Below are 116,512 nucleotides of genomic sequence, written 5' to 3' on the forward strand. Positions count from 1 at the left end.
GATTTGTCTATTATACTGAAGAAAAGCCATTTTTATTTTCTGTTCGAGGAAATGACATTTCATTGATCTGTCCAAAACTCTCAAAACATATTGATCAGTCAAAATGACTCGGGTCATACAGCTGCATGGTTGCAATCGTTATTCTAGCCATGGTTGACTCCGGGGGGGGGGGGCACTTCCATTCACGAGTGGATACCATGCGCGACCATGGGGTCTCCAAAATCACCCTTGACACGTAATTTCCATATTCTGAAAATGCACCCCTTAACAAGTATTGGCGTGTGAAACCCTAATATTGGAAACAAAACGATTCTCTTTGCAAATATTCCCTGAAATGAACCCCTAAACAAGTTACGGGTCCTTCGGTCGTCGGCTTTACCTCATTTGGCTTAGTACAACCCCAACTTCTACACCTCGCGCAAATGGGACTCTAAACATGCACGAAGTGTTGGGGCAAAAAGGACATCCTTTATAAAACATTTTAATTTTGTTTTATCATCCCCGCAAATTCGACCCTAAACACGTAATTTTCCTAGCGAAATAGTGCCTAATGAGATACCCTTTTTACATTATTTTTGTGTTTTTGACACCCTTATCACGTGAAAAAGACATCCTTTTTACGTATTTTTTTTTGGTCGCGCGGCATGGTATCCATTCGTCAATGTAAGTGCCCCCCGGGGATTTCAGAAGCGGATCTAGAGGGGAGGGGTTGGGGGTTGCAACCCCCCCCAAAAAAAAAAAAAAAAATCCGGGGACCATTTTTTTAAATCTTATCTTTTTTTTTAACTTGTAATTTTATTCTATTTCTATTTCATTATTATTATTATTACTATTATTATTTCTTTTGGGGGGGGAGGGGGGGTGGCCAATTCTTTGTATCTATGTTGATAATTGGCCTTACATTGCATGAAAATGCAACTTAATTTTAAAAATTTTCATGGGGGTTAATTTGGCAACGACCTTTATACCAAAAAAATGAGTTTTAGAAGCAAGAAATCGCCATTTTCACACACAGATTTTCAAAAATTTTCCCTACTGTGGGAGCTAGGGGGACACCCCCTCCCCCTCGCTCGCTCCGCTCGCTTGGACTCGGTCGCTACGCTCCCACGCATACCAACCCACCCCCCCCCCCTTTATAAAATGCTGGATCCGCCCTTGATTTTCTAGCCATATTTTACTAGAACAGGATTAGTGACTAGAATATACGTCAGCTGCAAAGGCGCCGGAAGCGGGGAGGGGCAGGGGGGGGCACTTGCCCCCCCAAATAAAATTTTGGGGGGCAAAACGAGATTTTGCCCCCCCCCCAATGTGCCCCCCTAAAGAAAAAAAATGATAAATTATTCAAGGACAAAAGTAAACGATGAAGGCACTTTTCTGCCTAAAAATTGTCATTTCTATTGTCAAAAATGAAAAAATTTCGCCCCTGACGGGGCAATCACATAATCATAGTAAGTCTCGCGACTTTTGACGAACATGTTCCTCTATGAAACATACCTTTGAGAAGCCCCTTTTCCATCTTATTACAGTGTGATAACGTTTAACCTTTTAATGAATATATTTCAGACTAAAACCGAATGACAAATTGAAAGTGGTTCACCAATGCAATGCTGGTTGTGTCGGCTAACAAACGCGCGGTCGCCCAGAAACGCTCAGACCGGACCCGATATCACTAACGCGCGTGAACTTACTCGAGCAACATATGGAATCTGAAAATGACTGTAAAACAGAAAAGGTTAAAGAGTTAAAGAGGCTTGAGTAGTTGGATTATTGGATAAATGAGAAGATGCTAGCTTGAGTCGGTGAATGGAATGCAGAGCAGGAGTACTTATCTATCAAATACTTATTCCTCTTCTACCTTTTCTGGTTTACTGTCTGTTTCAGGACTACGCGCATTTAAACAAAAAACTACTCGACTATCAACTGTTCACTTCCTCCCCTATCAATTTTACTTCTTCCTCTATCCACTTTTTCGAAAACTCCACATGGTGTTCCGACAACCATATTCGCTATTGGAATGTAATTGTTTTCTTCTAATAATGTTACATAATGTACATTATGAACTGCGGAAGTTTGTTAAAGGGATGGTCCGGGCTGAAAGTATCTATTATAGTTTAATAAATAGAGTAGAATTCACTGAGCAAAATGTTGAAAATGTCATCAAAATCGGATAACAAATAACCAATTTATTGAATTTAAACGTTTAGCAATATTTTGTGAAAACAGTCGTCATGAATATTTATTAGGTGGGCTGATGATGTCACATCTCCACTTGTTCTTTTGTATTTTATTATATAAAAATAGGTTTATTCAATTTTTTCCTCCAAGAACTAGCAAAATTGGATTGACATCGATTTAGTGCATTAGATATTTATTGCTGCAACTTATTTCATCATAAGAGCGACATATTATTCACACAAGTATGAAATAATGAAAAAATATGATTTTATGAAATAACATAAGAAAACAGAAAGTGGAGATGTGACATCATCAGCCCACCTAAAGAATATTCATGACGACTGTTTTCACAAAATATTGCTAAATTTTAAACGTCAATAACTGTTTTATTTGTTATCTGATTTTGATGAAATTTTCGGCATTTTGCTCAGTGAATTCTACTCTATGTATTAAAAATATATAAATATAAAATATTTTCAGCCCGGACCATCCCTTTTTCATGATTATTTACAAATGAATATTTCCTACAATTTCATAATCATCATTTCCTAGTTATGGTCACATTTTCCCAAGAAAATATGTAAAGAAAAAAGAAGATTTTGAAGGGGTCATCTAAAAGTGCTTCCCAGCCATAAAAAACATGCAAAAGGAAACACATAAATCGAGTAATGAATGTTTTAAACTTTAATGATTTTCAGAAAAGTTTTAAATTGTTAGAGAATTAAGCTTGATATATTTCTTTTTCCTTCAGTTACAAAATATGAAATGTATTGCCCATGCATGGATAATCAGGGACTATCTCCAATGCTGATGTCAGAAGTGATTTGCATAGAATGTGTATTTAAGTGCTTATCGACGTCTGCCACGTCAGAACAGTATGACATTTTGAACTTGAAAAGACATTCATTAGAATTTATTTTCTTTCTGTTGTTGCGCTTCTTCTGCTTAATACACTCCTTGTTCTGACAGGAATTACTTGAAACTTATTATTGTGCTCTCTCGCGTTGTCCGTGTATGTAAATGTACATATAAATATTACTGAAAAGATATTGCATGAAAAATGTAATTTCTGGTATTTTGAGTCAATATAGGAAATTTCATTGATCAGACACAAAAACACATTCCGAAGCAGTCGTTTTGCGCGTAGATTTCATAGGTTCTCATAGATTGTGCATAGTCTTTCGAAGTGAATTCTAGTCTTTTGTAGTGAATTCTATGTTTGAATTTCAAGAAATTTATTTTTAAATGCTCTTAGAAACGCAACTTGTATACTCCATTTTTACACAAAGTCCTTACCGTGGGGGGTCCACTCCCACACCCTCTCCCGCTCGATCGCTTCGGTATCTCACACTGTCAAAAATATTGTGCCCCCTTCGGGATTTTGCCCCCCCAAAACTGAAAGTGTTCCGGCGCGCCTGGTCAGCTGTGACTCTATTATAAAACACTATTGGGTGAAATTTTATCCAGCACGAGGGTAATGGGGGGGGGGGGGCAGGTCCAATGGGAAGTATTATTGTCCGGTAAGATTAAACAAAAAGGCAGCAATTACTTTAGAATGGGCAAAATTTTCATCACACAGCCTGGATAAATAAAAGTCCCCAAAAGAAATGCCCAAAAATTGGACACAGATCATGGAGCATTTTACCCAATATTTTTAGAGTGTAATCATTTGCACCTGCACTGATATTCGACTGAGTTATTTGAAAATGAAACACGTTGATAAACGGGAAGGAAAACAGAGAATTTGAATCAGAGATATAAGCCCCGGGTATCAGCCCTCATCCCAATAATGAAATTATAATAGATATTCAGTTGCCCAACATGGACCTGTACGACCTACACGTCTCACGTCTATAACTGGAATCCCGGGGGGGGGGACCCTACCCTTAACAAGTATTGGAAACAAAACGATACTCTAGGCAAATATTCCCTAAAATGAACCCCTAAACAAGTACAGGAATGTTTTATTGTTACGGGTCCTTTGGTTGTCTGCTTTACCTTATTTGGTTTAGTACGACCCCACCTACACCTCGCGCAAATAGGACTCTAAACACGTATTGTTGGGGCAAAAAGGACATCCTTTAATCATAAAAAAAATTAATTTTGTTTTATCATCCCCGCAAATTCGACCCTAAACACGTAATTTTCCTAGCGAAATAGATACCCTTTTTTCATTATTTTTGTGTTTTTGACACCCTTTTCACGTTACGTTCGTAACGTGCCCTATCGTGAAAAAGACATCATTTTTACGTGTTTTTTGGTCGCGCATGGTATCCACTCGTCAATGTAAGTGGCCCCCTGGGACTGGAATACATAAAACTACGTATCTGAAAGCAAGGAATAACAGACTTATAGGTCTGGTGGAGCGCCCGACGTAGAGGTTCACATAGAAAAAAACAACAACATCAACAATGGACACCCCAAAAGGGGTCGCGGACTAGGCCAAAAAAAAATCATAAAACTAGTTTCAATAACATATATTTCCAATAACAGTTAAAGGCTATATCAGTTTGATTAAGTGTCCCATATAGTATAGAAATCAGGACGGGCCGCGGAACGGTTTTCAAAGTGAGGGGGGGGGCTGCACCGTGCAAAAAATCACAATCCTATGGTAATTTTTACTTTTTTACACGGTTTTGGGGAAAAAAGTGTGTGGGGGGGGGCTTCCCCTGCTTCCGCAGAAATGGTGCTTTTGTAATTAAGTTATAATCAGTCTTTATGAGGGAATTTATATTGTGTTTGTAAACGGTTTTGAAAAAAAAAAACGTGAGGGGGGTTGCCCATTGCAATCTTTACATTTTTTGGTACACGTTTATTGAAAAGGTGGGGATCGCCCCCCCCCCAGGCCCCTCTCTACCGGACTCCGTTTCCGCTACCCCAACACCATTCCTAAAAAACAAAGCAATTATGGTTTCCATTTGGACAGTCATGACAGTGGCGTATTTCTAGGACCAACGGCGCACAGTGGGCCGGGGTGAAACAAAAGTGCGCCAAAAGTCATTTTAGGCAATTTCAGATTTTTAATTTTTGTCATGCCCAGCTGAAAGATAGCACTTTGAAGAATACTTCAGCAAAATATATAATTCCGGAATTTGCATAAAGGTTGTTTATTTCCTACATCGTAAGATGTGACATCTTGCGAAATGTCGCGTATATGACAACCTAGTTGAAAAACAGGCAATTTCCCAAAAGGTTTTTCATTTAGGAATCTGAAATGGCTCCCACATAGTCCTGATAAATTCTTTTTCGTGTGAAAGGGTTCAGAGTAGATAAGACACCTTTCAGGAGGTTTATAGGATGATTATTCCTCGAAATAGGCTGAAAATCCATATTTTTTTGCATTTATATTACAAAAGTTTAGATTTCCGTGGATTTCCGTCTATATTTTATAAGCACCATTTTCTCCGATGTCTAAGCTTTAAGCCGATACCAAATTTAGCTGCCCGTTTTCATGAAAGAGCCGATTTACTTGACACAACACCCCGAAAACCTGTCCAAAACGGCATTGGCGGCGGAAGCCAAAAATTTTAGGAGGGGACAACCAAAAAAATTTTGACAAGCAAAAAAAAAAATAGGTTCTCAACCCTAAAATTTTAGGGGGCACGTAGGAAAATAAATTGACAAGCAAAAAAAAAAAAAAAAAAGGTCATCAACAACAAATTTAGGGGGGGGACCGTCCCCCCCTCCTCAAATTTAGGGGGGGACACGTCCCCCCGCTTCCGCCGCCTATGCAAAACGGTCATTATTTTTATACCGCGCAATCATCGTAGCGCACCGTATGGGTGTACATCATAGAGTTAATAACTCTATGGTGTACATTAATTGCCGTTCGCTTTTGCACGGCGAGGACGATTCCCCTTCCATTCCATGAAAATGACATGAATTCCGGGCACAATATAAACAAAATAAAGGTTGCTAACGCAAACAAGGGCTATACCAACAATTCTTCCAGAGATACATGTAAAACTTACTTGTAGAATAATTTCAGCCAAAAGACCTCCTCATATTGATACATTCGTGGTGTTATTATACTCTGCGTTTTACGCAAGTCAACACAGCCTGATAAAGCTGGGTTAATATTTTTTCAGATTTTTTTTTTTATAAATATAATTAATGATCATTTTGATGCCATAAAATATTTTTGGCATCTCATCCACACCTTTTAGGCATGTGAGAAGCAAAAACCAACATTCACTATGGTCAATCTTAAAGTAGCACATTACACAAAGTTTATATGCTACACATAGTTAAGCGTAATTTGTCCATTCACTTATAGGTTTTAAGTTGCCAATCAAAATTTGGTATCAAGGTTATGTCATATCGGCTTTAAATTATTTGCAGTCGATTCTACGCCCAAAATTACCCATAATCAACATGTTAAAGTAAAAATCTAACACGGACTATAATTTTGGCGAACTTTCAACTCATTCTGGCCCACTGTGCGGCGCCCGGGGCAAGTGCTATAAAGTGTGTCGTATATGTATATATACGTATAATATAAATGCGAGTACGATTATTTTTTTTTCAATATTAAGATGTTAATATTCCATTTTTTTTGTAATCATTAACATGATGCGAATCCAACTTAACATTGAATGCGAGCGCGAAGCGCACTTTGAAATTGCAGACTGACTTGAAAAGGGTAATTTAAAATACCCTTTTCAGGAATTCATAAAGCTGATCTCACTAAATAAATCGACATATTTTAGTGAGCGCGTTTGAATGTTCTGAACTGACTTTTTGTAATCATTTTAGATGAAGAAACTGATCTACACTATGCTGCACTCAACCCAGGTGAGGTAAATGGGTACCGGTAGGAAGAAATTCCTTAAGATGCTGTGTGCGCTCTGAACGCCTAGCTTAGCCGGATAATATGAGCGCCTTGAGCACCTAACAAGGTGGTAATGTGCGCAATATAAATACCTTATGTTATTTAGAAAGAAGTAATCCCACGATGCGGATCTAACTAAGCAATAATGCAAGCACGAAGGGTGAGCTGATTTATATATATATACATATATATATATATATATATATATATATATATATATATATATATATATATATACTTACCTAAAAGGGGACAATTTTATAGATTATTTGTTGGAATTCATGAAAAGGATAGACCTACGTATCTCATCGGCGTATTTCGAGCGCGAAGAGCGAGCTGTTTGTTTTGTCATATATCCTCACCTAAAAGGGGAAATTTTAATGATTGTCAAAAAAAATGATTAAGAAGAATTGTATCTCCCTTATCAAAGCAGCGCGTGATAAAACGTTTTGACAATTATAAATCAGAAAAAATAAGTGTTTCAGACCTGTGTGTAGGAGTAAATGAAGAGTAACGTATCAAAATGGAACGGCGCTGCTAGAAATGAAAAGTTGTATTTGCGTTTGAAAAGGGAATATTTTAAGGACTGTTTGTTAGAATTTTTGAAGATAATATATTACTTATCAAAAGCTGGCACGAATCCCTGGGGTAAGAAGGATTATGATATCCCAGCCATGGCGTAATTTCCTTCAGCAAGAAATCTATCCATGCTGTGCTGCACTCAACACAGGTGAGGTGAAAGGGGGGGGGGTACCCGGTAGGAAGAAATTCCTTGAATGCTTTGAGCGCCTATAGGCATCCCAGCTAAAGCCAGGGTAATAATAATAATAGTAGCAGGGAGAACAGTTTTCAGCACTGAAGCGGCTTCCCTGGGTAAATATACCTATAATATTATCAGGAAACTTACCAGGATAATAGAGTACGGGGGTATTTGCCTTAGTGTTATTCCTTTTCTAAACCCTTATTCTTTTGCCATTTCTTTTCACCCCCTTTCTTTAATTGCGTCCCATTTTTGCGCCCCCTGAAAGTGGCGCCCGGGGCACGTGCCCCCTTGCCCCTCCCGAGATACACCACTGCATTTGGATCGATATTATCACTACATTGAAGAGCGGCGTTCAAAAGACATTTCCTTTTTTGGTTATCAAAACGCGAACGGTCAGAAAAATAGTTGAGCGCCATCTATTGTTGGAAACAATACAGTATAATTTGTAAATCATTGCCCTCGCAATAATGGCACCATGATATATCCTGAATAATAATTTTAAATATGTTATTGTTAAACCTTTAAACATGTACATGTAATATGTTTAAGCCTATATTCGCCCCGACGGTGCCAAAAAGGTGTTCTTTCAATAAAGTTCAAGTTCAAGAAGAAATCTTGTCTCATAAAAGAGATATACTAGTATACTGTGCATGTATCAAATAACGTATCATAACTCTCTGGTCTACTAAGAGATGCAAATCAAAATCATATCATGATTCATTTCAAAAATTCAGATCAATCACATTTTGAGTTCATTTTGAACATTTCATAATTAGAGTTTTATATGAGTCTATCGCAAAGTCTGCTTTTCCGAATATAGGCCTATTACAGATTTGACTACTCTAAAGTCTGTATTCTTTGCAGACGGCACAAACACTTTTTTTTACTTACTTAGGCAGACATAATCAATCATGAAAAGCCAAAACTTTGTTTGGAGTGTAATAAGCTTTCACTTGGATAAAACAAACTTTAAGTATTTAAAGAATTCAAATTCGCATAACCATACTAGTCAATATTCATCTCAAAAGAAAACAAAAGCAATCACAGTGGACGAAAATTCATTTTGGATAATGTTCTATAACTACTAGTACCTGTAGAAATGTATAGGGGTACTTCAAAATCTTAAAAACATGATTCCACATACCACACTTGACTTGTCATGTTATTTTTTACAGGGCATCTTTAAGTTTTCTCATGGAATGAGTATCAAACTCAAAATAATAATTTGATGTAAACCTACAATACCCCCTATCCTTTGATTTTCTCCCTCCCTCCATCTCACTCCCCCTTTCTCATTCACACTTTAAATAACTCTCTCTTTCTTATTCTCATCCCTTTCAATATCACAATGAGGACAATTTAGAGCAGGCAAAGTGGAAAATATACTCGTTAGTCATACATTGACTTCACCAACCCAAATGCCTTGAATATTTTACTTTCATAATAGGATGTCTTTCATTGTTGACAAATAAATATCCACATTTTCTGTGCATGATTTTGGCTACTAGTATTTTACACCCTTTTTACTGTCACTTTCATCACCAGGCATGAAAACAAGCCTTTTACTTGTCTTTGTGTAAGAGCATGAATCGTCTACCTTGAGTGCCACCCCCCCCCCTCGGGCCATGGGGAGCAGTGTTGTTGTTGTTTTTTCTTTTGAATTGTCTTCAAGAGAATTCAATCACTAGCCCATCCTCTCAAATGTAATTTCAACAGTTAAAACTTCTTCAAAGGAAGAAAAGACAATTTTGTTTTTCTTTTCACATTTCTCCTGTCCCACTATCATAAAGACTAATTACAATGATTTCTTTAGTTATTAATTATACAGTGCGTCCCAGAAAAAACGAAACCAAGATTTAGCGATCATTTATCATTACTTAAATACCTAAATTACAGAAAATGGTCACGAAATAACAAAGTTCTGGTCATTTGAAATAAGGCTTGAATTTCAATAATTTCATAAAATGAAGAGGTTCTCCAGGATGGCTTTCAAACTCTCTCGACACTCTGTTTTGTTGACGATCAGCCATGCATTAAATCTTTTGTTCACCATGCGAAAGCTTCTGTGGGAAACCGGTGAAAACACGTTTATCTCATGAAATTATGGAAATACAAGCCTTATTTCAAATGAACAGAACTTTTTTATTTCTTGACCATTTTTTGTAATTTTGGTACCAAATTAAAGAGCAGATATTGAACTTTTCAGAAATGTGGTTTTCTTTTTGAAACCCAGATAACCCCCGCCAAATGAGTTTTTGGTATCCTTTCTTCGAATTGTTTTTGCTCACTCATGCGTGAATAAGAAATAACCTAATAATATCAGATGAAAGAGGAGATTCTAAGCTTTAAATTGGTAGGTCATTTGTCTATTCTATTTATGATTAAGTTATGATAAATGATCGCTTAATCTCGGTTTCGTTTATTCTGGGACACACTGTACATAGTCATCTGTATAGCTATGCTCTCAGAAAAAAATTAGGTTGGTTAGCATAGTAACCTACCAACCGTTGGTTCAAAAGAAATTGCATAATGGATATTTTTCTTAACCAAAAGTTGATAAAACTGTGTAAACTAACCCGGAAGCTTGATTGAAAAAACATTTATCAGAGTGCTCGGATACAAACTTGTACAAACTAATTTCCAAATTTTGCTGAATTCGGTGTAATGAATGCATGAGCACTGGTCATGCGAAAAGAATTTGAAAGTGTTGTTGGTGAAATTGAAATTTAAAAAAAATCAAATATTCTATTTTCAATAATGTTGCTTGAACAGAAAAAAACAAATCTCACAAAACCTTGATTGTAGGATGCATGTTTGCAAGTGTTTAATAATTATCAGTTTTCTCATTTTCAAAACATGTGAACACTCTCTTCATAAGCTCATTGATAATGAACGTAACAGAGAATTCATGATACAATTCTTAAATAGTTTATGATGCAAGCAAGTGTCTCTCTTTTGCTTTTCTTTTGATTGAATTTGCATGTATACAGCAATAATATATATTTCACAAAAAACCTTTGCACTTGGTATTCTCTAGAATCATGGTATTTCCCGTGCAATTAATAAAGTTTTGAAAGAGAAAGACCAAAATTCTTTGAACAATACAACTTTTGTCCAAAACACATACTATGGTTACAATACAATCCACTTTCTACATAAATCTGATATACAGTATATGCCTGATAACATTTATGGTGATTAATGGAGAAATTCACCGTTATGTACGTTAGGTTTTATATAGAACATAAAAAAAAACATCTGACAAAATACCATATTGAGTTATTGATTCTTTGTTAAGTTTTTTAATTTTGTAATGCTACATTGCGATATATACTCAACAAAAAAGTAGACCCCCCTAAACAAACATTCATAATTTCTGAATCCCAAATTTCCTGAAATTCATAGATATTTCCGGGAACTTTTAAGTTTGATGTTAAACAAAAATCGGGCAATGATACAGCGAGCCTAAAATTGGTCCAAGTGGCCAAAATCAAGATATTTAGCACTTTTTTTGTTCACGCCTTCTTTAAAAATAGGAACAAAATTACAAAATGCGAGAGAAAAGCGCGAATGGAAAATTTAAAGCTACATATGGAGGTAAACAATTCTTGCTACGTGTAATTGTATTTTGAATTTCCTAGAATTTTTTCATTTCCCGAACCTTTCCTAGAAAAATTTACAGAATTTCGGGTAGATTGGAAACACTGACCTGCGTTCAATTTTTTTTTCAAAATTCACAAGTAGGTAAGCTACCCTCTGTGTGAATTTTACAGAAATTTTCTGTCATGCTTCAGTGAGCACCATCAGAAGCAAAATTGTCACTTTTTAAAATACACAACCCTATTACTGACCATGACTTTTATTTTATTTTAATCAAAACTAATTTAAAATTTTCAACATGAGTCATGTTCAGAAAGCTTGTTAAAGGAAGTTTTGATTTAGTTCCTCAGAAAGCTTCACCGTTCAATCGTTAAGTCGCTTGTTACTTTTTTAATACAAGAAGCTTTATGAAATTCCCAATGAGATCTATTTTGAAAACAAAGGCTAGATTTTCTCAAATTCAGTTGCACAAGTTAAACATCCAATATATATTATATCATATGGCTGTTATATCCTACATGAGTTGAAATAACATTCATTGCATGATACCTTTTAACTTAAACTAACATGTGAATTTCTACCCGAATATTTATTAACAGCTCTTGGCATTGAGATTTATTAATTTTACTGCAACTCTTATAAGGTTACAACTCTATAGACATCTGGATTCATTTATTACAGTTGTACTATACATTTACACAAAAATGACTTTTACATCACTGCAAAAAAAGAAGGGAAAACATTTTAATAATCAAAGTATATAAAGTAATCACATAAATTATTTGGACAATATAATCTTGTGGGGGATACAGAATCTCTTGTGTTTACTACAGGGTTTTGATTAAAATGGAATCTCTACTCAGGAGTACATGAGCTATAGACCAGTTCGTAATTACTTCATGGACAATTTTGGTCAAATGACCTTTCATTTCTTTCATTATGATAGGCAGATTTCAAAGCAAGATATTACGTAAGCTTGCCTTACATAGCAGGATGAAGAAATTGAATAGACCAGGTGACTAGAATAGCACACAAATGAACACTTAATGAAGGCATTTGTTGCATAACTTCTTTGAATGCATATCTTAGCATGTTGCACAATGTACTTTGCAAACTGTGAAATACCAGTCGTTCGTGGAAGTATTGTCGTTTTTTGTGGATGTAAATGAAAACGACAATTCAAAAGAATATATGAATAATGAAGACATCAAAGTTGGTGCTTATCTCATTAGATTTTAAAACGCCATGCCACTTTAGTACAAATGACCTTCTTCTGATCATGCGTAGAATCTTTTGATCATGCGCAGAAAGGAACTACGAACTGGCTTATTACTTGATGGCTTTTATATACTTTTTTCAGGGTGGCGTGTCTAGGCAAGTGAAGGGGGGGGGTAGGAAGTGACCCAAGGGCCCTTTTAAGGGGGTGCAGGAAAGGGAAAAAGGAATGTGATAATAGACAGGAGAGAGAAAAGGAAGCAAAAATAGGATAAGACAGAGTAGTGTGATGAACAACCAAAGGAGTCACAGGTGCTAGATTTTGAAAGGGGTGATTTTTTGTGTGTGCAAGCTCCAAGTGTCAAAAACTGGTAACTGTGCAATTATTGTGTTTTCCCCAGGTGCAGATTTTTTTTCCCGCCACTATTCAGAAGTTCATACCTCATGCACAGCATTTGAACTCTTGTGCCATCATTCATTTGCATTTGGTCAAAACAGGAGCAAGTTTTATTCAAGCAACCCAAAATGACTTGCAACTGATTATTCACAAGTATCGATAGGCAGATTTTAACTTGTTGCTTATGGCACCTGGGCATTAATACTGAATTTGTGTTAGGATTTCTGCAAGATCTGACTTTTACAGGATCTCTGTCCACTATTCTTTCATACCTTACATTTTGTCAAAGTCAATTTCATCATCATGTTTGAATATGTATATATATATATATACATATATATATAATATATATTTTGCGACAGAAATGAATGAAGAGAACAATGGCAAACGTAGCTTAAATCAAGGTTCCCCAGAGCTATCTACCCTTTGGAAAAATTGGTGATGCCGAAAAAAAGTCTCTGCCGGGAATCAAACCCGGGCCCCCAGGTTTGAACGCCGGTGCCTTAACCACTAGACCACAGAGACAGGTTAGTGGCTAGGGCGACCCCAATCCGATTGTGTGAAATGTGTGAAGTTATACATGTACAACAGCTTTGGCAACTCTTTTATTTAAAAGAGTTGCCAAAGCTGTTGTACATGTATAACTTCACACATTTATATATATATATATATATATGATATAATAAAATATGTGTTCAATACGACTCAGAGGAAACAAAACAAAACAAAAATAACCTAAGAATGTCTCACAAAAAATCAAAATATTTACATTAATAATGAAAGGGGAGTTAATAACATACACAAAGTGTTTTTTTTTAAGTTATTTTCCTTGCTATTATTTCCTATTTTGAACAACTTTTTTAACAAGAAACCGTTTTTTTTTTAATATGTTAATATTTTTTAAAGTTTTTTTTTGTAAAATATTACTGAATTTCATATCTATTTAACACATGATAATTCCTTATACATCTGCAATCCAAATGCAAAGTGTATGGTTTATAAGTATATACAAAAAATAATGCCCAAGGAATACATATTTCAGGTATATTCTTTGTTACAAATCATACAACATGAAAACCATACAATGAAAAAATACATCTTTCAACAGGGCATCCCTAAAAAACCTAGTACAAATCACTTCATCGATTGGTCTTCAACATGAGTAGATATTGTCATCAATGCAAGATGTAATTTCCAATTCAAGAAAGCCTGATGTAAAGATACTTTTTATCTACAATGGTTTGAAATAATTTCTGGTATAAAGTCTTTGAAAAATTAAAGTAAATTTAAAATGGTTTGAAATAATTTCTGGTATTAAGTCTTAGAGATAAATTAAAGTAAATTTACAATGGATTGAAATAATTTCTTGTATAAAGTCTTTGAAAAATATAAGTAAATTTTTCTTCACCTGGGAGGATACCGAATCAGCGATAACAGGCATTAATTGTTGTACATTTAATGTAGACGGGTCAATATACAACCAAAAATACGTCTAACCCAAACAGATTGCAACAAAAGGTTTTTCCAACAGTTTTTGGTACTATTTGACCTTAGGAACAACATATTAACAACCTACCAAAATCTGCATCCTGGAAAGTGGTTATTTTCAACATGGCGTCCAATATGGCTGCCAATCACTTATTATCCAAACTAGACATCTTATTTTAGGGCTTATTATGTGGTCTAGGGGGTAAAACAATTTTTTAATACAAGTAAGAGTGACATAAGCACTCCAGGGTACCTGGAAAATCCAAGATGGCGTCAAAAATGGCTGCCGTAGGCTAAAAATCCACAATTCATCTATTACTTACTTAAAGGTCAAGTCCACCCAAGAAAAATGTTGATTTAAATACATAAAGAAAAATCAAACTAGCGTAACGCTGAAAATTTTCATTAAAATTGGATGTAAAGTAAGAAAGTTATGGCATTTTAAAGTTTTGCTTATTTTTCACAAAACAATGATATGCACAACTCAGTGACATGCAAATGAGTCAGTTGATGATGTCCATCACTCACTATTTCTTTTGTTTACTGTTTGAATTATACAATATTTCATTTTTTACATATTTGACAATGAGGAACAACTTGACTGACCATATAGTATTAAAAAATGCTAATTCCATATGTTCAGGGAGGAATTAATCTATGTTTCACTTGTCAATGAGAAGAATATTAGAACATTTCATATAATACAATACAAAGTGAGTGGATGACGTCATCAGTCACTTCATTTGCATACCAACCAGGATGTGCACATAACTGCTTTGTTAAATTAATCAAAACTTTAAAATGTCATAGATTTCTTATTTTACATCCGATTTTGATGAAATTTCCAGTGTTATGCTTGTTGGATTTTTCTCTTTTTTTTATTCAAATCAACTGCTTTGTTAAATTAATCAAAACTTTAAATGTCATAGATTTCTTATTTTACATCCGATTTTGATGAAATTTCCAGTGTTATGCTTGTTGGATTTTTCTCTTTTTTTATTCAAATCAACTTTTGTTGGGGTGGACTTGTCCTTTAAGTGGCTTTAATTTGGTTAGTCAGTGGTCCAAGGCACATGTGAAATGAGCTTTTTCCATTTGTAAGTGTCAACAGCCATTTTAGACTCTATTTTTAGAAGCCATCTTAGATTTTTGGAGATACCAGACCGTAGACTGCCCTAGTAACTTGTCCCAATTTACCACTTGACCCTTAGAATCATTGAATAGAAATATAAAATTGAGGCCACTTAAATAATAGATGAATTGTGGATTTTTAGGCCACAGCGGTAATTTTCGACGCCATCTTGGATTTTCCAGGTACCCTGGAGTGCTTATGTTTACTCTAAAACCTGTATCAATAAATATTTTACCACCTATACCATGGAGTATGCATTGAAATAGGATGTCTAGGGTGGATAATGAGGGAGTTCTATCCATTTTCAGTAAATGGCAGCCATCTTGGACGTCATCTTGAAAATAACCACTTTCCCCGATGCCGATTTTAGTAGATTTTTAGTATGTTATTCCAGAGGTCAAATAGTACCAGAAACAGTTGAAAAACCTTTTGTTGCAATTTGATTGGGTTTAACCCATATATTGACCAGATGAGTATGCTCATTTGGATTCATCATTGGAAATATACATGTACATTGTTCATCTGAAATATGAAACCATCATAAATGCAGAATGATCATATGTGGCAAAGGTTGGCAATTTTCTTGGGAATTTCTGTACTTCCCGTCCAGGTGGGAAATACTGGGAAAACTTGTAAATTCTAGGAAGTACTTAAAGGCCACTGCACACCTTATGAACCGAATGGTCTATGACTGAGTTAGTGGAGATGAAACGCAAGATAGTCATAAGCCTCGTCAACGCATACTTTGCGATCCGACTACCATGCGGTCTCAGACTCGCGCATGCGCTTTTTGCCATAGCAACTGAGAAAATGATGCTTACTACTGAGAATGCGCGTTGCATATCATGTACACGTCGGGACTCTGCTGTCTGATTGGCTGGAAGTTGGATCGAGCTTACGATCCAGTCGGAAGGATTCAACATGTCAAGTCGTTACGATTTCCCTTGCGATTTGTCTTTGACTTGTCTTTGAACGGTCTGTGACTCTCAAGCTGACAAGAGCTGTGACATCACATTTCCCTTCACTCAGTCGCAGACCAGTCGTAGACCAGTCGTGTCGCAAGGTGTGCAGAGGTTTTAACATGTACTATTTTCAATTTTCCAGAAAGAAATTATAGAGGCAGTATTTACTGCTATCTACCACCAGTATTTCCCATTCCAGCCAACCCTGGACAAATTTCACAACACAATGTAGAACTGATCCATCAAATTTTCATAAATTTTCTTTAAAAATAACAAGACAAGCTTGTCTTGTTTTACATTCTCCTTCCATAGAACGATCAAATGACGTACATTTTCAAAAATTATCATTTGTAACAATTTCATTTAAAAATATACGTGCACAAAAAATCTTGACATACATTATCTGCTAATCATGTCGAATAGAAAGAGAAATAGACAAATATAAGAATATTCCAAGTTAAAATAAGAGTTAAAATATTGATTTGGAATTCACTGAGTAATTGTATTTAACTCAAGTTTCCTGTATGAGGGACACCCTGTTCAAATAACATTAATGTTCATCAAATCTAATGTAATTACACTATATTTTAGTAATAGTTATACACAGAAATTAAAAAATGAAATGTAATATAAGAATAAAATAAAATGAACTTAGTTTACTCCAATTTGGACAAATGTATTTAAAATAAGGTATATGATTACATGCTTAAATCCTTCTACCAGTATATGATAAAGCTTAAAGCCCATCAAAGTCTTAGGTAAAAGGTAAATAATGTGAATTTACTTGAGTACCATTTTACTTTCCTGTGGTACAAATATGTAGTGAGCCTTTTATTTTTTTTATTTTTAACAATTATACTTTGTTTTTTATTAAATTTCAGATTTATTAGGTACCGGTATGTAGTGCCCTCTTTTAGTAATGATTTCATATTTCTTTAAAAATGCCCTTAAAGCAATCATCTAACGAACTGAGTAATTGCATATCAGAAAAGCTACAAAGATTGTATCTGGAAATCTTTAGACGATTCCTTGCTTGAAGAGTGTTTTTATATCTTAAACAAAACCACACTCAAGATCTTTTATCTTGATCGGGCACTCAGTCAAAATAAGTGTCCATATAAATGCCAAAATTTCCCTATATCCCCATATCATAATTGTTTTTGTAAGGGCATAAACATTCATATACTCTACTTATGATTTGGAATAGTGACATCCACTTTTGAAGGGATTTGCCAAATCTAAAACCAATTTCCCACTCCTTGAAATGCACGATTATACTTAGTCATAATCTAATGTTTTCTATAGAGTTGCAGAAATAGTATCTGAATTTAAACATATTAAACATAATTCTATTTCTCTGTTTCCTTTCATTAGTGAAATACCATTTGTTGTACAGCTAGAAACACTGCAATAAAACAAAACAAGTTTCATTTTCTCATCTAGTAAAGTTCAATAATACATATTTTTTCATTTGTTTTTAAAAACCTCTTTTACGATCAAAAAGTTTTACATTACTATTATGGTGACAAGCCCTCTTTTATACTTTGAACATCTTTATCTAATCCAATAATTAAACCCTACAAACTACTTCATATTTCAAACAAATAAAAAAATCAGTTTAAAGAATTTAGGAAAGCTAGACGACGGTGGTATCAAAACAACTAACTAGGCCAGGCTATTTTGCTAGATCATATGGGGGGGAGGTAAGCCACTCAAATAGATCTGATGTATATAATCAATGCATATAATCAACGTAAGTGCATCATTTATTTTATGGAAAAGTTGTGAGAAGTTTTAAAGCAAATTTATGCAAAGTGTCATGGGTTAAGTCAGAAAATTAGGTCAGAAAAAGAAAAAAAAAGGATATTCAGTTTTCAATTTTTGAAGTAGTGACGCTTTTTGGTTTTCATTGGAAGACTTTGCAAAGCGGGATGTAAACATACTAAACCAAAGCTGATAAGTAAATGCAAAAAATGAATATAATGCATTGCACATCAAGAGCAAATTATCATATCAAATAAGCCAGACATCCATCTCATTGTCGACATTATTTAAGAGATTTTCAATCTATGTATGTATGGTGGCATGAAATGAAAATAATACTGGAATGTCATGATATTGAAACTTCAAAGAATAGGCAACTTTGGGTTGATGGTATATGAGCTCTCATAGAAGTTATTTGCTTAATATAAGGAAAGGGTAATTAAAGAAAACATCATCCCCATTACCATTATCTAATTCACCAAGGTCTCCAGTAAAGGCTAGCCAATCTTCATTGCACCAGATTTATTTGTTGGTCTTGGCTGAAGGTATCTTGACATTGTTCAATGATCATTAATGGGGGTAGCCTATAATCAAGGAGGATGCAGCTTTTGTCTTTGTCTATATACAGTCTGAATGGATTGCAAAGCTTCAAAGCACATATTTCTTTCAAGCAATCGGTAAATTCAATTACTATTAACCTGTTAGCCGCTGGATGTTGCCATTTTCAAAATCTTTGTCAAAGTGTTTATTTTCCTTATTTGGTTGCAGGGAACCAATGTATATCTGATCTCTCATCTTAAGTCTGTCTCATTATTACCCATAAATTCATTCATGATATCTACAATTTTTTTCTTTTTTAACTTTCTTCAAAAATAAATATTAGAGAGATTAGTAGTTACATGTGTTAAAAATGTTAATTTCAAGATTTAATCAAACAGAGGATTCATCACTTGATTGTGACCTTCCAGAAATCAGGGGGAAAATTGAATAACTTAAATAAACCGCCTCACTATGAATATATTGAATAACATTACAAATCCACACTTTCTGCTAAAGATGTTGTCATAATTATTACTAATAACCGACAAAGCAAAATACTAAATGTGCTTCTACCAAAACTCCCCTCTGATAGGCAAAGGATTTGTTTCACAAGAGAAATCATTTTGTACATGGGTAGAGAGTGGCAAATTTAAATAAATGACATGGTAACTGACCCTAATTCTATGGTGACCGTATTCTTACAGACAGTGGCTGTGGCACCCTAGCTTACAGAGAGGTTTTCAATTTTCAACAATTGTAGGTGCAATTCTATGGTGAATTAGAACAATCATTTTATTTTTGCTCAAACTGTGGACATATACATTTAAATTTACTTTCTTACCTGCATATTGTTGTTTATATCCGCATATTTAGACGGGGGGGGGGGAATAAAACAGTTCTTTTAGACATCTAGAGATCTCAAGTACGGTAGTTAAATTTTTACGGCTGATGTGAAGACATCCATCATAAATCTAGTAAACATACATTTTACAAATGTAAACACTTCATTGATGTCAATAAGTATGTGTGCAGGCGGTATGGCAGTGGGCCACAAATTATTCACTCTGGCTGATTATCTCTTGTCTTTACACATAACAGGAACATCTAGCTGAGAAAAGTTGTCACAAATCCCTAGTCCTAAGTCGGTTCCAGACTAGGGGCTCACCGATGCTATTTTTTTTTCATTTCTATCACTTTCTAAGCTTATACGTATTGCCTTGCCTTGATTTCCTTTAAACTGCATTTACTTTGCTTTCATCATTTGATGTATTCGTCATGTCGCATGACTGTGAGCAGTACTATGAGCAGTGACTAGAAGACTCGAAGGGATGTCCACAAGCAACAAAAGCCTCAGCGGATATTTTGTTTCATTGTGGTCAAACATGGGAAGAGACTTCACCTGACTTGCAGGAAGAAACATGCATGACACACATTTTCATACTCATAATTACCCCAAGATCGCACTTACAAATTCAAGTCATCATAGTCATTTCATCATGATGTCACAAGTCATAACATGATGATTCATACTACAATACACTTGAAGACTAAACACTATTGAATTTGCTAGCTGAGATTTGTTGCTCCAAGTGTAAAGGGGTCTTTAAATAGAGGTCGGTTGGTGGGTCCATGTGGGGCGGAACCTTTAAGGACCGTAGAGATCAGTTGTATCCACGACAACCTTGATGAAAATGGTATCCTCCTTGACATAGGCCGGATCTTTGAGGACCGACTGAGAGACGAATAAGGGACATCCTGAGGCAATATTCATGTTGGTAGAGGGACGTTGGAAGCTTGTCGACGTTGGGTCCGGTCTGAAGGAATCAGATAGATGACGCCTACCGGTCTCTTGGTCTAACAGCATTAATGTCACCTGAGAAAGAGAATTACCAACATGATTCAACTAAACTGCCTTCATTCTTTTTGGTGGTAAATGATTGCCTGAGACAGCCATCACTGATATACATGTATGGAGACATGCAAAGGGTGGTTCATATAATATAGGTATGCTAGATAAACTGGCCCATATTCTGAACTTGGATTTAAGCTGAACTCTGGTCTAAAGTTGTGGTTGAACTATCGATAGTCAGTTGTAAAACAAATCTCTTAACAACATTGGTCAATTCATATGCTCAATCAACACTCAAACTATTCATAATTGTATGGAAATGATAGCTAATACAGTTTTCTCTTCATTGAAGCTTGAGGAAAAGGTATAGTAATCATACAATGTTCACAATATTTGTTTACATTTTTAATAGTCTCCCCATTATTTTTAACACAGGGTTAGACCATGGCCTAACTTATATTGGAGAGCATTTTATCAACATTTGTCATCTGAAAAGTTGTCAGATCTGGCAACATTCATTGATTTTGATTGGCTGAGAAGTACCGATACTTTGGAAACTGCAGGATAAAAAGGAATTTCATGAAATGCTCCCCAGAACTTCAAAGTATGGGTCACTCTCTGCAGATGAGATTGAAACTGAGACCTTCATCAGCTTTCATAGGAAGTTTGATACCGTTTATAAACCCATGGTGGGAAAATGTGAAATAAACAAATGTTATGTAATGTACTGAATAATTCACAAGATTCCTCGGCTTGTGACATAACATTGGGTTATCTCTTCGTGTGGGGCAATCATGAAACCCGACCATTCGAGAATAGGGCCCCCTAAAGTAAATTCCTGAAAGGTCGGATCCAGTTTACCCAATGATTTGTGAAAATTGCAGACAAACTCTGGAATGGTCGAGTCAACTGGACCCGATGTTTCAGGAATTTAGGGGCCCTTTTCTCAAATGGTCAGGTTACACGATTGCCTGACCTGACGCGATAACCCGATTGGATGGCACAAGCTGTTTCCTTATATGGTAAAGTAATTGTCTCATTCTTGGATAATCTCTATTGCTAAAACTGCCCCGGAATAAGATGGACAGTATCTATAGGACAGCTTTTTTGTGACAAATGTCAGTTAGTTACTCTTAATTCTTTTAACAACTGAAAAGGAAGACAACTTGTCTTTAGAATATCAGAGTTCCTTTGAAAATTGGTAGATCACACCAGTATAATTTATCTCATAGAATAAACATGTTGGCCCGTATTCTGAATTCTCATTAAATTCAAACTCTGATTTAAAGTTGTGGTTCTACTCTGGATAGCAAATTGTAACAGGTATCTCTAACAGTACAAGTTCAATTTGCCCGCTCATTTGACAATCAAATCACCCAAAAGTGACTGGGAAAAACTACTGAAATAGTTATCTCCATCATTAAAACATGAGGAACGAGCCAATAATCAGTAGACTAGCTTAGCCGGGGTGATAATAACAGCAGGGCCCACTGGGAGAACAGTTTTCGGAACTGAAGTGGCTACCCTGGGTAAATATATTGCTTATTATTATAATTATAATAAAGATGGAATAAATGTCAATGAAATTTTTTAAATGTTTGGCTTTCCATAAGTTTAACAGTGTTAAACCATGGCTTAGGTTAAACAAGACAGAATACGCGCCATTCTATTCAAACGAGATAAGTGCATTGAAGAGTTCCATCCCTTGATTTTTGTACTTACCTTCTGACTAAACGGCCAGGGAATCAAAGCATCATAGTCACCCTTCATAACAACAAAGAAGAGAGATACATGGGTACCCTTCCCAATACCGTCACCATTTAAATATATCCTGGCACACATCTTGTATCCAAAGCGACTGGTGTAGAAGGGCTGGCTGTATAGGCTTAGAGTCTTTCCATTATCGGCGTCCCGCTTCCGACGGGCAAACTCCTTGATCTTCCAGATGAGCGTGCCATCGTAGCTAGCAGTCTCCTGGAACTGAAACCGGAGCTCGTGCTCGGCAAGACGCATCGAGTACATGCTGATTTGTTCATCAAAGTACTGCACCCTATCTGTATTATTTGCTGAAAGAGATTGCGAAAGGGATGTGATAACTAGTTCTTGTAGATACAGGGATTCCAGTCAATTTTACTCACTGGGCATGAATGAGAAAAGGCCAAAGTGCATTAAAAGCTGCATATGCTTTGTGCAGTATTATAAAGCTTGGAAAGCCTGAAAAGCGGCATAAGATAGAATAATAAATAGCATGAAAAAGAAAGATTAATAAATAGTATTTATTAAATTTTTCACATTCTAGTTGATAAAAAAATTATGAAAAAAAAATAAGACACAAGTATACATTTCACAATACAATATCCATATCATATTACCCTATCTTTAGGATATGATTATCCTGGTAGCTGTTGTATTCATCAAAAGGGGGAAAACAACAGACAACTTGGTTTATAGGCAAATCACATCAGTTTCTGTTTTATACAGTTTAAATAAAAAAATCAACTCAATTGATACAGTCCAATTAAAACATTCTTAAACCCCATTCTCATTACAGTCCTAAAAACTAGTATACTGGAAACCAGTTTAGTGTAAACTAGTTGAACGCGTAATGGGAACGCTTAAAGAGGTCTTGGAAACGATCTTTCAAACCAGTTTGGAAAACCACCTCGCAATGTGGTTTTCAAGATCACTCTGCCTCGTTAAACTGGTTGAAGTATTGATGAGGAAACAACCGTTCTTCGGGAAGCGAACTTCAAACATTTTGAGCACGCTACTCCTCACAGTGTGTGGGGAATGCCTGTGGTTTCAAATTTCATGCCAAACATTTGACCCCACTAAGAGCATTCCCATAGCAACAAGACTGCTCTACATGAAGTGTTTCTGAAAACCATTTCAGGAGATGATGGTGTCGCGAACGCTAGCAAAGTGATCTTCCAAACTGGCTTCTTAAACTGGTTTGAGGGTAACAAGTTTAAAAAAAGTTTACTGAGAATATGGTCTTAGATACAGGATTGTATTCATATTGCCCTGGGGCCCATGACACAAAACTTAGCAATGATCGTAGAACGTTTTTTTACGATTGATTCCATTGACTGCAATGTAGAATCAATCATAACAAGTGGAATGCCTCTGGCCGTCTCACCTGCATCACGCGATTCAACATAGCAGCAGTGCTGACTTTAAAAACTACTATAACTCGCACAAGATGTTCAGTGATATTTGGTTACTCTTATTTCCACGTTTTATGAACTAGACCAATACACTTTACAGAGATAGGATGGTAATTCAACAAATATCCCCAATGTGGCCAAAGTTCATTGACCTCACATGACCTTTGACCTTGATCATGTGACCTGAAACTTGCACAGGATATTCAGTGATACTTGATTACTCTTATGTCTAAGTTTCAAAAGTCAGATCAATAAACTTGCGAAGTTATGATGGTAATTCAACAGATACCCCCATTATGGTCAAAGTTCATTGACATTTGACCTTGGTCATGTGACCTAAAATGCGCACAGGATGTTCAGTGATACTTGATTACTCTTATGTCCAAGTTTTATGAACTAGACCAACACACTTTTAAAGTTATGATGGTAATTCAACAAATACCCCCAATTCGGCCAAAGTTCATTGACCCTAAATGACCTTTGACCTTGATCATGTGACCTGAAACTTGCACAGGATATTCAGTGATACTCGATTACTCTTATGTCTAAGTTTCAAAAGTCAGCTCAATAAACTTGCGAAGTTATGATGGTAATTCAACAGATACCCCCATTATGGTCAAAGTTCATTGACCTTTGACCTTGGTCATGTGACCTAAAATGCGCACAGGATGTTCAGTGATACTTGATTACTCTTATGTCCAAGTTTTATGAACTAGACCAACATACTTTTAAAGTTTTGATTGTAATTCAACAGATACCCCCAATTGGCCAAAGTTCATTAACCCTAAATGACCTTTGACCTTGGTCATGTGACATGAAACTCTTTCAGGATGTTTGGTGATACTTGATTAACCTTATGTCCAAGTTTAATGAACTAGGTCCATATATTTTCTAAGTTATGATGACATTTCAAAAACTTAACCTCGGGTTAAGATTTTGATGTTGATTCCCCCAACATGGTCTAAGTTCATTGACCCTAAATGACCTTTGACATTGGTCATGTGACATGAAACTCTGATAGGATGTTCAGTAATACTTGATTAACCTTATGGCCAAGTTTCATGACCTAGGTCCATATACTTTCTAAGTTATGATGTCATTTAAAAAACTTAACCTTAGGTTAAGATTTGATGTTGACGCCGCCGCCGCCGTCGGAAAAGCGGCGCCTATAGTCTCACTCTGCTATGCAGGTGAGACAAAAATCAAGCCTACGATCAATCGCTAACCTTTGTGTTACCAGACTTTGAAACATTGATTGCCTATAAAACAAAACACAATTCTGGTGACCAAACTTTGAACATTAAAGAAAAGATACTTTCTTTCTGACAAAACAAAGTAATAACAAACCTATTTGATCCTTGAGATGTTTAGGTATTCCCTCAGTGGATCCAAATACTCCACTTTTACTCTGTTCTTCCAGCGTGCTGAGTCTGGCATTTTGACGATCTATATCATCTCTCATCTCACGGAAAGAATCTTTGTGAGTCTCAAACTCTGTCCGAGATAAACTGGACCCAATGCTCCGCTCCATGTCTGGCAGTTTGCTTAATTTTGTTAGCACCATTTTCTAGGAGAGAAAGTTGAGGAGATAAAGAAATATTCTAGACAATGATGATGATGATGATTACATTGTTGGTGATGAGAGTGATGAGAACTAGAATGATGACAATGCTGTTGATTATGATGATGATGAAGATGACATTGCAATTATGACATCGCATTGCATTATTGTTGTTGTTGATGATGATGATTATGATGGTGGTGGTGATGATGAGGATGATGATGATGATAAAATTGTTAGTAATGATGATGATGATGTTAAAAACAAAATAAAAAACACCACCACCATCATCAACAAAAATAATATGATGTAACATGATACTTTCTCAAAATTGACATTGTAAATGACTTATGATTCGAAACTTTATTTCATCAAAATGCTAGGGCTAATTTTGGGGAAGTTAGGCATTATGTATTTAGCAAAACATTGAATTTGTTTAAATAGACTAAAGAAGAGTGCATATGCTGAATCTTATAAGTATTCCAATCAATCAATATCAGGAGAAGAACCTGATTGCTACACACTGTGAAATTGCTATTTAAATTTTTTGCATATTGTTTATTAAAGCCAATCATTTTAAACAATTTGTTATAGCCTTTTTGAAATTATATAAACTGTTTAAACTTGTTTAAAACTTTAAACAATACTTGTTAGAGTGACGGGCTTAGACAGCATGCTAAAAAATTTAAGCAGTGTTTTTACAGTGCAAAATGATAAAACATAGACATACAATGTACGTACCTGTAGTTGCTTAACAGACTTATCAACATCAACTAATGCGTCCTGGTTCCTATTAATGGACACCCTACTATCCTCAAACAAACTCTTGAGGACTTTTCCCTGATTCTCAATTTCAGTCATCATTCTCCTAACTTCAGCAATCTTGGCTTCAAGTTTGATTGCCACTGTCTTCATGAGGTCCTGAGTGACTAGCTTCCCTGTTGCGGCTTCCGCTTCCCCATCTTCGCCTTTGTCCTAGAGAGCATAAGAGGTTATGAGAATCAGTATGGCTCAACTCAAAAGGGTTCGCATTAAATGGAGCAGTTGGGATCAGATTATACATGATTTCAAAAATTTCAAATTAAGTAATACCACAGTCTAATCATATGTGTATCTAACCTAGCACAATCTAGGTGGTATTAAATGGATGATATTCAATATGTTTGAAATGAAAGAAGCTGTAACCTAAAGTCCACTTTAACTAAGCCCATGGTCTATCTCTATTCTAAAATTATGAAAAGCCCAGTGGATTAATCTTCGGCCTTTGAAACAAAGGGTCGAGGGTTTACATCCCAGCCATGTAATAATTTCCTACAGCAAGAAATCTATCCACAATGTGTTGCACTCAACCCAGGTGAGGTAAATGGGTACCTGAAGGAAGTACTTCCTCACAAAAGCTGTGAGCACTGAAATCAGAAGCCAAGCTTAGACATGGTAAAAGAGGAGCAACCCCATGCACCTATCAAGGTGGATACATGCGCCATTATTAGAATTTATATCATATATGTTACTGTGCTCTATCCTCACAATATAATATCATTTCATGGGGAAAAAACTATTATAATCCCAGACGGTTATGAATAAACTGAGTGTTAAATGAATTCTCACCATTGCTTATTTGTTGTTAAGCCACTTTAGAGACCAGTTTAAATTAAACCCCAAATCAGAATACTCTCAGATGGTATTGCAGGAAACTTTATTTGCAATTGAATTCAACTTGCAAATTGATTCATACTTCTGCTGTAAGGAGCTCAATTGTTCTCTCCTTGGGTCTTGGTTTCCTTAAAAGGCTGGCTAGAAACCAACATTTTGTAGGCTTATATAAAATCCTAAATCACTGATGGATCCAGGGGGGGGGGCACAGCCTTTTGAGAAGCAAAATTAAAACTTGTTATGTAAAACTGCCTTTGAAACAGAAGTGTGCCCCACTTTTAAAGTGCAGACCTTTATTCTTTTTTTTTGCTTGTTAAAATTTTTCTGGGACAAAATATCCTTCATTTTTAATTTTTTGTTAAGAACCTTTTTTTTTGCTTGTCAAATTTTTCCTCTGAAAATGTGCCTGCCCCTTGGAAAATCCTGGATCCGCCCCTGTCCTACATGTAAATACTATGCTGGTAACAAAAAAAAATTAATGTAAGAGATAGACTGATTACACTTACCGTTAATACTTTTGTTACAGACTCTGTAAATGCACAATTCTTTTCATGTTCCTGCAAGGTGAAAAAGAGGTACAGTGTAATTCTTTATCATTATGATCTTAATTCATTACTGTGACTTTTTATGCAGAATAACAAAAAACTAACAAATATGGCAAGATCATACGAAAAGTTGAATAAGAAATTCTGCTTTCAATTTTAGAAATGAAACACAATATTTAAAGGGTGATCCAAACCACTTGATCAACCAGATCTCCACATGGTGAATTATAAATTATTTGCTTATAAATTCATACAGCGCCATACAAAGTTAAAGAGCGTGTCTTCAAGATACATCTTTTGAATGAACTTCAATTCAGGCCCTGATAATTTTTTTTATAATTTTAAGATTGAATTACTAAAATAATGTTTTCTGTCATTAAATTAAATCTGTATTTCAATTTCTTTTTATCTAGATGTGTGTGATGCTGAATAAATTCTTGTCTCTACTTTTAATGTATCACTTTTATAGTATAATATGCAGGTACCCTCTTCATTCTCCAAGAGGCCTTTCGTATGGTGAACGATGGACCAAGTACCAGCCGTATGGCATATAGTCGCATACTTTGCTACATATACCTACATTCGTTCAGATATACATGAATATATGAATATACATGAATTATTTTGTCTGAAGCCAAGGAATATATATATATATATTCCTTCGGACAAAAATATTCATGAAATACTGTATACACAATTGCACATGTAATACCTATTACCTACACTGTATGAAGAAAGAAAACAAGAACAATAATACTGGCTCTTTTATAGAGCATATTCCAGCATAAAATGTAGGATTTTCCTCAAGGAAATTCACATAAAAATAGACAATTTTTTCATTGTGCATTATTCATAACTAAATGTAATTGTATTTCATTTTGGCTATTACATTTACAGTGTACTCCATTTGCAAGGCCACATTCCAAAGAGAACACAGACAATCCCCCCCTCCCATTTTTTTTTTATTAAGGAAGCTACATGTACACAAAACTTTTGATCACTGAACTAAGGGAATCTCCCTTTAGTAAGGAAGTTGATCAATACACTGTTCTTTTTCAATATAAATATCAGACTCATCCAGAAAGTGGACAGGCCTTCATGTACATGTATTTGATTATTTTTCTCAAAATTAATGGGAGAAAAAGATTAAACATGAACAACAAATTGCCATCCATTCAAAACTTTGTCTTGTATTAAGACATAAATAAAAAAAAAAATGTTGCAAATGATAACTAAATGGCAATTTTTGCAGGAGAGTTATCTTCAAGAACCATATGAATATCTACTGCCTTGGAAATACCACTCTTTTCAGTAATATTCTACAAATATAGGCCTACTTCCCTACACTGAATACCAATGCTAACCTTTAATAAGGTAAGCCAATTTCAATCAATTAACCTTGGAATCCATAACCAAGGCTATGTTCACAAAGGTTTCAGACTAAAAGATACCACTTTATGTATCCTGTATTCATAGAATAGTAGTACATGCAATACCTTCTTGTTCTATCGCAATGTCTTATTACATCAAATCATTTGAATGTGCTTGCATTCACAATTCCTGTGTGTACTCGTCACACCCCATTCTGTGTCCTCTGTAAGGGGAATTCCCCCCAATAATCTACGTTTCAAAATACGACTTTGCATGACTGAACCTCAGTCCGATCTCCATTTTAATTTCTTCCTCTTTTTTCTTTCTAATTATATACGCATGTATCGTATGTTGTACCCAATTATTTTTATATTTTCAAGGGGGATGTATGCACAATTAACAAGCATTGCTTTTTATAGTGAAACCCATCATTTCCATGCTCTATTATTTTTTTAATTTCTACATATTATTTCCAATAGCTGATTTAGTAAACACCCATTTATTCAATGATAAAAATGACATATTTGCTTCACAGCCACATTGTGATGACCTTAGAAGTGAAGGGCATTGGTATTTGAATAGACAAGGAAATATAGATTTGAAAATTGAATTGCACTGATAGAATCTTTATGAATAATTAGCTTTTTGTTATTACAATAATTACATTGGATGGATGTTTTAAAATTTATGTGAAAAAATCATGGTTAATAAGGTCATTAAAAGAGAACCAAAGAAATGAAAAAATAGTAAAATGAGATAGAAGACAAGAAAAAAGAGCAATAAGGAAATCGAAAAGCAGAAAAAAATGACCCTGAATTAAAGGGAAGAGGTGATTTAAAGGAATGGTCCCGGCTGAATTCACAGAGCAAAATGCTGAAAATTTCATCAAATTCAGAAAACAAATTTATTTAATTTTAAAGTTTATCAATATTTTGTGAAAACAGTTACACATATCGTCATGAATATTCATTAGGTGGGCTGATGATGTCACATCTCCACTTTCCTTTTTCTTATTTTATCATACTTTGGATTTTATTCAAAAATTTTCTACCGAGAACCAAAACAATTGGATTGACAACTGATTGAGTGCATTAGTTATTTCCTTTTTTTTATGTTATTACATGAAATCATAATGTTTTCATTTTTTTCATACATGTGTAAATGATCCATTATGATGAAATTAAGTTGCGGCAATAAATAACTAATGCACTTAATCAGTTGTCAGATGCCTAGAACTGTTTCACCGGAATAACTTTGTTTCTTGTGATCGATTTCAGCATTTTACTGTATTTATTGAAATATAAATATTTCCAGCCTGGATAATCTCTTTAAGAAAACATGAAATGGAAAGAGGAATGGTAAGCAAACATAACATTGATCCATATATGCATAACCACAAAACCACATCTTCAAAATATGAATACATTATTTTTAAAGTGAATTTCCTTGTTACTGAATATATACCCGTAAAAGGTAATATCTGGGTTAAAAATTGTATCCAAATTATTAAATGATAGAGTAAATGCTGAAAGTTTAATAAAACATATATCAGAGTTGTTTAATGTTTCGAAATATTTTATGAAATTGAAAGTTACATACATACCATAATGAATATTCAATAGATGGGCTGAAGATGTTATGTCCCAACTTTCATTTTTCTTTTAATTTATACGTAAATACATGACATCATAAATTCTAATTACATGTAGTTCATGTCTTCATGTGTGTATGAAATGTTTCCCTTTAAATTACAAAATATGTTGCAGTGATTATCTTGCATCTTTAATCTATTGTCAATCCATTAAAAAAAAATCTTGGTTGACAAAATTTGAATTTAGGGGATATGACATCATTAGCTTGATATATACATATTCATGAAAACTTGCATAGACCTGTTTCACCGAAATAATGCAAAATTTGAAAATTTCACAACTTCAATAGTCCTTGTGCTATTTTGATGAATTTTTAATAATTTGTAAGCTTTATTTGTTCAAATCATATCATTTTCAGCCATGAGTACTCCTTTAATGTCGGAAGATAACATACACATCAATGTTCCACTCCAAATTTCTTGAATAATTCTGTCTAAAATACTTTTCAATAATTTTGTGACTATGTATCATACCTCTCATTGCAAAATTAGGTCATCACCTCCAGTAGAGTTTCTTTTTTTCTTTATCAATGCTGTATTACAATGCTTTGTGCAATATTTGTACTTCCCATACAGAGGGCCTTTTCACAAGTGAATCTTGAATTATCATTGTAATGATGATTGCAATCGCAATCGTGACTGTGATTAGCGTTCTTGATTATAATCATGTTCTAGTTTGGTTTCACATGTGCTAAATATTAGCTTTAATTTTCACTGGAATCATCAGTTAAATTATAAATTTTTTTATCGTGTGAAAGGGCGGTGAATGAAAATGAAAGCTTATAACATACCATATCCCTGATGAATTATGCAGTTGAATGCACAGTCTATCAGGGGTCTGTCTGCAGTCAGACAGATATTCATTCAGACTTGTATGTTTTTTTTTCTTCTTTTTCTTCTTTAAAGGAAAAGTTCACCCTCCCGATAAATTGGTATTTTGGAGCATTAATATCATCTGTTTACTGGGGGATTATGACACCATTGAGATATAAATAAAAGAATACAAGCGTATGTCATTTAATACAACTAAAAATTATCTACAATGTAGATATTTTCCCCATGTACTGACAGTTACTTGAGGCTAAGCGGGATTGGCAAAAGTATTTCTCATCCATAAGGATGCCTCTTTTCCATATTTTTCAATGCTTTTTGTTTTAAAAAAGTATGGGTTCAGCAAATACTAATCCACTCCTCATAATAATAAAATGATAAGAATAAGAACATTACCGAGAGAGAGTATAACTTGCAAAATTTAAATTCTAGTGGCTGAAAAAAAAATCCAATGACCACTAACCTTTTTGTAGTCTTGGAATGTTAAATGATACTGAAGAACAATTCATATTATTGACCCTTTAGGGTAGGTTAATTGTAGTCGTCCTTTTGACCCCTGAAATTATTCAGATCCATGGGTCGTGTGGTCCAGTGGTTTAGAGCATTGGACTCATAATCGCAAGGTTGTGAGTTTGAATCCCAACTCTGCCATTGTCTCCAAATAAAAAGGCCCGAGAGTGATATCTGTTGTCTATAACGCCAGCCACTATGGCTGATTAACTTACACGTAAATAGGTTATTGGTTACCAGCTTGGAGTTCACCAGCAAAATGCTGTCCTGCCAAGTTCCTACGGGAGTTACCACAAACAGAAACAGAAATGTTCTGATGTTGTTCTAGCAATTGTTGTATTACAAAATCAGAAAACTTTTTTTCTTTCTTTATGTACTTTTCAGGTCTATAAAAAAACAATATTGAGAAATGAGAATACAACCTGAAAATGATATTCCCATTTATATACTGCAGCAGACGGATTCAGAAATTTTGATAAAGTAATTACAAGTGTGAACTACCACCCCAAAACCACCAATAAGTTGCCAGGTAAGGTTCTCTGTAAATACATGTAGCCCAAACAGTAATTTAGTCTCCAAAATCCAAAATAAAAATATAGCTTATCTGAAAGAACAATTCTTCATAATGTGAAATTTTGAAGTCCTAAATTGAATTTTAAAAAAAGATACAAGAGTTTTTTGAACACTACTTTTTTGGACTGCTTGGAAGTTTCACTGAGATACAGTATGCACATTTCAAGAGTGAACCCCAAACTTCAAATGGTTTTAATCATCATTTTAAGCTTCGGAAAACAATTTTAAAGCTAAATTTTGGTCGACTACTTGTTGGTTTTGGGGGATGCAGGTGTCAAATATTTATCCTAAGTTAGGCATATCCAGTTCCATCATTCTAACAAGAAATATCCATTGTAGAAATCATTTTGTCTATGTACAAACAGTGATTACTCTAATTAAATTCTTAACTATGTCCATAAAGAAAAATCACTATTTATACATGTACATTATATGAAAGGGAAAAGGGATAAACGTTTAGAATTTGTTTCAAATGGCATATAAAGTCATATTTTGCAAAAAGAATTATGGAAAACTTGAAAAATAATTACGTTCCCAATTTCTCACTTCTCTCAACAGTCTGCCTAATATCAATGTTCATTGTTCACTGACTGGCTAGACAGAAATCTACAGACTACAAAAAAATAGCGTGCTTACAGCCTTACATATCACATTCTATTCTTATCAATGATCAAATGCATATTAAACCAATCAGTCATTGCATTCATCAGGCTCTTGTTTCATCATAAATACAGCAACTACAAGCCATACTGTACATGTACAGAGTTCCAAATTATGTGTAGTCACGCATGGACGTGTAAGGGGAATCCCCTATGACAGAATACGCTGTCGCATGTGATTTAACAATGCCCCAAACTGGATCAGACAAGCTGAGGAGAGTTTTCGAAGAGTTGACCTTCAAGGTCAAATAAAAATGAAGTGCAGCTTATCATGTGAACCGACTTGCTGTTTTACAAATGAAATTGGCCAAACAAACCAAAATGAAGACATACTTTCAAAGTTTGACTGTAATTGAGCACAATTGAGCACAATCACTGTACCATACAAACAAACATCCTCAAAGAACAATTAAGCAAATGCACTTCTTTTTGTGCCACCATATGCACAATGCAAGCACATTCAACTAAATTGCTGTAGTTTAATGAACGTACATGTAGACCTTAGTCACGAACCTTACTCCGATGATGTTTGTTTATGGTAATTTACACTGCTCCATTCAGCTGAATGAACCAGTCATCAAAGTTCACCTACTTACATGAACTCTGGGCCAATCAAATAATCACTTAGGAATATGACAGACCGCCAGGCAGGCAGCCATAGATAATTTACTGTAGCTCTACTCCAGATAACCTTTAATTAAAAACAAGTAGAGTGCCTCTAGCAGTCTCGCCTGCATTACACATTCAATATAGCAGCAGTGCTGACTTTGAAAACGAATATAGAATAATCATCCCCCAAAACGCCTTTCATATGATGAAAAAATACTATGTTCAATTAACTTCAATGACCCTAAATGACATTTGACCTTGATCATGTGACCAAAGACTTGTGCAAAATGATCAGTGATACTTGATTACCCTAAAGTTATGTCCACATTTCATGAACTACATGTACAGTAGATCATAAACTTTTGAAGTTATGATGGCAATTCAACAAATACCCCCCAACATGGCCAAAGTTCATTGACCTTGGTTATGTGACCTGAAACTCACGCAGGATATTCACTGATGCTTGATTACTCTTATGTCCAGGTTTCATGAACTATATATATTATCCATATACTTTCAGATTTACAAATGACTTTTAAACAAGTGGAATGCCTCTGGCAGTCTCGCCTGCATTACGATATAGCAGCAATGCTGCCTTTGAATCAGCTCATGGATATAATATTCACAGAAGAAAAAACTAATGATAATAAAATATTATTTTGATCCAAAATGTCCATTGACCATGATTATGTGACCTAAGACATGTGCAAAACAATCATTCATACTTGATTACCCTTATGAGCTACATGCAGATCCATAAACTTTCTAAGTTATGACAATTCCACAAAGACCCCCAACATTACCAAAGTTTGTTGACTCTAAATGACCTTTGACCTTGGTCATGCGACCTGAAACTCGTACATGATTCAAGGACACATGGTTGCTCTTATGTCTAAGTTTCATGAACTAGATCCATAAACTTTTAAAGTTATGATGACAATTCCTCAAATAACCCAGACATGGCCAAAGTTCATTGACCGTATGGGACCTTTGACCTTGATCATGTGACCTGAAACTCAGGCAGGACCTTCAGTGATATACTACTACCCTTATGTCTAAGTTTCATGAACTAGGTCCATATACTTTATTTATGATGACATTTCAAAAACTTAACCTTGGTTAAGATTTTTATATTGAGTCCCCCAACATGGTCTAAGCTCATTGACCCTAAATGACCTTTGACCTTGGTCAGGTGACCTAAAACTCAGGCAAGATTTTACATAATACTTGATTACCCTTATGTCAAAGTTTCATGAACCAGATCCATAAACTTTTAAGTTATGATGGAAATTAACAAATACACCCAATTTGGCCAAAGTTCATTGACCCTAAATGACCTTTGACTCAGGCAGGGTGTTCAGTAATACTTTATTTTATGACCATTATGTCCAAGTTTCATGAACTACATGTAGGCCCATATACTTTGTAAGTTATGATGACATTTCAAAAACTTAACCTTCGGTTAAGATTTGATGTTAATGACACTGCCGCCGTCGGAAAAGCGGTGCCTACATACAATAGTCTTGCGCTGATATGCAGATGAGACAAAAACTGATATTTAACTTGTAGTTTTTTTTTCAGATGTTTTTTAGTGGATTTGAAGAACTGAAAATGCTGTGGATGCACAAACACTAATGTACATGACAATAATTTGTACAAGTTCCTGTGGAAGTGATTTGATTTAAATTATTAAGAGCTATTCTATCTTAAAAAATCAAGGTAATTTAAATCAACATGATTTCAACAAATCCTTATAAAGGAGGAAGCATGATGATTGATGAACCTGTAAAACTAGGATAGGATCTGGAAGTGGATAACATAGGAGGAAAAGGAAAGGGTAGACCAAAGATTACATGGAAAGATAGGGTGAGGGTGAAGAAGGAAAGTGGTAAGGTTGATCTGAATGAGGATACTCATGACAGAAAATGGAAGCAGGGAACATCATCTTGACCCCAGAGTCAGCAACCATAGAGGTACATATATTATATCATTTATTTCAGTCAGCATTTTTATAATATGAAATGCTGACTGAAATAAATGAGTTGACAAACCCTGCTACAATAACAACAAAAAACTGCCAAGCATAACAATCATTTGCTAATATGAAAATAAATGTGGGGTAGACTCCATGCACTCACCTCTAAATCTCGAGCGAGAAACTGATTCCTACAGTGTTGACAAGGTACTTTCCGAAAGTCACATTGCTTTTCTAGGTGCTTTACTAGATCAATCCTCTTAATAAGTGCTTTGCATCCTTGTTGTTTATTAATGCACTCTATTATCACAAATTGACATTCTTCTTCATGCTTGTCCAAGTCTCTTAATAGCATTTCTGTTCCACACCCATGAGGGCATTCTATATCTAACTTCAGTAATTTCTTATGGGCAACTTTGTCTCTTTGTATCTCATTAACTGGAAACGTCTCTTGACATCTTGGACACTCGAGTGTTCCTGTTTCATCACTGAAAAACGAACAAAAATGTGTTAGTGACAAAAACATCCTTAAGTATTTTTCTTCATTAAGATGCTGTACAATAATATTTACACAAATTCCTTGACATTTTTACATTAGGTTTTTATGATCCTTTTCTAACTTTTGAGAGAAATAAAGGAAAATCCTTTTTGTTCATACCTAGTAGTTTGGTGTATGATTAAGTGCATTTTAATTTGGGGCACAACTTTTTATCTTTATTTTTTTTTCTCATCAGATTTCAAACGGGTCATGTGGTCCAGTGGTTAGAGCATTGGACTCATAATCGCAATGTTGTGAGTTCAAATCCCAACTCTACCATTGTCTCCACATTGATAAAAAGGCCCGAGAGTGATATCTGTCGTCTATAACGTCAGCCACTATGACTGATTAACCTAGACGTAAAATGTTTCATAGGTAATTGGTTATATACCAGCTTGGCGTTTACCAGCAAAATGCTGTCCTGCCGAGTTCCTGCGGGAGTTACCACAAACAGAAATATCTTATTTAACATACTTTGTTTTAAGTTCACCTAAAGACAACAGTGTTAATGAAACAATCCCAAAATTTACTGATAAAAAATTATGTTTGGTTAAAGGGATAGTCCAGGGTGAAGTTATTTATATCTAAATAAATAGATCAAAATTCAAAGAGCTAAATGCTGAAAATTTCATCAAAATCGGATAACAAATTTATTGAATTTGTAAGATTTGCATTATTCCGGTATGTCTTCATGAATATTCATTAGGTGGGCTGATGTCACACCCCCACTTTCCTTTTTCTGTTATTACATGAAATCAAAACTGTTTCATTTTTTTCCATAAATGTGTCTCCATTATGATGAAAAAAGCTGCAGCAAGATATAACTAATGCACTTAATCGGTTGTCAATCAATTGTTTTAGTTCTTGGTAAATTTTTTTTGAATAAATCTAATTTCATATAATAAAAAACAAAAGAACCAGTGGGGATATGACATCATCAGCCCACTGCCCACCTAATGAATATTCATGAAGACTTGCCTAGAACAGCTTTTCAACATTTTGCTCTGTCAAATTTACTCTAAATATCTTCAGCCCAGAGCATCCCTTTAAGCAGACATCTTTGAAACCTGAAGAAACAGAAGTACCAAGACACACTTAACATTAAAATCCACTCACCCTATATATCTATGTAAACATCCATGACAAAATAATCCACATGCACAGTCTGTCTGTACAGGCCACCGTGCTACCTGGTTGCAAATTCCACAAAGATAATTGTCTGATGGGGCATTTTTAAAGATAGTTTGGGGGTATCCTGGCAATTCCAGATATGACGGAGGTGGTGATGCCCCTTGAAACGATCCAACTGAACCAGGTTGAGCTTCTGAATCTCCGGTGTCACTCTGCAAGCTTTTGATGCTGGGGATAACCTCGCTTCCCTTCTCCGCCATGCTGCTAGATAAAAATCCCTGTCTTGACTTATTGATTTTGAAATGAAATGTAGAAGTGTGTTTGATATGAACTTGATTATTTAAATGTGCCTTTAGATTGATTAATGCACTTGGGATTATGAAAGTCAGAATTGTTAAGTTGATGATTAAACTTTCAAAATGTGTAGGTCTAATGTCTATTGGAGTCGCTCCATCTTTAAATTGCATCTTCTCTTTTGATATTGATGTTTCTTGCAGCTAGAACCGTCCTTGGATAATCCAGGTGGCCGTCCAGGAAGATATTTATGTCCAACATTACTGGTTTTGAGAAAAGACACAAGAAATAGGGAAACACATTAAATAAACTGAAAAAAAATGAATACGAAGGAAAGTTTAGTAAGCATTCAAAGTTCATTGTTGTTATACTGTATAAATCAGACAACAAAAAGTGAAACATTGAATTAAAATGACCAGTATTTTGAATTATTCTTCATGGATCTCTTATTTCTTCCCTCATAATTTTCGAGATGTTAGACCTTCTGTTGACTTAAGTTTCAACTACAGAAAAATTTGATGAACAGAAAGATCCAATATCCAAATTTGCCCACTATTTGGAAAATAAAAAAAGTAGCTCATTTTAATACTCTCAGGTAACATAATTCTCAATCTGGTTTTGAAAAACTTTTGTTTTCATTTTATTCAGTCGACCGAGAAATAACAGGAGGCCTACATTCACACAGCTGGTATTCAGAGATTTTTTTCCAACATGAAAGACTTGATTTGCAAGGGGATAAAAGAAATACTGGCTTTCTGAAATACCAACTATCAAGGTAATTTCCCCCCAAATCTCAATGATATTAAAAGCAAATTATTTTGTGTGGAATATGATCAAATTCTTTGTAATGAATGAGGAAGAAATATTTCAAGAATCTGCTTTAAAATCAAATCAAATGAATTAAATTTCCATATGCCACTCTAGGGTAAACCATTTGGCTTTGGAACAAATGTAAGGAAGAAACTCAGTCTCCTCATTCCCAATATGGAGAGACTTGTCTCTAAATGGTGAGTCTCTAATACGTTTGGTTGGACCAACCCCTTATCAACCACCTAGTTTTTTTAGCATCATATCTACAAAAATATTTATCAGTACCTACATGCAGTTTTCGTCTCATTTGTGCAAAAAATTGAGCAGATCAGAATACCATGTTTAGATCGACTCCTCAGATTCTATGCGTTTATATATCTGTGACCAACAAATGCGACAATTTCACATTTACTCATTCGCACTTGCACCCTTCATCATCATCATCATCCCTTAAAGTACAGTCCACCAGGTTGGTGGACTTCTTTTAGGACTGATCACCCGCTACATACACTAATTTTATGGCAGATTCTTGTCGCGCTGGAAAAATATTTTGACTCTTCCAAATCAGTTCTATGATGCATATGATTGTCTCACTACTTCCACTGCGAGCTCAGGCACGTGATTTGACAGTGGATATTAGTTCTGAAGCGGGTTTCCAATCCGATTTCTTGGTATGAACTGTTTCGCAGCAGTGTTCGGAACTTGGGTCTGGTCAATAAAACTTTGATAAGTCTTACTTAATTTCTACTCTTTGTTATCCCATTTTTTCTCTGGTAAATCAATTCTTATTGTTCCTATGCCTGGACACTGCCTCTGGCTACTCTACTGTGTGCAGCGTTCCAGATGAAATCATTAGACCAAGATTCTAGATCTTGTTTGCTAACCTGTTCTTGACCTTGTAATGCCCTGCTTGTCTTGTGTTTGCAAATTAAGCCACATCATGCACTTAGTAACAAAGACTAACAAGAACTTGACAAGTACAACTACAACACAACAAGCTGCAAACATGGCAAAACATGTCATGAGCTAACTTTTGCCATAATCACATTAATCTAGCGTACCGGTATGTCAAAAAAATATTAAGACCACAGGCTCATGTTAATATAATGAACCAGCATGAATCTAACCCAGGGAGCTCCGGCCTGCGGCCCGCAAAGCGAGCCGGAGCTCCCTGGTTAGCATGAATCATGATCATATTGCAGAGTTGCACAGACTGTGCCAGTCAGTGCACAGAGTGTGCAGAGCTTAAACAGTACCAAATAAGGGGCAGAACCAGAGGGCACGAAAGTCGGAAAGCATGGAAAGGGTCTTTGCAAGAACCGTGTTTCGTGCATAAATATGTTGATTTAGTACTAAACTTACCAAAATAATATGAAACTTTCTACACAAAATAGTTTTACCCGTTGCTGTACATATAAATTATAATGATGATGATGAAAAGTAGATTAGTACTGAAATATTTGCCGTGACATGCTAGACTAGAGTATCTTCTGTTACAATGCCCAATTCAATGCATAGATTCCTCTCGCGGGTGTACGTACTCGTGTGAATGTGCTATGAATAGAAACGGGGATTTCCAAAGATTTTTAGTCTAATGCCAGGCGTTATATATTGTAACATAAAATTATGCAGAATTAGAGATGACAAAAAAAGTTGAAAAACTACCAATTATGTAGAATTTGGGATTAAACAGTAAAAAAATATGAACAAATATCAAATATATGAAAGATATATCTGCAATAATCATATGATTAAAAAAAAACCCATTAGATTTGACATTTGCTCACTACCATGCGTCTGTATTACAAGCTATATCTCTATGACGGAGAGTTGTATGATGTGATGCACTCATCAGCGCAGAGGGATTATCAAAACTAAATCTATTAAAAAAGCCAACTTCGTGAATGAAATTTTGATAATGTATAAACAACCTGGGGGCCACTCACTTTGACGAGTGGATACTATGTGCGACCAAAAAACACGTAAAAAGGATGTCTTTTTCACGATAGGGCACGTTACGTACGTAACGTGATTAAGGGGTGTCAAAAACACAAAATAATGAAAAAAAAGGGTATCTATTTCGCTAGGAAAATTACGTGTTAGGGTCGAATTTGCGGGGATGATAAAACAAAATGTAAATGTTTTATAAAGGATGTCCTTTTTGCCCCAACACTTCGTGTTTAGAGTCCGATTTGCGAGAGGTGTAGAAGGTGGGGTCGTACTAAACCAAATAAGGTAAGCCGACGACCGAAGGACCCGTAACAATAAAACATTCCTGTACTTGTTTAGGGGTTCATTTCAGGGAATATTTGCCAAGAGTATCTTTTTGTTTCCAATACTTGTTAAGGGTAGGGTTTCACACGCCAATACTTGTTAAGGGGTGCATTTTCAGAATTTGGAAATTACGTGTTTAGGGTGCTTTTCGAGACCCATGGAAGTGCCCCCCCCCCCGGGATAAACAATTGTATAATAAAGGAATGACAGTGTATTTTAATGGATCACAGGTTATTGTGATATAAGGAACAATCCGGGGGGGCGTATGGGGTAGTTATATATTTGGTTTAATTGGACGGGGTGTGCGGATGAAGGTTCAAAACCCATACCCATAATTATTTACGGGTCATTTTGGCTAAAAAGGTACCCATTATTAGGGATATATCAAAATTTGATCACCCAAATTATTGGAGGAGGATATGAACCCATAAAAATTTAAAGCATGCATGTATCTAAAAATTGGGGGCATGTTTATAGGGATTTTCCAGCATAAAACCATAACCCATGTTAACGGAATTTCTTCCAAAAAAGCGACCCATTCAAGCGGCACATCCCCGTATGCCTTATTTCGTGGGTACCCCCCCCCCCCCCGGGGGGGGCAATGTAGTGGTGGATATCATGCATTGCAGCCAAAATAAGGTACGGCACAACCAAACTGATGTAAATAACAAAATTAGTAAGCATGAATCAAACTGCATTCTTAAAATGTACTTTACACAAAATATGACAAAAAAATCTGGGATTAAACAGTATCCACTCTGAAGACATTAAAAAATCAGTCTCAAAACTTTCAAATGCACACAGACTAACAATCATGAAACAGGTCTATGCCCGGCCTATGCTCATTCTGTGGTGTGCCTGAAACAACTCTCCACTATCTCATCATGAACAAAAAAGGAAAAAGCTCTTACTTGAAATAAATCAAAGTGAATTGGATATATAAAAACACTTCTCATTTCAGCAGAGTACTCGATCACATCAAAAAGTTTTGGTAAGAGTCCTTTTTAAGAACTCGGACCCAAAGATTAATATAATATAATGCTTATCCGAGTCATTTCAACATATTGTTAATTGTTAATAACTGAATGTTGTATTTTGACCCATGCATGTATGTACGTATAAAGGCCTATGCAGGGGCCGTGGAACGGTTGAGTGAGGGCTGAGCCAAAAGTGGGGGGGGGGCTGACCATGCAAAAATCACAATCGTATGGTCATTTTTACGTTTGTATACACGTTTTTGGAAAAAGTGGGCCCCCAGCTTCCGCGGCCCCTGCTATGTTTGATGGCTCTTGATAGAAATAATAATAATATATGTGTGTTTATTTGTGGTATTATGCACGATAAACTGCACAAGACTCGGAACGTTTGCATTGTCTTAAACCTATGACCATTTCGTACTAATTTTTATATATTTCGAAACTCTGATAAAGGAGATCGTTAATCAAGTTAATATTGTCAACAGATATCAGAAGTGCATGCCTTGACTGGTGGGGAGGGAGGGGGGGGGCTAAGGCTACGCATGCGCATCATGCTGTAGCTGAGAAACCAGTGTGGTGTTTTATGACTTGGAGTCGCACTTACATCCAATACCATGAATAACGAGTTTCGTGAGCTGTTCGAAAGTTAAGAGCGACTTTAATTATAAGAACAACTGGAGAGCATTTTCTAACGTGCTAAACCATTGCCAATTCAATAGGCCTATACCATTTTACCTCAGGAAATTGCAATGGATTTGTTGTGATATTAACCCGGGGGGGGGGGGGCCGGGGCACTTCCATTCATGAGTGGATACAATGCGCGACAATGGGGTCTCGAAAAGCACCCCTAACACGTTGAAAATGCACCCCTTAACAAGTATTGTCGTGTAAAACCCTACCCTTAACAAGTATTGGAAACAAAACGATACTCTTGGCAAGTATTCCCTGAAGTGAACCCCTAAACAAGTACAGCCATATTTTATTGTTATATCACGGGTCCTTCGGTCGTCGGTTTTACCTTTACACATCATTTGGTTTAGTACGACCCCACCTTCTTCTACACCTCGCGCAAATCGGACTCTAAACACGAAGTGTTGGGGCAAAAAGGACATCCTTATAAAACATTTCAATTTTGCTTTATCATCCCCACAAATTTGACCCTAAGCACGTAACTTTCCCAGCGAAATAGATACCCTTTTTTCATTATTTTTGTGTTTTTGATACCCTTATCCCGTTACGTATACGTAACGCGCTCTATCTTGAAAAAGACATCCTTTTTACGTGTTTTTACGTGAGCTTAGTGTGCGACGGTCTTTAAAACAGTTGTTTCAGTTGTTTAAAATGCATTAGGATGATGAGGGTAAAATGTCAATAACTTAAACCTAAGAAGAAAAGGAAAAGGAAATAAAACAAGCAAATAAGGATTGCACAGTCTAGATTTTGTCATTTTCTCCCTGGTTAAAGGTGGGATGAGCATGAAAAAAATGGGATCATGATTTAAACATACAGTGGCGTAACAAGCCAAGAATTGTAAAGGGACAATGGCGTATCCGGCAAAAGTAAAAGGAAAGATTTTGAATTATATTTAATACTGGGAGATAATAGAACATTGAAAATTTTGAGCAAATTTTATAATTGAAATATTCATTAGATTTTCGTGTAATTAATGTGATTTAAAGTCTCCTGTGAACGAATGAGATTGCAAAGTGTGTGGGAAATATTGCTGTCCTATCTTGTCTCTATTTTTCATTGATTTGGTAAAAAAAATGTCATTAGTAGGGTGTGCCTATATTTTTTAGTGTACATCCCCGCATCCATATAACATTCACACCATGGTTGTCGAAGAATTTTTTGATTGGTGTTTGATCAAAGTTAACTTAACTATTAACAGTCATATAGACGTCTAATAACCATACTCTTATGATGCAGCGGATACAAATTTTGCAATAAACTTAAACCAGTGGCGTACCGTGGGTCACGGCATTGGGGGGCACCAGCAAAAATTGTGAGTCACATTAGTGAGCGCGTTAAGCGCACTCAGTTGCCAGGTATACTGACCTAACAGAGACATTTTAAGGACAATGCCATTAAACGAATATGTATCTCACTGATCAAATAATGTGAGCGCGAAGCGCGAGTTAAAAAATTTCATATTCAGACCTAAAAAGGGGCATTATAATCACATTTTTGTAATCATGATACGTACTTGTATCGCTAAACAATGCGAGCGCGAAGCGCGAGCAGATTTTTTTTATATATTGACCTCAAACAGGGTATCTAAGGACTATTTTTTAGGAATCCATTAAGAGTGTACATGTCTCACCATAGTCATCTAATGCGAGTGCCAAGCGCTTGCTGATTTTTTTAAGAATTACATCTGAACACATGAAGCACTTTTTGTAGTCATTGTAATCATAATTATCATACGCACCTAACTAATCAAATATTTCGAGCGCGAGCTGATAATTTAGATAATTCAGACCTGAAGTGGGGCATTCTAAGGCTTGTTTGTAGGAATTCACTATGACCATACGCATTTCACTACCAAATGATGCGAGCGCGAAGCGCGAGCTGAAAATTTTTGATATTCAGATCAGAAAAAGGACATTTTAAGGACTGATTTTAGGAATTCATGGAGAGCAGACGTATCTCACAATCCACTAATGCGAACGTAATCACAAACAGGAAATATTTTAAATCAAGACCTTCACATGGGGCAATCACTTTATGTCACGACATAAAACAATAACTCGAAGTGCGAGGAAATATATTTGGTGTATATTGACTTGAAAACGGGAGGTTTTAGTATATCTCATTAAACAGACAATGCGAATCCCAGGAACAATGAAGTCATAGGCCCTGAGTAAATTATGTTTCATAAAGTTATGATAAAATGTTTCTTATATGTAATATCACATAACATAATTACATAGTATACTTTAACATTATAATGAATAATAATTTCTTCTTTCCCACTACGTTTCTCTTCCTTTCTCCCTCTTTTTCCTCCTTTTCCCCGTTTTTTTTGTCAGCTGATGAAGGGGGGGGGACGAGTCCCCCATGCCCCCCGTAGTTACGCCACTGAGCTAAGTGTAGGGCCAAAATCTTGTAAAATTAGATTGAACGCAGAAGTGGAGCGACCGCGCGAGAAACTAGAATTTTGCATTTTTAAACTCAAAATTGTGCCGATTTAAGCACTTTGACTGCATTTAAAGATGAATCCACGCATTAACAGCAGTATTCATCATGTTGATGATAAAAAAATCGCATCTGTCTTGAAGGGGGGGGGGGGATTGTTCATGCCACACCCTCTCTGAAAAGTGGGGAGGGGAATATGTCCCCCCACCCCATCTCCCGGGATTTACGCCCGTGCAAGTTACATGCCATTTTTTTCCTCGCTGCACTCTAAAGTGAAATCTGTTTCAGGATGATTCCATTTTCTTTAGTCATGTTGTTAGGTATATGATAATGAAGTAATGACCTTTCTGGAAAAAGGGAAGAAAATGTCAATTCCTTGCTCATTGTACCCACTTGTAGTGCAATGAAATTAAATGAAATTGGAACGTAATAGAGGCAAATAGGCTTTGGCTCTTTAACGGCGGCCCTATAACAAGGAAAAAACAAAAATAAAAACGACGAAGAAAAGTTAATGGAAGGGGGAAATATTGGAAAATAGAAAACTTTCAGGTCACTTTTTAAAAACAAAACTACCACTTGCTCTTCGTAATCGCATGCATTGCCCGTTTTAATGATATACATATCTCATTCAATGGAATTAAACGTTGTTTAAAATATCCTTTAAAACATTTCTGCTCGCGCTTCAATCTTTCACTATTTTTTTTTACAGTAAGATACGAATCCTACGGCCTGTCTGGCACAAGAAAGAATCCCTAATGTACGCCTCTGATTGGATTAAAATGAAGTTACATATGATTTTAAAGTTGTTTTTGATTGCAGCTCTTTCTTCAACGATGCCCTGTTCATGACAGGCATAAATGACAGTGGCGTACAGATGGGGGAAGGGGTTCGGGGGCGCTTGCCCCCACCCCCCGCAAAAAACAAAAATAATTAAAAATAAAAATAAAGAGAAAATGAAAAGGAAAGAGAGAAGAGTGAAATGTTATATCTTTTTCTGAATACTATGTCAAAATATATCACAAAATAATTTGTTCACTTGCTTTAATCACTTGTAATTCTTGCGCGATTTATATCGAGCCCCCTCAAAATGTTTGGCTCATTACGCCACGTATAAGTGGGCCTTAATCCTCCTTTCTTTATAAGGTCAGTATATACAAATATATATATATATATATATATACATATATATCTAAGTATATAGAATATCTATGTAAGTTATGGAGAAATTATGCCAACTTCGAATTCATTTGTTTGATGAAAATGAAATGGTGTCTTAAACGTCTTAAAATACCCTTATCCATCTCCATCATGGTACAGTTTGAACAAATAAATTGTCAATAGGGAAATTACAGTGCAAAAGAATAGCGCCACCTCATTAAGACTTATTTTCTTCAAATAATTGATAAAAAAATACAGGGGATTCCCAGAGCAGTAACCACGCCCAATTATGTGACGTCCTCGAATAGCAAGCATGTACATGTCAATACTATCATCATCTGCGCATGAGCATTTGAATATACACTGTATTATATTCGATAGATTTAGTTGAAAGATTTACTCGTATGAATATAATATATTATGTGGGATTATTCAATAGGCCTAAATATATATGTTATTTCCTCGTAGTTGTAAATATGCAGCTTCAGCTAAAGACATGAACATTCTTGTTCACCAGAGGGCAAATGTAAATATATATATATTTTTTGGGTAGAGACATATATAAAAATTACAAGGAAAATAAAAAATTAAATACTCATGATCAACGGGGTTCATGCAGTATGAGATGAACACGGTGGAAAAAATTGCAAGCAATTATTCAGAAAACTTCAAAGGAATATTGAGAGTTGAAAATCGTTATCTGAAAATTAGGAAGTGCCAGAAACCTTACCAATCATCCTTTTCACAATTTTATGATTGTGATCCTCTGCAATATAATATATGTCAACCCCCCTTTTTTTAATAAATATGACTAATAAGCAGCGTTTGTGAAACATTTCAATGATCTTGGAATGGGTTCCTCACCAATTAAAAAAATAATTAAATGAAAACAAAAATGGTCAGGATGATGATTCTTCATCATGAAGTGAAATAATTAATTGACCATGATCGAAATAATCATATACAACCTCATTAATAGAGTTTTGTCACAGGCCTATGATGTTCCAGCATTCTTAGTGTAATTCAATACAAATACTTGGAGAATAAGACGGTGAGGCCGTATAACGGCAGGGGGGGGGGCACTCTGATGAAATGAAAAGTATACGAGAGATCGGGATGGCCGTCGAGTGCAGAATTACTCACCAGATAAAAACACCAACAACAAAACATGATACCGGTATACTGCGAGATATGCATGGTATATAATCCGATATAAGTATTTCCAGTCAAAGATGACTCAATCAGAAAGATCAAATAAAACGTTGTGCAATGCTGTGAAAAACTAGCGACTAAGCTCGATGGCATGCAGGCTTTCTCGAACGTATGAAGCAGACCCGAATAACATCCAACATGAAGATGATTGACTGGAAAGGCCACCAAGATCGTTGGGGATTCCCACAAACAATTCTAAACTAACTAGCACGGTGCGAAATCAGCTCAATGAAAAAATATTTTTATTTGAACTTACAGACATATAAAAGGCCTATATCTGTATACCTATCGTATAAATTTAGACAAGCTATAGCCGGATAGAGATTCGTTTTGAAACCAATTAAAAGAATAACATATCAGAATTTGCCCAGTTTGTTGTATGTCATGTTGGGAAAATGATTTATATTATATAATTATCATTCGCAGTTCTAGGAATCCTCCAGTATCGTGGGGTTTCCCAGATATACATGTATTTCATCAGAAAAGACAGTTTATACTCCATCTGTTGAGAAGATATCGAACTATACTTGTCGCATAAGATGTAGGCCTACTTGGTATAACCATGGACCTATTATGAATAGCTCCATGGTATATTCGTCCAGCGGTGCGCATATGTCACCAGGTAGGCCCATGCATCTTGATTGATTTTTGCTATTTGGTACTAAAATCTCATTACCATCACGTGTCAATCACCCCCCCCCCCTCTCTCTCTCTCTTCCCCTCGATCTATCTCGTTGTTTCGTTTTTCTTTGTAGACCAGGAAGGGGGAAGGGGGTCACAATGCCCGCACCTCTCGAATTTGCCATGCTCCTATCATAACCTTCGGACCTGCTACGCTCCGATGGCCGTAAGCCAGATTTCATACGCAGCATGCATAGCGTACCCCCAACTCCTGAGCGTACCAACAAGCCCCGCAACAAGCTTGGGGAATCCCCCGAAAGAATAACTCATATTCATGAACGTAGTCTTCATCTCAGTGGCCTTTTGGTCTCACAGGCCTAATTCATTCCCCATAGACTCATGTGTTAAATTGGCACTTTAAAAAATTCATAAAAAATAAGGATGAAATTCGGGGGTCGAATGTTTACTACCAGTGGATAGGATTTATATCTGGCAATCCATATCTGACCAGAAAAGGGTCCCTCGACCGGCTCATTTTGAAAATAAATTGGCGTGTTTGAAGACACCGTCGGGGGGAGCAGATTCATCAACTCAAACAGCAAAATAGCCCTAATCCTTCCGCCAGTCACAATATAGTCCAAACTTGGTGATATTTCTTCCCAATTAGGGAAAAGGAAGTTCAGTAATTATCAAAACTAGAATCAGTGTTAGATGGACAATCATATGCATACACTTTGTCAATCAGCCATATCAAAATAAAAAAAATAGCAATGGGTTGGCTCGAATGAATATCTATGGCCTACCACTAGTAATTAGGCCCATGAGACCTTTTTAAGCCTCGGCAATCGTCGCCATTGTTGTCGCGTCATGGATTTGAGTGGGGGCGGCCAGGGGTGTAGAAAAAGGGGACTGTCAAACAGTCTTTGCACCCAGATTCCCCTCTGAAATTTGAAATACACTGACCCGAAATGAGACATTTTGCAATGACTCTCCGATTATAAAAATCTCACCAATAATCAAACAATTGTGATCGAACGCCAATTGCGAGCTGATTTAATTGACCTGAAAACTAGACATTCTCAGCACTTTTTGGCATTTTGATGACGTATATATGAGGCATTACATTGATGTTTGCCCCTCTCAATTGAATAACAGAGATTATAGAAAAATCCATACCTTTACTTTTGACACTTTTTTCCCTCCCCTCTTACGATTTTTTTCTTTAGAAGAAATAGGGGTGGTCACCCCTACTCCCCTCCCCTGTGGGGCGGATAAGATATAAGGACACAAAGAGAGTGAGAAGGAGGGGAATTGTCAATATAAGGGAAGAGAGAAAGAGAGAGTCTGAAAGGATAAGTGTACATTACAGAGAACGGGTGATATATTGATGAGTGGATACCATGCGTGACCATGGGGTTAATTTCCAAAAGCACTCTAAACAAGTAATTTCCATTTTCTGAAAATGCATCCCTTGACAAGTATTCCCTGAATTGACCCCCAAACAGACACCTTCATTGTTACATCACGGACGTCAGCTATACCTTCACTTTCATTGGTTAATAGAACCACCCCACATACATGTACTTCAAATCGGACCCTCAATACGTCTGTTGTGGTAAAAAGATATTAAGTCTTTTTATACCCTCGCAAACTGGACCATAGACGCGTAGTTTCCCTCACGAAATATATACCCTTTTTTCATTATTTTAGAGTTTTTGACACCCTTATTATGTTATGTATGCAACGTGCCCTATCTTGAAAAGCAGATACTTTTTACGTGTTTTTTTTGGTCACGCATGGTATCCACTCGTCAATGGAGTGGCCCCCCCCCCCCCCACGTGTGATAAAGCCATATTATATACACAAGACAAACTGAGCCCCACATTTTCACAATGAAAATGACAATAATTCATCTGAATCGTCAATAAACATGATTTATTTCTTAGAAATCATATAAATGCTTTGTCTATGAATGACATAATTTCAAATCACCAAGCAGTGTTAACCATCATTCATCAGGATTACATTTAATATCAATAACCCACATTTCATGAGTAATCTATAAACTGAAATGTCATATCACCATTTCATAGTATCATAAAATTCTATTATTTACAGTATTCACATTTACTAAGTCAAACATTTTTAAAATCATAACTAAGAATATCACTGAATCTGATCAATACTCCTGCACTATACGACCATATGTGTAATACATATGTATGGGTGATTCAATACCCGACACACTAGAAAAATGTGTCTTGCATGTCTTTACTCCTCAACCAATGGATACCCAGTCTCAAGAGCATTTGGGCAAACTGAGGAAGTAGTCTGAAACACCTACCTGATCAACTGACCATACACTAATTCATATATACCCCCTCAAACTCCATTTGAAGGCCGTTGTTTTATAATAATGAAGTTATTCAATAATTCATTAAAATTGAAAACATCATACCAAGTGGAGCGCCTCTGGCAGATTTGCCAGAATTATGTGATTCAATATAGCAGCAGTACTGACTTTGAAAATGGCTACAGAATAATTATTCACCAAAAAAAAAAATGATAAAATACTATGTTCATTGATGATAAATGACATTTCACCTTGATCATGTGACCAAAGACTTATGCAAGACGATCAGTGATACTTGATAACCCGTCCACATTTCATAAATTAGATGCATAAACTTTCAAAGTTATGATGGCAATTACAATTACAACAAATACCCCCAACACAGCCAAAGTTCATTGACCTTGGTCATGTGACCTCAAACTCACACAGGATGTTCACTGATGGTTGGTTACTCTTATGTCCAAGTTTCATTAACTGGATCCATACACTTTCAAAGTTATGACATTTCAAAAACTTAACCTTGGTTAAGAATTCGTTTTGATTCCCCCAACATGATCTAAGTTCATTGACCCTGGTCATGTGCCCTGAAACTCACAAAAGATGTTTCAAGAATCTATAAACTTTAAAAGTTATGATGGAAATCAACAAATACCCTAACATGGCCAAAGTTCATTGACCATAAATTACCTTTGACATTTGTTATGTGACCTGAAACTCAAGCATGATGTTCAGTAATACTTGATTACACTCATATGTAAGTTTTATGAACTAGGTCCATATAATTCTGAAGTTATGCTGCCATTTAAAATACCTTAGGTCAAGATTTGATGTTGACGCTGCCACTGTCACCAATGTCAGAAATGCGGCGCCTATAGTCAGTCTCACTCTGCTATGCAGGTGAGACAAATATGGATGTAGCATAAGTTATGGAATTTAATGGTCTTGTTGATTTCACAAAAACATTGATCTGTAAAAAAAACATTGAGCTGGTAAGTGAATGATGGAGATGATCATTGCATAAACATACTTATTCTTTTGTATTTCAATTTTTTTTTCAGTCATTAAATACATACCCTGACTCTTCCATTGTCGAATCTACAATATGAATTGATGTTTTACACAATGTTGTAACAACAAAATTCAAAAGGAATACATGTAGTATTGGAAGATTAACTATCAATATTACTAATACTTATATATGCAGCAATGGATAAACAGGATTCCCCGCTGTTCAAGAAAACAAAGATTTCCTAATTTTTCCCTGATGAAGATTAAAAGTTTGCTGATAATTATTCAAACTCATTCCCAGTTTTGCATGCTTCTAAGTTATTGCAGTGAATTAGATGTATTTTCATTATAAAAATGATAATATAAAACTATTAAGTACTACCATTACCAGTCATTCAATGGATGATGTTATGCTATGTAACAAAACAAAGTCTGACTGAATCTCTGTGCTTTCGACTTTTGCGCTGATCAAAATTCCCTGATTTTTCCCTCATTTGAGGCATTTTCCATGATTTAAGGTATTTAAAAAAAAATCAAATTCCCTGATTTTTTTCTTTGAATGGAAAAAATAAAATAATTTTACCTGATCTCCCTGATGGGTTGGGAACCCTGATAAAAGTGCTTTGTGAACATAATATAATTTAGTAACTGGAGTTCCTGGAGCTAAAAAAAAAAATCTCACACAATTTTATACATTTTATTCTGGCTAGGACTTATACACCAAATTATATCATATATTACAAAAGAGAAAAGAAAATACACGATAAGCAAATGAAGATAAAAATATAAATATTAGAGTTTTTCAACTGAAGGTTAATGGACATTTAACACAAGAATACTTATAATTATAGAATATATTGCAAAGTAAACTAATTTCCATATTACACATAATGCATAAAAAGTTTGCATGAAATAAAAAAGACAAATTTAACTTCCCAAACATATTACAAGGACATAACTTTTAAAAATGAAATCCAGTTTCCCCTTTTCTTTGACATACTGTTGGCCTGAAATAATATTTGATTTCTAAGATCTACTTATTTATTCTAGTTACTTATAAAAAAATAACAGTAATATAACAAACAATATAAACACTAGTCTATGGGTGTACACGATAAGTATAGGCTCTATTATGTGATTTCATTTGCATTCAAAAGTGACAAAACAGGGAAAAAGCTTCTTAAAAGGGTGTTATATTTTTCTCTTATGAATCATCTAAAGCCCCATTAATACTTGCAAGCATTGTCGTTGCCACATAGTTTGCGCAGGGGCACAAACTTATTTCGTGCAGATGAAGGGATCATGCATGTTGAAAGGAATGGGAGGGGTGTGGCAGTGCATGAAATGGGTGCAAATTTTTCAACACATTGAAAACTTGGGCACGACAGAATAGGGTGACAGGAATTTTTGCTGAAAGCATCTTGGGACAATCCTCCAATGTTGTGTGAACTATGCGCAAGCAATAAAGAAACATGTCGCAACAATGCCGTGAATGTGTTGGGACAATGTATGCCCTCATGCAGGCAAGTCCTGCCATAAAATGTTCCACTTGCAATGTAGGGCAATGCAGGCACCACAATGCATGCAAGTGTCAAATCATCAAAATTCAAAATAATCAGTGATAAGTATTCATACCTCGTATGATATGATGATATAAAAATGAATATTACATCAAATGAAGTATAAGTTCAGATCCTTCATCGGTCCTGTCAACTGATCTTTACCAGCAAATGTTTTTAAAAAAGTATTTTTTTTAAATTACTGGTATTGCAATTCGTCATCAGTTTAAGGAAAACCCCAAAAGTGGTCAAAATTGACCTGCAAAATATGCATTCTTTTCAATATTTGAACTAGAAGCTTGAATGTATAATCCCACAAAATTATTTTTCAAAAAAATTTTAATAAAAAAGTATCATGTGCCAAGTGATTCTAGCACAAAATGAGGAAATGCTCAGTAATAAACAGTAGACAGGTCGTATTTTCATTGACAATTTTCAGAATGCTGTAATTTCAGCAAGCATCCATGATTTCATAACTTTTCGCTTGCTTCAACAATGTAAAAATTTACTAAAGTTTGGCTAAATAACAGACTTCTGACAGTTTTCAAAGCACGAAAAGAATCTCAAATTCTAATGTCTGATATCATTATTACCTAACATACAAGCAAATGTACATTAATTTAAAAGTTCTCTGAATAGCGCCTTTAGTGCCTATATGGCCGCTCAGCTACAGCCGGGGTAATAATGATATACCAAGTATATTTCAGCGCCTTGAGCACATAATCAATGTGGATTTGGCGCTTTAGAAATACTCTACATGTATATTATTATTATTATTATAAATACTGAAAAATACCACCAGTTTTTGTTTTGACGAAGAATGCATTTATGACATTCCATCTCCTGACCCAAATTTGAAACTGTTTCATCAAATACAAAAACAAAGAGAATCTACATATAAGGCATGCTGGCAAAGAGATTTCTTTCTTGGCACAGAGAGAGGGAGGGGGAGGGGCAAGATAATACAATCCCACTGGAAGCTATTTGAATTATGACTACAGCATTGTTAGAAATTCAAGATTTTTGTTTTATATTATAAAGACTTGTATGTAGAAAAAATAACAATCACACAACAATTCTTGGCAAAGATTTATGTAAAATAGTACTGTAAAAAAAAATCTCATCCAAAAAATACAAACAGCCCATTATCATATATCACATCGCAAGCAATTTCATCACTTTCCTGTCGGACTTGCCAAGAAAATATAACATCTCTCTGAATCTCAGCATCAAGCTGACGGTTAACGGCTTTAGCTGTAAATCCTCTTATACCCCTTTCACAAACCCAATTACTATGAATTAGGCGGCTAATAGCAGCATAATTTGGTCGTAAAATTGGAGGAGGACAAGAGTTATCCGCATTACTCTGATGCTGCTATTATCCGCATAATAGCGGCATCGGGATAAGATTTTTGAGTTTATATACGCATTTTCAAATAATGCGGATAATTGCCATGGTGCGGTCACAAGGTCACCCTTTTCCAACACAACCGCATCGGAGGGGGCGTGGCCAGTTGTCATGGCGATTATCTGCCTTTTTCAGGACGGGCGCTTGTAAAAATAATGCGGCTTATTTTCGGAGTTTATGAACGCAATTTTTATTGAATTATCTGCATTACTCTTAGGCGGCTAATTGGAGGATAGGTTTATGAAAAGGGTATTATACAATTAGCTCAAGTTTAGAACATACACTGGTTTCCAACCCGCTTGGCAAGTTGTCCAAGGCCTCGCTTCTCGTGTAGATACTGAACTTTGCATCGGAAGTCATCGATGTTCACGTAACATCCCTGGATCGGAGGAAAGAACGTTGAATGTGGTGTGAGTAAAAACCCAAGATTTATAATGAAAGGAAAGTTATAGTTATGTAAGCCATCATCTTTAGAAACTGAATCATCAAAAGAATACATGAAACTTCAATATATCTAATGTTTATTTTATTTCATTGAGTGAATGGAAACTAAAATTATATACACATGTAAGTATATGAATTAGAATGAATAATTGACACAAAATTGGGTTCTTATTTCAAAGCAGTTGTAGATCTAGGTGGGTAACTGATTTCTTGGGGTCACCCTCATCACAGACTCCTAAGAAGGATGGTATGAAATTACAGAAAAAAAGAGAAGGACAAGGACAAGGAAATGGAGGAGGAGAAAGAGAAGGAATTAGAGAAGAAGGAAATGGAGAAAGAAGAAAAGGTGGAAAAGGAAAAGGGATAAGAAGGAAAGAGAGGGGGAGAAGGAGGAGAAGGAGAGGAGGAGGGAGGAAAATACTGAATTGAAAAGAACAAAAGTAAAATAAATATCTTGGAGGGGCTGAGCAGCCTAAGACTAATACCCAATCATTGATATCCTGAAATTGACTGCTTTTATAGACTGGTGTTTTGAAGAAGTCTTATCTATTGTTCAGGTTCATCTAGAGGTAAAGACCATGACCTATGGCAGCTGCAATGAGCTCAGAATATCATTCATCTCTTACAATATATCATGGGGACAAGAAAACAAATATAATAAAGAATTTCAAATACTTATTTTCATGAATTTTCGTATTCAACATGACCAAAAATTGACAATTTACTCAATAATTTATTTGGAAGTTAAAGTTGAAGCCAGTATGTGAAGAGAAATCATGTTTCTGGATCTAAGCTAGCTTCTGGTTGGGTGCTTATCTCAATAGTTCTTATCACAATGGCTTAAACTACAAGTTAACTTTTTGTGGGTTTTTTTTTGACCGGTGACAGCCCAAGAAGTTTTATTTTAAAAGTAACATACATTTTCATTTCTAACTCCAAACCCAAATGCCATTTGTACACTTTTAAAGGACTTCAGATCATGAGATGTAGAAAGGTAAATATTATTCTATAGATCAATGCTCAATGGACAGGTGGGAGTTTGCATGGTTTGCAAAGGGGTTTCCCCATGCCAAAGTTTAACTCAAATAACAGCAGTTTAACTCAAATAACAAAGAACATGGTTTATCTTCCATTCATCAGGAGGGATCGAGGTGTAAAATAGAGAAGATAGAGAAAGAAGAGGAAGAAGAATGAGGAGGCACAAGGGGTTTTAATAAAAGCAGAAAAGAGAGAAAGATATTGGTACTCCACCAAAGAATAAGAGTTACAAATGTTCAGAAATTGGACATCAGCAGCCTCCCAACATGTCGTGGTGTTTTACTACTGCTGCTCCTGCTACTACTGCTACTACTACTACTACTACTACTACTACTACTACTACTACTACTACTACTACTACTACTACTACTACTACTACTACTACTACTACTACTACTACTACTACTACTACTACTACTACTACTACTACTACTACTACTGCCTACTACTATCTACTTCTGCCACTACCACCACTAATAATAATGATAATATAGGATTTATATATCACATATATCTCTCTTGTTAGGTGCAAAAGGCACTTCAATATTACCCCAGCTAAGCTAGTATACCTATAACAGCTGTAAATTCCCAGTGTTCAATTATTGACAAAGATTTAAAATATTCTAGATAAATGTATAAATATCTATAGAAGTGGGTCTAAGCATGATGACATCATGATTGCATAAAAATTAAATCATTCCCATTTGTGAACGTGTGTATATACCACTTGAAAAATTGATGGAGGGCTTCAAAAGGAAAATTTTGAATTAAAAAAATCGAAACTCTGTTGATCTATGATGGACTTTCACCATATCTTCACTTAACTTTTCTTGTGTTTTTCTGCAGTTATAAAAAACTAAATTTGACACCAGGGTGAACTTCCCCTTTAAAATGACCTGACATTGATGCGCAAAAGAGCTAAGCCTCAAAAACCGCAAAGCAAATTTTAAGTGTCAATTTCACAATAGCCCTTTCTTGTCGAGTGGCTTCTGATCATTCAAGCAAAATGCAAGTAACAAATATAAATGATTTTGCTATTTCACTAATGCTTTAGTCATGGGTATTACTTTTTTTGTAAATGAAAGACTGTTTAAAAGGCAAAGGCTCTCAATTTCATATTATCATTACCACTCACTACTACAGATTTATGGTTCCAATTCAGAGATTAACATAAAATAAAATTTATCAAGTTTAATTTCATTGCCAAAATTAGAGCAATCATATTATACAAAAATTATAACTTTGATGAATAACAATTTACCATCCCAGTACAATAACGAGGCACTTTTATTTACTGAAAGATGTCATAAAAGAGAAGATTTCTCAAATAAACTGCTACCTTTAAAGTACACTTCGATTTGAAAGTTGTGTAATGATACACTCAACTTGACAACATTTGCTGTACTTGGGTTACTCATGAACCCCATCTTTAAAGATTCATTTTTTTCATGTCCCTTACCCGTAAGTGTCGAACTCCACCATTTTGCTGGAACTGTGTTCTTCCATGGAGGATTCTTCTGTTATTGAATATAACACAGTCACCTTCCTGTAACCTATATGACACCTGCAATCCAATTACAAAACCAATAAAACCTGTCTTTTTTTTCCTCTTTTGCTTTATTCAGCAAATAAAGAAAAACATGATAAAACTACAATTATTTTAAAGATTTGTCTTTAAAGGTCAAGTCAACCCCAGAAAAATTTCAATTTGAATAAATAGAGAAAAATTAAACTAGCATGATGCTGAAAATAAGAAAGTTATGACATTTCAAGTTTTTCTTATTTTTCACAAAACAGTGATATGCACAATTCAGTGACAAGCAAACAGTGATATGCACAATTCAGTGACAAGCAAATGAGACAGTTGATGATGTCCTTCACTCACTATTTCTTTTGTTTTTTATTGTTTTAACTATACAATATTTCATTTCTAACATATTTGACAATAAAGACCAACTTGACTGAACCATATAGTATTTAACAATTCTAATTTCACATGTTCATGGAGGTATTGGTCGTTGTTTCACTTGACAATGAGGAGAAAATTAGAATATTTCATATTTCTTATAATACAAAACAAAAGAAATAGTGAGTGGATGGTGTCATAAGTCTCATTTGCATACCGATCAGGATGTGCATATAACTGTTTTAAGAAATTAAGCAAAATTTTAAACTGTCATAACTTTCTTATTTTACATCCGATTTTGATGAAATTTTCAGCATTATGCTTGCTGGATTTTTCACTTTTTATTCAAATCAACTTTTTGTTGGGGTAGACTTGACCTTTAATTGCAGAGACAAAGTATGCATCATACCTACCCAAATCATGAAGGCTGGAGTACTTTCATAGTTCACAAAAGTAAAACTACAGCGGTTTTCAAAAAAAGATAATAACTTATGTAAGCTCTGATAAGCAATCCTAACATAATCAAATTATGAAAAATGAAAATGATTTAACCATTTAAACATCAAAACATACATGTACAAAAGTGGAGATAGAATTGTGTAATATTGACAACGGTCTAAAACTCAGGAATATGTATCTGCTCATGGATGGCCTGCATGAAGTGACAGATTTCTTGTTGATTCAGTCATTCTATTGTTTTCAAATGAATTTTTAAACAAATTTTTACCAAACTCTATATATGTTTTGTGCCTAGCAATATTGATAAGTTTTATTCCCCTTATTTTGTAATGTTAATTTTGACTTTGGTGATTGATTGATTACATAATATGAAATTTGTCAATAATTCAAGCCCCCCTTGCATGTCAGAGTCTACAAACAATTTGGTGGTCATTATGAAAAAAACACATATATATGACATGGTTGAAGATGTCATAAATATCCAGTCAGGTTGTTGACCCTGAACTTGGCAAAGATGACTTTCAAGAAATGCAACTAGTAGCTCACTACCTCCGATTCAGGCAAGAAATTATACTAATGACAGTGTGGAGAAACAGGCCCCTGGGATGGTTCGTGAAATAACTACAAAATATATCAATTCTATTTTACTCATCTTTTCCACTTAACAAAATTGTAGTTTGGTCAAATATATATTACTGATTATTTAGCTCTAGATTTTAACTTTGGCTTTGATGTGAGTGCATATGTATGTATTAAAGTCATGCCAAACAATCAAAAACATGTTTGGGTAACAAGAAGTGCATGCATCTAGACTTCTGAAATGAGGGTTTTTATTACCAAACATGAATAAATATATCTTTACCAATGACATTCTCATCTTTTACATTAATATCATGAAAACTGAATGGGGAAACACAATGGTGATGATTCTGCTCTCCTGCAATAATTATATAATCTCCTTTCACAGAAAAAGGGATAATATCCCAGGTAAACAATGACACCTGTCTGTACAGACACATGGGGATTCCCCCTTCACTTCATACAAGCCACTGTTCTCGTTAGTCCTAAAACTAGTTTAGTGAATAGTGGAAACTAGTTTAACATGTAAAGGGAATGCTTGAAGCGGTCTTGGAAGCAATCTTCCAAACAAGTTTCAAAAACCACCTGGTGATGTGGTTTTCCAGATTGCTTTCCTCATTAAAGTAGTTTAATGCATGTGTAAGGACACAACTGTTCTTCGGAAAGCAATCTTTGCACATGTTTTTTTTTGCGCTACTCCACAAACTGTGCGTAGAATGGCTAGTTTCCAATTCCGCCTGAAACATGAAACCCACTTAGTTCCCATAGCAACAACAACGCTTAACGTGAAGTGGTTCTAAAAATCAGTTCAGGAAATGGTGATGAGAAGGCTGGCAGAGCAATCTTCTAATCTGGTTTCCTAGACTGGTTTAAGGGAAACCAGTTCAAGAAAGTATACCGAAAATGGTTACAAATCTATTTCCTTTTGATAACTATGAGTGTGTGTGGTATCCATGAAGAGATACAATTATTGATCCTGTTTATTCACTGATATAGACACAAACATTAACCTTCACTCAATACAACAATAACTTTAACATTCAAAGTTGATTACTTACAATTCTTTTCTTACAGATCATTACCATATCTTGATATGAGTCAAGTTAAAGGCTTTCCAAAATTAAAAACTAATGATCATCTGACACATTAAAATATGCTTCTGCACATCTGCATTTCAACACCAGTGCGTATACCAAGTATTGTCAACATCAGGTGAAAACTGAGGAAGTAGTTTGCTCTGCAATTTTTTTAACTTGATTTACTGCCATAATTTGTCATGGCTGTAGAGAACCCAACATATTTAATAAAACGGGTCTTGCATGTTAGGTTTTCAAGCATGTATTGAACCTAATTCTGTCTTTGAAGAGGCACACTGACAATCTCCATTGTATAATCAACTAAAATAGGAAAATGAGGACACAAAAATACCAGAGGCAAACTTACCACTTTATCTGAAGTCTCCAATTGATTACTAAATTCTCGATATGCCTGGTAGTATGGCTCTACATCTTCCTGTAAGTAATAATGAAATCTTGAATCTGAATTTGCCGATTGTGCACAGAATCTGAGTTGTCTTTGCATGTAATTTGCAAATCTATGGTCAATGAATTACAGGGGCCACGGAAGCGGGGGAGGGGGGGGGGGGGGGACTTTTTTCCAAAACCGTATACAAAAACGTAACAAGTGGAATGCCTCTGGCCGTCTCACCTGCACCACGCGGTTCAATATAGCAGCAGTGCTGACTTTGAATACTACTCTAACTCGCACAAGATGTTCAGTGATACATGGTTACTCTTATGTCCACTTTTTATGAACTAGACCAATAAACTTACAGAGATATGATGGTTATTCAACAAAAAAACCCAACATGGCCAAAGTTCATTGACCTTACATGACCTGTGACCTTGATCATGTGACCTGAAACTCGCACAGGATGTTCAGTGATACTTGATTACTCTTATGTACAAGTTTCATGAATCAGATCCATAAACTTTCAAAGTTATGATGGTAATTCAACAGATACACCCAGTTCGGCCAAAGTTCATTGACCTTTGACCTTGGTCATGTGACCTGAAATGCGCACAGGATGTTCAGAGATACTTGATTACTATAATATCCAAGTTTAATAAACTAGACCAATAAACTTTCAAAGTTATGATGGTAATTCAACAGATACCCCCAATTCGGCCAAAGTTCATTGACCCTAAATGACCTTAATCATGAGACTTGAAACTTGCACAAAATGTTCAGTGATGCTTGATTACTATTATGTCCAAGTTTCATGAGTCAGATCCATAAACTTTCAAAGTTATGATGGGAATTCAACAGATATCCGCAATTCGACCAAAGTTCATTGACCCTAAATGACCTTTGACCTTGGTCATGTGACGTGAAACTCGTGCAGGATGTTCAGTGATACTTGATTAACCTTATGTCCAAGTTTCATGAACTAGGTCCATATATTTTCTAAGTTATGATGACATTTCAAAAACTTAACCTCAGGTTAAGATTTCGATGTTGATCCCTCCAACATGGTCTAAGTTCATTGACCCTAAATGACCTTTGACCTTGGTCATGTGACATGAAACTCTAATAGGATGTTCAGTAATACTTGATTAACCTTATGGCCAAGTTTTATTAACTAGGTCCATATACTTTCTAAGTTATGACGTCATTTCGAAAACTTAACCTCAGGTTAAGATTTGATGTTGACGCCGCCGCCGCCGCCACCGCCGCCGTCGGAAAAGAGGCGCCTATAGTCTCACTCTGCTTCGCAGGTGAGACAAAAATGACCGTAGGATTGTGATTTTTTTGCATGGTCAGCCCCCCCCCACATTTTGAAAACCGTTCCGCGGCCCCTGAATTATATGGCATAGTATCTACAAAGCTCTATAATCATGTACAAAGTTGAAGAGATATGTGAGGAGAAAAATTAGGTATTTTGAAAAGATTTGATTTAAATATTTATCCTAATAACCTGTGAATATGAAATTATTAATACCCAGTGTACAGGCAAAATGTACGACATGACTGTTGGTCATTGACGATATACATGCCCTTTAAAGACTTCTGTCAATGAGACAAACATCATAACATCATTATTGGTCTGGTTTAAATTCATTTTTTTGAAGTTAGCTTTTTGGGTGTTTTGAGAAATAAATTCTGCTGTTTGTTAAAATAATTTAACAATTTTTGTTTTTCTAATGGACAAATACTCAAACAACGGCTAAGGTGATAATCAATTTCTGATCAGTAGATACAAAGGCATTAGAACAGCCTATCATATAGCAATAGATGTAGGCTTTCATTAAAAAAATGACAGCCAACCTATGACAGCCTACTCATTTGAAACAAATAAGTACAACATATAAAGGTGTTAAAGGAACAAACTCTGGAAGTGTGCTTGGTGACTCAGTACATAATCACATCTACAGCAATGGGGCAGAAACACTGCAAATAATGAATGCTAAAACCTTTCCAACATATGATTAAATCTAGATAGTGTGCATGATCAATATTCCATGAGTAGTGGAAGACTGTTCATGCACAGGAAAGACTCATGTAGGTTGAATGAACAGAGATAATATAACATGAGGTTGATTCCATGTCAACCAAAAGCAATGTAAACTTGATGAAATGTCCATGGAAATACCAACAATAATCCCAATACAATGGTTACAAAGGCAAAATCCTTACATTATTTAAATGATTATAGGCTTTTTTATCATTTTATGCGTGGCAATAAGAGTGCTGATTCTTATTACTATATTCTAAAATATATTTTTCCATGATATATGTTTTCTCTAGATCAGTGTTTATACCATAAGATTTTATATCTACAACAGATTTCTGAAAAACAAAAACCAAGTTACAAACTCATATTCCCCCATCTTAATTCAAATTGTCAGTTTCATAAATTGTAATATATTTACCTCAGGTACAAAGAGGGGTCCTTCAAATGGCGGGGACCATGTTACAGCAGTAATCTGAAATGTAATGACACAAAATAATAAAAAAAAACTAAGTGATTTGAGCTTTCTTAATAACATGGAACATTAATATAGCGCTAAATAAAAGGTTTTAAAGTGCTAGTACCCTGGCTTTAGCACGGTTCCCCCAGTCAGGTGCTGGGGCAGTCAAGGAACTTCTTTCTACTGGCTACACAATTACTATACCTGGGTGCAGAGTGGCAAACATAGATATACATCTTGCCAAAGGACGTGAGTGTCATGGTGAGATTTGTATCCCAGACCTTGTGTTTCAAAGTCTGGAGACTTATCCACTGAGCCACAACACCCTTTATTATTAACTACTAAACTTCTATTGGTTTACACAAAAAATCAACCATATTGCTGATCCTTCCCTACCAATAATTAAACAGTTTCTAGACGGCTGCCATAACCAGATCTAGAATACGCTACAGATTGTTACAAATCCAAACAGCTTTAATAGTTATTGCAATAAAAAGATATTGATACTGATATGTTAGTCACTTAAAACTATGTTACCAGAGCTTCATAAAAATTGAATTCGTACCATTTTCTGTGTTTTTTTTCCATTTCTTCTACACCAACTACATAACAGGGCAGACTTGCCCTTTAATTTCAATTGCAGACACATAATTGGTGTCTGAGCACACAGAGTTTTGAGTGACACTTTCATTCGCAATCCACCTGTCTTTTTTCTTAAGCGAAAAGAATATAATTATGTTATTCATCAAATACACACTTCTGTTTCACAATAATCACAATTCTTCAAATTTACAGAATTATGTAAGTGTACATAATATTCAATTTTGTCTCATATATATATTCTGGTCTATATTTGAATAGCATGCTATCATTTCCACGAAGAGGCTATGGTGCAACTCCCCCTAAAATCAGAAACTATAGAAATTATCTTATCTGATCAAATAATAATTCCAATATTACAAAGTGCAACTATTAATTAACGTATCAGGACCCCGTCTTACAAAGATTTATGATTGATCCAGACAATTGTATCTCTATGGAAATCCAGCAGTGTCATAATTTTTTCTACAGGAAATTTGCACAATGTCCTTTGTAAACAAAGAGAAGCAGTGAAAGTATTTTGATCAAACATGCATAATAGATGTTGACGTTGCTGGCCGTCCATAGTTGTGATTGATCGAATCAATCTCAACTCTTTGTAAGACTGGAGCCCTGATCTTGTGTGAGTGAAAACAAGTGAGCAGAATAGACCAGTTCATAGTTACTTCATGGACAATTTTGGTTAAATGACCTTTCATTTCTTTCACCATGATAGGCAGATTTCAAAGCAAGATATTACGTAAGCTTGCCTAACATAGCAGGATGAAGAAATTGAATAGACCAGGTGAATAGAATAACACACCAATGAACACTTAATGAAGGTATTTGTTGCATTCCTACTTTGAATGCATATCTTAGCATGTTGCACAATGTACTTGACAAACTGTGAAATACCAGTCGTTCATGGACGCATTGTTGTTTTTGTGGATGTAAATGAAAACGACAATTCAAAAGAATATATGAATAATCAAGACATCAAAGTTGGTGCTTATCTCATTAGATTTTAAACCACTATGTCACTTTAGTACAAATGACCTTCTTCTGATCATGCATAGAATCTTCTGATCATGCGCAGAAAGGAACTACGAACTGGCTTATAGGGTACATATATATGCTGTCCACAAGACAAATTATGTTATTAAAAAATAAGTTTATTTCAGGGAAAAGTTACATGGGGGCTTGGGGCAATTTTGCCCCTGAAATGCTCAAGAGAGCCCAAGAAACACAAGAGCACACCTGGCAAATCCCCATTCATTGCAATGTTAAATAAAACTCAGATGTTGCAGAATAAGGCAGTAAGTTGTGAAAAAGTATTCCCCTAAAATATTTTCTGCCTCCTTCATGTCACTGTGTAACATATCCTTAAATTTACAGGGCATATCTATACTTTGGTCATTATATTTAAATTTTAGATGACTGCAAGTATATTTACTTAGATAGCTTGCTATTATTTCCAAGAAATAGTAATGTGCAACCTCCCCCCTTTAAAATAAACAGAACACTGATACATTATCTTATCTCATGAAATGATACAAACTTTTTTTTTACAAAGGTCATTAATACCTTATCTTATGAAAGTCCAAATTCAACCATATTTTTTTACACAGGGGCTTTTAAATCAAATTTTTAGCATACTATAAAAGATGTATATTAAAATGAAGTGTCATAGTTTGGGATTGTATCTGATTCAAATTACTGAAATCTTGACTAAATCACTGAACAATATATTACTGCTAAACACTAATAAAGCACATGGCCGGGATAAGAAGATTTTGTACTTAATCAAACTTTTTTTTGAACAAATTGGCACAAAGCCAAATGCAAAATTACGTTTCTATGCGACATGTATATCTAGTTCTAATTGCATTTATTAATCATTTTTTTATTGGTTTATGAACTCCAGTTTTCATATGGGGGGGGGGGGAACAATGAATAAACCTTATTACTAATGTCTAAAGTGGAATTCCCCAGTTTTGTCAGGCAGGAAGTTACTGCTATCAGGTACCTAGATGTAGCTTGTTAAATTACGCAAAACATGTTTACATAAACAAGATCAGAACAGATGGATGGACTGGGAATAATGTCTCCTTGCCCCCCCCCCTGTTCATCTACAATATAAATTCATTGAACTTCGATGTCGGCCAATTTTAAAAATAAATTACAGGTTCATCTGGAAGGCATGTTCTCACATGAATTGCTGCTACATATTTCACCCTATTTTCTTTAAGTTCCAATTTACTATAAAATAACTTCATAATATAAAAAAATACAAACAAACTGAATTTCATGTAATTATGTTGAATTTTGTGTAATTATATTAAAGTGTAATTTTGTATCATCTTGCCTACCTGAAACCCAAGCACAAAAAAACCAACAAAAATCTGCTTTGCCTTTTGGTTAATTCTTTTTCTCAAAATTTCACAAACAACATTGTATTAACATTGAAAAAAACCCACAATTTCAGCACAAGCCAGGCTAGTATGTAACCTGATCTTGAAAATCATATTTGTCAAAAAGAACGAGTCATGTATACAGGACACCAGAATGCGAATGGATTAATTTGCAATACTTCATACAGACCACAATAATCCATACAATGCAGAAGTGATCAATGTAAAAACCACAACTTAATGTATGTTTTCACAAGATTATAGGAATTAGTGACAAAAAATTGATCATGAATAGAAACATGAGTCAAAAGAAACCCATGTAGCAGAAACCATAATGAGTTACACTTTGATCCCTCTTTGTAAATTAAGGTGAAAATGGAGGATTATTCTCAACAAAACAAAAAAGAGAAAAAAAAATCCAATGTGGAAACAACCAAACTGATTATGGCATTTTTTCAGCAACAGTCTTTGGGAAATATTTCCTGGTAGCATTTCCGACCATGTTTTGTTGTTATATGATTTTTACATGAAACTCGAGAACATTTTAGAAAACTGCATGTTGATATCTACTTGTGATCGTTGAGAAAGCACAGACGCCATGTTGCTGTTATTTCCAGTGGTAAAGATACTGCGTTCATTACAAATATTTACAGAACAAGCCCACCACATCATAATGTTGAATTGATAATGATACCTACAGGAAATTATTAATACTGAACATACCACCAAAATCTGTTTTAGAATAGGATGGTTTGTCATCTATTGGTTGATCCCTAAACATTAATCTATATTACAGGGATTTATATTGCCTCTTACAAAGTCTGGTACCAACAAATTTAATCAACTTTCCATGAATTATCAATATATCAATACTGTCTTTGACCTCAACAATTTGGAGAACAAAATCTTCAATCAGTACAAATTTGCTTTGAAAATTGACTTTGTTTTCATTTAAGCTAATCTTCAAAAATTATAGATTACTAGCAGCAATTACCCGTGGCAGCACAGGGGGTAGGAGTCATTTTTCTTTATCAAAGTGTGTGGGGGAGGGGGAGGGGGAGGGGTGACAATATTGTATGTACAGCTAGACTGCCTATTCACACTGAAAGCCAAGCAGTTTATTGATGAAATATATTTAGACAACTGATTCATAGCAGACTTCTCTTTCAATATAGATAGGAGGTTCAATTAAGTTAAGCATCTTGGGTTGAACTGGAGGAAGAACTTCAATAATCATTACAGAGTGAAATCCAAATCTAACTATAAAATGGAAAAATGTATTAGAACACGGTGTATTCAGTAAGCAGTCAAGAGGCAATAATTGTGATATAGAAATGTTATGATTACATGTATTGGGTCAGAAATGAATATGTAAGTACATTGCACATGTACCTTACAATGTACATTAGACTGCGGTTGTTTGTACTTTTTAAATTAAAGGTTGCTCAATCATAATAAGTATGGCAGGATGTCGAAAAGAAGTGAGAGTGAGAGAAAGGGGGGGGGGTGATAATGAGTGAGACAGTCTGTAAAATCATTTAACCAATACTTGTTTATGACGATCACACTACATTAGTATTTTGTTAATAACACAGAAATAAAGTTTTACATATGAATTGGGAAACATAATTTTTAAATATAGTTAATTTATTTGTAAATGAATTTTAGAGACATTAATTTTATTGAATGTGTGTAGCAAAAAAAGAAAAAATGCAAGTGTTGCCAATTGCAGAAGAAAATCTGATCAAATTTGCCTTTAAATAAAAGGGTTAATAGGAAATCTATTTAAGACAATTTTAATTTTGGGTTTTGGAACTTAGCAATGAGTTGATTATCTGACTCAACCAAACAACTTCATCATATGTTGGAATTTAGATTTACTGCGGCATCATTCAATATAATCATTAAATTTTACGTCAAAATACTAACCATGCACTGAACTGTGTACAACAGAGCACTGGCACAGTTTGATTTTGGAGCGTTGAGTAGCAGGTAGCTGAATCTGTTAAAATACGGGATTAAATATAAAGTGTTTCGATGATCGAAACTATTTATTTGTTGCAGATACCATAATATATGTTTATAGGTAAAAATCGGTTTCGGCCTAAAATTTCAGCTTCGAAACATGTCATAAAAACATCGAGCAACAAGTTTCGACCGAGGGCCTGAAATTTCTCCGAAAAGTAGCAGATTCCGGCTAGGATGAAGCTTGTCCAAATAGTATTATGTAAACAAAGTTCGTAGTTCCTGCCAAAGAAGTAAGTGTGCTTAGATATTGTTTTAAAAGGTTTTCTGAACCAATTATCTAAAATGTAAAAATGAAAGTGAAGAAAACCTTCAGCTTCACGTGGTTAAATGTTCATTTGCATAAATTTTGCATATTGTGAGGTCGCTGTATAGATAACAAAATGCGACACGTCTTGTATGAAAAATGGTATAAAATTCATTGTGTTATACTTGTCAATGACAAGGAGAACGGAAAGAAATAATTGAGTTGAGGAGAAATTATTTTGATGATAATTATTCAAGAAATAACAGTTTCTTTGCATAGAAAGAGGGATAGGCCTATGTAAGCTACATAGATTTGGGACATGAAACCAAAACTGAAGTTAGCACACTAAATTTGCATTGTTATATAAAGCAATGAGTAGCAATGTCCAGAGTTTATGAAAGCTTATATATCTATGGAATATTATTGACAGAGATATTATACAAGCATTTCAGATTTATGAAATAACTGAGTGTATTATGAATCAAACTAGACCAAAGCAATTTAATGTGGTTAGTCAAAAGAATTTAAGCAAACTTTAAGCAAAATTTAAGCAAAATTTAAGCAAAATTTAAGCAAACAAGAGTTGTTTTGAGTAGGATTTACAATTTGTCAAGTGAAATTTTTATACTTAAATTCAAGTTGAATTTATTGTATTTTCCTGGATATTTATTTTCCAGTACAAACATCAAAAGGATTACTGGTGTAGCTTTTTCTTGAATATTTGCTAGGAAAATGATGCAGATATTTCATGAAGATAATTATGATTACTACTGATAATTTTATGGTTCTTTTGCAAGTTAAGATAGAGCTGGCAAAAGTCAATAATCACACAAAGAGACATGGTTTGATGTTTCATTCAGGTTCATCATTTATTTTGATAAAGTACAATTCAAAGTGTGATTTAATTTAGACAAAATATGTCTAATTTCCGGTTCAATTGTTTGTTCTTTACAGATTGAATTTTTTCTTCATAAACCATAAACCATAAAGGATGTTTTAATGAAACTGGGTAGGTAGGTCATTGGATTGACCTAATTATCAAGAAAAGGTAACCTTCTCAAAGATTCATCATGAAGGTTTTATCTCCCGATTTCACTGATGTTGACATAGATTCTAGGCCTACAAATAATATTCTCACTTCATTCTCACCTGATCAGCAAGCAGGTGACAGTGAGAATATTGTTTGTATGTCAAAGAAATCGGGAGATAAAACCTTTGTGATGAAGTTTTGCAACATGTACCGTCGCAAGAAATACATATCGCTTGTGAGTTGTGTTACGCGTTTGAGATTACTGCTGCTGCATAGAGTACAAGTGCAAGTGACGCGTGTAGCGCTCGCTATCCTCAGCGGGGCATGCATGCTCTGCATTTCGCTGACCCGAGAGAGGTAAAAGGGACTGGGAACTTCGAAGCTATACTCAGGGCTGCGAAAAGGAATGCCAAAAAGTTACGAATTGTAAAATAAATTTAAATAATGCTACCAAAATACCACAAACAACCCCCCTCATGACAATCTGTGAACAATTTAACCATGTTTAGAAAAAATTCCAGCTCTATTGAGTGGAAAACCACGGAGAAAAGCTGCTTCAAACAAACGGAAGGACACACAAGATTAGCCAAATTATAGTAAGGATTGATAAAGTCCACAGTTTCAACTTGGTTTTGACATACTCAGATGCAGGAAAATAGAAAGTTTTTGAAATAGTTTGAACAAAGCCATATCATTAGAGGAACTATTATGACTATTATAACAACCCCATCCTTCATTATATCCCTTAAAATACATGTATGTATCATTCAAAACCAATATATACTCTAGCAGACATATAAAGTCTTGTGCTTTTATAGGTGAGAGACTTTTGTGACTCTTGCTAATCCCCCAAATCTCTTTCTCACATGCATGTATCACAGCCTATCTCATATATACATAATGCCTGCAATCTCACGCTGAGTCAGAACTTGGCAGCTCTGCTCTAAAAATGTAACCAAGGTACTAATGTAAAAATTTCTCTTTAAATATGTCATAAGATTGCTAAAAAATATCCCTTTGGTAATTTAAGATCATTTTAAAGCAAGGGATATTTTTCATTCAGGCCTACCTAAGTTTGATTTAATATATTGTACAAGAATGAATTTTAATGTTCTTCCTGATGGATCTTATGATTGTCACTTCAAATGATAAATTAAAATGAAATGAAATTCATGAGCTCCATGACGGTTAACAACCAAAACTACTTATAGATTTTTACCCAGCGGAAAGGCGCAGGTTGAATATCGTTGCTCATCAATAACTTGATTGCAAACTATTGTTATTCAGAGCGGTACATGGAGAAAAAAAATCCCCCCCTCTTTTCATAGAAGAGATAAAAAGAACAATGAATACCATATAACAATGCAATAAAGTACTGCATTAAACTAGACTATCCCCACACCTAGACAACAATGTGAACAGTGAAATAATGAGGGAAAATGAAGAAGGGTGAAAATAAAGGAGAAATCAAATTCAAATGCTTAATACTTTCTTAATTTAATGATATTAATAATGACATAATTTCCAATTCCATATTCATTACTTTAATTATATGATGGAACATCAGACTTTGATCAAAGTTATTTATCTGATGAAGCTTAATGGTACATTCATCGTTCAACACCCGTCTTTGACAACCAAAACACAAAAGCGTATAGATCTTGACATTGCGCAATACACTCAACATAGGGTATTCCCAATATTAGTCTTGCACCAGACTAAGTTAATATTTTTCATATTTTCATAGTTAACTTTCTAACATATTTGCAAAGTAGACACTCATGCAATTCAGCACAATCACTCAAGATCATGTAATGATTGTGAATTCAAGGAAATGCATAAGCTGAGCAGATATAAAAAATATATTTTGTTGGAGGAAAGGCTTCATCATGGCTTTATACCAATAACAACAACTATGAAAGGCTCCAGATTCCCAGGTCTTTTCAATTGGTTATTGACAATGTAAACGTAACATCTTTTATTGACCTTACAAGGGCACTTTGATCTCGGTGATGCCACGGACAGGGCAAGGGGCCCACCTCCTTCCCGAAAATAATATCTTTGAAAGTTTTCTATCTTTTCAATGTATTATAATCATCATTATTCCATTTTCCCTCTTTCAATTATCCATCTTGAAAATAACTCAGGAAAGAAATCTTAGTGTGTGTGTGTGTGTGTGTGTGTGTGTGTGAAGGGGCCCACCTCCTTCCCGAAAATAATATCTTTGAAAGTTTTCTATCTTTTCAATGTATTATAATCATCATTATTCCATTTTCCCTCTTTCAATTATCCATCTTGAAAATAACTAAGGAAAGAAATCTTAGTGCGTGTGTGTGTGTGAGTGCGGGGGGGGGGGGGGTTAAACCATAAATGTAATGATTGAACCCACAAATGTTATAACAAACTGAGCAGACTCAAATTTGACACTTTATTTCAAATATACCATGTCTACAAAATGCAAACCTTGATATTGATTGGATGATGAGCCCTGTCAAGTTACCATAATGGCAGGCAAAGTCACCATAGTCAGAAATCCTAAATAGGCCCTGATCTAGGTTCCAGTGCATATAGCTTGATAATATTTAATATATATCTCAGATTTTCCTGTTTTGAAGCCGGAGATTCGCCTTTGTCATCTTGCAGTCATGGCAACGCGTCTTTAGATGCGTCTTTTATAGTGCGCTTCCTCCATTTTCCGCGCATTGAATTCTTTGAAAGGTGAGTTTCATAATCCGTATGCCCATGAACAGACGTGTTTTTCACGACTGTTTCAGAAACGGATTTTGAATTCTTTTTTTTGTCACATCATGGGCACTGACGAAGAGTGTGACTTTACCTTTCATTTTTGAGAGCTATGCTCCTTTTAAAATCTATGATTTTATTTCTACGGCATTTTCTAAACCATTTGTGAATTTTTTATTCCATATGCCGAAGCAGACTATTTCTATCATATATATATATATATACAGCGCGTCCCAGAAAAAACGAAACCAAGATTTAGCGATGATTTATCAGAACTTAATCATAAATAAAATAGACAAATGATCTACCAATGTAAAGCTTAGAATCTCCTCTTTCATCTAGTATTACTTACATTATCCCTCATTCACACATGAGTGAGCAAAAACAATTCGAAGAAATGATGCCAAAAACTCATTTGGTGGGGGGTATCTGAATTTCAAAAAGAAAATCACATGACTAAAAAGTTCAATATCTGCTCTTTTCTTTGATACCTTAATCACAGAAAATGGTCAAGAAGTAAAAAAGTTATGATCCCTCGAAACAATGCTTGTATTTCCATAATTTCATTAAATAAACGCGTTTTCACCGGTTTCCCACAGAAGCTATCCCACAGAAACAAAAGGCTTAATTCATGGCTGATCGTCAACAAAACGGAGTGTTGAGTAAGTTTGAATGCTAGCATGAATTATTGAAATTCAAGCCTTATTTCAAATAACCAGAACTTTGTTATTTCTTGACCATTTTCTGTAATTGAGCTATTAAATTAAAGAGTAGATATTGAACTTTTTAGAAATGTGGTTTTCTTTTTAAAACCCAGATACAGCCCGCCAAGTGACTTTTTGGTATCCCCTTTTCAAATTGTTTTTGCTCACTCATGCTTAAATGAGAAATAATATAAGTAATTTCAGATGAAAGAGGAGATTCTAAGCTTTAAAATGGTAGGTCATTTGTCTATTGTATTTGTGATTAAGTTATGATAAATCATCGATAAATCTCGGTTTCGTTTTTTGTGGGACGCACTGTATATATATATATATATATTTATGTATTTCAAAGATTCTGAATTAGTGTGAATGATGGCATGTTTTATAAATCAAGGCAGAGTCACTATAATCAGAAATATTTTATGAAAATAAGTCCTGATCTATATTCCATTGCATAAAACTATGTTAAGATTAAAAAAAATATGCAACTGTTTCAAAGGTACTGACTTAATGGCATATGATTGACAACATATTTTATAAATTAAAATCTATAATCCTGTCTCGCACTGCTGCAAGGATGGAGTCAAATGAAATTCCATTTTGTTAATTGCTTTTTCCAAATGTTCATTGATTTTTCCAATAAATTAAATTCATGAGAGAAAAAAGGTTCAGGTTCTGTCATGTGCTTCCTATCGATCAAAACAAGAGATTGTCATTTTATTGTGGGGAAAACCACATACAAAATGCCCAACATCAACATCAAATAAAGAGGAATTCAGGAACTTATCCCTTGATCTCATGATAAAGAATGACAGTGCCTTTGTTACTTAAGCTTTCAAATAATCACATTTTAATTGCCCTTATAAGCACAAACTATCATACATCTCATCCTTTAATACTAAACTTTTTAAATTATATTTCAACTTGGATTTAACCAGGCATGGTGGCCCAGTAGTAGAGCGTCCACCTCATGAACAGGAGGTCATGGGTTCGATCCTCGGCCGAGTCATACCAAAGACTTATAAAAATGGGACCTTGAGCCTTCTTGCTAGGCGCTCAGCATTTAGATTGGAGAAGGGTAGGCCTAATAAGAACTAGATTTTAATTCGTCATGCGGATGAATTAGGTGGTCTGTCCTCACTCTCGCCATCATGATCACTATCACCATGTTCATGTAGATCAATATCATGATGACAACTGAATTTTCATTATGGATAGAATACTTGTGAAAGACACTAGATGATAAAGCACTGTGAAAAAGGTCTCTTTCATATTATGACAATACATATTTTGACTTCCGACGCCATTTTGATGACGTCATAATATACGTTCAGGACAGGTCCAGTTAAAGCATATGTATGATTCATAATCTATTGAAATATGAAAAAAAATGGGGGTCCCCGTTTGTTCTGAAGAGCTACAGTGAATTTTCAATAGGCATGTTTTTGCCCATATAGAGCCTATAGAAAAAGCTCACGCGCACGCGTGCTGCAAACTTTAATTAATGAGCGTAGAGAGCTAATCGAGGTATCAATTTGATCAGAATTATATCAATAATAGATACGCATAGAAAAAACAGCGAATTTATGCTGCATAATGCTGTTACACACAAAAACGCACGCACATTCAGTGAAATTGAAACAGCCGATTTGGAGAAAAGTTGCTGACAAACAAAGTATAAATAAAGAAAATTCTGACGAAATTAAATTAAATTTAATTAAATTATTAAAGAGAAATGCCAGTAGTTGCAGTAACCACTGTTTTCATGAGAAAGTCCGTAAAACCAGGCTTAATTGTCAGTATATCATCGAGGATCTAGATCTGGTACAGTCACATAAACTGAACTTTGTGAAATCTTGAAATCTATGCTGAAAAATATTCACACTGAAGATCACCAACACAGATAAGCGCACGTGGGACAGTGTATTATTATTGCTTTAAATGTCGTGCCCGATGCTTGACACGAATCCTTTGCTAATTTCTCAGCAATTACACAATTTCTTCCCAAATCCTTTGGCACATATTCTTTATGTATACAAACAGACACTTTGGTGGTCAATTCATTGAATTCTGTACGAACTCATTTTGACATCGTTACCAAAACTGGCATTTCCCTTTAAACTAATAACATTATTATGGTATGCAGGGCCCGCTGGTAGAGCAGTTTCCTAACTGAAGTGGCTACCTTGGATAAATAAAACATACCTTGGATAAATAAAACACTATTATCATCACTAAAATAAGATGATGTAAACCCAGTTGAAATACATTTTGTACACAAGTAAACAAACATATCACTGACTTACGAACCACCCCCCCCCAAAAAAAAAAAATTGAAAGAATAACACGGAATACATTATAGCATAATGGCAGGTATAAAGTCACCATAATCAGAAATCCTTTTTGAAAATTGGCCCTGATCTGGGTTCCATTGCACACAAATGTAACTGTTTCAAATGTACTGAGTTAGTGGCATATGATTGATGGAATGTTTTAGAAATCAAAACCTAGAATCCTGTCTTGCACTGCTGCATAGATGGAGATAAATGAAATTCACTTTGTTAAGTGATTTATACAATAAATTCAATTCTCTTTATCTTTCTCGTGAGAAATAATAAATTCAGCTTCTGTCACGTGTTTCCTATCGATCAAAACAAGAGATTGTTATTTCTTGTGGGGAATACCACATACAAATTGTTCAACATAGTCCATCAATATCCAAAAAAAAAAGGAGTTCAGTAAACTTCTCTCTTGAAAGATAGAGGCCTCTTATAATACTTTAGGCCTTAAAATAATTATATTTCAATCACCCCTAATTAGCACAAACTATCATGCATCTCATCTCTTAATACTTAACTAGCACAATAATGATATTGACTGGCCTTGAAGGAAACATCAAATATGTCACCTACAACAGAATCATTTTGGCCTGAGTCTTAAGACAAGGGCAATATGGTTCTTTTAAGTGTGACATATTTGATGTTTCCCGAAAGAAAAGCCAGTCAATAACATTATTCTTACCAAAGACTATACAATGTGTAAATCAAGCTATTATTAGGAACAAGTTACATGCCTGTTTGCTTATCACTACTTCTGATTTCAAGTTATTCACAAACTGAGCGAAGTAACCTTAATAATAAGCAATTGTGACGTAAATTGTTACCTTGCAGTCACGCATCATGCATGGCATGCAGGTAGCGTCTTAACAGACACTTTTCTGACTGCCCTACCCCGATAAAAGCAGGGCGAAAAAAATCCCCCCCTTCCTATTAAAACACTCCATGCATTATTTCTATAGGAGGGCACGTAATACAGATTTTCAAAGAATACATTATGGATAAAGAGTTTGTATCACCCAAGGAACAAAAATAGGCATTTTTTGGTATATTTTGTAGTCCATCAAAGGGAAAGGTGTTCACATGTCACATCATAAATATTTGTTGCATTGCCGATGGGAGGATCTCCATAGCATTTCTGATTGCAATAATCAAATGCTCATAACGTTCTCATTATCTAGAGAGTCAAAAGGGGCCTAAGCTTTCGATCCTAGCAGAATAATTTCTCATTATTTGTCTGATTTTTCTCACACTTGCTTCAATCTTATTCTTCGATTTTCTGTTTCCACACAATCCAACATGTCCCAAAGGTTTAATTGGCCTTTAGAAATAATAACGAGGCCAGTCATGCTTACAACATCATGTGCATGTATTTATTGATTGATCAATTATTCCATTCTCATAAAAATAAATACATTAATACAATTATTACAAACACTGTACATATAAGCAGTGATACAAAAAAATAGGTTTAAGATGTAAAAGGAGAACTTTTGGCTTTGGTTCTCACAAAAAGATCTCACAAAATATACTAGCACATCAAGGATGTGGAGCTCATCCAGCATCTCGCAACAAAATTTAACACAATTTTTATTTCAGCCCAGTTGACACTGTAGTGAATGATATTGGTGACAAAAATTGAGGATATAGAATTAAAATTGATGAAGAAATGACATAGAAGCATTTTTTTATCTATGAATAAATTTCATATAAATTAGCATAAATAATTTTCTGATCAAAATTTCTGAACTCTTGTGTAGAATCTTGGTGAACCTCATGTAGCTCTCAGATGGAAAAAAAATAATCAAAATCAATCAAGAAATAAATATGCATTTTTTTGTGAGCTTTGAAAATATATGAATAAATTAGCATATTAATGATTTTCGAAATTCTGTGCTGAAATATTTATAGATTATCGAGTATCCCCTTGACATGAACAGAGCAATGTAATGAATCATATATAGTAAATTGCATGAAACTGAACATTATTTAAACATTTCCCATAACCCTCTAATGACTGTGTCACCATGGCTTACCAACCAAAGATTTTAAATCTCGAATGACCATTTACCTTTCAATTCTAATGGTAAATTTATAGAGCAGAACAGCAATTTTAGCTCAACTTTTCTACAATAGATATCTCCCTTAAATAATGAATTCTACTTTCTCACCTGGATTTATAGTAAAGGTCACTAGAGGGTTAGAGAAAGATTGTATCCTATTGCTCAGGTTGAGCTCTTTTTCTGCTTACAGATTCCAAACAGCCATTATGAATCATACAAAATACTTAAACAAACTTTGTATAGTACAGCTTTATTTCAGATATATATATTCAGCTGCTCTTGCTTAGAGCTCTTGGAAATGAATTCTAAGCACTTTTTTAAAAGTGATGTGCTTTTAATTGAAATTGAAGTATATTTAGCGATGAAGAGCACACCTTACAATTGGTCCACAATCCATTTTTTTTTAGACTTAAATTAACTGAAAGAATACTAATATAACAATTTGGGATGATTGTAAGCATGTGTATAGAGGCCAAATTACTTTTAAATCATGACCAATGGTACACCTGCTATGAGTCATTATGACTAGATATTACATTCTCTTTTGTTCTAGGATGATAGCATAGTCACAGATTTGAACATAGGTACCAATGACCAATGGTACACCTCCTATTAGTCATTATGACTCGATATTACATTCTCTTTTGTTCTAGGATGATAGCATAGTCACAGATTTGAACATCTATAGGTTTTCGTACTATGATAAAACCATTCTTAAGACTATAATACTTGTATTTTATGGAGAGGTTTTGCACACATGGATGATGATGTCTGGGATATAAAGAGCATGAAAATGAAAAAGCTCCAGAGATCTTTAATCAAAATATATTGTTTAATGGCAGTATGTTTTATTATAGAGACTGGTATAATGCTGGATCCTTTTTTTAATGATTCAATTGAAAACAGCTTATTCAGAGAAAAGAAAAAAAACTGTGTGTTGAAAACTAAGAAAAGTAAAGCAAATTTAATATTTGATTACATGAAACTACAGCAAGTTACAACATAAGTATGGATACACCAAATTACAAACATGAATGCAGAATACTCACTAAATAAAAGAATGGAATTCCTCTGTATTATTGTTAAGATAAAAGAAAAATGAATAAAGATTTAAACAGCAAATCATTTTATAGATTAATTATGTATTGTAATAGGATACCATGCACAAATATGCAGTTTCCTTTGGGAAACAAATGTATCTATTGATAAACACGTAACATGGTCAAGTGTTTTCAAAAGATTTTTCTTGAATCTTCAGGAAAACAAATTACACGAGTTCTGTTTCAAATTTGTTTATAACTTACTACCAACCCAGCGAAACCTACATAAATGGGGTATTCCAAACGATAACAATGCCTATACTTTAACGTTGAAGAAGATGTTATCAATATATTCTTAACTTGCGAGTTAAATGAACCCCTTTTTGTTTATTTACAGAGAGTTATCGAAGATATTTTACATAAAGAAATGAAAATCAACATAAATTGTTCATTCATTCTAGAACATGAGGATTTATATATCGTTTTAGTAGTAGCTCTGTGGTGTATTTATAAGTTTAGTCCTGAAAAAAATCAACTCAGTATGATAGAAGAGAAAATGATCTTATTCGTGTGTTTAAAAGAGAGATAAGAGGAAAAATTTGATTAACTGAAAAGATGCAAAAATTAGAAAATAGGCTACCAAGAAGACTATTTCACTACATTTGAAGTAACTTTATATAACACATGGATTGTTAAGAGAACTTATTACTTAATATTAATCAATCTGTCATCTGATATAACATTGTATATGCCATTATGATCCTAAAAGGATGCTGCTTTGATTTATTTTGTATCGCTGAACTTAAGTTTTTTCATTAACAAATTCTCAATCATGAGGGAAATACAAAAAAGAAGGTATTTGTACAATTATTTAGAACATTAAACAGCAAGATATTCTATGTCTAAATAATAGCATCTACTATATTTTATTTTAATGTGCTTTTAATTCAAATTGAAGTTCTATCAGTTCATTTTAAATTGAAGTTCTACCAGTCTACTGATTTAGTTTGATTTTGATATCTTTGTTTTCAATCTCAAAAGTTGATTGGAAGATATTTTTTTGTTTTATTATCAGTAATGAATGTAAAAAGGGAGTAGCCTAGGTAGGCCAATGGCTTTTTGTTACTCCCTCATATCCCATTCATTACTCTATGTTTTTCTTGTTATTTTTTTTTGTCTAAATTTTACAAGTGTCATTGATGTTTTTTCTATATTGCATTAACTCACTATGAATTGTACCCTGTTTTTTAACCCTAAAAAGACTGGGGGGGGGGCTGATTTAGCCCACCCCTCGACATTTTTCGCGATAAATCTGTAAGACGAAAAGCTGGCGCCGTTCCATGACTTTTTTCTTCCAAGTCTTGCACAACTTTTGAGACCAAATTTGCGACGCCCGGGTACGTGGTTCCGATATTACGCAACATTTCGTAAGTGTATGTCGACCCAAAATTACTCAAAAATGTGAATTTGTGTACAAATCCAATGCAAATTGTGTTTTTAGCCAAAATTATTTTAAATTTTACTGATTAAACTCAATAAATTTTATCTTGTTTAATGGTCAGAATAAAGTCACGGACGATTTCCATTGAAAAAAATAATAAAAAACAAAGTCGAAAAACAGAGAAATACATAAGAAATTTCAAAAACAATAAAATACATAAGAAAATAATTGTGATATTGAATTTTTTTTCAAGTACATTTGATAAGAATCCTACAAAGAGTCTATGAATAAAAAAATAGCAGTTTAGAGGCCTTATTTAGTTAATTAGAGCAAATCTTTGATTTTACGCATAAATTAGCATAATTAATGAATTATGAATTTTTTGGGAAAATTTGATCCTACAGTCTTGGAGATTATGCCAGGGGTAACGCACATGCCAATTTTCGTCGCGATCGCGCGGTCAATGGCCGAAATCATGGGGGGGGGGCTGATTCAGCCCCCCCAGTCTTCTTAGGCATCAAAATAGCCCAGTCTATTTAAGGTTAAGAGATGTAAAATAAATGAATTTGAATTTATTTTTTTAGCGATGAATAGCACACCTTACAACTTTTCTCATTCTGCTTGTTTTCTGAAAATAAGAATCAAAAGTATATTTTTGTTTGAGACTTAAATTAACTGAAAGAATACTGATATAACAATTTTTGATGATTGCAAGCTTTAATTTTGGAGTAGAGGCCAAATTAGTTTTGAATCGTCGCCAATCGTACAACTGCTATGACGTCATTATGACTAGACATTACATTCTTTTTTTTGTTCTGGGATGATAGCATAGTCACAGATAGGTATTCGAACAATGATTTAGAACATTACACAGTAAGATATTCCATGTCTAAATACAAGCATCAAAATACTACTATGTTTTATTTTAAAACCAGGTCATGCAGTGGCTTGTATGTCAATTGGCAAGCTATTCCAAAGTTTGGAGGCAGCAAGTATGAATTTTGTTTCATGAAAGAGAATGTGGAGCAACAATTCTTCTGTGGAACTGTGCAGGCTTAAATTGTGTGAAATGGTTTTAAGTTTGAGAAATTCTGGAGCTTGACCAATAAATAATTTAAAAACATGCAGACAATTGAAATGAGATTTCTTTGACACAATCGTATTTATCAGTGGAGCTCTTTCCAAAGCGGTGTAGTTGAATTGAGCTTTGGCAAACGATGGACAAGTCTTGTACATGTATTTTGGACTCTTAAGAATTGGGTTATCAGGCATTTAAAACAAAATTCAACCATTACAATAATGAAGCTTAGTTTTGATCAGAGCATGTACCACAAATACATGTATGATACTTTCTTGATCATATGCATCTAAGGTTGTGCATAAGATATCTTGATTTTCAGGCATTTAAGACTTGTGTTTTCATGTTCAAGTTTATACCAATGTCCCTTCTTTGTCATATCAGAGGGCCTCACATTGGAGAATCCAATTATTACAGTCAATTATATTTTTTGAGATCCGATGCGAGGTGCAGATGGGCAAAAATGTACCTTGTAATTTTAACAATGATATATTTATGCATACAAACAGTGAGAAAATCAATCTACCCCATAAAATAGATTCATTTACACAACTCTCTATAGATTCATTTAATCTTAAATGAAGCGCATCAAATGAAAGCTTTATCTAGGAATAATGTTGCTCATTAAAAAATCACAGAAGATTCTATAGTCACAAGTACTCAAAAGTTTGAACCATAACAACGAATGGTTGCTATAGAGATCTTTCAAGCATATTTTTTAGTGAATTGCCACGCTGCATTTTCTTTTAGAACAAGTTCCAATTTGAAAACTTGATAAATCTGTGTCTAATTTTGGAGCAATTAATAACTGAAACCAAGGCCATGATTGAAGTACATAATTGCATCCTGAATTCTATACAGAATAATACAATCAAAGATAACATACAAAGATGAACTGCCATTGGCTATATGATTAATGGTTAAAGAAACAACGTTAAAACTTCATTATAGATGAGGTGTTTTGAACACTTTCACTTGATAGTGTTTCATACAGCTGTTGCTTAAAGGTCAATTCAACCCCAGAAAAATATTGATTTGAATAACAAGAGAAAAATAAAACTAGCATAACGCTAAAAAATTTCATCGAAATCGGATGGAAAATAAGAAATTTATGGCATTTTAAAGTTATGCTTATTTTTCACAAAACAGTGATATGCACAACTCAGTGTCATGAAAATGAGTCAGTCGATGATGTCCACACTCACTATTTCTTTTGCTTTTTATTGTTTGAATTTGACAATATTTCATTTTTTACAAATTTGACAATAAGGACTGAGTTGACTTAACCATAGTATTGAACAATGCTAATTCCACACGTTCAGGAAGGAATTACTTGTTGTTTCACTTGACGAGGAGAAAATTAGAATATTTTATATTTCATATAATAAAATACAAAAAAATAGTGAGTGGATGATATCATCAGTTTCCTCATTTGCATACCGACCAGGATGTGCATATAACTGTTTTGTGAAACTAAGCGAAACTTTATGTCTTATTTTACATCCGATTTTGATGAAATTTTCAGTGTTATGCTTGTTGGCCTTTTCTCTTTTTAATCAAATCAACTTTTTGTTGGGGTGGACTTGTCCTTTAAGTACACAACAATGAAGAAGATATTCTTATGTGCTAAGTCAGCTACATACTGATATTTCTTTTAGCCAAGAAAGGGTCACCAGTCATGGGTATAGTCATCTGAAACTTACAGTGTACCAACAACTTTATGAAAAACCCAACTGAAGATCTTGAGCTGAAACCCTTGCATTAAAATTCATTTTTAAAGAATATGGATTGCAAGATATTTCTGATATTTCTTTCAAAAAAGAAAAAAAAAATACATATATAATATACATATATATTTATAAGAATAATTTTCTTTTCAAGTTTTTTCTTTTTGTATAAAACTCTATGGGAAATATTAAAAAAGTGAAATATATAAACAATAAGGGGGTACAGCCAAAAAGTAGGGTGGGTGATGAGCATTCATGGTTAGATCAGTGAAGATAGATGACATACTAGACCCATTGACATCCAGAGTTTTCAAATTATTCCGCTTATTTCTGGTTCCGCCCAATATTTTCATCAGAACAAGCTCAAAATATTTTTGGCAATGAGAATAAGGATATATATATTTTAATTTGATGATTATCTTTAAAGGGATGGTACAAGCTGATAGTATTTATAGCTTAATAAATAGAGTGGATTCACTGAGCAAAATGCTGAAAATTTCATCAAAATCGGATAACAAATAACAAAGTTATTGAATTTTAAAGTTTAGCAATATTTTGTGAAAACAGTCATTATGAATATTCATTAGGTGGGCTGATGATGTCACATCCCCAATTGTTCTTTTGTATTTTATTATATGAAATTAGGTTTATTCAATTTTTTTCCTCCAAGAACTAGAAAAATTGGATTGACAACTGATTTAGTGCATTAGATATTTATTGCTGCAACTTATTTCATTATAAGGGAGACACATTATTCACACAAGTATGAAATAATGAAAATATTATGATTTTGTATAATTACATAAGAAAACAGAAAGTGGGGATGTGACATAATCAGCCAACCTAATGATTATTCATGATGACTGTTTTCACAAATATTGCTAAACTTTAAACTTCAATAACTTTATTATTTGTTACCCGATTTTGATGAAATTTGTCATTTTGCTCAGTGAATTCTACTCTATGTATTAAGATATAAATATATTAAACCCGGACCATCCCTTTAAGGTAATTCATAGGTGAATACTCCCCTTTGGTTCTAAAACATGACAACTGATTAATATAACAGACCATTGCTGGCAATTTAATCATGCAAACTTACCCTACCTATGAAGGCATGCTAGTAGTCGAAGGTCACATTCACTAATATAGGGGGATTGATCTATTGTACCACTATCTCCCCCCCCCCCACACACACACACGCATCATGAAATCATATGTCCATGCCTGTAGTCACAGTCCATGCTCAAGCAGAATCCCCAGATAGAAAGGTAGATATTCAATTGTGTGATTAACCAAAATGATGATGGATCTTTACAGAGCCAACAAACAAGGAATCATAATGGGAAGAAAGGAATTTCCAACACATAAAGAAGGAATTTGTCAATACCAACTATAAACCAGACCCGTTGACATCTGGGAATAAGAAACTGTATTCAGAAACTCCCCAAACTCTATATAGAAATAATGACCCCTTAATGACCTTTGACCTTGGTCAAGTTGCCAAAAGTTACATGCATCCAATTACCTATAATTGTGTAGGTTTTACTAGGGGAACAGTTTTCGGAACTGAAGTGGCTACCCTGAATAAATATGCTGTTATTATCATTATTGGATCAGGGAGTTGCTGGCAATTGAGTATGAAACACTTCTAATGGCAAAAAAGGATTTCCATAAAAAAAGGGAATTTGTAATTGGATTGTTGGCCAAGAGATGTCCCATTCTTGATTTTCATTCATTGTAACATTTTTTTAGAATGACACCAAATCAAAGAAAGTAGAAAAATAAATCATGTTTAATATAGCTTGAACGTCTTTGTTTCAAGATGTATCAAATTCCTGTGGCTTATAGATTGCGTACTTGTAGTGGATCAACTGTGAAAATTCCACATCATTTATATTCTTTTATAGAAACAGGATGATAAGAATTCCCCGTCACCAAGATGAAAAAGCCCAGATGAAACCACTTGATAAACAGGATGTGGATTTTCCGATGTCATCTGTCCAGTTTTGTCAGAACTGAAACTTACTAATGTCATGGAATCCTTTATTCACCACTTCCTTTATCACAATCATTTAATACTGCTGGATAGCTCCTTTAATAACTTTAGATGCTCTTCCCAATGGCTGATAGATGTCTCTTCAAATTAATTGCAAAGTTCTAAGAAAGGGGATTGAGGCATTGGAACAAGTTGATATACCCTTCCAAGTATTAACAGGCTCCCTCAAGATCCCGTCACATAGTTCCATGCAAGCCTTGTATGTGACTCGTTTGCGACCTTTTGACTCTCGCTGGTCGCCTGCATTGAGAGTATCTTGCATGCAGTTTACAGCTGGAGCATATGAGAGTCTGATTTGCTGGCAAAAAGTTTTGAGACATTGTTGCGGGTGATTGCCCACAACTCACCCATAAGGCCTGCATGGAACAATGTGGCAGGGCCTTCAGCAAATGATTGTTGTTGCTGAAGTGACGAACTAACTGTGCAAATTGTATTCTTGTCCGAAGCATAGCGTCATGCCTACATTCATCAGAGCTACCAAGTCTCACGCATTATGCGTGAGATTCAAGCATTTTGACTCTTGCTCATCCCCTCAAATCTCTGTCTCACGCAATTATCACAGCCTATCCTCATAGACATTGTACACAATGTCTGTGATCTCACTCAGATTCACAGAAAATCTCACGCATAGCTTGTCTTTGAACTTGGCATCTCTGCATTCATTCCCTTGGTGTGCACATCACTCTCCTTTCAATACATTTCCATTTGGTGCAAACCTGATAGTGTTAGTTGTGGTTCTATATATCAAAGTTGCTACCTCAAGGGATCAGTGAAAGAGCGCAACACCACCTTGTGTTTGATGAACTAAGTGCGGTTTATCACGAGATTCACTTTCCTCACTTGGACATCAACATGAAAATGTGTGTACTACAATCTCATCTCAATCTCATCTCTCTTAACCATTAAAAAAAATAGGGGAGCACTCTCACGTTCTACTCGGATCTAACCTGAAGAAAAACAGTCAACCTACTAAAAACATTGGCCCAAATTCACAAAGGTGGTTCTGAAAACCCACGGTTGAGTCCATGGTTAATGCAGATTGCCAGTATAAATTGCGCTTATTTCACAACATATATTAAAAGATATCCCATTCTGATGTGCGCTTTTTTCACAGTGCGCCAAATTGGCGCCTGTTGCCTTGGTTATCAATGCTATTCTATTCATGAGTCCACTCTTCAAACGGTGGACTCATGAATGAAATAGCGTATCTAACCATGGTAATAGGAGTCAATTTCGCGCATTGTGACAACAGCGTGCATCAGCATTGGACATTTCTGGTGGGTGTTTCATGAAAGTTGTCAGCAATGACAAAATAAATTGTCAGTGTTGACAATTTCATTGAAATCCTTGGTTTTGATTTGCCGAGAGGCACTGGCCTTTGACTGTTACTATGGTAACTGTCAGAGAAAGTCAACTTGTCAGTGCGGAAAACTTTCATGAAACAGTCCCCCGGTTTACATTCCTAATAAGAATCCTTCCACTTTCCTGCCACTCCATTTCACTTCTACCTCCATCCACTCTTCTTAGTCTTTCCAGGACTCAACACATGGAGTACTATAAACCACTTCCGCAAATGAATGTCAAGTTTGTTGAATAATTTCCTGTGTAGAACTTGGTAATTAGATTGTCTGATACTATTTATGATAGACTTCAATAAGAAAAAGATGTAAAGCATACCTGGCCTGTTCTACTATTCACATTGATGTGTGGCCTCTGGTAGATGTATGCGGCAGGATTAGCTCTGTGAATAATGATAATAAAGAATTATGGTACTAGTCCAAAAACAGTTCTCTTTCATCCATGGAAAGATAATGATTTCAGATTGCATCTTGTACTATTAGAAATCAACAAAATGCATCACTCATTAAAATCTTCAGCCTTGCCTGGTGGGCCGAATAGCTTGGCATATGACATTTCACTCAGGAAGCATATGTATATATCTACTGCACACTAATGCATCTATCATATTATATGAAACTACATCAATAATCTCAATGTATGGTTTAGAATTTGAATATATAAATATATCAACTAGATTTTCAATTGTAAAGTAGAGAAAGTTGAAAGGTCAGCTATATCAAGAATACATGATTGATTCTTGTGATTTCTATTCTACACAATTGAATGACACCTTGCTTACATCACAATTGTCCTGTATAAATGTTGCGTATCATTATTATAAACATACCTTTCAAAGTGGAATTTTTGGAAGGTGGCTGGTATCCTTGTCAGGCTGTCAAAATGATGGGGGAACTTTCTTCTGAATTCTTCCGCAATATGGAAAGCATCGATAAAAATACTCTCTCCACCTGTAACCACATCATCGAATCTATCAAAGGAGTAACACAAACCAGGGGATAATGAGTTACAGTGGCATGAGAAAAATATTTGAGGGGCCAGATATGGGAGCCAAATTGATATAAGCTATGAGCAAGTAAAAATTCTGACTTTTTTTAATACCGGTTACACAAATCTAATTTTGTGATACATTTTGGCACAATATCCGGATTATAATATCATATTATACCCTTCTCCTGTTTTTTGTTCTTATCTTGGTCATGATTTTTTTTTTTTTGGGGGGGAGTCTATGCCCCCCAAGTAACCCCCCCCTCCCATCTAATGGTTGAATCTAACTTTTCCTTTATACACCATTATACAAATTAAGCAAAACAATGATCTCCCACCAATCAGGTACTACTTTTATGTAGTGTGTCTTTACTCTTGGATAACCACGGGATATCCTTGGCTGTGATCAATATAAAATTAGATTTTAACTAATGTACTATTTGATTGCAATGGAAGAATCAGATGCCCGCAAAGACATAAAACTACATGTACATGCATTGCAGTAAGCTTCATCATTAAACATCTTTTCAATTATATCAACGTGAGAATCGATACTTTAAAAGTGTTTATTAAACAATCCTCATGTTAATTGCATTGAAACTAGAACTATCACTGAGGGTGATTAATATCCCCCATACGCCATTATCCTTGCAACAGTTTCCAACACATGGGAAAAAATATTGTTTTTCCTAATATAAACTGATGAAGAAGTACAAACTGCAAGATTTTTACTTAATTTGGGGCATATAATATGTTGCAATCATGGCAACTAGATTTCCGACACACACGTCTTGGAAATCATAACCTCCAAACCAATGCATGAGCCAACTTTCATGAGAATTGGTTACAAATTCAACCGCAAGATTTTCACCATATAATATGTTGCTACCATGGCAACCCAATATCCGACACATAAGAAAAATGTGTCTTGCATATCTTTACCCCAACACCAATATGTGTGCCAAGTTTCATGAGAATTTGTTAAAACTGAGGAAGTAGTTCGATGTGCAAGTTTGTCAACGGACTGATTGAATACCTGACCGACCGTACACTGATTCCTCTATTCCCCCTTCAAACTTCGATTGGCTGGGGTAAACAAAGAAATTTACTTTTAACTCGTGAGAGACGAATTCATTGACATTTGGTTTCATTCATTGCAGCCATGCCTTACTTTGGTACAGATCTAATTTTACATCACAGCAAAAAATACCTACTCACTATCCAAATGTAAAATGTAAATGTTAACACGTAAAATCTTAAACTTTATTTTTCTTATATTGATAGCACAACACTGTCAGAGATCATTGACCCTTGATGACCTTTGACCTTGATCATGTAACCTGCAACTCGTACAATATGATCAGTGATACTTGATTAACCTTATTTCCAAGTTTCATGAAATAGGTCCTTATAATTTCAAAGTTATAAAGACATATCAAAATCTTAGCCTTGGTTTAGATTCCAACGTTGATGATGCCGCTACCACCTTCACTGTCAGAAAAGCAGCACAAATAGTCTACATCTGCTTTAAAGCCTGCATAATTGGTACTTACTGTAAGCAGTGTAGGAGCTGAAGACCGGGCGGAGACTCGTAATAGGCTAGGTCTATATGGAAGCCAAGGCTTACTGAGCTGTATGCAACATTGATAGGTTTATCCTCTGATCTTACATCAAAACTCTGGAAAATGTGGAAGAACCAAAGCAAAAGAAGGGAAGAGAGATATAAGGATAGGCTCTGATCACCATGAAATGCCAATAATCGAGAAATAATGATATATATCTACATTTTCGATGTAGAAAAAACTTGAAAAGTTGATATGTAATGCATGAAATATTCCCCTTTATTTCAGAGAAAGAATTATACTATTACAAAATGTATATGGTTCCATCTTCATAAGTTTAATTTGCTTATTCAATCAAGCCATCATTGTTTTTTTTTTCAATCCCGTTCAAGAGTGATATGATGCAAGAACTGTGCAGATCTGTCCCTTTGAAACCAATCATACTTTATACAACACTAAGAGACAAGACAATCAACATAGGAAGACTGAGCAAATATTTGTACACATGAAGGCTGACATTTTATCAAAGGAGACATTTATTAGCCCATCCTATCTGTATAATGATAAAGGAACAAACTTACAAAGACACAAAACTACCACATAAAGGTAATGAACACAATGCAGAGTAGAAATGGACATGGCACATAATGAAAAAGCATGCTACAAAGTTCAATGTGGTGTAAAGTTTATAGCTGCTCTGTGATGCTGTCTCCAATGACAGAGAATCAAGTTTGTGATGTACCAATATTGTGGGTTGCATAACATGGAAATTAAATCCAAAGCATGTACACTCTTCCTGGTAATTACCAAAAACAAGATTGAAGAGGACTTTGCTGCAAACCTATTTTTCATCACCATGTCCCATCTGTTTGAGTCCTATTTTCTTGAGTTTTTGTTCATGGTATGTATATGGAGTGTGCTGTTACATTACGTTCCTAAAACATTATAAAGCATTTTTTATGAAAATGTATTGGTTAAAAGGGTATGCTTTATCTTCTGAACTTTCTTGTCTAATAATTCATTTGCGTGATTATTTCTCTGGTAAAACCATAAAGTTTTGATCAAGTACCATTGGAAGCCTGACAAAGGCTTTAATAATTGGCTCCAATCACACCAGAAAGAAAACTGTCTGTTTGAATGTAGTCAGAGACTATGAATTCAAGCTCAAGCCGTACAAAAATAGAAATATATTATACTAAGAGATTTTAATTGCAGCCCAAATTCAATGGCTTCAATAAATGGCTGTTACAAAATTAGAAAGGGAACTGAAGTCAGAGCCAATGAAATCAAGTTGGAGTCGTGAAACTAAAACTAGGAGATTTTAGTAACAACCCTGAATACAATGGCTTCAGTAGGAATGACTGATACCTCAAACAGGAAGAAAACAGTCTGTTTGTAATGAGGCAATCAAGTCAAAGCCAGAGATATTTAATTTGTGATTGTAAAACATATCATGTAATACAGCAATGAACTGCAATCCCTGATTGCAATGACTCAAGTATGACCTGCTGTTACCTCAGTACGAAAAAAAATGTTTTTGTAGACAAAGCCTACACATTCAACTTCAATTGTGAAACAAATTAAAGGTACTAAGAGATGTCAACTGCATACCATGATGCCAATATGAATTGCTGTTACCTTGTTACAAAGAAAAGGGTTTTTTAAGGAGGTCGTGAAGTCAAAACCTACAGATTCATGCTGCTTTGTTAAACAATGGTAGGAGATTTCAAATAAATACATGACTACCATAGGAATACCTGTTACCTCAATAGAATGAAAACTGTTCTTTGAGAGGTAACGAAGTAAAATCCTACAAATTCAAGTTGCTGTTGTAAAACAAATAATGTGATACTAGGAGATTTCAACAGCATACAATGACTACCACACGAATGCCTGTTACCTCATTAGAATGAAAACTGTTCTTTGAGAGGTAACGAAGTAAAATCCTACAAATTCAAGTTGCTGTTGTAAAACAAATAATGTGATACTAGGAGATTTCAACAGCATACAATGACTCCCATAGGAATGGCCGTTACTTCATTAGAATGAAAACAGTTCTTTGAGAGGTAACGAAGTAATATCCTACAAATTCTGGTTGCTGCTGTATAACAAATTATGTGATACTAGGAGATTTCAACAGCATACAATGACTACCATAGGAATGCCTGTTGCCTCATTAGAATGAAAACTGTTCTTTGAGAGGTAACGAAGTAAAATCCTACAAATTCAAGTTGCTGTTGTAAAACAAATAATGTGATACTAGGAGATTTCAACAGCATACAATGACTACCATAGGAATGCCTGTTGCCTCATTAGAATGAAAACTGTTCTTTGAGAGGTAACAAAGTAAAATCCTACAAATTCAAGTTGCTGTTGTAAAACAAATAATGTGATACTAGGAGATTTCAACAGCATACAATGACTCCCATAGGAATGGCCGTTACCTCATTAGAATGAAAACTGTTCTTTGAGAGGTAACGAAGTAAAATCCTACAAATTCAAGTTGCTGTTGTAAAACGAATAATGTGATACTAGGAGATTTCAACAGCATACAATGACTACCATAGGAATGCCTGTTGCCTCATTAGAATGAAAACTGTTCTTTGAGAGGTAACAAAGTAAAATCCTACAAATTCAAGTTGCTGTTGTAAAACAAATAATGTGATACTAGGAGATTTCAACAGCATACAATGACTCCCATAGGAATGGCCGTTACTTCATTAGAATGAAAACTGTTCTTTGAGAGGTAACGAAGTAATATCCTACAAATTCTGGTTGCTGCTGTATAACAAATAATGTGATACTAGGAGATTTCAACAGCATACAATGACTCCCATAGGAATGGCCGTTACCTCATTAGAATGAAAACTGTTCTTTGAGAGGTAACGAAGTAAAATCCTACAAATTCAAGTTGCTGTTGTAAAACAAATAATGTGATACTAGGAGATTTCAACAGCATACAATGACTACCACAGGAATGCCTGTTGCCTCATTAGAATGAAAACTGTTCTTTGAGAGGTAACGAAGTAAAATCCTACAAATTCAAGTTGCTGTTGTAAAACAAATAATGTGATACTAGGAGATTTCAACAGCATACAATGACTCCCATAGGAATGGCCGTTACTTCATTAGAATGAAAACTGTTCTTTGAGAGGTAACGAAGTAATATCCTACAAATTCTGGTTGCTGCTGTATAACAAATTATGTGATACTAGGAGATTTCAACAGCATACAATGACTCTGATATGAATCACTCTTACATTGTTACAAGGCAAATTGTTAAGGAGGTAAATGTAGTCAAAACCTGCAAATTCTAACTGCAGTTGTAAAACAAACTATGTGATACTAGGAGATTTCAACTGCATACAATGACTCCGATATGAATCGCTGTTACCTCGTAACAGCGTAGTCAAAACCTGCAAATTCTAATTGCAGTTGTAAAACAAACTATGTGATACTAGAAGACTTCAACTGCATATTCTGAATGAAATGACTCCAATATGAATCGCTGTTACCTTGTTTCAAAGAAAACTGTTTTTGAAGAGGTGATGTTGCCAAAACCTGCAAATTTTATTGCAGTTGTAAAACAAACTATGTGATACTAGGAGACTTTAACTGCAAATTATTAGATTTTAACTGAATACAATAACTCCCGTAAGAATGGCCATTACCTCATTAGGAAGAAAACTGTTCTTCAAAAGGCAATGTAGTTGAAGCATATCAACTTGTTTTGCAGTTATAAAACAAATTATGTGATACTAGGAGATTACAGCTACAAACCCCAAATACAATTTACTCGGATCAGAATGGCTCCTACCTCATTACGAAGGAAACTGTTCTTCAAGAGGTAATGTACTCAAAGCCTGCAAATTCTAGTTGCAGTTGTAAAACAAATTATGAGATACTAGGAGATTTCAATTGAATACAATGACTCCACTCTGACTTGTTGTTACATGTACTTCTTACAAGGAAAACTGTTCTTAAGAAGGCAATGTAGTTAAAGCCTCAAAATTTCTTTTTGCAGTTGTAAAACAAATCATGTGATACTAAGAGAATTCAACTACAACCCCAGAAAACTCTTTTAGAGGTCCTTGCACCAACAAAGGTTCAAAGAACAAGCGTAACCCTCAAAAGAATGGCATGCCGCATGCTGACCAAAAATGCTGTGTTTGTTCATTTCTTATTTTACTCTTCCTTCTTTGAAAGGTTTTGTGTTGAAGTTTATAAATTTCCTTGTTATGCATAATCTATGTATATATAGTTAATGAGATTTTTTTAAATGGGGCATGATAAAAAATTGTTGTAGTAACCCTTCATTATAAATAATCTAGAACAGGTCTGTATTCAATGAAAAATGTCAATATATATTTGTAAAAGGCATACTCAGGGGTGTGAGTGGTCACAAATAAAAAGATCTGAAAAAAGCTGAAGAGTGCTGAAAAAGTCTGAAATAGAAAGAGCTCCCATACATTTTGTACAGAGGGAAGCCAAAATAAGTTGAAATTAAGCTGAAAATAAACACCAAAAAATCTGAAATCGGATAAAAATCTGAACTCTCACACCCCTGGGCATACTGGTCTGGGCTAAACTGACTGCTCTGACTGACACCTATCAACAACTTCCACATCAATGTTTGAGAAGCTATACACAATCATACATATTTTCAAACTATAGAAAAGTACCTTGGTCAAGCTGCTACAAACAAGCATGCCGCCAAAAGCAATAAAATCTCAGAAGCTAAAATACTTGGCAATTGGTAGATTTACAAATCAAAACTAGTAACACAGCTGAAATCACTGCAGTCAAATGTGGACAGAGGATTTTTAAGGAGCCAGCACAAATATTCATCTTTCCACATGAGAAAACTGGATTCATTCCTGGAATTTTGAAATAGACCTACATTTCAGGTGCAATATTTAGGGGAAATTCTGAACCAAGAGCTTCAAGAATTTCTCCGCCTTGTGATGGTTTACATAGTGACACAAGAACACAACACAGTCATTGCCTACTCTTGTATATCCTTTCTAAGTAGAATTGTAGATCCAAGCTATGGAAGACTTGAGTTGCAGTGTCTTGGAAATAATATACATAAAGAAAGGCCTTTTAGTATCACATGAGCATGTAACTCGTTTAGAAACAACACAAAAACAACCATTAAAGAGTTGCAACATTTGTATAATGCACAGCATGGCACTTACAGATCCATACAGAGTCTCTGTTACTGGCCCAATCAGGTTAGCAACCTGTACAAAAAGAAAAAAAAATTATATTTATACATCTTTAGCCTGGTAAGCCCTCAGTTTTCAAATTTGCTTTTAACATTCTTTGCAAAAATTATGCTATACCATACCTTAGAGCATAATTTTCCATAATGTAAGTCTTGTATTTCATAAATATGTCTGGCTTACAAACAGCATCGAAGAAATATCTTGAAAATTAAAATCATTAAACATGGTCAAGGATCAGTCACCCTAAATAACCTTTGACCTTGATCATGTGACCTGAAACTAATTGAAGATAAGTGATCTTTAGATACCCTTACGTGTAAGTTCATGAAATAAGTCCTCATATTTTCAAAGTTACAATGAAATTTAAAAAACCTTGGTTAAGATTTTAATGTTGATAACGATGATGGCGCCAATGCCACTGTTGGAAAAGCAGCTCCCATATCTAACTCCTTCTATGCAGGCAAGACAAAAAATAGTGAGGTTTACGTTTCACGATTTTACTGATGCCTGGAGCTTTGTATTTCTTTTTAAAATGTTCTGCTTTTCACATGAAAATCTGAAAGTTCAATGTAATTATGATTTGATTATAAAATTGCTTCTTACCTTGGAAACTGATTCGTGACTCAAGGGTACATTGTTCAGTATTGTTACACCATATGTATTCAGATGATCAAGCCACCTGTAATACAACAATCAATCAAAATGGCATTCATAAACACAACAAAAAGACAAATTTGAAAAATAATATTTGGCACAATTAAAATTTTTTAAATCTTGTTGCATGTGTGAACAGAAAAAATTTAAAATCAATGAAAATAAAGTGTTAAGTTTTCTTAAATTTTACCGCAATAACAAAAAAAAATGTGAAATATTCTCTATGCAGAGGATGGTAAAATGAACAAAATATTCCTTTTTCTTCAAATTTTTGATTTTCTTATCCTTATTGATACAAATTATGAACAGATGGTAATATTTCTGTTTAAAATAACAAATTTAGGATCAACTTTAGCTGAATATTCAATTCTTGCAGTCAAAATTCAAAATTAGACAAATAGATTATCAGATAGTATTTCATTTTATACCTTCCTTGCGATCTAACTCACAATTTTTGGTTGTGAGTGAACAGTTGCAAAACGAATGAAATTTGGATTGTCATCTAAATTTACTTTCCCTCCAGCATAAATATGCCCCTAATAAAAATTCTGAAGTTAAATACAAAATGCTAACAACTGGCTGGCAAAACATGCGCATAGTATTTGAGTGACAAATACTTCACACAGAAACCTCGAGGTGACATGTTTTTCATAAAAAACAAAAACATCACTTTGCTTTTTTTTTCTTGAAAATGAAAAAATCAATCTATACTGTTGTGGACATATGATCCTAAATTTGTTGGCATGACAGAGGTTAAAAAGGACAGGATTTCCAACATAAAATAAATGTATCTGTCAGTAAGAAATCAGTAACAGAGTACTGAAGCAACTTCCAATTGGGATGCAATGGCTTATAATATGATTCCAAAATACAAATACCAATCGAAGTAGAACTTACGTAAGAACGAAACAATATATTTTCTTGTTTTTAATAGTGCTTGGAATTCAGTTTACGTATCTTCACCCCCCCCAAAAAAAAAGTGAAATCGAACTTTAATATTCTTTCACATTGTACAGGGCTTTCTGTCCATAGACCAAGAGGTTGTTTCACAAACAGTTAAGTACATACACATATCATTTAACACGCAATCTGATTGATGGATGTGCACATGATCTTACTATTGTGGTGATGAGTTAAAACTAACATGCAATTGAAATCGACCCTAAAATCTTTGCGAAACACCCCCCCCCATGATACTTACTCAAATAAGTCACTTTCTGAACTTGCGACATCCGCCCATCCAAAACTTTTAATGGTACTCTAGATGATGGAGTTTTAGAATGAAACCAGATACAAAAAGTGAGACACAGAGAGCTGAACTTGTAAAATATAATTAAAAAAAGCAAAAACTACTATGGGCTTTCATATTCTTATTTATTCTTGTTTATTCTCACTTGAGGATTTCAATCCATCTTTTATTTGTTTTATCCGAAGTACACTCTAATTCTCCCCTGTTACACAAATAAGAAATTCACAAGATTTTTAAATATATTAAATATATTAAATATACTTAACATATTACTGATAACCTACTGTTCATCTGATAAGATTCAAACAGTCTCAACTCACATCTAGATATTTGACATCCCGTAACCTTGCTTTGACCTCAAGGTCAATCGGAGAATAACTATGCTGCTTCAACCAAGTCACAGGAACAATGCATTCGTGATCATCTTCTTCAATAAATTTCACTCTAATGAAACCAGACTCTCCATCTGTATAAGAAAAATGAATGTGTATCTATTAATTCTACTATATTGGAGCAAAAAGAGAAGCATATAATTTATTACCTAGGATATTAATACACAAACTAACTGACTCTGATTTCAAAGTAGTGCATGTATCTCTAGAAGTAGCAACAATGCTACTAAAAATAGATTTCGTTTCTTATCATTGAAAATTAAAAATACACTAAACTTTGTTGCGCATCATTTTTTTCATGATAAGTTTTGTTCATTAACTTCTACCTTTGATGTGTAACCAATGACACCATGCTTTTTCTTATATTCTATTATTCAGATTAAATCCCTCACATTCCCCCAAGGCAAAAATGAATGAATGATAAATACATTTTTAAAACTATGTTTCACTCTTATCATATATACTTCATATACAAAAAACCCATGTCAAGAGAAAGGAAACTGTAAATGATGAAGTACATGTGTACTACTGCTGAGTCAAAGTGTCAAACATGCATTAAAATGACCATAATCATTTCGCAATTTCATGAACCCGAACATATTGCAAAAATAAATTCTGTAAAGTGCTCATTTAATGTGTTATCATTATTTTAACAAGTGTCGCTTAGCCGAGCACATAATAAGCAAGGAAAGTAGAGGGTGGCGACTTCACCTTTGACCTTCTGACCTCAAAATTAATAGAATTCCTGGGATTCATGCTAGTATCATACAAATTTTATGAGCCTAGGTTAAATTAAACTGCAGTTATCGTGTTCACAAAGACTTTAGAATAGGAAGATGAAAACATGTCACTGTGACCTTCATCTTTGACCTTTGATCTCAAAATCAATAGGTTTCCTGGTATTTATATTAGTATCATACACTCAATTATATGAGCCTAGGTTAAGTTTAACTGAAGTTTTCGCATTTACAAGGAAAAGTTAACGGACGGACAGAGAGACGGACACCGAGCGTGATACCAAAATACGTCCATCTAGGACGGACGTATAAAAAATGATTCTAAATATGCTGATGCTGTCCCATATTTAGTTTCCCATGGTCCAGGCTGGAAATATTTATAGCTTAATACACAGAGTAGAACTCACTGAGCAAAACGCTGAAAATTTCATCAAAATCGGATAACAAATAATAAAGTTATTGATGTTTAAAGTTAAGCAATATTTTGTGAAAACAGTCGTCATGAATATTCATTAGGCGAGCTGATGATGTCACATCTCCACTTTCCGTTTTCTTAGGTTATTACATATAATCATATTTTTTTCATTATTTCATACTTGTGTGAAGAAAATGTCTCCCTCATAATGAAATAAGTTGCAGCAGTAAATATCTAATGCACTAAATCAGTTGTCAATCCAATTTTTCTAGTTCTTGGAGGAAAAAATTTTGAATAAACCTAATTTCATATAATAACATACAAAAGAACAAGTGGAGACGTGACATCATCAGCCCACCTAATGAATATTCATGATGACTGTTTTTACAAAATATTACTAAACTTTAAAATTCAATAACTTTGCTATTTGTTGTCCGATTTTGACAAAATTTTCAACATTTTGCTCAGTGAATTCTACTCTATTTATTAAGATATAAATACTTTCAGCCTGGACCACCCCTTTAAATCATAGATTCAGACCAAAATTTAAATGAAACCTGAGCTTATGATACATCCCCCTGATCGAATTAATCATTGCCAATACTATGAGGAAAAAAAAGACAATTAATATACGAACCATGTTGATAAGATGATGTTTGAATTGTAAGATGAGCAGGAAAATCTGTAATATTGATTAACCTTTGACCCGAATCAGGCTGTTTACATGCACTGCAGTGACAGTTTATCCTCAACCACGATGTATTGTATCTGAATAGGACAAAAAGAAAAAATTTTGACGAGACAGAGCCATGACCAATATATGTTTATGCACATGAACAGGAATGTGCCACAGCCGCATTCTACAGAACAAATACTCAACAGCTTTATTAGCAAGAGGGAAAGTTGTGGTTAAAGAGTAACACTATAAAGCACTCAGATGGTATGGGGCATGGAAAATGCACCAAACAAGTGAACGCATTAACGAATTCCAGAGAAATGTGAAAGTTAAAAGCAATTTTGCTTTTGCCTTGGCCTAAGTAGCCTCTTGTCAAGGTCATCTGCTCTTCAATTAGCTTACAGTGTCTGGTGCAGAATAGGGTCTAATGCAGCAAGACTACACCCACAACCTGCAATCCAACGAGTGCAGTGAGATGGCCCTTTGACCCCATTCATCCTCCTTAACACATATGGTAATGCCCAAGATTTGTACCAAACAAACAGAATTGATGCAGAAATAAAGAAATGAGAGCAATTTTAACCCCCATGATATTTTGACCCTCAGATGACCTTTGACCCCATCATCCTCATTAACACACGTGGTATTATCCAATTATCATTTGAACCAAGTGTGATAAAAATTTATGCAGGAGAAATGAGAGCAAAGTTCACAAAAACTTCAACAACGGGTCTGCAAGAAAAGTGGCAGGTGGCGACCTTACCTTCTGACCACAAAATCAATAGGCTACCTGGGATCCATGCTAGTATCATACACACCAAATTATATGAGCCTAGGTTAAGTTGAAATAATTTTTATCATGTTTGAAAGGACTTCAGAAGAGTAAGATGAAAACATATCACTGTGATCTTGACCTTTGACCTTTTGACCTTAAAATCAGTAGGCTACTTGGGATCCATGCTAGTATAAAACATACCAAATAATATGAGTCTAGGTCAAGTTAAACTAAAGTTATCTTGTTTACAAGGACTGCAGAATAGTGAGATTAAAACATGTTGGTGTAACCTTGACCCTTGACCTCAAAATCAATAGGCTTCCTGGGATCCATGTTAGTATCATACACACCAAATCATATGAGCCTAGCTTAAGTTAAACAGAAGTTATCGCATTTACAAGGACTGCAGAAGGATGATATGAAAACATGTCAGTGTGACCTTGACCCTTGACCTCAAAATGAATAGGCTTCCTGGGATCCATGCTAGTATCATACACACCAAATTATATGAGCCTAGCTCAAGTTAAACTGAAATTATCGCATTTACAAGGACTTCAGAAGGGTGAGATGAAAGATGTCACTGTGACCTTAGCCTTTGACATATTGATAGGATTCCTGGGATCTACGGTAGTATCAAACACACTAAAAATATTAAAGTAAGATGAAAGCATGTCACTGTGACCTTGGCCTTTGACCTTTTGACCTCAAAATCGATAGGAATCCTGGGATCTATGCTAGTATCAAACACAATAAAATATTTGAGCCTAGCTTATGTTAATTTGAAGTTATAGCATTTACAAGTACTTCTTCAGGGTAAAATGAAGGGTAAAATCATATGAGCCTAGGTTAAGTTAAACTGTAGTTATCACATTTACAAGGACTTCAGAAGGGTAAGATGAAAGCATGTCACTGTGACCTTGACCTTTGACCTCAAAATCGATAGGCTTCCTGGGATCCATTCTAGTATCATACACACCAAATTATATGATCCTAGGTTAAGTTAAACTGAAGTTATCGTTTATACAAGCATGTTCAACGGTGGTCAGCGAACAACCAGCTCATGCTAAACGGGTGTAAAACTGAGATTCTCCATGTCACCTCACAGGTTAGGAAGACTACACCACTATCCGCTGTGCGAATTAGTTATAGTTCCACATCTGAAACTGTGCGTAATCTTGGCGTCACACTCGATGACAAGCTGACTACGAGACAGAATATAAGAAACACTTATCAGTCCGCAGGATTTGGAATATCCGAAATAGGAAAGATAAGGAAGTATGTGGATAATGTGAGTGCGGAGAGACTGGTCCATGCCTTCGTCACAACACATCTCAATTATTGTAAAAGCCTTCTGGTAGGAGTTCCCAAAACTCAACTACATGTAACTCCATTGCAACATATTCAAAGCACTGCTGCTCGGCTCATCACATGCTCAAGGAAATTTGACCACATCACCCCGATTCTCCAATCCTTGCACTGGCTTCCAATTGAGAAAAGGCTACAATTCAAGATCCTTCTCCTCATGTTCAAGGCTAAGCCTAAGCACAGCATTGCATCTGCATATCTCACTTCACTGATCACCCCTCAGTCGACTTCAGGTTCCCGTACACTTCGTTCATCGGCACATGCACACCTAGACCTCGCACCTGCATGAGATATGGTGATCATGCCTTCTCCTCGATCGTACCCACTCTCTGGAATAGACTTCCAACCCAAATCTGTGATGTTCCTTCCATTGAGGCCTTCAAAAGCAGACTAAAGACATTTTCGTTTTCTTTTTAGCTAGTTGTTCATAATGTAATTATTGTTAATATACATATGTATTTTTTCCTAGTCTTATTATGTTTATGTATATATTTTAATGTATTATGTTGTATGTATGCTTTAATAATTTATTTGTAAGGTGCATTGAAATGTAAATGTAATGCGCTGTATAAATGTAACATGTATTGTATTGTATGTAGAGTTATCAGAGGACTGATTAACTTTGATCATGATGTACAACCACGTGTACAAATAAACTGTAAGATCGATTACTTAAATTTCTGTTACTGGCCCCTGAGCTAGAGGGATTGAACTTGAATCAAATTAGATTGCAGAAATACATGCTCACTTAATACAAGTCAAATACGGGCAAATATATGAGTACATGTAGTTCATATTTATATTTTTTTCTTACCTGCTCACTGCACCATCAGACCAAGTAACAATCAGAATTTTGTTATCATTGTCAGAGCTCAGTTGGTCAATGGCGAGACTGGGGTTCATCAATTTTCCTGCTGAACTTGGACCCTATGTGGAAAGGAAAATATAGTCAACGGTTAAGAATTAGAGGAATTGTTCTCATGTCTGTAGAGTGTAAAGTCTGCACTTTGAACTGTCTTATCAAATAAGTTTGAAAATGTCAGATTGACAGTCATTAGTTCCGAAACAAGCTCGAACATTCAAATTCAATTCAATTCAATTCAAGGCTTACTAAAAACATGAGTCACAGCCAAATGGCTGAATTGGTCATGTATACAAAGTAAAAACAATTAAAAGACTCATTACATATTTCAAACATTAAAAAGCAGTAACCTTTGTAAAAACTGACATGAGAAATATGTGTATAGGCAAGAATACTTAGGCAATGAAAATTTATATACATGTACATAAGATCATGAGGAAAGGGTAAATTAAGAATAATAAAAATAAAAACAAAATACGTAAGCTGTAAAAGATCAATAAAAATATATGGATATTAAATAAGAGTTTATTTCTTCATTCATTAAAAAACTTGATATTGCACGTAGGCTGGTATTGCTTTCAAATGAGCAATGGGTTTATTGATTGGGCATGTCTTTATTCAGGAGATCTATGAAATATGGTATGGGGCTATTGCGAAATCGTTTCGTCTTACATTTGTATTGCTGATATCTAGGAGTATGTCGGAGATTGACGGTTAAGATTTTTGGAGGAGGTAAACCAGGTACTGAATGTTGGATGTTTGGTTAAAGACAATGCAAAAGTGGGGATTCGGCCCTTTAAACTGTATCCGATTTATTTCACATGAGGAGACATGAGGTATAAATACAGTGGTGCTCAAAAGTTAGTGAACCCTACCAGATATTGAAGAACAAATTCAAAATGTTCAAGTTTTGTCATGTTCAAGGTGCTAAAATATTACACTGAATAAAGTTTGCTTACATTCAATAAACTTTGGTTCTCGCTGAACATTATAATGTTGCTGTCTACATTCAACACTCAGTATGAAGGAGTGGGGTTCACAAACTTTAGAGCACAACTCTAAATGATGTCATACTGATATATTCAAAAAGTCACCCCCCCCCCCCTTAACAGTAGAACTACTACTTGAATCCATGCAAGTGAGAACGATACAGATAGATAAACATGAAAATAAAATTTACATGTATAATTAACATGAATATCAAGAAATACATAGAATGAAGAGTTAAAAAATTCAACTAAGGAGACAAAGGTTGGGTTATTTTCTACAAACTTTGAGAACAGCATTTATTCTATTGCAGAAATCATCAAAAGCCAACATTTACAAGAAACAATCATGGGTTATATTACCAAAGTATGACTCCATCTCATGGAGCTTGAACTTGGCACCCACTGTTTCACTGTACGTATACCGAGTTTGTTCCAGATTCCTCCAGTCCAAAAACATCGCTGAACTTGTCTCCTCGGCAATTTGCATATCCGTTTAGTCAGCAATGAACTCCTAGCAACATACATGTACTTCTGTACCCAAGACATCATTATTTGAGCTACTGAGCCCCTGAAAAAATAAATAAGAAACAATGTCAATGACACTATTTTGCCCCAAAAAGTACTGAAATCAAAAAGTTGTCAACTCATTTTATTTTTAACTGTGTAGTTGAAATATATGACAATGCCATTACCTAATCAGAAATATATTATATCTTCAGACTTCTAAAATGATCAAATATTGATGACCAATGACCTTGTGAGTGACCCTAACGCAAAGGATATCACCACCCCAGGTACCACATGCACAAATCTGCTGTAACAAACAAGTCCAGGGGGAGGGGGGGCACCCAAATTATATTTTGATGGGGTTGTGCCTGACGAAACCCTGAAATGGGGGTCTAAGGAACTGACCACAGGGGTAAAATATGGGGTCATGGTAACTAAATATATACCGGGTGGTGTGAAAACAGGGTCTATGGAATGGGATCGTGGTACAGTGGGTACGGAGCACGCTAGCGCTGTGTATGTACATGTAGATGCAAGCGGTGTATGGAACAAGCGTGAAAACCGGCGGACCGATTTGACTAATATTTTTTGTTTTGTGCGTGGGCCATGGTGAATTTTATGTGTACCAATTTACAACGAATTCTGAGACGGTCGGGTGCAACCACTGGGTGAATCCAGATGGAATGACCCATAAGTGAACTAACGTTTTATTGGTCGCGATTTAAAACTGTATTTTAAGCGAAATTTACAGTTTCATGGTTTCCATTATCAGGGAAATATAAGTAATTGCGTACCTTGGACCGGAGTTATTGATAAAAATCCTCTGGATGATCGAGAAATCTTTCATCTAAGACATTTTCACCTCAGCTGACGGTTTTTCTTGCAAGTTGCCATCTTGAATGACGTCATTATCGTTAACTTTTTAATGTCTCGATATATCGAATGTGCTCTGCTACCTGTGATCGTAGCGGTTTAGCTCGCATGTGGCGCAGATCGCACAATAATTAATATCGATATCACATTCATAAATTGTCGATGCAATCTCCGTTCATTTGTAATTTTGGCTTCTATTTTGGGAGTGATTCTGGTGTCCAAGTCGCAAGAAAACATCGGTAAAGTACCATTTTCATACCTTTTGATATATTTTTTTGACATTTGTATTCATTGATTATAAATTATGAATTGATATCTTGTAGTTGATAAATCCTTAGAGTGTAAATTTGATGTAAAAAGGCACATCAAAGTATGGACAGTTTATCGTCAAAGGGGAGGATGTGATAACACATGCGAGCTCACACTTACAGCCTTACACACTACCATCGGTGAATGGAATAGTAAAATGTTAGAAATTGTTGAATAAATCCCCAGAAACGCCGATTATTCCTGTCTAGCCAATGGTATGCCCTGACCTTTACTCCCTTCTGCTCAAACCCATCTCCTACATCACCTGGAAGAAGATCTCAAATAGGGCAGTTACAAACAAGGTTAAAGATGAGGTACTGGCTGCTATTCAGTCAAAATCTACTCTTTCGCTGTGGAGGAACATAGATATACCAGCGTCAAACACACTATACCCCAGCTCCAGTAGCTCTTAGTTTCTAAAACGAGCTGTTGTCATCAGGTCACAGCTAGTGAGTCAGACCTATCCAACTCAGTGCAGGCTAGTTCTGATAAAGAAGGCTACTTCTCCAACTTGTCGCCTAGCTATGTCATCAAGGTGATGAAGACACCATCCACGTCATAGCTAGCTGCCATGTGTTTGACATTCAACGTGATGAACTCCAAGTGGAAGTGAGAAAATTGGGCCTTCCTGCATCGATCTGCTCCTTATTTTGTCAAGACTGCTGTGAAGACTATGCTAAGTCCATTCTATTACCTGTCCATCCAAAACTATCTTCTTCCATGCAAGACAAGCTGACCACTAAACTCTTACTCTTCCGGCACAAAATCCACATCTTTCATACCTCCTTTCTCTCTTGAATGTGTAAACGTGTTGTATCACTGATACCTATTCTACTCTGAGGAAGTGCTCTTATAATTATGTATGCAACAAAACAGCAACCAGCTGTAGATCTCCGGGATCAGTGGAGGAAGAAGAAGGTATGCCAATGCTACAGAGCACACACTTTAACAAATTATTAAAATATTAATTTTGTGATCAAAATTACTAATTTCCTTACAGTTGCAATTTATTTTTCATTAGTAACTTGGGAATAATTTTTGTATTCACCAGAGCGCTCAAAAACTTAGATTTTGGCCATATTTTTATGTACGCCCTCTATTGATGGAGAGTATGTATGGCAAGAAAATTTTCATTTTTCAATCTCTATTTTAAATTAAGAAAAAATAATTTAAAGAATCAAATTTAAGAGCCAAGTTGTATGATGAATACGTGTAATGGAAACTGTCAGTCTAAAGAAATCAAGCATTTGTCCCAAAGAAAACAAGAAAATAAGCCAAACATTGCCAGCCTTATTTTGCCACACATAGAGATGCAACAGAGAACAAGGTTATATCTAGTCTTGAAGACGCAATGATGATCATTTTTTATATACTGTCATCATCATTGCGTCTAAGCTTTTTCGGTATTGATATTTTCAATACCGGTATTACTAATTGCTTCAATACCAGTATACCGACTAATACCGAGTAAATTCCTAATTTAACAGTGTCCAATGTTTGTTTAGCCCTGGTATGGCCTCGGATAAAGAGGGTATGCTTGTGGTCAGCTGAGGAATGCTCAGCATGGTCCATTCTCATTGACAAAAACTCTCTTTCTTTACCAAAAGATAAACGATCATGCTCTCTCCGCTCCCAACGAGAGCTGTGAATGCATGTGTGCAAAATTATCTCAGCAAGCACATGGTACGAAATCAATAAGTCAAGTTGCAAAATGCTACACCGCACCAACTCACTGAACGTGTGTACATGCCCCAAGTTCCAAGCACCAAAATTCCCGCTAAAACAGTCAAGGAGATATGCGAAATTTTCCCTTCACCGATTTGGCCCCACTCATTCACATTCAGATTCGCCCCTTTTGTTTACCACTCACATCAACATGTGTTCGTCGAAGGTTCAAAGTTTGTTGACCTAAAATTTTGACGTCTCGTAAATAACTTTTCTTATAAATGTCCATTGTGTTGAACTCCCCCTCTTGTGAATCTCCACGTTGTCTAAAAGTAGAACCCTCCCCATAAACTTCTTATACCCCGGCTGCCTCTTTCTCACTCCTTTTTTCTTGCTTTTGTTTTTCTTTATCTCCCAAGCCCCTTAATTCTTCACCTTCTCTTTCCATCGGCCCTTTCTCTCCCCGTCACCACCCCTCTCTTACCACGAACAATCAACATCCTCCTCTTCTCCGAATCTCGATCTTCCCCTTTTTTTTGTCAATTTCATCTTTCACACATGCCAAAATTTAGTTGATCATCATCTTATCACGCCACGAGACCATCATAAATTTAAATTACAATCAATCCAATAGTTTATTTTATTTTATTCATGACCGCACATGCACAAAACGGATACACCCATCACAAATCACACAAATATTCTCAGCCACTTTATTCCATTTACGATCACTTCGCAGATCATTTTCAAAATAAACAAAGAGGGATGGCGTAACATTTTTCCTCTTAATGTTATCAACATTTTCTGTCTTTTTTATGTTCATATATAATTTGTTTATTTATTAATGCATTATTTTTTTTCTTTATGGATTTATTTATTTTTTGAAATTTTTTCTTTCTTTTTTTTTTTTGGGGGGGGGGTCAGACGATTTTTGTAGCAGGCTTATACTAGTAGTATAAAAGTAAACTTGTCATAATTGAAACAAGTCAAGAGCGGTCCAGAAAAAAAACATTGCATAAAGAAAAAGTGTTAATCCCTGTGGTTTGTCTGTCAATGCACAGCACCCCCCCCCAAAAAAAAAAAGAAACTCAGTGGACATTCCCTTACAAGTTAAGAGCAGTCCGAGAAGAAAAAAAAAACTTGCATAAAGAAAATACAAGTGTTAATCCCTGTGATTTGTCTGTCAACGCCCCAAGCCAAGGTTGATACTTTGTTGAACTTGAAGCCCGCAAAACACCACGTGGTCAAAAGGCAGGCTAGGGAGTGTTTCAAAAAGAGTTTTGTCAGTGATTTTTGTTTGTGTAGAGGGATGTTACAAGCTAGGAAACCCGCGCATGTGATTGGCGGAAAGCAAATCTGTTGTTGAATCCACTGAAAAAGCTCTTCATGAAATGCTCTCCGTCTCGATCGACTTCGTTGTTTACTGTAGCTGTGTATACGAGTGCATGGAGCTGAGCCGACATGCACCCTATGTAGCGGTGGGGCCGAGGCCTTATGCAGCGGCTAGCGGAGCTCGGACAGTAGTTAAGGGGCAATGTAATCATTTCGAGGTTAGATTATTGGATTCTGATTTCATTAAATACATTGAGAGAGCCAAAGAACTTAATGCTTTGGCTTAATTTTACTGTAAAAATACCCATAAACGACAATACAGAAGAAAATACCGGTATGATATTTTCAACTTTTGGTATGACGGTATTTCGGTATTGAAATTTCAACGGCGGTATCCATACCGGTATGACGTTCATACCGAACGGTATTACTAATACCGGTATATCGAAAAAGCTTAATTGCGTCCTCAAGTCAAGACTAGTTAATATAACCTACCGGATTTTAAATCCGCCTTAATCTGCTTTTTTACCCCAATTTTGAGCTTTAAACTGCTGTTTTCTTTATTCGAGGATATCTATACTTGGATTTAGAGATATATGTAGGAGTTTGTCTCAACGGGCAAAAGAAAATAAGGTAAGGCATTTTTTCTTGAAGGCTATACATATACTACTAACACAACGCACTCCTCTTTATTTTGTATTTCCCGCCTTATTGGTCCCCACCAATAATGGCACAAGCTTCGGTATCAGCGCCGGAGATCATTGAAGACCATGGACCTGATTTGGATGATGACGATTTTATGACTGTCTCTTACTCTCGTCCCAAAAAAAGACCTGGGAAAAGGCCGAGACTTGCCAGTAATTTGGGGGCAGATAAAAATACGGATAAATCGTCATCATACGAATCAGACCCCAGTATCTCATCGCCATACCAGAATAGGAATTTAGACCTGATCATTACCCCTATTGAAAAACATAAGAGCTTCAAGGATGTGAGTCCGGCCATTCTAGCTAACGCAATCAAGGCAGTTGCCATTAATCCTGTAGAACGTATTTTACCAATACAACAGGGTAAGGCGATTCTTGTTAAATGCAAGAACATCAAACAACTGAGGGCTATTCTACAATTAAGTAACATAGGGAATCTCCATGTAAAGGTAGAAAAGAAAACAACAGGCCTAAAAGGAGTTATTTCTAATGTACCACTTGAAATGACGGAAAAAGAGATTGTAGATGAGCTCAAATTGCAGGGTGTAACATCGGCTAAAAGAATAAGTAAGACTGTTAAAAATGATAACCCAGACAATGGAAATAATGCACGTGTAACCATACCCCTCTGTTCGGTTCTACTGACTTTCAATAGAGCATCCCTACCAGATAAAATTACAATGTACTTTCAATTCTTTATGGTAAAACAGTACATACCCTGGGTAACGAGGTGCTTTAAATGCCAGCGTTACGGACATGGAATCTCACAATGCAGGTCAAAGGTTAGATGTGTCCGTTGCGGAGAAAATCACACCTTTGAAGAATGTAAACGAAAAGAAGACCGAACGTGTGTAAATTGCGGAGGCAAACACTCAGCAGCGTATAACGGATGTATTGCTGCCAAAAAAGCTAAGAAAATTCAACAACTGAAAATTCAAAACAACATAACCTATGCCCAAGCTACAAAATTTTTTGTAGAGAATGGTCAAGCGAACGAGAATAATGTAAATAAACCCATCCCTGTAATAGACAACCATCCCTCAATCCCCCCTACTAATACCACAACTCCTATGACTAAAACGAAAACCCCTCAAAGTGAAATAAGAAACCCCGATCAAAACCATCCCAGTGATCCCCCTCCTAGTATCCAAACTCAGAACAACCAGCCATCACAGCTACCAGGTCCTTCTCGGGAAATACCGAGAGAAGAACACAATGACGAGTCGAGGAGAACCGAAAATAACTTTGCAAATGCAAATAATGAACAGATTATAGAGCTCATCTCCCATCTCATTTTCCTTTTTACGGACAGATACTCTAAAAAAGACGTGATAAACATTGTTGAAGCTACTGCCCAAAGGCTTTTAAACATCAAAGCAAATACAAACAATGAAGGGCAGTAAACTTATGACAATACTATCAGCACTCACCATTTTACAATGGAATGCGCAGGGCATGTGTGCGCATGGTAAAGAATTAGTAAAATTTATTTCTTCAAAAAAAGGAAAAAATTACCATATAATTTGTGTACAGGAGACGTGGTTTACGGATGATAATATTTTTCTCATTCCTGGATACACATGTTTCCCCAGGAATAGAACCAACCAGGGTGGACAAAGTAGGGGTGGATGTGCAATTTATGTCCACCATTCTATAAACTTTTACTACCCTCGATATGATGAAGAGCTTGAACTTCAATCGGTGGAAATACATATCTCGCAATTTAGAGTATCTGTAGTAAATTATTATAACCCATGTAAAAAAAATAGATGACCATATCCTCAAGAAATTAACTGAATTCGTAAAGACGAATAACCTTATTTACGTAGGGGATTTCAACGCTCATAACACTTTATGGGGTAGTGAGAAAAACGACGTCAACGGACGGGCTGTAGAACATTTCATTGCTTCAAATAATTTTGTTATACTTAATAATGCAACAGGTACTAGATTGGACCCAGTGACTGGAAAGATGTCGTGTTTAGATCTAAGTATAGCATCCCCAGATATATCGAATAAATGTTCTTGGGAAGTACTCGACACCTCACTCGGGAGTGATCACTTTCCAATAGCAATAAAGGTGCTAATGGAAAAGACTACAAGCATATGTTCTGAAATTGACAACCAAACTCCAGAAAATTTCTGGTCCTTCAAGAACATGGACTGGGTTAAATTCTCCGAAAGATGTGAAGAAATTTTCAAGGATATGACCTGGTCTGATTTACAAGAGGACTACGCTCTCTTCAAACAATGTGTTTTAAATGTTATAAATGAAACAATACCTAAAAGAGGCAAGAAACATCACAAGCCTATCCCCTGGTGGACAAAAGAATGTTCCAAAACAATTAAGGATAGAAATAAAGCTAGTAACAAATTAAAAAGACACATCTCAATAGAAAACCTGAATACATTCAAAAAGAAAAAAGCCCAAGCCCAAAAGACGCTCCGTCAAGCAGAACGTACTTACTGGCACAACTTTTGCATCAAATTAAATCGCTTCGTGCCAGAATCGGTAGTATGGTCGATTATAAAACAGATGAATGGAATTCAGATTAAAAAAGGAAATAAAATACCGATTATAGTAGAAAAAGAAAAGGAATTTATTACAGACCAAGAAAAGGCGGAAGCCTTTGGTACTTTTTTCCAAGCTATAAGCAAAAATAAAATCAGTCTAAGTTTGCCTCTAAACATAACTCAAATACATGGAAATATCCTCGATGAGCCATACAAATTCTTCGAATTGGAAAAGGCTCTAAACTCCTGCAAAAATTCTGCTCCAGGAGAGGATAAAATCCCCTACGAAGTATATAAAAAACTTCCATTTTCAACAAAAGAAACCATGCTAAAAATAATAAACTCAATGTGGGACACTGGAAAGATACCCACTGAACTGAAACACTCTATTCTCATCCCTATTCCGAAACAAAACAAAGACTTAAGTTTACTGTCCTCATACAGACCCATTGCACTTACTTCGTGTTTCATAAAAATATTTGAGCGTATGATTAAAGACAGACTTGACTGGTTCATAGAAAAATCTGATATATTGCCTATGCATATGGGCGGCTTCCGCAAAGGAAGAAGTACAACAGATAATATCATTAATCTAGAAAATGATATTCAAAAGAGCATCAATAATGGAGAATACACCCTTGCCTTCTTCTTAGATATTGAGAAAGCCTATGATAGGCTCAACATAGATGGACTTGTTTACAAACTATTAAAAAACAATATCAATGAAAAAATAATAATTTTTCTTCAAAACTATTTGAAAAATAGAACCTTCCAAGTTGCTGTGAGAAAAACAAAATCTGAAATATACACTATGCACAACGGTCTACCGCAAGGGAGTGTCCTTAGTCCCATTTTATTTAACATCATGTTAAGTGATATTCCATCTGAAGAATCAATTTCTATCTCCACTTATGCAGACGATTGTGCAATATGGATATCAGGTAATAACCTTGACCAAATCACTGGAAAATTGCAGAAATATATAAATAGACTAAGTGATTGGTTCGAAAAATGGGTTTCCATCTATCTCAAAATAAATCGAACCCAGTACTCTTCACAAAAAAACACAAAATACAATACCCAAAATTAGAACTTAATGGCAAGGACCTTACTTTCAAAAGTTCTAAACGATTTCTGGGAGTGATTTTTGATCAGAAGCTTACGTGGCAGCAACATATTGCTGATATTATAATTAGATGCAAAAGAAAATTGAATATCATCCGCAATCTAACAGGAACCACATGGGGAAGCTCAACAAAATCTCTTCTAATGGTCTATAGAGCCTATATACGATCTTTAATTGACTATGGCTGTGAAGCCTATGACAGCGCGGCACCCTCTATTAAAAAACAACTAGATTCGATTCAGTATCAAGCCCTAAGAATATGTGCAGGTGCATTACCACTCACTTCTTTGGAAGCTCTCCAGGTGGAACTAGGAGAACTTCCACTCGATTTACGTAGACAGATGTTGTCCGATAACTTTCGTCAAAAGATTGAAACGCATAAAGACCATCCTGTATTAAAAGGTATCGAACCATGTTGGCAGTTGGAACTTTCCAAACTACAAAAAATAAATAAACCTTTTGGCTGTAGAACAGAAAACCAGGGCCCCCATATTGAAACAAATATGAGTAATTTTCCACCGTGGTTTTTCATACCCCCTGTAGTATCCACTGAACTTAGTAACTCTTTAAATAAGAACGAAAACCCCTCATTTCTGTATCAAGAAAGTCTCAGACTAATTAACAAGAAATGGTCCCATCAACTACACATATATACAGATGGATCAAAAGCACCCAATACAGGTGCTTCTGCGGCTTCATTCTTCGTACCCACATGGTCTTACCACCAATCAAAAAGACTAAATGATAATACTTCAGTTTTCCGGGCTGAGTTGGCTGCAATAGTACTTGCATTAGAGTGGTTAGAAAATATTAATGTTTACGTTGGAACAGTTATTTTAAGTGACTCACAAAGTGCACTGTTAGCTATTCAAAATATGAAAAACATATCATTTGTAACTGAAATACTAACTTTAACTACTAAGCTTCAATACCAGGGTAAAGAAATATTTCTAGAATGGATACCAAGCCATTGTGGTATAAGTGGAAACGAAACAGCAGATTTTCATGCAAAAGTAGCTTTAACGAAGAGAATCGAAATTCAGAATAGTTTAGGTTCCGATGAAGCAAAAACATTGATAACAAAAAAATATACACAGGAATGGCAAAACAGGTGGAAGTATTCCATTTGTAATATGAGACAGATACAACCACGAGTGAATCTTTCTTTATACGAATGCCACCTGAACAGATTTGCCAAAAGGCTATTACATTAACTTCGTTTCGGAATAATAGGTCTTAACTTTGATCTTTTCCGATTAAAACTACATCCCACCGGTTTTTGTGATTCCTGTAAAATATTGGAAACTGTTGACCATTTTCTCGTGAAATGCCCACGTTATATCATTCAAAGAGCTATGCTGCTCGCTGAAACAAATTTGACGGAACGTATAGAGATTCCCTCCCTGCTAAAAAGCATAGACACCGACAAACAAAAATCACTCGTACGTTTCGTCCTTAGAACGAAACGAATATAACAAACAGTAATACATATATCTTCTCAGAACAGTTTGAATTGTACAACTTGTTGAATTATACGAAATAATATAACAATCCTGAAACAATAAATCATTATATAAACCCCTTTAAAGAATGGCATGAATTATGGTATTTTCGATTTTCTCAAAATTTACCTAAAATACAAAAGAAAATTATTGAAGGAAGAATGTTTTATGTATTTATATTTGCACGCCTTTTCGGCTAGCTTGTTTTTAAATATATATCATAATCCTTTGGAAAAAAACACTGCAATATGCACAGAAAGCCCGGATGCTTTCCTCAATTAATTCTGTAAGTCGGATACTGGGGCCAATGTTTTTATGTTGGTCAACGGTTGGAGAAAGTCTCCTTCTCGGCTGATGATTAGTCATAGGTGACTCGAGGAAAATGGCCGATGAAAGCACCATGTCGATCTAGTTCATCAGTTACCCAGCTATTCGAGGAGCAGTTAAAAAATTGAGCTTTTTGTTTTGCCATAACCATATGCCAAGCTTCATTGGTGATATTCAAACTCACGAGAGAGAGGGAAAAAAAAAGAATTACAAGAGAGCCAATTGAGAAAGAAAAAAACACAGAAAAAATAGAAAGTTGGACTGCTCTTGATTACTTCTAATTACTTTACATTATAGCCAAATACTGTTTATTTTGCAATTACATCTTTATATATGGTCATGACTAACATGTATACTATAGCCTTCAGATAATTGCCTTACGGTTTACTTATACTTAAATGATGAATACGTATGCATATGAATATATATATACATTTATGTGTATGTATATATATATGGGGTCCGACCACTTGACCGAAGGTCCGCGAGGCCGAGGGTCCGCTAGACCGAGGGTCCGCGAGACCGAGGGTCCGCTAGACCGAGGGTCCGCGAGACCGGGGTCCGCGAGACCGAAGGCCCGCGAGACCGACTTTTTTCCCATCATCGGTTGCCGCGGTCGAGTGGTTTAAAACGCCTCGTTGCAGCGGCGTAACAGGTGCCTGTTATTGGGGAGGGGGGGTCAAATAATTCCCTGTAACTAAATAGAATCAGTGGCGTTGCTATATAGGATTTCATTTTAGGGGGCGGTGGTGAGCACGCGAATCGTGCGAAACACGTACTGCGCGCACGAAACGTCTCTCTAGGGGAGTGTAGGGAGGGGGTGTCTCTGCTATTTACAGTATAAACTAACGATGCCTTATTTCACTGACACTACTTTATCATTAACTCTACTCATTTAACGTTTTTTATGGTAATTCTGCTTCATGATCTTGTGCATTTAATGTTTAACAAGAAAACTGGAAATATTATGGAAATATACAAACACCTGGAACATTGAACCTTCGTTATGGGCAATCCTATCTTAGCTTTTTTTCATTTAAACAGAATAATAAGAACAAGAAGGTGAAAGTTCTAAAGAAAAGAACGTACATTAATACCTGTCCTCGGGAAAATGGTCCTTCGGGGGAGTTTTCATTGGGGAGTTATCATGGGGGAGTCGCCCTCCGGAGAAGTAGTCCTCTGGGGGAGTTCTACTAAAACCCATTTTTTATTGGTGTTGTTACTATTTTTGTTATGATGTCAGCAGCTGCAGCAGGAGTAGAAGTAGAAGTCGTAGTAGTAGTAGTTGTTGTAGTAGGAGTCGTATTCACATTCGTAGAAGTAGTAGTAGTATAGTAGTAGTAGTAGTAGTAGTAGTAGCAGTTATATTATTACCGTTGTTTTTATCATCATAATTATTATTATTACTATCATTTAAATTGTTAATATTATTCGGCATTTTTGTTTTGCTTTGTTTCATTTTGTCTCCTTTATTTTATTCAGCACTTTAGTTTATTCAATCAATTTTTAAAACCGACACTCCAAATATATGGATGAATATTTTTCTAATACCAGACAACGTTTTATAAACAGTCCTGTATGTTAAAGTTATGTATACTATGGTATGATTTCGGTAGACGATAAAGTAAGAGAGGGGGTGGGGTGTCCGATTTCGTAGTATTATGAAAATCATTTTTGCAAACTATTCCCAGTCTAATAATACTAATTGATATGAAAAAAGGGAATCTATTAATGAATAGTTGAATAAATGAATGAATAACAAAAATGAACAATTATATGTATTAATTGATAACAACTTTGTAGCCAAAAGAAGCCACCCCCCCCCCAAAAAAAGGGGGAAACGTGAGCGAGAAAATAAAAAGGTATAGGAGAACGTAAGACGAGCGAGAGCAGACAAGGAACAATTCGAAGAAAACGTCAGAGCTTCCATGCTTCCCCTTAAAATATGGATCGCCTTTCGCGCGCTCATTATTAAGTAATTCTCACACTTCGCGTGCTCATCACCGCCCCCTAACATGCCTAAAATGAAATCCTAGCAAAGCCACTGATTCTGGACTTAGTTACCGGGATTTTTTTTTACACTGCCCCCCCCCTTATAACAGGCACCTGTTACGCCGCTGCAACGAGGCGCCTTAAACCACTCGACCGCGGCAACAGATGAAGGGGGGGGAGTCGGTCTCGCGGGCCTTCGGTCTCGCGGACCCTCGGTCTCGTGGACCCTCGGTCTCGCGGACCCTCGGTCTAGCGGGCTGTCACCATATATATATATATAAATAAATATATATATTTTTTTTTCCCCTAACTCATCTAAAATCACATTCCATCCTACAAGGGCTTGTCTCCTAAAGTAGGTAGGATTTAAAGGCGTCTTGTCTCCGGGAAAGAACGAGACTTCACTGACGTTGATGTTCACATCAACGGGACAGACGTATCCCCATACTCCGGTACGGGCGTAGGATTGGAGCTGTGATTTTCCTCATTTCTTTTCTCTGTCATCTCATCCTAGGTTTTATTTGCATACTTGTTGTAGGTCTTTATAACATATTTTCAGTAAAAGCCCTGATTTTAAAACTGAGAGACACACCTACTAGACTTTAAATCCTAGTACATGTAGATATATCCTATAAAAAAGACATAGAAAAAAAAAAGAAAAAGAAATATATTTTTGAATTTTACTTTTTTCATTTATTTTTTAAAGGAAAAAAAAACGTTGAAAAATTTAATATGATGGCGAAAATAGTCAAATTTGACTGGTTGCCAAATAAAAATAAGAACCCCCCCCCCCCCGGTATATCATAATCATGATAATCTTGTTTATTGAATGAGTGCCCCAGTCTAGAGATGCTAACGTTCAAAGACCAGCTAGCTATGAGTGAGATTTTCTGTGAATCTGAGCACTCATTCAATGAACAAGGTGAGATCACAGACATTGTGTACAATGTATATGGGGATAGGATGTGATAGTTTCGTGAGACAAGAGATTTGAGCCTTGAGGGAATGAACATGAGTCAAAAAAATACTTGATTCTCCTGCATAATGCGCGAGACTGAGAGACACACCTACTTGACTTTAAATCCTAGTACATGTAGATATATCCTATAAAAAAGACATAGAAAAAAAAGAAGAAAAAGAAATATATTTTTGAATTTTACTTTTTTCATTTATTTTTTAAAGGAAAAAAAAAACATTGAAAAATTTAATATGATGGCGAAAATAGTCAAATTTGACTGGTTGCCAAATAAAAATAAGAAACCCCCCCCCCGGTATATCATAATCATGATAATCTTGTTTATTGAATGAGTGCCCCAGTCTAGAGATGCTAACGTTCAAAGACCAGCTAGCTATGAGTGAGATTTTCTGTGAATCTGAGCACTCATTCAATGAACAAGGTGAGATCACAGACATTGTGTACAATGTATATGGGGATAGGATGTGATAGTTTCGTGAGACAAGAGATTTGAGCCTTGAGGGAATGAACATGAGTCAAAAAAATACTTGATTCTCCCGCATAATGCGCGAGACTTGGTAGCTCTGCCTCTGGTGCCCCGCCCCCCCCCCCCCACCACCACCACCACCAAGCTCATTCAACCAACACCATTAAAGCCAAAACAGGGGTAACAGCCAGGCATTACAGGCAAAGCAAGCTGAACAGAATTCATCCAGGTTAGCCAAATGTGAGTGAGCTGAGCTCAGACTCGGTCCATCAATCGCGTCGGCTGAGGTCGGGCCGGGACCGTGCCTCGCGCCGCCGCGCCGCGCCGGGGGATGACGGTGACAGGCCCCACACTCCATGGCAGCTCCATCACCGGCACTGTCGGCCGTCTGGTTTCACTTATTATCATACTAGGCCTAGATTTTTGCTATTCACTATTCTATCTACTACGATATTTTAAAGAGTCTAAATGCACGAATTATCTTGCTGCTTAACGCCCTTAATCTTTCCTAAGTTACTTACTTTAGTCCAAAGAGTACGGTATCTTGACTTGACTTTAACTTTGCGTTGGACTTGGTAATAAATTCCGGAACGGTACGTATACCGTATTTGCATTGTACGGTTTTTCACAATAGATGGCGCTCAACTAATTTCTTTTTGTTACGAGGTGTCACGCGCGTGTAACATTCCCCATAGACTTGTTTAAAATGGCACTTGAGAAAAATTCTTAAAGAAACAAATGTGAAATTAGAGGGTCAAATGTTTACTACCTTTGGATAGGAAATA

At 35.3% G+C, this 116,512-nt stretch overlaps 3 protein-coding genes across 4 annotated transcripts; 1 reads left to right on the top strand and 2 right to left on the bottom strand.

The window, feature by feature from the left end:
- Positions 1–20,310: 20,310 nt before the first annotated feature.
- LOC121418556 (TNF receptor-associated factor 3-like) lies at positions 20,311–47,646 on the bottom strand. 2 transcript variants are annotated; one of them, XM_041612488.1, is made up of 8 exons: positions 47,285–47,646; positions 37,476–38,047; positions 35,985–36,309; positions 27,604–27,654; positions 26,186–26,419; positions 25,231–25,450; positions 22,439–22,782; positions 20,311–20,740 (listed from the first exon to the last, which is right to left on the bottom strand). In XM_041612488.1, the coding sequence occupies exons 2-8, from the start codon at positions 37,955–37,957 to the stop codon at positions 20,513–20,515; spliced, it is 1,884 nt and encodes a 627-aa protein (XP_041468422.1). In that variant the 5' UTR covers positions 37,958–38,047; positions 47,285–47,646; the 3' UTR covers positions 20,311–20,512. The 2 variants fall into 2 exon arrangements, with proteins under 2 accessions (XP_041468422.1, XP_041468421.1); XM_041612487.1 differs by lacking the exon at positions 47,285–47,646 and adding an exon at positions 39,957–40,143.
- A 6,032-nt stretch (positions 47,647–53,678) lies between these two features.
- Positions 53,679–116,281, bottom strand: LOC121418557 (probable gamma-butyrobetaine dioxygenase). Its single transcript, XM_041612489.1, has 16 exons — positions 116,249–116,281; positions 101,792–101,999; positions 100,395–100,507; positions 97,402–97,532; positions 95,541–95,686; positions 95,173–95,231; positions 93,921–93,996; positions 93,288–93,332; positions 88,081–88,205; positions 86,370–86,510; positions 85,859–85,922; positions 62,661–62,714; positions 60,172–60,240; positions 57,244–57,348; positions 54,561–54,681; positions 53,679–54,166 (listed from the first exon to the last, which is right to left on the bottom strand). Exons 2-15 carry the CDS (start codon positions 101,978–101,980, stop codon positions 54,574–54,576), a joined length of 1,425 nt encoding a protein of 474 aa, XP_041468423.1. The 5' UTR covers positions 101,981–101,999; positions 116,249–116,281; the 3' UTR covers positions 53,679–54,166; positions 54,561–54,573.
- LOC121418061 lies at positions 106,845–108,227 on the top strand. Its single transcript, XM_041611766.1, has one exon. It carries the CDS (start codon positions 106,845–106,847, stop codon positions 108,225–108,227), a length of 1,383 nt encoding a protein of 460 aa, XP_041467700.1.
- Positions 116,282–116,512: the final 231 nt, after the last annotated feature.

Source organism: Lytechinus variegatus, chromosome 7 (assembly GCF_018143015.1).
Source record: "Lytechinus variegatus isolate NC3 chromosome 7, Lvar_3.0, whole genome shotgun sequence".
NCBI lineage: Eukaryota > Metazoa > Echinodermata > Echinoidea > Temnopleuroida > Toxopneustidae > Lytechinus > Lytechinus variegatus.

Bases quoted from the DNA above. Each gene is read 5' to 3' on its own strand.
- LOC121418556 (XM_041612488.1), bottom strand. From the start codon at position 37,957: ATGCAATTTAAAGATGGAGCGACTCCAATAGACATTAGACCTACACAT. The intron at 26,420-27,603 runs GTAAGTGTAATC...TATGCTCTCTAG, and splicing joins CTGTAACAAAAGTATTAACG to GACAAAGGCGAAGATGGGGA. The intron at 25,451-26,185 runs GTACGTACATTG...TTTCTCTCCTAG, and splicing joins AGTCTGTTAAGCAACTACAG to AAAATGGTGCTAACAAAATT.
- LOC121418061 (XM_041611766.1), top strand. From the start codon at position 106,845: ATGGCACAAGCTTCGGTATCAGCGCCGGAGATCATTGAAGACCATGGA.
- LOC121418557 (XM_041612489.1), bottom strand. From the start codon at position 101,980: ATGATGTCTTGGGTACAGAAGTACATGTATGTTGCTAGGAGTTCATTG. The intron at 95,232-95,540 runs GTGAGTTGAGAC...TCCATCATCTAG, and splicing joins GGGATGTCAAATATCTAGAT to AGTACCATTAAAAGTTTTGG. The intron at 60,241-62,660 runs GTAAATATATTA...TATTACTTACAG, and splicing joins GACCCCTCTTTGTACCTGAG to GAAGATGTAGAGCCATACTA.